The sequence below is a fragment of the Dermochelys coriacea genome, chromosome 8 (genome assembly GCF_009764565.3).
Source record: "Dermochelys coriacea isolate rDerCor1 chromosome 8, rDerCor1.pri.v4, whole genome shotgun sequence".
In the NCBI taxonomy this organism is placed as follows: domain Eukaryota; kingdom Metazoa; phylum Chordata; order Testudines; family Dermochelyidae; genus Dermochelys; species Dermochelys coriacea.
The window spans coordinates 83078038-83222216 of record NC_050075.1 but is presented as its reverse complement, the minus strand read 5'-3'; the positions used below and the strand labels follow the sequence as shown (position 1 = coordinate 83222216).

General features: G+C 41.7%; 1 protein-coding gene and 1 long non-coding RNA gene across 3 annotated transcripts; one reads left to right on the top strand and one right to left on the bottom strand.

The window, feature by feature from the left end:
- Positions 1-67980: 67980 nt before the first annotated feature.
- On the top strand, positions 67981-134860 carry IFI44L (interferon induced protein 44 like). Of its 2 annotated transcripts, none has more exons than XM_043490678.1 (8): positions 67981-68166; positions 118644-119149; positions 119233-119284; positions 125361-125556; positions 125798-125950; positions 127786-127957; positions 132021-132121; positions 134333-134860. In XM_043490678.1, exons 1-8 carry the CDS (start codon positions 68138-68140, stop codon positions 134519-134521), a joined length of 1398 nt encoding a protein of 465 aa, XP_043346613.1. In that variant the 5' UTR covers positions 67981-68137; the 3' UTR covers positions 134522-134860. The 2 variants fall into 2 exon arrangements, with proteins under 2 accessions (XP_043346613.1, XP_038269218.1); XM_038413290.2 differs by lacking the exon at positions 67981-68166 and adding an exon at positions 110482-110600.
- Positions 102204-110462, bottom strand: LOC119860082. Its single transcript, XR_005294426.2, has 3 exons — positions 110232-110462; positions 108071-108149; positions 102204-106273 (listed from the first exon to the last, which is right to left on the bottom strand). It is a non-coding gene; the product is annotated as an uncharacterized LOC119860082 (long non-coding RNA).
- Positions 134861-144179: the final 9319 nt, after the last annotated feature.

The following is a 144179-nucleotide window of genomic DNA, read 5'->3' as shown; positions in this document are numbered from 1 at the left end:
GAAAATAGTGTGAACGCAAATCTCCACATAATCCTTTTATCAATTTGTGAATTAAAACATAAAAGGCTTGAATTTTAAAAAATGTCTTCTGTTTGGATGCATCCTTTACATTCACAAATAATTCCATGTGCAACTGGGAGTGCATTTAGGCCATGAATCAGGTAGTTTAGATGAATAGGCTCGCAAGGCCAAAGAACATAACATGAAATCAATGAGAAAATACTGGGTTGAATGGGATGACTTTGGCCCACTCTAATAATTTGTCTGTGCCTCAGATAGCAGCAATATATAAAGCTTGGATAAATACACTTTTTTTTTAGTTTCTGATTTTCTAAACTGTTCATGTATCTGAATTCAGGTGGGAGTGAACACATATACATACGAATGACATTATTTTTGGTAAAAAAATGCCTTTGTTTACTTTTTAGAGCTTTTAATATCCCAAATGAAGAATGGTTTAAGAAATCAGAAACTAAACAAAAATAGGGTTATTTCTTCCATTGTTATATGATTAATATCTAATGCATAAGAAAAGCCAATGTAGACAGTGGGTCAGACCATCCTTGGTGAATCTCCAGGTGGCCCAATATTTTCTAATTCATTTAAAGTTATGTGTTTTGGCCTTGATTCAGTTTGCAGAAAAATAAAGTACTACAGGGAAGAGAAAACGTAAAATTCAGCAGTGAATTATGAGCATCTCTATAGTTCATTCTATAGAAGGGTTGTGATTTTCTGACAGCATTCTTTGAAAAAGACCTTAGAGTATTACTGTCCAACTTTTAGTACTTTATTCCCCTTCAGAATAAATGAGATTGTAAGAACTGTTAATGAGTTTGGTATATCTTCTTAAAACAGATGGCTAGCCATAAACAAAAGAAAAAACAAAACCCCCAAACACACAAACACCTTTCAATATCCTTACAATCATTACTAGTTGAAAAACACAAAATATACATAGGAACATTTTATTCTGTGCTAATAAACAGTCATACACCTCTAAAGTATACTTAAACTGTTTTAAAAATACTTTTTCAATCTGCAGCATGCAGAGGAATAATCTGTATCTGTAAAAAATGGTGCTGTTTATCTTCCTAGCAACTCTGCTCTTTTGCCTTTCTAGAAGTAACCTCCATTTATCTTAAATGAGGCTGAGTGGATGCTGTTAGGACAAGGACATCTTACTCCTCTTACCCTCTATTAAACCATTTGTAAGGATGTTCTCAGAATAACAGAAGTCATAGATGGAAATGACCTTTTAGGTCATCTAGTCTATCTCCCTGGCAATGAAAGGGAATGTATCTAAACCTGCAAAACCTAAGGCACAAGTAGTCCTTACTTACATCCACTGACGTACATTTAGCTAAAGGCATAAGTAAGAGCTACTCAAGGGTTTACAGGACCAGTAACATAAGTAAGAGCTACTGTAAGGATTTACAGGACCAGTATCTTGTTCCCTTCTGTACATTTTCTAGTGTTTAATACTAACATATGCTGAGCAGTTTTGTACAGAAGAAGAAATTAAACTTAGCTGGTAGAAAAATGATATTTTGACCCTGCCATCCTCAGGTGAATTCTCTCAAATATTGTCTGAAATAATGTTCTACAGAGAAGGTGTTTGGTAAATTGACCTCATCCTAGACGACTGCACCCCAAAGAGGTCAGCCCATAACCGAGGGCTAGCTCTACAAGCTTCAAGTAGCTTTCAAAAGATGTCTTTAATAGGCAACTTCTATTCTGAAAGATTTTCGCATTCTGCCTACCATTTTATATGTGAGCTTTCAATGTATGGGCAAAAAAGGGCAAATGTATTCTCCTGGTATTCTCCTTGATGTATTCTAGGGGATGGGGTGTGTGTAAATGTGTGAAATAGCAAGACTGAAAGCATCATTCATTTTCTCTTGGAACAGATAGCTATCAATGAAGATTTAAACTGTATAATTATTCCGCTATTATCTAGTTTTACCAAAATTATAGAAATAAAAATAAAACTTTTCAGTGAGTGGTTATATCTTTATACTTCTCTATGTTTGAGTTTCCATGTTTTCCCCAATTCTTAAGAAAGATTTTTAAGTGTATTAAAATTTCTAGTAAAATATAGCACTCCACTTACATTGTCTCTCAGAGATTACATGCCATTTGATAGCTTGATGGTAGACTGTTCAAAGGATGCCCTTTAAGCTTGGAGTAGTCTTTTGAGACTTAAATGTAGCCCTTTATTCCTTATTTACAATGAATTCAGAAGATCTGGAAGAAATTAGGTCTTGGCTAGCTTGGAAGACCCTATGACTGCATCTACACAAAACAATTTTTGACATTTTTTTTCCAGTGCTACCACCAGTTCACATGAGCCTCTGATAGTGTTGATGGGGACCTAGTGCAGACAAGGTTCTGGCAGCTTCTAGCATTCTACTGTATTAGTTAAATCCTTGCTGGCTCCTCCTCTACTCACCCATTTGGTAGGTCCCACTTTCTCCTGTGGTGATTTCCCCCCCCCCCATTTTCACCCTTCTCCTCCCTAATGTCTTCCATCCAACTGTACTTTCATCTCCTCTAACTGGCTCCTACTGTCACATATTGTGTGTGGGTGGGGAAAAATATGAAGGGAAGTAGCAACAGGAATTGTTATGGGGGAATGAGTGGAGAGGGCTCTGCTGCTTCCTAGCTCTGTGGTGACATTGTGCTGAAGACGGAGCATGCAGAGAGGGCTTCCTTGGAGAAGGAGAGATTTCAATTTAAGTTTTCAAAGTACGCTTTATTATTGGGGGGCTGAGGAGCAGGGGGATGTTTTTGAATTTCTCAGGGTATATTTTAGATAAATGAAAGCTTCACAGGCTCCCACTTTAGTCTTTGCTCACATCTGCCTGTCAGATCCTACAAACATACAGCAGATTTAATGCCTTTTGTCTGTTTGGCAATTTTTACTCTTCTGTTTTTTAACTTGGCAAGAAGTCTGGAGGACTTTATCCTAGGCTTTTGTTATTGCAAAGTAAGTTTGAGATTTATGTTTTTGATAGTTTGAAGTGTGCAGAAGGAATATGAAGTGGGCATATCTGGAAAGGGTAATGAAGATGTAACAAAGTTTAATCTGACTTATTGTGCCCCAGCACCTGAAGTTTAGAAGATCCATCATATTTATTTTATTGATTTGGATTTAAATCACACACATAAAAAAGAATGCCTGTCCTGGGCTCTGAGTGCCTTCCCATCAGGTAAAAAGGCATTGTACGATCATTAAGAACTAGAGAAGTAGCACATTCCCCATATACACATCCTTCTACATATAGCCTCAGGTAGCAATACAAACCATATAAACTAAACCAAAATCTCCACTTCTTCAAATTCTTTCCCCCCTTAGCCCATTCCAAAACCCTGCTCAAAGAGATGGACTATGCAGTGTGCCTGAAGATGAATAAATTAATTGTGGGGAATGAATTCTATAGTCAAGGGGCCTCTCAGAGAACGCTCTGTGAGCTGGTCTATCTTATGTGAGATCACTATTTATGTTCTGCATTACTGGACCAAGTTGTCCTTCAGTATATCTTTCAGACTGGAGTTCAACTCTATCCCTAGGCAATTCATGTTTGTAGTCTTTCAATTTAGTTTCCCGTTGTTAAGTAATGCTGAGGGGCTGTGAAACAGGAAGAACCTTGGTTTTGGACCAAATTATTTTATATCCCAAGATCTGACTTAAATCAGATATCACATAAACCATTAGTTTTGGTTTAGCTGCAATAAATTTTTTTATAAACAGCAGGATAACATCAGCGAATGCTCAAAATTTAATACCAGGCAGCTTCAGTTCTAATGCCTGATATCATATGCCTGTTTTGTTCTGAATAAGTGAAGATTACAGAGTTGAGAGCCAGTGAAAAAAGTGTATGAGAAAGAGGTGATTGTACTTGTATGCTTCCCTTAAAGGGGAACATGTTATGTCATTTGTATAGATTAAAGCTAAATGATGTCATTTATTATTTTAATAATACAGTATTTCTAAATTTAATCTGAATTCCCTAAAGAACACTGAAAGGAAATCCCATTTGATTACATTTTCAGACCAGCCCTGTACTAGTGTTCATATAACTATTACGAGTAGTCATATTTTCAGAATGTTTATGAACCTCATTCCATATCAACATGATGGAAAAATACAGTAAGTACAATGGAAGGACAGTAAGAACTTCAGTCTTTTTATATGTATTGCTTTTATGACAAGTGGAATAACTTTGTAGGCCTTGGTAATTGGCTAATTCAGTCAAAATGGACCCAGAGCACAACCTCAAGTCCAACTTCCCCCAAAACTCCAAATTTTGAAGGAATTCAAATTCAAAACCCAGATCCAAACATGCCACTCGTTCTGGATTGCATCCTTAAATTGGAGGAGCCTATTTCTGCGCCAAGCACAAAATGGTACAGATAAAAACTCATTTGAATCTTCACCATTCAAAATGACAGAAGAATTCAAAACTATCAGTAAACCCAAATCATTACAAATTCTGCCTGGAACCCCAAACCCTAGCCTAAACCTATTGTGTCTCCCAAACCAAAGAATAACTCCTCAGCACCGTTGTCATGTTTACACATTCCCTTGGATTGTCATGTATGATTCTGTATCGCTTCTGACTTTCTAAACACTCAGTTATAAGACATTTAGAGCAAAACACCTTTGTCTCTAATCTCTGCAGAGGCTACTTGTCTCATGCTTTACACTATATTTTAAAAGATCATTTTGCCAATATCAACAAAATTGTTTAAAAAAAGCAGATATGAATTTCATCATTGATGTACACTTACTGTTTTATAATAAAGTAAGCAGGGTCTGAATGAGCTCTCCCCGACATCTAGTGATGAACTCGGGGGAAAGCCCTCAGGAGCAGACTGTATTTGCATAGACACACCTACTCTTCCTAGAACATCAGCAGACAGAGCTGTGTTGCCAATCTGATCAGCTGTTTGGGGTTAAAGTTCACTTTAGTACTGAATATAGGGGTAATGAAATGTTGTTATTCTTACTGTATGAGTAAAGGGCAGCAGAACTGTACCGAGCATGCCTGATTGAGGGGGGCACCCTCGCTGCAACCTCACTTGCTAAGCAGGGATAGTGATGGCAAATTCAGGTAAGATTTAGAGGGGTTGTGGACAGGTGTTCCTACCTGGCGAGAAGCCATTTGATCCCCGCTACCCCTCCAGTGTTAAAAGACAGAGATGACTTGACTCATTTGAGATTCATGGTTCTTTCTCAGTGATCACTAAGAGCTGAATTTACTGAGAAGCTTATCTAAGGGGGCTGAACCTTAGATCTGGTAAGAAAAGAAGACAATGTTGTGATGAAAACACAATGTAGAAGAAGCAACAACAGCAGCAGAGTGGTTCCCCCACCCAGTGGAATCACTAAAGAGCATTACACAAAGTAAAACTATTTCCCCACGTTATTTCTTCCCCCCACCTCACCCCCCACTGTGCCTGAGACATTCTTGTTAACTGCTGGAAATGGCCGACCTTGCTTGTCACCATGAAAGGTTTTCCTCCTTCCCCCCCTCCTGCTGATGATGGCTCATCTTAAGTGATCACTCTCCTTTCAGTGTGTATGATAAAACCCATTGTTTCATGTTCTCTCTGTGTGTATATAAATCTCCCCACTGTATTTTCCACCGAATGCATCCGATGAAGTGATCTGTAGCTCATGAAAGTTTATGCTCAAATAAATTTGGTAGTCTCTAAGGTGCCACGAGTACTCCTTTTCTTTTTGCGAATACAGACTAACACAGCTGCTAATCTGAAATTAATCTTTCTAGGGTATGTTAACTTACTTTGTTTCTTAAAAAAAGAAATCACAGAACTATTTCTTGCATTATAAAAGGCAAATAAGTATTTCCCAGAATATATTTAATTTCCAAAATGACTTTTCAGGAAACTAATGTAGTTACCTAAGTAATGACAAGCATGTAATGCACTGAAGTTCCCATACATCTGTTTAATCAAAAGTAGACGTTCTAACTGCAGTGCTGTTTCATAATATATGAGGATAAAATGAAATAGGAAAAGCAACTTCTAACTAATAAGTTCCACTCTGAGATGTTATAACAATGCCTACTTACTGGTGTTTATTATTAACTTCCTGCTGCAATGAAATGTTCAGTATAATACAAGAGACTGTATCCATTGCACTACTTGATATTTGACTTCTAAGGTCCCTGAGCCCATACTCGTTGAAGGTGATAAGCGCATATCCACTGATTTATATAGGAGTTGAACACGCTGTAATTCAGCTGGACACCATCTCGTGTTGTTGAATGCTACAGTTAATCATTTATTGCTCCCCCACCACATCAAACTTCTTTCCCTTGGGGAGAAGGAGAAAATTTTTACTAGTTTAAAATAATGTTGTGAAAATACCATTAAAATACTAACAGAGTGGGAGCTATTGTAGAGGGCACATATTTGCTATTTGAAATGTCTGGAAGCAAATCCCCATAACTTCGCAAAAATTTTGGTTTAAGAGGGAAATGTAGGAATCCTTAGAGCTTCAAGAGGGATTCCCAGGACCCACCCTGAGGTAAACGGATCTGAGTACTGAGCTCTGTACTTTATTATTGACTTGAGGAATAGCACATAGAACTTATTATGTCTGGAAGACACCTTCTTTCTGTCAAGAAACGGAAGTAATGAGGCTCACAGGTCTGAAAGAACTACTTCAACATTTTTTGGTGCTCAAGCCTTTATGTTTGTGAAGCCTGAGATTTAAAGGAATGCATACTTTTTAACTTGTAAGTATCCTTACTCCCACCACATTTTTCCATCTAGAAAGTGAGTCCATGAGAACCACTTACACAATAAAATAATTAGACAGTAAAAAACAATCAATAACCCAAGGCAAAATGGTGAGCTGCAGTGCTGAGGCTTGTGATGGGATGTGAATCCCACACAGGCCCTGAATGGCTAATGTGGGCCTGAGAAGCCAATTAACATACCAGGCTGCACCTGAAGGGGGAGTCAGGCTTAATTGATCATGAAGCCTAGCTAGGCAGGAGAAAGGTGGTTAGTATAAAGAGAGGAAGTTTTAGCAGAAAGGGGATGGAGGGAGAGAGTCTACTATCATTCTGGGAATAGAATAGGAAGCTGGGAGTGGGGAGAGGTTGAGGAAGCCAGACTAGAAGGCTGGGAAGAAAAGTGGGCTGGAGGGGAAGAGAGCACCCCAGTGCAACTGGCCCTGAGAGAAGGGAAGGACTGGGTAAGGGCCTTGAGTAGGGAGTTAAGCCCTGTGAAAGAAGGTCAAGGTTAGGAAATCTGGGATATAGAAGAAGGCCTGGAACAAAGTGGGAAAGGAACAACAGAAGAGCTGGCAGAGAGAAACTGAGACTGTCCATGCAGGGAGAGGACTTCTGAAGCTGGTTTGGGGGAAGAGAGACTCCAGAGAAGAAGCTTTGAAGGTCAGTGGCTCAGGAGGAGCTGGGTCTCCTGGGACGGGGGCCTTATGTGACAGAGTGAGGAGGAATTCTTCAGACCCTGGGAGAGGATTGATGAGTGTACAGAGGTTGTTGGGGTGTGTGTGCATGATGGTGTTTGTTTTTGTGTGGGGGGCAGGGGAGGATAGAGTTTTTTGTTTCTTTTGAGTTGGGATGCTCCTTCCCTGGAAGAGGGCTGAACTCTATGACTTGGCTGGAGGGTTGAGCCATAAAAGGCCCAGTGAAAAGCAGCTAGCCAGAAGGAGGTGTTGGAGATGAGGGCTGCTTGCAGCATTACACAGGGGGTGCTATGGGTGGTAAGTATAATATCTTACAAGGCTATTATTCTAGCAAAAGTGGATTGAAATAAGAAAGAGAATTCATCAGTAATAATACTTGTGTCCTATAGCACTCTTCATCAGTAAATGTCAAATCATCTTACAAAGGCTGTCAGTAACATTTATCCCCATTTTACAGACTGTGAAACTGAGGCACAGAGTGGTGAAGTGACTTGTCCAAGATCACTAATAGGCCAGGGACAGGGCTGGGAATAGAAGCTCTCCTGAGTCCCAGGCCAGTTCCTTGGCCACTGCAATGCTGCCTCCCAGTGTAAATGGCATTATACTGCAAAGACTCACTTATATTTAATGCTTCACTAAATTTATCATCAAGATGTCTTTGCTGAAAGAAAATTTGTTTTTATGGACAAATCCTATTTTCAATTAGTTTTCTAATCAGATGCTCTAGAGTGTAGTTTTGCTTTCCATTTGCTGTCAAATTATTTTTGAACCTTGTTCAAAATATTAAGCAGCTGAAGGAAAGTAATCCTCCAGGAGGCCTTCAGAATGCCAGCAACTGACAAGAGGAACCAAATTGTTACAATTGCTTAAGACAAACACCACCTCTCTAAACCAAGGAATAGAATCCAAGCAGAGAATCTGCATCTGAAGTTATTCTGTCTTTAATAGTTCAGGTTTGTTTCCTAATTTAAATGTCCCAGTGCTCTGCTCAGCTTCATTTTAAATGGTGATGGACTTCCAAGGTGTGAGGTGGGTTGGGGGAGAAGATACCTTAGGTCCAGAGCCTTTGAAGAGACATAGGTCATCTATGAGTATGTACTTGGCTTTCTGCAAATAGTGGGGGATCCCTGAGTCTTGGGGGCTAGCCACACAGTAGCATCATCCTCTTTAAACTCTTCCTGTGGACTTTACCATGGAGAGGAGCCATGTGGCCTGATACAGTTTCATCTCTGTGGGTTACTGATTCCTGCAACACCCATACAGGCAGACTCTTACTGACTGCAGTGAGAGCTTGTGTAAATGTAAGCATTGGTATGTGTAAGTATCCCTCTGTGGGACAGCTTAAATTAGGCACCTTGAACTTCACATGTTGAATTCAAGGACTAAGAAAAAAACTGGTTGGAAGCTTTTGAAAGACAAAGATGTTTTGGTGCATGTAGCTTATTTAGCATGGAGTTCTGTGCTCATCTATCTTTACTGAGGAATTGCTCAGGGAATTTATTGCCGCTATGCAGATGGCTAGTTTATGACAGAGTTTCAGGAGTCACTGATTTTGTTTTTGCTGACCATGAATTGAAATTCATTACCTAGAGTACATATAAATGAGATAAGTTCCTAGCCATATCATTTTAAAGTCATATGAAAAATTAAGTACTGTATTCTATTCTTGGGAGGGGACTTTTATTTTAATAGGGTATGTTTCAAATGATTTTGCTGGTAGAAGAAGCCTTTTCAGCAAAGGAAAAGTGTTGAGTGGAGATCATTGATTTGAATGTGAATGGACAAGAGAGACAGACAATAAAGCAGCAAGGTATAACATAGACCTTAGAATTATACACTTAAGCCTTGATTTTTAGCTGATGAATGTCAATCCTGCAACCTTCTTTTGCAGGTGTAATCATTGTTAGGCTACGACTTAGTCAGGAGCATTTTTAGTAAAAGTCATGGACAGGTCACAAACATGAATTTTTGGTTTATTGCCTATCCATGATTTATACTATAAATGCCCCTGACTAAATCCCGGGGGGGGCGGGGGTGCTGCTGGGGCTGGGGGGGGGGAAGCTCTGCTGGGGCTGGTGGAACAACCACTGCTCTGGCCATTCCAGGGACAGCTGTCAGGGGCTAACTGCTGCTCCAGCCATCCCAGGGATGGCCCAAGCAGTGGTGAGTGCGGCTGGCTGCAGAGCCACTCCAGCAGCGGGCGGTGTGGCTGTCCCTGGGGCCACCTGGGTAGCTGGGATCTTGTGCACCAGACAGAAACAGCTATTTTATACTGCATGGGACTTCTTTGAGCCATTTTGATTTGTTTTTTTCCCTAGGGCTGTCAATTAATTGCAGTTAACTCACACAATTAACTCAAACATTAACCATGATTAATTGCACTGTTAAACAATAGAATACCAATTGAAATTTATAAAATATTTTGGGTGTTTTTCTACATTATCAAATATATCTATTTTGTTACATCACCAAATACAAAGTGTACAGTGCTCACTTTATATTTGATTACAAATATTTGCACTGTAAAAATGATAAACAAAAGAGATAGTATTTTTCAATTCACCTCATACAAGTACTATTGAGCAATCTCTTTATCACGAAAGTGAAACTTACAAATGTAGGGTTTTTTGTTTCTTTGTTACATAACTGCACTCAAACAAAACAATGTAAAACTTTAAAGCCTACAAGTCCACTCAGTCCTATTTCTTGTTCAGCCAATCGCTAAGAGAAACAAGTTTGTTTACATTTACAGCTGCCCTCTTCTTATTTACAATGTCACCTGAAAGTGAGAACAGGCATTCGCATGACACTGTTGTAGCTGGTGTCATAAGATATTTACGTGCCAGATGTGGTAAAGATTCATATGCCTCTTCATGCTTTGGCCATCATTCCAGAGGACATGCTTCCATGCTGATGACGATAAATGAATATTTTTTTTTTAACAATTACATTTGTGACTGAACTCCTTGGGGGAGACTTGTATGTCTCCTGCTCTGCTTTACTCTCATTCTGCCATGTATTTCATGTTATAGCAGTCTTGGATGACGACCCAGCACATGTTTAGTTTTAAGCACACTTTCACTACAAATTTGACAAAATGCAAAGAAGATGCCAATGTGAAATTTCTAAAAATAGCGACAGCACTTGACCCAAGTTTTAAGAATCTGAAGTGCCTTCCAAAATTTGAGAGGGATTAGGTGTGGAGCATGCTTTCAGATGTCTTAAAAGAGCAACACTCCAATGTGGAAACTACAGAACCCTAAACACTTTAAAAAAAAAAAACAACAACCTTCTGCAGGTGGCATCTGATTCAGAATATGAAAATGAACATCCATCAATCTGCACTGTTTTGGATTGTTATCGAGCAGAACCCATCATCAGCATGGACGCATGTCCTCTGGAATGGTGGTTGAAGCATCAAGGGACATAATTTGTAGCACATCTGGCATGTAAATATCTTACGGTGCCGGCTACAACAGTGCCATGCAAATACCTGGTCTCACTTTCAGGTGACATTGTAAACAAGAAGTAGGCAGCATTTTCTTCTGCAAATGTAAACAAACCTGTTTGTCTGAGCGATTGGCTGAACAAAAAGTAGGACTGATTGGACTTGTAGGCTCTAAAGTTTGACATTGTAGAAAATATGGAAAACATCCAAAAATATTTAAATGATATTCTAGTATTTAACAGTGTGATTAATCAAAAATTTTTAAATTGTGGATTAAAAAAATAATTGTACTTAATCGCTTGAAAGCCTTAATTTTTTCACCTCCGATACTTTAAACACTTTCTATTTTATTATTATTAAACAGGCAAGCCAGAAATTACATGCTAATGACAATCTCAAATGTGACATTACTTTTAGCATAATAACACAAGTCAGGAAATTAAAAGTTAAATTTAACTTTTCTCTCTTGTGCTTGTATTATAATCCAGACTTTTTTAATTTTATTTATTTTTATTTTTTACATAGCCACACAGCTGGGGATGGTGTGCTGCAGTTGGCAAAGAGGAGTTTTGGAAGAGATCTAAACTCTCATTCTTCAGAGCATGAAGCAATCATTAGCTGATGGAGGCATATTGCAGTGTTTCTTTAACCTTCCTCTGAAGTTACTGGTTTTGGCTGCTGGCAGAGGCAGGATACTGACCTAGATGAACCTGTCATCTGATCCAGTATGGAGGCCCTTTTAGGAAAACAATGGACTGCAATACCAGAGAACTCTCTCTTTCCACTCTATTTAATAGGTACAAATACAGCATGTGATGTTGTGACCCTTCCCGGAGTACCCAGGGTTGTGAGGTACCTCGCTACCACCTGCCCTTTGTGTGAGGAAGCCTTGTCTATGCCTGCTAGAGACCAGCTCTCCATCTCCAATGGTCATGTGCAACACAAGCACTCTCTTCTAGGCCCATGCCTCAACTCGGACTTCAAGTTTTAATTTAAGTTTTGGAATCTAATATTTTCTATCTCTCTCAAACTATTTTCTCCGCAAACATCCTGAGGTGATTAAAATAACCTGTACTGGCTCTTGGTAGAGACCTGACATGCAACTCTTTAGGGAAGTTATGTAGAATCAGATGTAGGGATCCCAGTAAAATCCTATATGCCCCCTCAGCCAGTTGGCACCTACAAGTCACAGATGTCTCCTCTCAAGTTGAATTGATTCTGATCCCCTAAGATTATAAATAAATGTGAATGTACAGTTATGTTTAAGCTCTGGTTTTTCTCCATACTATTTGGACATACCAGATATACTGAAGCTGTCACAAACTCATCTCTTCTTCCAATTCTATGTCTCATCTGTACTCTATTCTGTTGTGCTTTTGGACTCCATTGACCATAAATGCCCCTATCCTGCGATGAACACCACATGGGTAGATTCTATGGTGTTCTACATAGCAGTAGGGATCCACAAATATATTGGGGCCTAACATTGCCCCAAATGCACTTTAGACCCATATCACCTCTTTGTTTAGGTTAAATCCATGTGACCTTCAGGTGAATTGAAAGATACTCACTGCAGCCCCACAAGTGTCTTGTAAACTCTTTAACGGTTTTGGTTCATCAGACAAGACAAATAAAATGTCAAAGCTTTCCCAATTCATAATATCTTCAAAACTATATACAATACAGGGCCAAATCCTCAGCTGGTGTAAATTAGGGTAGTTCTTTTGACTTCAACACTGGAAGTATTCTTGGGGTAGAACTTGTCTCTGGTAGCAACACACTCTCATTTGGATGAAGTTATTTCTTTGTCCAAACAGCAGGAGCTTGATGTATTTCCTTTCTCTGTTCTTTTGACTGTGTACCACACATCGTGTACTTGTGTGCCAACTTTGTGCCTTCATCTGAATGTGCAGGGGACCTGCCTATTAACCAGATACTCAGATTATCTGGGCACAATTTATAAAGCTGTTTCAGGCATAATACATCTACTACATAATTAAAAGTGTTGGCACTATAATGCCAATCTCTTTATAATATGATGGATTAGTACTATAATAGCAATCCATTTTATTGTAGTTCCATTTTTTTTAAGCTTTCAATACTTCCATATAAAGGGCTTTAGGGTCAGATCAAAGCCATTCTATGCAGCCTTTTGATTTGAAGTAGATATTTGACTTTCCCGGCCTGACCCAAGAGGATCAGAGGAAGGGAGGACTTGGTTTGCTGGCCCACACAAGAGTATCTACATGTTTGCTGACATCCAAACAAGAAGGAACTGAGAGAGTCTCCTCCCTGCTACTTCGGAAACAAATGATCTGCAGTTCTCCTTGTACCTTATGTATCTCCACGTACCACTTCAGAGCCAGTCTACCATTGTAACCACTCAGCCCGCAGCCATCCTGTTGCTGCTTTTCATGCTAGTTTACCTTTGTTTTTCTCACAAAACTGTGGTCAGTTGAAGCTTTTTCCCATTCCAATTTCTGACAGCTCTGCTACTTTATCACCTCATTAGTAACTTGCCTGGGCTGGAGAAAGACTTGACCAGCTCTTCACACAGATCTCAGCTGCAGGAAGTGGTCAACTTCCAACCATGGCTCTGAGTAGAACCAAGCAACACACACAATACTCTGAGCATTGATTGTCAACTGTTAACAACTATTTTGCCTGATCTTATTTCATAAAGGTCTCCCTGAATTGATTGCTACTTGCCCATTTAATGTTAATTCTTTTAAATTTACAGAGCTTCACTTCAGTAAGTTGTCTTAGCTCTTTGCACTTCCCTGGCATCATACTACTGTGGAGTGAATGTTTTCAAATGTAGAAAATGTAAAACATCTAATAATGTCCTCTGCTGCATCTTGTTAACTACTGGCTTCTTTCCCATGTACCCTAGTCCTGAATCTGTTCATTCTATACCTACTCTTCTGAAGCTGGTAACCTTTGAAGTACAGTTCCACATTCTACATGGAAAAGTGATTATAAAAAGGCAGAGTGGGTTCTTAGTTTTTATTTTGGTCTCACAGTGACTCCCAATCATATGACCTCAGTTTACAAATAAAAGGTATGTATAAGTGTGTGTCTGAGATCTGAAAGTCAGTATGTTTTCTTTCTCATACATCAATGAAGATTGTGCAGGCCAAATTTTGTCCTTATGTCCGTGCAATTTCCCTGCTTTCAAAATAGTTTCATAGGTATAACTGATGGCAGGATTTGGTCTTACAATTTAAACATCAACAGAGCTTTCTCCCATAGCACTACAGAGCTTGTAGGACTAAACAATGGTAAAAGCTTAGTCTGTTAAGGTAGTTTTATCAGCTAGGGATCTGTCCCACCAGTCATGCCCTTTCCCAGTACCGGGTTTACAATGGCGCCAGTGACTCCATGCTCAGAAGGGACTCCAGCTTGCACTGAGCCCTACCAGCCCACTTACTCCTCTTGGCCTGCCCACAGGCCAGCTCCTCTCCACCCCCTCGCCCCACCTGCTGGCTCCTCCTGGCTGGACCCCAGTGCACCTCTGGCTCCAGGCACTCTCTGCTTCCCACCACCTGTGGGGCCCTGCCTGTCTCCCCAGAGCTGAGCTGCCTAGGATTGGTGCAGAAATCTGGCAGGTCTAGGCTAGTGGGGGGGAGGGAGGGGGAGCTTGGCTGGGTCCCCAGGCAAGTGGGTCCTGAGGGCACGCTCTGGCCTGGCTGATCATGCCACTCCCGAGGGGCTGGAGTGATTCCCTGCCCCGGGACCTGCACTGCCGGCTCAGCTCGGCAGACTCACCGGACCTGCTGGGAGGCGACTGTTTGTGGCCGGGAGGCAGGACATTGGGAAGTGGGTCTCTGGAAGGCCTAAGGGGTGTGTGCTGGGCTGTGAGTGGGCAGGGAAGATCTGTGTATGCTGGGGCATAGGCTGTAAAGCAAAGGGGATAGGAGCTGCATTGCCACTTTTATAGCATTTGTTAAGGCAAGGGTTCTCAAGATTTTTCTTTCTGATCCCCCCCCCCCCCCCCCCGGCCCAACATGCTGTAAAAACTCCATGGCCCCTCTGTGCCACAACTGTTTTTCTGCATATAAAACCCAGGGCTGGCATTAGGTGGTAGCAAGCAGGACAATGGCCAATGCCCCCACACTATAGGGGCCCCCTTGAAACTAAGTTGCTCAGACTTCGGCTTTAGCTATGAGTAGCAGGGCTCAGGGACCTGGGATTCAGCCCCATGTGATGGGACTTTGCCTTTCTGCCCTGGACTCCAGCAAGTCTAACACTAGCCCTGCTTGGTGGACCCTCTGAAACTTGCTCATGGCCCCAGGGGGCTCCAGACCCCTGGTTGAGAACCACTGTGTTAGGGAATTCTTAGGGAGCTGATCTGCTGCCTTTATGGTGGCTTTGGACCCAGAGCAGGTGCAAAGTGGCCACAGCAGGAATCAGGATCTGGCAAAAAGTGGTGACAGTTGACAAATTACATATTCTAAAGGACAATGTCATCTGCAGGCATAAATATGGAGTTTAGTACTCCTTCTCTCATGCTGTTAACCATTTTAATGCTTTAAGACTTTCAGCTGTTACCCTGTGAAGACTTGTTATTTAATATAAGCATTTTTTTTAAAGCTCCATGTCTGAAATAACATAACCTTTGGTTAGAGTAGCAGGGGAGGTGTATTTTAAACAGAAGTCTCTCACTAGAGATTCTTGGCGTACTGCAGTTCTGCTGATTGAGGGCCAAACCCCAAGAATTGCTAAGACCTTGCGGAGCCCCTTCAGCTCCAGCTGAGTTCAATTTGAGCTGCAGATGCTCAAACACTTTTTGAGATTTGGCTCCTGACAACAGTTTAAAAAAACAAAACAAAAAACCCCCAACACTAACATACATTATCTCAGTAAGTGTCATCCATTAAACCTGTGCTAACTGTAAACATAAATAATACCCTCTAACAGCTTTTGTTCTAATGCCACACCAATTCTGGAACTTATGTCTATAGCAACCACATTATATGCAAAAAATACTCACCCAAATCAAGAGTCAACTTTGCAACCAAGCAGTATATTCCTTGTTGCAGATTTGTCAGCCAGGTTTTCTGAATGTTTATATTCAAAATATTGTTTCCATAAATATTTTTTTTCAAATTATTATTTGTATCATGATAGCCTTGAGGACAAGATCGAGCTTGGAGTCTTTCCATTGACTTTAATGAGAGCTGGATTAATCCCAGAGACCCAAGTGCGACTGGGGTCCTCCCGTGCTAGGTGCTGTACCAACCTATAGTATGAGATAGCCCCTGTCCTGAGGAGTTTACAAAGTCTGTGTGTTACTGGGTATCTTAAACAGTTATTTTAATAAATGGATAACAAGAAGCCTGAGGGTGGAAAAATTCTTCCAACAAATAGGTTAGAAAATAAGGGCCTGATCCTGCACTTTGTACAGTCACTGACAAAACATCCTTGACTTCAATGGTACAGGATCAGGGGTCCCGATTCTGACTTGTGCGTGTATGTGCTCTTTCAATACAAATAATACACAATTTGAATAACGTAAAGTAGATTTGGAGGGCTGCACAGAATTACAGACTTTTCAGCAGAAATAGGGCCAAATGCCAAGGACCAGTTCTGGTGAACATATGTATATTGCATTGTAGATTTCATTAGCAAAAAGAAAATGGAGGCAAGAAGTATGGTTAACAGATTTTACTCTTTTTATTTTTATTTAGCATCTTAGCTGGAAGAGTGATCCTGTCCACCTGAATGCACTATGACATACTACGTTTCTTGAGGTCTCTCTTGGTTTATTTGAATTTCATGCTCTCTCTATTGCTTTGTGGTATGAAATGTTTTATGAAATATCATGGAGGAATCACTACAGCATTTTACGTACATTTCATAATAGAATGGAATTTAGGACTGAATTCTGGTACCAGGCAATCGTCAATAGGACCTACACCAGGGACTGGAGAGAGAATCCTGTCCTAAACCCAGGGACAGAGGATAGAATATCTGTTCAGCACTAAGCGGTCCCTACTTGACATCAGGTCTGTATTAGTGGCTCTGGCCTACAATACATATATGTGTTGTTTTGCCATGCTGCCGTGTGGAGACTGCTTCTCAGGGAGCTACCCAAGGTATGCCAGAGACACAGAATCCTGTTGCTTGGCTTTCCACAGTTGGGCACCTTATGCTGCCTCTGAGGCCTTCTACAGCCTTCTACAGCCTACACAGGCTTCTACAGCCTGTGTGTGTGTGTAAAGATCCTTATTTCAAAGCATCTCTTTCCCATAAGCGAAAACCTCACTGAAGTATAGTTGACATTCATAATAAAATACAGGTTGTGTAAACTCCTTTCTCTGTCTTGTTAAAAGAATAAGTGACTTATCTTGTTAAGTGTTTCAGAAGGCTTCTATAATGTATTTTAGGAGCTAACAGTGAATTCATTTTCATGCTCAAATAGGGAAGATATGTTTTCTGTTAATAAATCCACAGAGGAAATCCCAGTGAAATCTTGGTGACTTCCATGTAGACTAACTCCTCCTAGCCATAAATTTGCAGGAATTAATGAGAAAATAGAATCTATTTTGTTTAAAACAAAATGCGCCATCTATGAGATGTGCAAGGTTTATTTTGAGAAAATGGTAATTTTGTAGATTCATAGATTTTAAATCCCAGAAAGAACCATTATAATCATCTGGTTAGACTGCCCGCATAAAATAGGCTATATATTTAATTTGGCAGTTCCTTAATCTACGCACACAACTAGCGATTGAACTACAGTGAATCTTCTTTAGGAAGGGCATTGAGTCATGATTTAATGGCTCCAAATGATGGAGAATTTACCACTTCTCTTGGTAATGTGTTCCAGAGATTAATTAGTTTATTGTTTAAAAATGTATATAGTTTCCAGTTTGAACTTTGACTTCAACTTCTAGCCACTGAATTTTGTTGTATCTCTATCTGCCAGATTAAAGAACCCTCAAGTATCAGATATCTTCTCTTTCTGTAGGTAATCAGGTTGCCTCTTAACTGTCTCTTCAGTAAACTCACATGGAGTGAGCTCGTGTCTATTCTACCAAGAGTTGATGTTCAATGTTTAAATTCATACATATTTAAAATATATTATTTTGCAACCTAATTTAGCAATATAAATCTCATCACATAGTATCTCTGATAATCAGATGGCCAAATTCTGCTCTTACATTTACATCAATGTATCCAATTTTCTTAAAGCTACTCTAATCTTTTACTGGGGTTATCTTTTATAGCGTAGATCTTGCTTAATTACAAGAAGCACATTAAATATCTGAAACCTGAGATGAGAATATTCTAAAGAATACCTTTAGAAATGTTGGTATAACATACTCGTATTAGAGGAAAATATGACAGGAGGACTTGAAGCTTTTAGAGATCTTTATTTAATAGTATTTCATTTAATATTTGGTATTCAATTGGTTAGGTCGAAATGATATCGGAATCATGATATCCTTGAGCTAAAAGTTATCTACTTAGACAACAACACTTATTTTATTTTCCCCTCATCTGTTCTGCTTTCATATGTGATGTCATGTTAGAGCTAACCTCTCTGGCCATTTGGAATGTTGCATTTTGCTTCTCCATTTTTAAGGTAAATATATGGACAAATCAGTTTCTTAACTTCTCTTGCTCTGTGGGTCATTGACACATAGGGCTTAGCAAATCGGAATTACTAGTATACATCTGATTGCTCACACTGCCTCTGAGACATTAACTTTCCAATTCCCAAGAACTCACCTTGACTCAGACTTGTCCTGCAGGTTCCTTTTATTGCAATTCAAAAGAGCTACACTGAGTTGACCAGACTCTAGGCTAGGGGTGAGTGAAGGGCTTACCACAATTCCAAAGCACATACACATTCTCAAGAATCTTCCATTTTACGTGGTATCACATGCTTTAGGGTTCACTAGCTCCTGTGGACCAATCCCCATATAGGTCATGAGCTATCCACATACTGCGCAGGTGCAGTCTGATACATTTTAATCATTTCCCTAATATTGCCTTATCTACTAGTTACATATATACAAGTCTGGTGTAACTTCATGCTTTGTTCATTATTTAAACATTTTTCAGAGTAGCAGCCGTGTTAGTCTGTAATTGCAAAAAAGAAAAGGAGTACTTGTGGCACCTTAGAGACTAACAAATTTATTTGAGCATAAGCTTTCGTGAGCTACAGCTCACTTCATCGGATGCATTGTTTATCTGGTCATGCTAGCAAACTATTATCTGCCAAATATACAGTGAAAACTGTCAAGCAAGACAGAAAAATATATACTTTTTTTTTCTTCCTCCCCCTTGGCTTGTTGGAGCTTTCCCAGGAAAATATCAAAGCCATTCCTGGTAATAGTTTTGCAGTGTGAATAACACTGCTCTAATTCTTATCCGTGTAATAACATTCTCAGAAACAACCTGGATATAGCTTGTCCTGTGAAATGAAGAAAGAAGTCTTTTTCACACACAAAAAGAAACTGCATAAGTTAGACCTTTCTGGTGGCATGCTCAATTTGTTCACTGAAAAGCTATTCAGCTCTTCTGTGACCATTTACTCTGCTGGTTTTCAAGATGGAATGGAATCAATGTCTATTGTATTGCCACTGAGAATGAGAGCATTTCCAAAGAGAGAGAGCTTAGTCAGAATGTATGCTTTTTCCTTCTGACAAGGTTTAAAGGAAGAGAAAAGCTAGAACAATCTTGCCTGCTCTCTCCAAACATTTGGGGCTAAAATATGCTCAGCAAGTGCTCCCCTGTCCACACCCTGCGGAGGGAGGTTGAATGGAATTCATGTGGTGACTGGACTCAAGTTTAGAATTGGATTTAAAAATACCAACAATTTTCTGTCAGAAAATTCCATTTTGATGAACCTGAGATTTTTACAAAATTTTATTGTTCCCAATTTTTCTTTAAACTGGGGAAAAATTGTGAAAATGTCAAAACAACACTTCAACATTTTCACTATAGTACATTTCAATTTTTTATTTCAAAATTGTTTTTGTTTAGAAATGTATTTTAATAACTTTTTTCTTAAACCCCCAAATGGTTAAATTAGAAACAAAGCATTTTTAAATGTATTGAAATGAAACATTCTGATTCAGAATTTTCTTTTCTTTTTTTGTACCCCAACTCCAAGCCAACATTTATAATTTTGTTACTATTTTGGGTTTGTACTGATGCATTATTGTTAACATCTGACTGGCCCAACTGGTGACAGCAGTTAGCTCTGACTTAAACAAACAAAACACTACCAGCACCTTTGCAAATGTGCAGAAGGCTCAGCTGCTTCCTAAAGAACCAAAGCCATATTACAAAATCACCGACCATATCCCAACTCCCTATCTGCTCTTCAGTTACTCCCATCAGATCACTATAATGGGAGACCTTGATGAGCATTATTTTTGGTCCCTGATTTCATGCCTAAGCTTCTAAGCATGGGGCAGGTATTCTTCCCTTACTGCAGGGAAGGAATTACATTCCATCAGCGATCAGATTCGTGTGGCGTTTGTGCACCCCACCCTACTTCTAGGGGTTATAGATGTAAGCAGTCAGGATGAGCTCTACCCTGACATCTGGTGGTGAGTTGTGGTGGGTTGTGGAAAAGAACATCAGGGGCTGATCTCATTTGCATAGGCACACTCACCCTGCCTAGATAGTCACTTTGACTGCTGTGGGATCCCCAGTTTCTCTGATATTGGGGCAGGAAGAATATAGTGTTATTATCCTGATTAGGTGAATCACGGAGAGTGGAACTACTTGGCTTTTTGTTATGATGGAGGGACTCGCTGTCAACTAAATAGCATTCACTAGGCAAGGGACATGGGTTCCCAAACTCAGTGAATGGAGGGAGGTTGGGGATATGCATTGGTGCCTTGTGGTATGGGACCTGTCTGAGGGGCTCCAAGTGTCAACTGTACCATCTCCTCTCTCCACTGTGTAATAGCAGAGCTAATTGTGATTCCATTAGGAGTCTGATTACAGATTGCAGAACTAAATTCACTTTGGGCTAATGGTGTACCAGCAGTGGGGTCCCCTACTGTGAAATGAAATCACTAAAGAGGTGAAATCACTGAGTACTCTGTTAAGTAGTAGGGAGCCTGAAGATATATTGGAGAGCAGCTTGCAGGATGGCTACTGGGGAGGAGCAGCTGGTGGTGAAGGCTGCAGCAGAAACCCATGAAGAGGTGGGGTCAGTCAGCCACTGGAGCACATAAGGTGTTCCTTTTACCCCCCTGCCCCATTTCCACACAGGCTGCGCGTGCGTGTGTGTGTGTGTGTGTGGGTTAAAACTCTGCCGATTAACTTCTGAACTCTGAACTGACCAAGGCCAGAGACTTTTGGGTTGCTGGACTTTGGGTGACTTTTAGGTTACTGGACTCAAGAACCAAAGGGAAAAGACATGGCCCAATTTGCTTGGGGTGAGTTTTTGCTCATGGTTTGTGTTATGAATTCTGTTGGTGGTGTTTCCCCAACATAATGCCACATTATTTTTCTCTGTTATTAAAAGGCTTTTGCTACACTCAGACTCTGTGCTTGCAAGAGGGGAAGTATGGCCTCTTAGAGGCGCCCAGGGGGGTGGTGGTGGTGGTAGTATATATTTGTCCCAGGTCACTGAGTGGGGGCTCGAGCTGGTTTTGCATTGTGTTATTGGAACAGAACCCCTAGATACTGAACCTGGCCCTTGTTGAAGTCTCCAGCACACAGTACTCTGACGGGCAGAAGGGTTACATACATAAAATGCTTCACTTGTGTAAGGGGGGGGGAAGGGTTAGCATTATATAAGGCAACATATCTAATTCTGACCAAGAAAGAAATCTGTTTGATACCTATGTTTTTATGAAAATAAACAATCTTAAAATATTCAGCCTCCTCCTCACATCTCCTCCACATACACTACCAGAATCTAAATCTGTTAAAAGCACAGCTCTAGAAAGCTCAGATTATGAAGCCTAGAATTAAGATATGCCATTAGAGGATGAAATTATGGGCTCTTTATGCATCTGTATTAAAATATAGATTACTTTTATTATGGGAAAATATTTGATATTTAAATATATTTTGTCTTTGATAAATTGTCCTTTCAAATTAAGCTCCTCTAATATGATAAAAACAACAAGAGAAGGATTTCAGCATTTAGAAAGGTCTAAAAGACTTAGCAACCACACTATGACATTTGAGATAAACAAACTGTGTGCTGCAAACATGTTTCTGAGACCCAGTAATTAAATGGAGGTCCCCAAAGCATCACAGCTTGGAAGCCATTAGTTCAGAAATGGTCAGAAAAAACTAAAACAGAAGACACTTGCTTCAGTCATATGGTTGACTAAAATTGCAAGTTTCAACCCAACCCTGAATATTTGCCAGGCTGTGTGCAGCTGTTCAGATGAGAGGAACAATATGCAATCTAAAAGTGTACATAATGAGCCAGGATGGACCTCTTAGTAGAGCTGCATTGACCTAGCCAAATGGTAACATCAAAGCATTTGTTTGCAAGACTTGATTTTACAGATATTTGTATTCAATCAAATACCCTGGTATCTAACTCTAAGGAAACTAGAATTCAGGGTGAAATAACAGCCACATATTCAAGTCATTAGATATCAAAAATGTGCTTCAATATAGAAAGATATATACCTGAATAAGAGAGTGGCTAAGAACGCTAACAGAATCCTTACACAAGACCTACTCCAGTTTGCATTTCTCCATTGTGCTGTGACGACTGGAGTCCAACAAAGGCACGAGGAGAACTACAGGGAGGGCAGTAGTTTTAAACTTTGACACTACTTTTAAACTTTTCCAATAATCACTTTCCATTATAGACCCTTGAATGCAGCTGCTTATGAGTCTAACTTTATAGTGGCTGCCTCAAGTTGAATTTTTTTTGGAAATTTTTATTGAAAACTGTTCAGGCCTTTTTGAACAGGAAGTTGTTAGAGAGAAAAAATTAATGTTGATTAAAATGATGGGAAAATGTTTTTGAGAAGCTCTAGTGCCTCCAGAACTTGACATTTGGCCGGAGGAGATAGTTCTGAGGTTAGAGGAGACTCTCTTGCTCTCTCAGTCAAGTATGGGCTGACGTTCTACAAACAATTATAAGCCATGGAAAAAATCTCCATTCATGTGCACACAGTAGAATTTTATATGCTTGCTCATAATTTCTAAAAGTTCAAACTCCTGCCACACTGTGTTACATAGAAGAGATGGCACCAAACTATACCTCTGTACAGGACACAAGCAAAATGGGTCCTGAACTGTCTCCTCAAAATATCTGCCACCCCAGATGGAGGTAAACTGGGTAAGGAGCCAAGAGACTATAAATTTTCTCAACTCATCCTGCCACTGATTACTGTTGAGTAATCTATGCCTCATGACCTCAGAGACAAGCAAACCACAAACACTTACCACATTTTGCAGATTGAGTAACAGAATTCTTGAGGTTGCACAAGGTCACATAAGGCAGAACTGAGACTAGAATGCATGTCTCAATTATGGCTGACTCCACAAATCTCATCCACTCTGTTAGACTGGCTCTCAAAGGCTACCTCAAAGAGCAGTCTTAAATCCAGCTTTAAGATCTTTTCTCCCTTGCTGTAATTGCAGGGGGGTGGGACAGTGAATATTAGCAGGGGTGGCATACTCCCCCTTCTTTCCATGGGCAGTTAAACACATGGGAAATTGTGTGAGGCAGTTTCAGCTCTAACATTTATCACTTTAAATAATCTAAACTGAGCACTGATTTGCAGAGATACTTGGCCTGCCATTGAACTGCTGTCAGCAAGCACAAAAGATAAGTGTGGAACACCTTAGCTAGGCCTGAACTGATTGGCTGGAATTCCATGGATAGCATATTGTATTCCAACCAAGCAGTGAAGGTTATCATTTGTGCCGTAGTCCCAACCTTCTACAGTAGCTGGCAAAGAGAACTGCCAGAAAATTGTGCAGAATCAGAGAGCAGCTAAAAATTGATGCCTTCCATCTAATTGCTGTCTGGTGATGAGATGAATTAAGTAGGTTAGTGTTAGACCTGCAAGGCAGAGTCTGGAAAGAGAGAGAGAGAAAAGAAATGTGTCACAATTTAGAGAGTATCCCCCTGAAGTAATTGAGGTGTTCCCTCCCCCCACACCGCATTTGTTTCTGTATTGATCTCTATTTGAAAAGTGACTGTAAAAAGGTGTACTTGGATAAGGGGTTCCATGCTTACTGTGTGCTGGAGACTTCAAATCAAATATGTTCTGGCTGAGGATAGATGTATATATAAATAAATATATTTTTAATTGCCACGTTGGAAAACTCATCTTGGGCTTTGAAAGTCAACTAGTTCTTTCCTTCTTGTGCTTCATTGCTGGTAATAACTGTCTGGTCAAATTATGTTCTCAGGGAAATTCACAGCCCCATTCTGCTAGCAGCAAAGGAGAGGCAAAACTGGTTTATCACTAGCAGCAAATTCAGGAGCATCACGGCCTGAGACTGCCAGCAACAGCAAAAGGCTTAGAAATGCCCATTGAAATGAAAAATTCTGTTGTAGCTACAGTTTGAAATTTCAAGCTGCTGAACTGGAAAATAATGGGCACAATGTCCAGGTGCAAATGATTTTGGAATACTCATGCATTTCAAGAAACTTTTTTTTAAAGGGAAAGATCTGAATATCCCCAGATTTGGGGGGTTAACTCCTAAGCTGCACTGAGCTCTCATCCAGCACAGCTGAGGAGAAATTGTCCCAAAGGGACTTGTTGCAGAAGTCTCAGAAGGACATGGTTGCCAATCCAGGTTTGGCTGGAGTGCTTTACACTCTAGCCCACCTCCTTCCATCCATGGCATGCCTCTCCTCACCTATATGTGCCTTCTACTCAAGTGCCTCAGCAGAGAAAAGCAGCTTGAACAAGGTTCAATGATCTGGCCCTTGTGAGGGTTCAAAATCAGAACTCAGATCTGGATCCAAGTTTTCCAAATAGCCCTGAGCCTTCTCTAAGTTACACTAAGGACCATGTGAGGGAATGCAGAATATGGGGAGCTCATGGTGATGGCAAGCCACTTTTACCCCTTCCATAATTCTACACCAAACACAGGGAAAGAGTAACTGAGAATTGGGGTTATTGAGTTTATGTACAGCACCCAGTGGATCTGTTGTGAAGGGTGACCTATGAATACAATTTACTGTTTGTCACTGATCTAAACCATTCCTACACCGAGTTTTAAAGTCAGAGTGCAGTGTTCACTGCTTGCTAGGGATTTTTCACTAAAGGAATAGGGGAACAGATGTGTAAATCATTTCCAGTGGGGACCCCCAAAATAGCTAGCTAAGGGCCTGATCCTTCATATGCTCTCAAATATCATTAGTGCCACTCAGTTCAAAGGGGTTAATTGCAAGAGTAAAGACACACACACACACACACACACACACACACGAGAATAGGAATATTTTGTCCATTCTTGTTGGACCAACTTCACTGAAGATTCAGCAAAGAAAAACCACCAGTTGTATTAGCTTGTTTCTCCCTACACGTACAATGGTTGGCACCTATGCATCTTCATTGACCTCCATGGAGTTACTCCTGACTGACACCAGTGTAAGGGAAAGGAGAAGTGATGTGACTATAAGGAATCACAGAGAGAATAATTTTCTTTTAAGACTGAACAAGGCACTTTTTAGAAGGAATGTAGTTTTGCCCCAATATTACTCTCTGTCTCTCTCCATTTTACTGCAGATCCTCCATCTAGAACCTTCTTCAGCTTTTCCCCGGACAACTATGGATGTAAAATATGCATATCCTCTGTCCTATGCCTTTCAGTGTTATCTCAGTGTTTAAATGGTAAAGAGTTAATAGGAATGAAAAATTGACATACTATCTTGCCCACATGTTAAAAAATGGGCACCCATAGTGTACTATTTGTTTCTTTGAAATATTTTATATTAACTGACACTACTGCGAGACATGAACCAGGCCTGCAGTATCATAATGTTTACATTGTCTGTCCTAGAGTTCACTAAAAGGCATTATAATGGCTGCCATAAATCGTTAGCATCAGCTGACTATTATCTTACAGTGATATCTGAGAGCTTATTTTTCCTACTCTAATGTCTGGAAGAATATTGGAGTAACTGTGTGATATCTGCTAGCAAAGTGTGAAGCTGTACTGGTATTTACTGGATGGTCTCTGAACCAAAGCTGACAGACATGGGTTTCATTCAGCAATCACTTGCCGGGTGAGCTGGGCAGGATTGACTTTCTACCTGAATTGCATGCTCACCCCAATGAACAGCTCTCCTTTTGTCACATAAATAACTTATTCTGTCAGAAAATTTACCATTCACCTCTAAAACCCATCTTCCAAAAGATTAAAGTTTTGTTGTTTTTTAAAAAAAGCTTCTCTATATAATCTATCACAGAGTTTTATGGAAACTATTATTATCTGACAGCACCTCTGTGAATACTAGACTGGAGATACATGATTTGATTTAATTACATCTCTTATTTCTAAAGCCACTTTAAAGTTCATTGACATACATTTTTATTTGCTCCAAATGTAATGCTCAACTCTTATTTATTTTACTTGCCTTGAGTTTGTTTATTGCCTGTCCAATTTTAGGGTTCTAGTCTCATGTCTATGCTCATCCAAACTCCCATTTGCATTAATTTTGGTTAGGTAAATCTAATATATATTCTCATCATTGTCATAATAATCAACCAGTTATCTTCCTCTGGAGATAGTATTTGGATCTTCCAATACTAATTACAAGCAGATCTTTTTGGGCTAGATCTAAATTTGGAATACATATTCAAGCAGGGGAGTAAGAATGCCCCCATGTACTCTCCGAGGTGGGCTAATTGGAGTTTGAGGACAAACATGCAGGGAGCACCATGCCCACTTACTTGGTCTGAAGGCAGGCATGTGGGAAGAAGTGAAGAACAAGTGGAGCCAAGGGGTGTCCTCAAAGAACTGGCTAGCACAACTGAGCCAGCCTGGGGCATAGTATAATTTTCTGTTTGAAGAGGCCCACGAGCAAATTATTACATCCTCTAACAAAGGGGAAGTGTTTCCATTGGCTTCCCAGATCTTTGGATCAGGCCATTCATGACTGATTCTAGAAGGGGCTCCACATGGATAGATTTTTCACCTTACTGAGGTCCATGTAGAATGCTTCTTGGAGGATCAGTGCCTTACACTGTGTGTGGCTTACTTCTCTGTGCCAGTAGAGCACTATGTAAACAATAAACTTTTTATTATGCTGAAATGCAATTCCACTGCCATTTAAAATATTTTGGATGAAATCTCCAAAATTTGCATTTTGCTGGGGAGAATATTATTGATGACCAAATTCATTAGTTTCACTTTTCTAGCAACTAGCTGAAGTCTGCCAGTTCAACTGAAGTGATGTTCACTGAGTGCTTTGAATTCACTGGAATAACGCAATGAGCATTATACCGATGACACTCCTGGGGATGGGTTGATTGGTTCTGGATTGTTACACTTATACCTTTTGGAGCTATATATTTTAAAATATTTCAGTGAGTATTTTAGCAGAATCAGGATTCTACATTAAGATATCTTATTCCAAATTGCACAGATTGATTAGAACACACAAGTTTAACCAGATGTTTCAAAAGAACACAAGTGCAAAATCAAGGAGCGTAGCAGATGTTATTGGGATATGTGTGAAGAGACTGCTGGTTTCCTGGTGGCAGATTACCTGCCTGACAGCTTCACTGGATGCATTAGGGAGCTGACCTGAGCTTTTTTTCTATGTATAATTTATTTACACAGGAAAGCTGAGCTCAAAAACAAAGCATGATTTGACGATGCTTTCTGCTTTTTAACCCACATTTGCCACCAAGATGATGGAGGCATAAAATGTATTGACCAAACCATAAAGCAAAACATATTCATGATGAAGCTTTGATATGTAATAACAATGGCTTTAGTTATGTGTATTTATCCACTTAACATGATTTTCCACTGGCCTTCAATAGCTGTTTTATCCTATGTGATGTGGGTTTCTAATCCCCCGCTCAATCAGTTTTCTGCTTTACAGTACATCAGTGTGGAGTAAACACATTACTTTTTTGCTGCTCGTGCTTTTGCTGCCTCCTCCTGTGACATCAATTTTTCCAGGAGTGGTCTCCATATCTAATACTTTTTATCCAGTTAAACCACTAACAAAGGGCCCCATCCTCAGCTGGGGTAAACTGTCTTCTATGGAGCTATGCCAGTTTATAACAACTGACGATCTGGACCTGCATATCCTTGTCATAATAGTACTATTACAACACAAATGGCATTACAACTTATTGCAGTGTCACTGCAATCCAATACTTATTTTTGGTGACATAATATAAAAAAAGTCCAATTCCCTGCATAGGAAGCAGGGATATTTGCTATCCCTGTCAAATATAATATGCAGATGGGCCAGAGACACAATTGGTGAGGTGATCAACCTAGAAAGGCTCTATGAAAATAGTGATTATGAGGAGGAGCAGGAGGTTGTTTGGGACATGAGAAATGGGAGGTTCCAAAGGCAGAGGACGACAATGTGCCATCGTATTGTGAGGGCCCCCAAGTATTCTGTGCCCTGGTCTACACTAGCCATTGAGGTCGAATTTAGCAGCGTTAAATCGATGTAACCCTGCACCCGTCCACATGACGAAGCCCTTTTTTTGACTTAAAGGGCTCTTAAAATCCATTTCCTTAGTCCACCCCTGACAAGGGGATTAACACTGATATTGGTTTTGCTGGGTCGAATTTGGCGTACTGTGGACGCAATTAGACGGTATTGGCCTCCGGGAGCTATCCCAGAGTGCTCCATTGTGACCGCTCTGGACAGCACTCTCAACTCAGATGCACTGACCAGGTAGACAGGAAAAGGCCCGCGAACTTATGAATTTCAATTTCCTGTTTGGCCAGTGTGACAAGCTGCAGGTGACCATGCAGAGCTCATCAGCAGAGGTGACCATGCAGAACTCATCAGCAGAGGTCACCATGATGGAGTCCCAGAATCGCAAAAGAGCTCCAGCATGGACCGAACGGGAGGTACGGGATCTGATCGCTGTATGGGGAGAGGAATCCGTGCTATCAGAACTATGTTCCAGTTTTCAAAATGCCAAAACATTTGTGAAAATCTCCCAGGGCATGAAGGACAGAAGCCATAACAGGGACCCGAAGCAGTGCCGCGTGAAACTTAAGGAGCCGAGGCAAGCCTACCAGAAAACCAGAGAGGCGAACGGCCGCTCCGGGTCAGAGCCCCAAACATGCCGCTTCTATGATGAGCTGCATGCCATTTTAGGAGGTTCAGCCACCACTACCCCAGCTATGTTGTTTGACTCCTTCAATGGAGATGGAGGCAACACGGAAGCAGGTTTTGGGGACGAGGAAGACGATGATGAGGAAGCTGTAGATAGCTCACAGCTAACAAGCAGAGAAACTGGTTTTCCCGACAGCCAGGAACTGTTTCTCACCCTGAACCTGGAGCCAATGCCCCCGAACCCACCCAAGGCTGCCTCCCGGACCCACCAGGCAGAGAAGGGACCTCTGGTGAGTGTACCTTTTAAAATACTATACAAGGTTTAAAAGCCAGCATGTTTAATGATTAATTTGCCCTGGCATTTGTGGCTCTCCTGGATACACTCCCAAAGCCTTTGCAAAAGGTTTCTGGGGAGGGCAGCCTTATTCCATCCACCATGGTAGGACACTTTACCACTCCAGGCCAGTAGCACGTACTCGGGAATCATTGTAGAACAAAGCATTGCAGTGTATGTTTGCTGCCGTTCAAACAACATCCGTTCTTTATCTCTCTCTGTGTTATCCTCAGGAGACTGATATCATTCATGGTCACCTGGTTGAAAGAGGGTGCTTTTCTTAAGGGGACATTCAGAGGTGCCCATTCCTGCTGGGCTGTTTGCCTATGGCTGAACAGAAATGTTCCCCACTGTTAGCCACGCGGTGGGGGGAGGCAAAATGCAACCTTGTAACAAAAGCACATGTGCTATGTATGTAATGTTAACAGCAAGTTTTACTGTGAAAGAGTGTATCCATTGTTCTATAAAATGTGTCTTTTCAAATACCACTGTCCCTTTTTTTTTTCTCCACCAGCTGCATGTGTTTCAAGGATCACAGGATCTTCTCCTTCCCAGAGGCTAGCGAAGATTAGAAGGCGAAAAAAATGCACTCGCGATGAAATGTTCTCTGAGCTCATGCTGTCCTCCCACACTGACAGAGCACAGACGAATGCATGGAGGCAGACAATGTCAGAGTGCAAGAAAGCACAAAATGACCGGGAGGAGAGGTGCCGGGCTGAAGAGAGTAAGTGGCGGGGAGTGGGCTGAAGCTGAAAGGTGGTGGCAGCGTGGTGAGAGGAGGCAGGATTCAATGCTGAGGCTGCTGGAGGATCAAACTAATATGCCTCAGTGAATGATTGAGCTGCAGAAAAGGCAGCAGGAGCACAGACCGCCTCTACAGCCCCTGTGTAACCAACCACCCTCCTCCCCAAGTTCCATAGCCTCCTCACCCAGACGCCCAAGAACGCGGGGGGGGGGCCGGGCTCCGGCCCCCCAGCCACTCCACCCCAGAGGATTGCCCAAGTAACAGAAGGCTGGCATTCAATAAGTTTTAAACTTTTAAAGTGCTGTACGGCCTTGTCCTTCCCTCCTCCACCACCCCTCCTGGGCTACCTTGGTAATTATCCCCCTATTTGTGTGATGAATTAATAAAGAATGCATGAATGTGAAGCAACAATGACTTTATTGCTTCTGCAAGTGGTGATCAAAGGGAGGTGGGGAGAGTGGTTAGTTTACAGGGAAGTACAGTGAACCAAGGGGCGGGGGATTTCATCAAGGAGAAACAAACAGAACTTTCACACCATAGCCTGGCCAGTCATGAAACTGGTTTTCAAAGATTCTCTGATGCACACTGCATTCTCCTGTGCTCTTCTAACTGCCCTGGTGTCTGGCTGTGCGTAACCAGCAGCCAGGCAATTTGCCTCAACCTCCCACCCTGCCATAAACGTCTCCCCCTTACTCTCGCAGATATCGTGGAGCGCACAGCAAGCAGTAATAACAGTGGGAATATTGGTTTCACTGAGGTCTAACTGAGTCAGTAAACTGCACCAGCGTGCTTTTAAACATCCAAATGCACATTCTACCACCATTCTGCACTTGCTCAGCCTGTAGTTGAACAGCTCCTGACTACTCTCCAGGCTGCCTATGTATGGCTTCATGAGCCATGGCATTAAGGGGTAGGCTGGGTCCCCAAGGATGACTATAGGCATTTCAACATCCCCAATGGTTATTTTCTGGTCTGAGAAGAAAGTTCCTTCCTGCAGCTTTTGAAACAGACCAGAGTTCCTGAAGATGCAAGCGTCATGTACCTTTCCTGGCCATCCCACATTGATGTTGGTGAAATGTCCCTTGTGATCCACCAGTGCTTGCAGCACTATTGAAAAGTACCCCTTGCGGTTTATGTACTCACTGGCTTGGTGCTCCAGTGCCAAGATAGGGATATGGGTTCCATCTATGGCCCCATCACAGTTAGGGAATCCCATTGCAGCAAAGCCATCTACTATAACCTACACATTTCCCAGGGTCACTACCCTTGATATCAGCAGATCTTTGATTGCGTTGGCTACTTGCATCACAGCAGCTCCCACAGTAGATTTGCCCACTCCAAATTGATTCCCAACTGACTGGTAGCTGTCTGGCATTGCAAGCTTCCACAGGGCTATTGCCACTCGCTTCTCAACTGTGAGGGCTGCTCTCATCTTGGTATTCTTGCACCTCAGGGCAGGGAAAAGCAAGTCACAAAGTTCCATGAAAGTGCCCTTATGCATGCGAAAGTTTCGCAGCCACTGGGAATCATCCCAGACCTGCAACACTATGCGGTCCCACCAGCCTCGGCTTGTTTCCTGAGCCCAGAATCGGCATTCCGCCACATGAACCTGCCCCATTAGCACCATGATGCCCACATTGGCAGGGCCCATGCTTTGAGAGAAGTCTGTGTCCATGTCCTCATTACTCTTGTCACTGCGCTGATGTCACCTACTCGCCCGGTTTCGCTTTGCCAGGTTCTGGTGCTGCATATACTGCTGGAAAATGCGTGTGGTGTTTAATGTGCTCCTAACTGCCAAAGTGATCTGAGCGGGCTCCATGCTTGCTGTGGTATGGTGTCTGCACAGAAAAAAGGCGCGGAACGATTGTCTGCTGTTGCCCTGATGGAGGGAGGGGCGACTGACAATATGGCTTACAGGGTTGGCTTACAGGGAATTAAAATCAACAAAGGGGGTGGCTTTGTGAGAAACTGAATGGCTGCCTCAAGGATAGAACTCAAAACTGGGTTTAGCAGGCCATCGATTTCACAGAGGGAGGGAGGAGAAAATGAATACAAAACAAATCTGGTCTATTTCTTGTTTTGAGCCACTTCATCTATCTTTATACATCATGCTGGCAGCAGATTGTGCAGTACAACTGCTAGGCAGAAGGTGCTCGGCAGAAGATGGTGCAGTATGACTACTGGCCATCATCTTCTGCTAGCTGCAAATTAAAAGACAGTGCACTGCCGGTAAGACTCAATCGCCATGAAATGAAACAAGGGAAATGACCTAACTGATTCACTCCCATGTTTTCCCAGGCGCCCAGTTAAAAGAGCACCCAGGACTACATTGACGACGGCTACCAGTCATACTGCACTGTCTGCTGCCAAAAGGCAATAAAGTACTGCTGTATAGCAATGCAGTACCATGTCCGCCAGCACCCAGGAGACATATGGTGACGGTTAGCTGAGCGGGCTCCATGCTTGCCGTGGTATGACGTCTGCACAGGTAACTCAAGAAAAAAGGTGCAAAACGATTGTTTGCCCTTGCTTTTACGGAGGGAGGGAGGGGACGGGGGCCTGACGATATGTACCCAGAACCACCCGCGACAATGTTTTAGCCCCATTTAGGCACTGGGATTTCTACCCAGAATTCAAATGGGCGGTGGAGACTGTGGGAACTGTGGGATAGCTACCCACAGTGCAAAGCTCCGGAAGTCGACTGTTGCCTCGGTACTGTGGACAACAGTCCGCCGACTACATGCACTTAGAGCATTTGTGTGGGGACACACACACTCGACTGCATAAAAACGCTTTCTACAAAACCGACTTCTATAAATTCGACCTAATTTCGTAGCGTAGACATACCCTGTGTAATATTCTGCAAGCTTGCCAGAAGACTGAGTGTAAGCCTCATCCAAATCCCAGCTGCTTTACTATCACTGGGCTGAGTGCATCTAGAGTTGTATGAAGTGTAGCAGCATCAAGATTTAGCCTCCTTGTTTGGTTTCAGCTTTGGCTAGTTTGTGTTCTTGCAACTTTTTGTTCAAATGACCCCAAAAACTCATATTCGGACTGACCCCAAACACCATATTTTACCAGGCTACTGGGAGAAATCATGTGAGACTGCTGAGTTTCAATGAATCCCTGGAGTTTCCTGAAACTTTGGCACAGCTTCGCTCAATTGATTACAAATTCACCCCAAAGCTTTATGAACTCCAGCAAACCAGGGCTAAGTTTCAGGTGTATTGAAAATGAATTTACTCTAGTTTCAGCTTTCCTTAGAAAACTTTTGCATCTTTCCCTCCTGTTCGGGGTCGATGTTGTGGAAGTCCATTGCTGTCATGTGGGCAATATGCAAGGGCCAAGACAGCTTTATGGGGAAATACACAGCCAAGAACGCTGAGCTCCTGACAGAGCACAGGGAGGGTTCTGAATGTTCAGCCACCTTCATGGCTGATAGCAGAACCCAAACATGAAGTTCTCTGGGTGCTCCAAACCCTCTTTAAAAAGGACAAGAACATAGCTATTGCCTCACCAGAAGAGAATTTTGGGCTTCATAGTTATGAAGGCTCTGGCAATAGCAGTGTCTGATAGCTTAAAGAATAGTGAATCCCTTCAACAGTTGCCCAGAGTTGCAAATAGGTAGAAAAATAACTTCCTTTACCCTGTGGTGATCAGTTTATACCTTGAACTATGATGTCTGTTTTCTCATTGCTGGCTTAGCTTGAATAATGACAAATGCTTGTAATGGTTATAAAATCAAAATGTTGTTTTAAAATGCTAGCTAGAGATTTAATTGTGACCTGTTGTGGCAGTTTAACTATGTACTGTGTAAAGAAATATTCCCCTTTTCATTGGTCCAACAGTAACTGCTTTTTAATTGCATGAACTGTGTCTTGTTCTCAAGTTAATGTCTGGGTAATAATCAGGGATTGATCATTTTTTTCACTCTGTTTTATAATTTTGAACAGTTAAGTCAGATCTTCTAGAACTGCTACAGGGAGTGTAATTAGTGTAACACACTGATTAATCTAAATACCGATTTATCATTTGGCCCTTTCTGACAACTAGGGCAAAAGGTTTTGAGGCTCAGATCCTTAAAGATATTTAGGTGCCTAACTCCCATGGATTTTGATTGGAGTTAGATGCCTAAATACCTTTGAGGATCTCTGCTTTAGTGCATCCAGATGATATTATAATAAGCCTAGAATGCAAATACAGAGATGTAGTGGATAAACTTATTTATTGAAGTTTGGGTTAGGTAGTTTATTGGTCTGAAACCTGCATTCTAATCTCTAAACACTAGATGCCAGATACTATTACCAAATTCACATTGCAGATCTCCAGAATTTGGCTCTGTTATGCATTTTTTTCACCTCATCACCACATCCAGGCCTAGTTAGAATCCCTGGGCATCTAGAAAGGATGGAGAGATCTATGTTTGTGGAAATAGAGCCCAAAAAGAGGATGAAATTGACAACAGCCCAAATGATATTTTAATAATTTTTTTATGTATAGGCATTTCTATTGTGATCATTATAGTATCTGAACACTGGGAGACAATGTGAAATAGGCAGATCTGAAGAAAATTTTTGAGCATAAATTAATGCCAGTTATTTTTCAGTGATATATGTGAAGAGGTGGTGGTATCAGTCCTATTCCTAAATGGACATGTATGCACACCATATTAAACCAGTATTAAAATGAATGAGCATGAAATTGTCCCCTTGTTATCACCGACACATCAGAAAGCTCCACAACTACGAGTCAAGACTGAATTGTCGTTTCTGGGTTGATACTCATGTTTGAATTAAAATAACCCTTCAACATTTCTTCTCATTCTGCTTGGAGAAGAAAAATTGAGGTCCAAACTGAAGGAATCAAGTAGAAGGTTAAGACGTAAGCACACTCAAAATCTGGGCCTGATTCTTGTGTCTGGCTGAGGTGCACTCTGAGCAAGAGTCAGAGGGATTCAGGCTAGAGCTGGCTGGCTCCTACAATAAATTAGAGCTTTCTTAGCACTCGGGGGGCTATTCTAGTGGCAGCCAAATGGAGCATAGGTCTATTTCTAAGCCATGCCTCTCATTCAATGCTGGTTCTATATCATCTGAAGATTCACCCGCACGTAGGGGATTCCCAGCTGTCCAGATAGGGGTTACTGGTACCTTTGCGGAGGTAGACGAGCATAAATGAGACATAGCAGAACAAAGACACTGGATTTATGGTTTATTAAAACAATCTGTAACCCACTAACCCCCTCTTTTGTCCTATGACTGCAAAGGTGTTAACAGGCCTTTCTACCCTGAATGGTCCTTTAGAATATGTGCTAACTACTTATGCTAAACAATCTGTTCCGCCTTGTATTTAGGTGTGATCCTCCGAGTACCTTTCCCAGACCTGAAGAAGAGTTTGGAGTGGCTTGAAAGCTTGTCTCTCTCACCAACAGAAGTTGGTCCTATAAAAGATATTCCCTCACCCACCTTGTCTCTCTACATGGCAGAACAGACATTGGGAACCTGAGACCCCAGTCTTATCAATATAGCAGCTTTCAGCGGGTCCAGCCTACTCCTAGCGTGGCAATTGGTAAAATTCACATTGACTCTAGTGGAGTAAGATTTATTGGATTGAGATTCAACACTCAGCAGATAGAATTAACAAGTCTTTATTAGTAAGGCAAAACACCAGCAAGCAGCAATCAGTTACTTATGAGTAAGGCTAAGATTTTGTCATGGTTATTTTTAGTAAAAGTCACGGACAGGTCATGGGCAATAAACAATAATTCACTGAAGCTGTGACCTGTCTGTGACTTTTACTGCTGCCGCTCCGTGGTTTCTCCCTCTGCCATGGTGGCTGGAAGCTGTGCGGTTCCTCCTCTTTCCATGGCAGCTGGAAGCTGCAGTGTGACCATATTTCCCAAAGAGAAAACTGGACACCCCCAGCTGCTCGCTTGAGGCATCCCCCTCTCCCTGTGCGAGGTTCACCGGTTACTTTAACCCTTAGGAGGGCCCTCTCAGAAGTCTGTCAGCTGTCACTGGAACCTTGCAGGAGGCCACCTGTCACTGCTGTCACCTGGCGCTGGAACCCTGCCAGGGCCCCACTGGCTGCCAGCTCCAGAGTCCTGCTGACCCAGGGACTGGAGCAGAGAATGTCACAGAGGTCTCTGGAAGTCATGGATTATGAGTGGGAAGCTGATTGGGGTGCCACCAAATGCACTCTAGGACTTGTTAGTTCACAGCTTCCCTGATCTTTTGTTAGGCTATGTAACTTGTTATCTTTTCTTATTCATGTGAATTACATCCTCATTTTCCTATTAACTCTCCTCCCCATCAAAGCAGGTTTTGTGTTTTCTCAAACCTGTCTTTTCTAGCTTCGGAGTTACTTTATCTTCTGTTTTCCTCTCAAACATGATTCCTCCCCATCTTTCTTGCACATGTGCAATTCTACTTATGTTAAACTGTTATCAGAGCAAGCTCTGTTAGGCCCAAATATAAGTTCACTTCCAACAGAACTGAGGCGACAATAAAAATCTGTAGCCCATTCTTGGCCTGCTCATTAGACTATTATATATGAGAGAGTGGTACTTTACTCTCCACTTATTGGATTTGTATCATTATAACATTCTTCCCCTGACTGCTAAAGGTAAAGACTGAAATGAGACAATTTCATCTCCCCCTTCACTATTTTGAAGAATCCATTTGTTTCAACCAAAATGTTTGGAGAGGAAAGTGAGCACATACTGCTGCATGCTCAAAATAAAGGTGATGCCTCCTTTCTGTCACAAAGTTCTATGCCGTTGCTTGTTGATTTATATTTTAGAAAGAAACACTGATTAATAAAAAGGAGTAAGGGTAGGGTGGGAATAGAAAATGTGGCCTCCCATCTGCACTGGTCTGGCCAGACACATGTGGAGCACACTGAAGGGGTGATTATGATGGGATCCCTGGGGTACAACCTTGAACTGTGGGACTGCTGTGCCCCTTAACTCTCCAGCCTGACTCTCATATTGCTTTGTCAATGACAAGCAGCAAACCCCTCCAGGCGCTGTTATCACTCAGCCACCAGCATGCAGAGGCACAACCAGCTAAGTTGCATGAATACTTCCGAAGCCACTCATGAACTATACACAGGGAAAACCATCAAATCTCCCAAGCCCCGACCCTTTCACCCCAGAAATATACCATCTTACACAAGATGTTCACCACTTTGTTAAAGGAAAGCGAACGTGCACCAGCTTTTGTAACCTAAGCAAGTTCCCCAAGCCCTTCAGACAAACTCACTGGAAATGAGAGACCATTTAACGTACGTTTATTAACTATAGGAAGATAGATTTTTAGTGGTTGGCATAAAGGTCAGAGATAGTTACTTTAAGAAAATAAAAAGTAAACACATTCTAAATCCTAAACCTTTAGCCTAAGCAAGAATTGAATCAAACAGCTTTTCTCACCCCACTGGGTGTTGCCAGTAGGTTACAATTCTTAATACATTGGCTGAATTTCCTTCTCAGTGTGGGACCAATCTCCTCAGTTCGAAGTCATTTTCTTTCCAACATTCTTATTGACTTCAGTGTAGGTGGGGGAGGAGAGAGGTGGTCACATGATGCCACTGTCCCTTACTTTATACTCTCAATCCATATCCCTGATACTGACCCAGGCATGCCCTGGTGGGCCTTACTGAATCACAGAGTTGAGCAATCTCCATTGTGTGGTGTTTTTGCAACTAAGTCATAGAGTTAAACAATCTCCATTGTGTGGTGTTTGCGCAGCTGCCTCTTATTGAATTGTAAATCTTTTGTTTTCAATTCCCCTGCTGGTCAATGGTTGTTTAATGCCTGCCTGGATATGGGTCACCTCCTCTGTTGTCACTGGTGAACTAGCAGTGGGCGTTTCCCAAACTCACCACATATTTCAATAACAACCATATAGCAAAATTTCATAACTTCTTACACACTAACAATATACATATTTTGACAGAGCAATGAGTTACAGCAGCTCATGACTTTTCATATGGTATCTTATATGGCATGCTTTCTATGAAATATCACAACTATAAATGAATGATGAATATGGGGGTTACGGAGTGCTACTTTGAGGTACAGTGTGTCACAGTAGTTTAGCATGTTACTTGCCAATGTCTTGTGGGGGAGGGATAGTGCCCCAGACGTACCCTCCAGCCTGGAGCTCAGCCTAGGGCAATGTGATTTTGCACCATCCCCAATATGGGCCTGGGCATTAATCACACCATCTGGCCCTTTGTTTTCAAGACACATGGTCCTGATGGTAGTTTGATTCTGTCCTATTAAGATTTTTATTTTTTGGATAATACAAGGTAACAAAAAGGGCAAATAAAGTAATGTAAAATAGTGAAACTCTAAGGCTAAAATCTATACATGTTAAATTAGCAAGGATGTTTTATACAATGGCTATGTAAGAGAATGTACTAAGAGAGCCATCCTGTGGTAAGGGAAAGTTTATTCTATGTATATATGATGATGATGAACTATTCTCTCTCCAGATGTTTGTTCTCTATCCATACATGAAGACTACGCCGGCTTTTCATCTTTGAGTACTGGGTCTGATCTCTTAAACCAGTGACTCCACTTACAGAAGTGTTATTCCAGATTTAAAGTGTAAGTGAGGCTTAAGTTCTTTGGTTTCAATTAGACTTTATACCCAGGGCAGTTGTTATTCAGAGTTTATTAGTTTCATTTTCCAGTGTTTGTTTTTAGCAATTTTTGAGTTTTATGTAGATGTCTAAAAATCAGGGGTTTTCAGGCCATTCCCTGTCTCATGGATATAACATACATTACTAAAAAAGAAAAGGAGTACTTGTGGCACCTTAGAGACTAACAAATTTATTTGAGCATAAGCTTTCGTGAGCTACAGCTCACTTCATCAGATGCATTCAGTAGCAAATACAGTGGGGAGATTTATATACACAGAGAACATGAAACAATGGGTGTTACCATACACACTGTAAGGAGAGTGGTCACTTAAGATGAGCTATTACCAGTGGGGGGTGGGGCGGGACCGAGGAAGGAAGAAAACCTTTTGTAGTGATAATCAAGGTGGACCATTTCCAGCAGTTGACAAGAACATCTGAGGAACAGTAGAGGGGGGAGGGGTAGGAATAAACATGGGGAAATAGTTTTACTTTGTGTAATGACCCATCCACTTACACAAAGGTCTTCAATCCTGCTTCTTACCTCTGGAGGAACTTTGCTACACTGAAGCATTGAACAAAGAACTGAATGACCCATCCCAGCTGGAGGTACTCCAGAGACTTGATTTGAACCTGCAGTTTATTTTTCATTGTTTCATGTTCTCTGTGTGTGTATATCAATCTCCCCTCTGTTTTTTCCACCAAATGCATCCGATGAAGTGAGCTGTAGCTCACGAAAGCTTATGCTCTAATAAATTTGTTAGTCTCTAAGGTGCCACAAGTACTCCTTTTCTTTTTGCGAATACAGACTAACACGGCTGCTACTGTGAAACCACACATTATTAGTTACAGTAGTATGTAGTGTAAAGAATAATCTTTTTAATGTTCCCTAGTGTGCTTTAACATAGTACTGTTTTAAACCACACTGTGTTAAAGTGCCTTGGGCAACCTTCTGTGTGTGCCAGCAGTGTTTACACAGACCCATTAATGTGTAACATGGTAATGTGCTTTAGAAATCACATCCCTATAGTCTGCATTACTACTCCATGTAGACAAGCCCTAGATACAAGTAACCATTTCTAGTGTTGTCCCAGTTTTATTGGATAAATGTTGATTTTTTTTTTAATTTTAATTTTTTGGTAGCAGGGGTGTTTTACTGGTATTTATCTGGTAAAACCTAAAATCTGAAGCCCTATTAATACCAATATTGTGAATAAAAGTCCTGTTATAGATCTGGTTGAGTTCCCCCCCAGCTGAACACTGTGACCCTAAGTACACCTGTACTGTATTTATACCATACACATCACTGCAATGAGGTTTGTACAAAATATACCTTGTAAGGTATCATTTGAAAACTAGTAACACACTGATTATTAATGTCATTGTAAATTGCATGTGTTCACTTTATATGTGTAGTTATGAATTTCCTTTGTATAATGTTATGAGAACATGTTTAAAACAAAGACAGCCTAGCCTAAATAATGGTGATAAACAGGTCTGTCCTAGACAAAGGAATGTTTGTTTACCTCAATGTACATATTAGCTATAAACGAAGTTATGTGGCTAAACCAGATGGGGTTGCCTTGAGCCTGAACTTGAGAGACAGAGAATTAACATGGCTCCTCTGCACCCAGGAGAGACACAGGAGATAGGGGAGGCCTTGCTAACTTTAAGAACAAAGATAGTTCTTTGGGACTATAAGGAAGAGACAGAGTGCCTTTATCTCCTAAGAAGACAAAAGAAACCAGGACCCAGTAATTCTATGGAAGGTCCCGACTGAGAGAGACAAAGAATTATTATTTCTCTGAGTGGTCCAGGAGAGGGCTGGACAGTTCAGGGCAGACCGTTTTGTGGAAATTTGGAATGGGAAGTATGTTGGAGTCATTTTGCCAGGTGTAACCAAAACAGGGTGGGGCTGTTATGGTGTAGGCAAGCTGCTGGGTCAGAGCACTGAACCAGGTCTGCATAGCACTCAGGATACTCATGCTTGTCTTCTGGCTGTTTGGTGTCCAGTGAGCCACAGCAGCAGAGCATTTAAGGCACCCAGGTAATAGGGCAGGAAATGACACAATCCCTCACCGGTCTGGATTGCACCCCATAATGTGAAAGAGACTCACCAAACTGCTGTGAGGGGATTTAAACAGTGAATCCAACATGCCCTTAGCTTGCTGGTGAGGGCAGAGTTTAGGCAATGCCCTGCCTTTGAGCCTCTAGGTAGGTACTCCAGACCTCAAGTCTGACACCCCTGTGGGCAGTGGGAACCCCGAAGTCCAATTGCCTAGGTCCTGAAAGTAGTGCCATCTCCCCACAGCCTCCCAGCAGCTCCCCAGAATCCCAACAAAGTGTTATCCTTCGGGTTTACAGTTCACTTCTTCAGGGGACACGGAACACTGAAAACCAATAGACACACAGAATAACTTAGTGCAGGAGTCTAGAACACCATTGCTCTTTACTTAGTAGCATGAGAAATATATAAATCTAGTCAAATTAATAAACACACCTATATGCATTTTTCTGCCGCAGGTTCTTCTCCATTCTGGAGAGTTCTTTTTGGCTGAACATAGCCCTCTGGGGTATTCCGGTTTCTTCTCCTGCAGCCCAGGGTTTCTCTTCAGAATGGTGGATTCTTCTCTAGCCCTTCGCTGGTTCTGTAGTTAAACCAACCCTATCCTCTGTCCCCTTCCCCCCTCCACCCCACTATGAAACCACACCTATCTCTTATCTCTGGTGCCCAAAGCTTCCTGACTTTCTGATAGTTTCTTGAGATTATATGTCCCCATACTAACACTTGGGTTCTTTGTTCTCCTACTAGATATCACAGTTCAGGGCAACTGCACCTATATTTCTCCACCATAGTCCACAAAGGGCACCAGCTCCTCAGGCATCACAGCTCTTGGACAGGTTTCAGAGTAGCAGCCGTGTTAGTCTGTATTCGCAAAAAGAAAAGGAGTACTTGTGGCACCTTAGAGACTAACAAATTTATTAGAGCATAAGCTTTCGTGAGCTACAGCTCACTGCATCCGATGAAGTGAGCGGTAGCTCACGAAAGCTTATGCTCTAATAAATTTGTTAGTCTCTAAGGTGCCACAAGCTCTTGGACAGAGACCCATGTCTCTGGGCTATTCCAGGCAGCAGTGTCCTACATACACTATGATATTCCCAGCAACCCAGAGTGCCTAAACAGGCACTTTGTTTTCTCTCCAGAGGTTAAGCCCACTTTATTCCCCGCAATTATAAGTTAGCACACAACTCTTTTTAAGCAAGGTGAAAGAATTATAGAGAAAACAGTAAAACAATAAAGGAACCTACATGCATACTAGAATGCATACTACATGCATACTTACCAGAGGTCACATCAACATACTTACAAGAGGTCACATCAACTCAAATCTCAGGCTCTGGTAGGTGTAAGTTCTTCAAAACTCACAGCTGGGTTTCCCCTGTGTCTACAAGTTTATAACTATCTCAGATTCAGAATCAGAACAGCCATGAATTGTTGTGTGTCCTTTAGGCAGTGTAAGCCTTTGATCTTAGCCTCATGTGACAGGTGCTTAACAGACCACTCCCCAGGGCATAACTTCAAAAGGCTGTGTTTTCGCATAACTGGAAGTGAGGAATTTGCATTCACCTTCCCCTAGCAATTCCTTTGGAAAACCACTACACTTTTTGTTCCAAAACTCCATTCTTGTCTGGCACATTTGAATCCCCAGATTTACATGTCCCCCCCTTTCCCCCTCCTGAGAGGTTACATGTAATCCTGGCCCACAACAATACATAATCCATTCATTTAATACAATGGATCCCAAAGATACTTAAATGTAATTCAGTAAGATCATAGAATCATAGAATATCCGGGTTGGAAGGGACCCCAGAAGGTCATCTAGTCCAACCCCCTGCTCAAAGCAGGACCAAGTCCCAGTTAAATCATCCCAGCCAGGGCTTTGTCAAGCCTGACCTTAAAAACCTCTAAGGAAGGAGATTCTACCACCTCCCTAGGTAACGCATTCCAGTGTTTCACCACCCTCTTAGTGAAAAAGTTTTTCCTAATATCCAATCTAAACCTCCCCCATTGCAACTTGAGACCATTACTCCTCGTTCTGTCATCTGCTACCATTGAGAACAGTCTAGAGCCATCCTCTTTGAAACCCCCTTTCAGGTAGTTGAAAGCAGCTATCAAATCCCCCCTCATTCTTCTCTTCTGCAGACTAAACAATCCCAGCTCCCTCAGCCTCTCCTCATAAGTCATGTGCTCTAAACCCCTAATCATTTTCGTTGCCCTTCGTTGTACTCTTTCCAATTTATCCACATCCTTCCTGTAGTGTGGGGCCCAAAACTGGACACAGTACTCCAGATGAGGCCTCACCAGTGTCGAATAGAGGGGAACGATCACGTCCCTCGATCTGCTCGCTATGCCCCTACTTATACATCCCAAAATGCCATTGGCCTTCTTGGCAACAAGGGCACACTGCTGACTCATATCCAGCTTCTCGTCCACTGTCACCCCTAGGTCCTTTTCCGCAGAACTGCTGCCGAGCCATTCGGTCCCTAGTCTGTAGCGGTGCATTGGATTCTTCCATCCTAAGTGCAGGACCCTGCACTTATCCTTATTGAACCTCATTAGATTTCTTTTGGCCCAATCCTCCAATTTGTCTAGGTCCTTCTGTATCCTATCCCTCCCCTCCAGCGTATCTACCACTCCTCCCAGTTTAGTATCATCCGCAAATTTGCTGAGAGTGCAATCCACACCATCCTCCAGATCATTTATGAAGATATTGAACAAAACGGGCCCCAGGACCGACCCCTGGGGCACTCCACTTGACACCGGCTGCCAACTAGACATGGAGCCATTGATCACTACCCGTTGAGCCCGACAATCTAGCCAGCTTTCTACCCACCTTATAGTGCATTCATCCAGCCCATACTTCCTTAACTTGCTGACAAGAATGCTGTGGGAGACCGTGTCAAAAGCTTTGCTAAAGTCAAGAAACAATACATCCACTGCTTTCCCTTCATCCACAGAACCAGTAATCTCATCATAAAAGGCGATTAGATTAGTCAGGCATGACCTTCCCTTGGTGAATCCATGCTGACTGTTCCTGATCACTTTCCTCTCCTCTAAGTGCTTCAGGATTGATTCTTTGAGGACCTGCTCCCTGATTTTTCCAGGGACTGAGGTGAGGCTGACCGGCCTGTAGTTCCCAGGATCCTCCTTCTTCCCTTTTTTAAAGATGGGCACTACATTAGCCTTTTTCCAGTCATCCGGGACTTCCCCCGTTCGCCACGAGTTTTCAAAGATAATGGCCAAGGGCTCTGCAATCACAGCCGCCAATTCCTTCAGCACTCTCGGATGCAATTCGTCCGGCCCCATGGACTTGTGCACGTCCAGCTTTTCTAAATAGTCCCTAACCACCTCTATCTCTACAGAGGGCTGGCCATCTCTTCCCCATTTTGTGTTGCCCAGCACAGCAGTCTGGGAGCTGACCTTGTTAGTGAAAACAGAAGCAAAAAAAGCATTGAGTACATTAGCTTTTTCCACATCCTCTGTCACTAGCTTGCCTCCCTCATTCAGTAAGGGGCCCACACTTTCCTTGGCTTTCTTCTTGTTGCCAACATACCTGAAGAAACCCTTCTTGTTACTCTTGACATCTCTTGCTAGCTGCAGCTCCAGGTGCGATTTGGCCCTCCTGATATCTTTCCTACATGCCCGAGCAATATTTTTATACTCTTCCCTGGTCATATGTCCAACCTTCCACTTCTTGTAAGCTTCTTTTTTATGTTTAAGATCCGCTAGGATTTCACCATTAAGCCAAGCTGGTCGCCTGCCATATTTACTATTCTTTCGACTCATCGGGATGGTTTGTCCCTGTAACCTCAACAGGGATTCCTTGAAATACAGCCAGCATTCCTGGACTCCCTTCCCTTTCATGTTAGTCCCCCAGGGGATCCTGGCCATCTGTTCCCTGAGGGAGTCAAAGTCTGCTTTCCTGAAGTCCAGGGTCCGTATCCCAAGATCTCCCAAGTATGTTGCAGAAAATTACTGTGATGGGTTTAATCTACCTTCGGGCATGCCACTTGATGTATTGGGATTTCACTGAGCTCTCGTGCTTTACTACCCTGGGCTCCCTTTCCCTGTTTTGCTGAATCAGGCTCTCTGGCCTCTGGCAGCACACCCACAGGTAGGGACGCACCAGCTGTGGAATCACACAGTCTGCAAACAGCTCTCTATGTGAAGGCTCAGCAAGGAAATTGCCTAGCAGCTCCCCTCTGGAAAGTACACCCAAAATAATATTGTCTTGCAGTGTAGAGAAATCTATACAACATAAGCTCATAAATTCGTCCCCTCCCTCAATGTGGAGGAAGATATGCACAACTTCTTCCCCTCCTCCCCCCATTAGAAATTGCACAAACTAGGCTAAATATTAAACAAAACAAGTTTATTAACTATAAAAGACAGATTTTAGGTGATTATAAGGGATAGGAAACAGAACAAGCAAATAAAACAAAACACGCATATTAAGTTTAAGATCTTAAAGAGACTGGTTTCAAGAAGTAATTTCTTACCCTAAATGTTGTTTTTAGGCAAGTTGCAGAGTTTCTGTGGCTTAAAGTTCCAGTTATTTCTCTTCACAGACTAGACTCCTGTCTTAGTCTGGACTCAGCCCTGGCCTTTCCTACAGCTCAGTTCCTTTGTCGCTTCAGGCACTTTTAGCAGTCTTTCTTCTTGAGCAGGAAGGCAATGGAGAAGAGTCCTGTTTGGCTTACTCCCCAGCCTTAAATAAGATTTACATAAGGCGGGAAGCTCTTGTTTCCCAGTCTTGACCGCCTCCTCCTTTTAGTGGAAAATTACTAGAAGTCCAAGATCGTGTTTAGTACCAGGTGACAGGACCACCTGACCTAGGCTATGTCTACACTTGCCATTTAAAGTGAAAGTGTCCCTTTTTTTGCACTAAAACAGTGGGAGTGTCTACACTTGTTAATGACTTTTTGCGGTGAAACTCAGAAGTTTCACTGCAAAAAGAAAACCACCTTCATGAGAGGCATACAGTTCTTTCCGCTGTTCTTTTCATGCTGTTGTGAAAGTGAAAACACATTCTACCCGTGTAAACGCTTTTTGGCTTCTGGAGGATATCCCACAGTTCCAAAAGTGACCACTCTGACCAGCATCTCCACTGCTTTGATGCCAGGTAAACGGATGTTCACCCATTCCCCTGTAAGCCCTGGGAAGTTTGAAACTCCCTTTCACTTTGCTTGTAGATGTGGCGGGAAAAGCAGCCAGACAAAGGGGGGGGGGGTTAAAATGCCACAAAAGAAACAAGGAAGTAATGGGGCTGCTGGGACATGAAGCTGTGCATCACGGGGCACTGAGCAGGGACCCAGAATGCCTTCCGCTCACCTCCCTCCCCCTTCCCACAAGACCTATCGAGAGAGCTGCACTGTGGGATAGCAGCCCTACAGCGCTGCTCTCATCGGCAATGGAAGTGCCGCTAATGTAAACACACTCTGACGCCTGAGGAATTAAGTGAGTACACAAACCAGTGCTTTTCTTTCACCGGTTCCCTATCACCGGTGAAACTTACAGCGCAAAAACTCTGCAAGTGTAGACATATCCATAGTAGTGTCATAGCTACGTCCCAGGACGCCTCTCAGGAAAGAGAGAGATTAGTATCTTCAAAGTCTTATTGTTTCTTGCTAATGGACTGATGGCCGGTTGTCTGCTGAGTGTTTCCCAAATACACACACAGTTGTAATGGTTACATAGTCAATATTCCTAACTTTAGATACAGAAATGATACACACATACAAATTGGGTAAACATATTCAGTAAATCATAACCTTTCCAATGATATCTCACATGACCTATCTTGCATAAAACGTATCTTAATTATGCCATATTCATGTCATAACAATATTTCTATGAAGAATATGGAGAGTAACGTCACAATTACCTTATCTGTCACACTGGGGATTTTTCACTTCCCCTCCCTGCAGAGAACCTGGAGAGATTAGCTTCTCTGCTGAGGCAACCTCTTTAGCATGCCCATTGTCCCAGGTTATTTCCACTTGAATAAGCAGCTCTGTAAGGTTTAATGACTGAATGTTTTCCCTAGTCTGGCTGAGAGATGTTTCAGCCCTATAAGCAAATGGTGGATTTCACACTGACATATGGGCATTTTATAATACCACAATTTTGTAACTACTTCATAACTTCAACCAGCATTCATAAATTGTACATAGACAGATTTCGCCAAATCTTCACAGGTATGTTAGCAGAGAAAGAGTTCATGAAGAGCCTGTCTCCCTTCTGGGTTTATAGTTTATTTTTCAGGATAGTGAGAGTGAAGAATAAGAATGGAGAAACAGGAAGAAATACACTCACACAGGAACATCTGCTGTCAATTCCCAGCTCAGTATATTATACATGTACTTACAAGTACAACTTCTATATTTCTATTGTTTCAGAGTAGCAGCCGTGTTAGTCTGTATTCTCAAAAAGAAAAGGAGTACTTGTGGCACCTTAGAGACTAACAAATTTATTAGAGCATAAGCTTTCGTGAGCTACAGCTCACTTCATCGGATGCATTTTTATTTAGTCCCATCATTAGGGAGTCAGGCCAAATGGCTCCTCCTGCTTGTTTGATGTGATATGTTATCTTAATTTGAACAGTCAGTCTGGCATGACAATATATAATGTTAAAACATTCCACATTTTATCCATGTTTTGAGGAATAGGGTTGTTAGTCATCAGACTTGCCCTTAGTGCTCATATTGTATATGTTGCACCTGTAATTATTTATGAATCTAAATTCTAGAGGATGGACTACAGTTTGTAAAACACCATAGGACTGATTGGGTAACCATTACTCATGGTGAGTACTGCCTCACTTGGAAAATCCCACTGAAGTAAGTGGGAATACTTGTGTTTGGGTGTGCTTCCTAGCACCAGTAAAGGTTCAAATTCCAGCACCACAGGTGCTGGAAATGTTTTGGAAAGGTGGGTAGAAGAATAACGGGGCTGCTCAAAACCCTTTTTGTATGGAAAATTGGAGTTTCACAGAAATGAAATTTTTCACAGAAAGAGCTTGCTTTTCTTCACGTTTTGATTTTTCATTGGAAACCCCCACACTGAAATTTCTTTGCCAAAAATTGAAAAAAAAATGGTGTGGTTATTTTCAGCTGAAAATATTCAAGTTCTCAGTTTTTTCATGACAAGCTGAAATTTCCCAGAGGAAAAACCCTAAACATTTTTCAACAAGCTATAAATTCCATAATACCGTGTTAACTGCAGCATTAGAAAGTTTCATTCTTCTTCTGCTTATGATGGTGAGTTTCTGAAGGCAACTTTCCCTCATGAATCATGCCTTTGTAAATGATCATACTTTAAAAAAGCGACATTGAATTGTTGGACTATGCTGAGCCATTAGTAATTACTCTGGGTTTGGAAGGTAGCCATATGTGTAAAGTAATGCAAGCTGCTAACAGTGTGTATTTGTAGTGCCTTCAGGTATCCAGTCCAAGGCTCTGTCTGGACCAGGATTTAGGAAGCCTTTGCATGGGTGCAGTAAGGATCACATTTATATAATAAGCCTTTTGGAGATTTATGACCTTCCGGGGTGCAATCCACACCAGTGATTGGCTGTATCACTCCTGCCCTGCAACCCTGGGGTGCCTCACAATACTTTGCTGCTGTAGCTCTCACCTGAGCTGCTCACAAACAGCTTGCCAGTATGCCAGTCACACCCTGAGTGTCTGTGTGTAGCTGCAGCCTGCCAGTCACACATTTGTCACATCCTGGCTTCCACCAGCCTTGGTTGCAGGGTGACCACAACACACTCCCAGGCTCGGAGTTTTTCCCCAAAACATGTGTTCCACATTGTCCAGCCTTCTCCTGGACAGCATATTATATTAGGTCTTCTGCCTCTCTAAGGGGATCAGTGTACCACATTTTGCTACCCTAAATGGAGTTACCCACACAGTTCACATCACTGGATTAGTTTTGATTAAACAATAAAATAAATTTATTTAACCACAAGGAGATAGGTTTTAAGTGAGTATCAGTATACGGCACTAAAGACAGAAATAGTTACAAGAGAAATACAGATAAAACACTTCCTAGTACTAAAACTTAATAAACTACACATGGTTCAAGGTGAAGGTGCTTACCACATGTTCCCAGTAACATTGCGGACTGAATTCTCAGTCAGGATCTGCTCCCGAAGTCCAAAGCCTGTTTCTTTTGTCTTTTTAGGTGAAGGAGAGAGAGCGAGAGTGATGGACTGGGAGAGAGAACTTCAGGTAGCCCTGCACTTTTATAGTTCAGTCACCCTTTGAAATACATTTTCCTGATGGTTACCCTTAGATAAAGTTCATTCCTGCTGTGAGAATGGAGACAAGGAGTCTTGTAATGAAAGAGGTTCCATGCTGTTGTTTGCTAAGATGCAGATCTGTTGGTTCCTGCCTCTTTCCTTGCCAAAGAATGGCCACTTGACAAGTGATTGCCCATCATCTTTAGTCTCTAAGGTGCCACAGGTACTCCTTTTCTTTTTGTGAATACAGACTAACACGGTTGCTACTCTGAAACCATCATCTTTGATGATACCTTGCTAGAGGTGTCAGTTTGTCCTTTGTCTTTGAGAAACAAGATTACTCACTCCCCAGACTTGTCTGTTAAACATACTACAGTCATGATTTCGGTTTATGTTCAAAACTTTACATATAATTTTGCTACATACATTTTGATATTATTGACCAGCAAGTTATTAGTTTTCAAGTGATACCTTACAAGGCATATTTTGTATAAAGATTATTATAACGGGGTGTAAGATGTGAATACAGGGGTATATTTGGTCACAAGATTAAAATCTAAATAGACAAGATAGACAAAAGGTTAGCTATAGGAAGTATTATTATCCCCATTTTACAGATATGGAACTGAGGCACAGAGATGAAGGCCTAGATTTTTAAGGTATTTAGGCACTGCTGCACTCAGTGTTGCAACATCTAAATCCTATTAATTGTCTATGGGATTTAGAGTCCAAACTACCTAAATCCTTTTTGATAATGAAATTTAGGCTCCTAAATCAATTAGGTGTTGCAACAGCAATACCTAAATACCTTGAAAAATCTCAGCTGCAGTGATTTGTCCAGGAAATCAGTGGCAGAGCTAATAATTGAATCTAAATTGCCGGAGTTCTTAGCCACAAGATCATTTTTTCTTTCTGAATTTTTTACATTTACTTTTCTTGAAAACTTTTTGAGACAGTGACTGTTTTATTCTCTGTCCTATAGAAAAGCTCTTTGAGATCAAGGGATGAAAAGCACCATACAAAAAAGGTTGAGTACACAGTCAGCACTTAACAAATAATAACAGATCAGACATTTTATTTAGCATTCTTCCTCCAAGGATCCTCTAATGTTCTATGAACTTTATGATTTGGGAATACTTCTCCCACTTCTGCAGAAACATAGTCACCTCTCGGGTAGATGACAGCCATTTATCAGTATATATGCCAATATTTCAGAAGAGAGACTCAAGACTATGTTACTGAATGAAAAGTTAACTTGGTTTATGCAGATCAGATGAATCTGCTGTAGGAAGCCTGGAAGGAGAGGAGATATCTCTTCATCATCATCCTATCCACCCTGATGCTACTCAACCTCCCCTTCTGTGCTTCTTAAGGAAGATGCAGCTGATCAGGTTCCCTCCACTAACAGAAGCAGAAGGAACAATCAGCTCTTAGCGCTGACTAGGCCCAACTTTGCTTAGTTTATGAGATTATAGCCGATGGTGAATAAGCTAAAGCCAACCATTTGGTACAAATGGTCTTAGATCTGCTGTAGATAAGTCTCAGTATATAGTCATTTTCTTCATTTCAGTCAAGCCAGCCTATTTCCACAAGCGACTGATTATTCTAATTACATTCAACCTTCTTTACTTTACTGAACTATTTTACTACTGTTTATGCATTATTTAAATTCTTTGAAATGGCTTTGCACAGTTACATTGGCTTTCTAAAAACTCAAGTCCTAAAATTACAGCACACCGTTCCACAGGGAGGGATGGTTTCCTCTGCAAAGAGTAACTGATAGATTGAGAGCAATCAGTTAGTGAGCTGCTCTGTAAATATTCATTATTTCAGCTGCACAGCTCATGCTTCCTTAGTATGGTTGAGAATAGCTGACAGATCAGGGTGTAAATGGAAATTAAGAACAGCCAAGAACAGTCACCGGTCAGCTTCCAAATGAAAATGAGTGGCTATAAAAGCTATGCTGTAATGGCATTATTTCTCCTGGTGACCTTCTGAAAGTTAAGCTATCCAAGTTCCAAACACCAGAAGTTAGCAAGTTAGCATTTTTTTCACTTAAAAGGTTTGTATAGCAGGGATATGCATAGATCATCTACAGTGCCTGGAATGTGTCATGGAATGGCAGTGGATGTTTTTTTCCAAACTTATGTGTCACGTAAAGCAAACATTTATCGCGCTCTCTCAGATATTGGTGAAATATTATTAGCTACAGTGTCAAAAGAGAACAGTATGTTTCACCAATCATTAATTAATGAGTGAAGGATTCTGCTTCATAATCCTCAGATGTATCTGTTGCGCAATGAGAGCTTGATTGGGCCTGGCCCTTTTGCGGGTGAGAGGGCAATAGAGCCAGCTCCCTCTTGCACACTGCACAATGGCAGTGCCTCTGCTAGTGATGGCCTCGCAGGAAGGAGAAACAGGGAGAAGCAGGGAGGGTTATATGAGCTGGCGAGTACAGAGGAAGCACATGCTCTGCTCTATGAATGGGTGGCGTAATATCCCTCTCCCTATGCTTTTGTGAATGACTGTTGCACAGTGCCTCCAAGAGCTCCCAATAGGGCAATATGTCTCTACAATGCTCTCTACTGTAGACTGGGCCTTTAAGTCACAGCTGAGCCCTAAATCTGTGCCACTAAATCAGTTGGGAATGTAGGAATTTCATTCTCATTTAGCTCAGTCTCTACAAATCAACCCTGAAATATATCAGCGGGACGGGGGGAATACCTCATAATCTGCAAAAAGAAAAATTATGATTTTATAAACTGATATTTTTAAATAAGGAAAAAGTGTCTTATCCTGAAATATTCAGTCTATGATATAGGAACAGATTAGAATCCTGGCCAGAGATCTTTCTGCATCTTTGATGAATTCACTTGTTAAATGGAAAGCCCAAGTGTTCTACATTGGAGAATGGATATACAATATGACACGCTACTGAGACACATACACTCATGGGTGGCGGGTATAAGAGGCCGGGAGAGGCTAAGCCTCCCTAAACAGGACACAGCACACCTCCCTCTGCAGCCCACTTCAGCGGCTGGCCTTTGGAGTGCCGCCACTGAAAGGACTCCCAGGCCATGGCCCCGCCTGTGCTCTGCCCCATGGCCCTGCCCAGGCTGCTTCTCTTCCTGTCCCTGCTCCGCCTCTCAGATCTTCCGCCGACGTGCACGAGCTGAAATTGTGGAAAAGCAGCATCGCTTACCCCATAACCTCAGCCATGCAGAACACAGTGCCATCCACAGCCTCAGAAACAACTCTGACATCATAATCAAAAAGGCTGACAAAGGAGGTGCTGTTGTCATCATGAATAGGTCGGAGTATGAACAAGAGGCTACTAGGCAGCTCTCCAACACCACTTTCTACAAGCCATTACCCTCTGATCCCACTGAGAGTTACCAAAAGAAATTACAGCATTTGCTCAAGAAACTCCCTGAAAAAACACAAGAACAAATCCGCACAGACACACCCCTAGAACCCTGACCTGGGGTATTCTATCTGCTACCCAAGATCCATAAACCTGGAAATCCTGGATGCCCCATCATCTCAGGCATTGGCACCCTGACAGCAGGATTGTCTGGCTATGTAGACTCCCTCCTCAGGCCCTTCGTTACCAGCACTCCCAGCTATCTTCGAGACACTACTGACTTCCTGAGGAAACTACAGTCCATTGGTGATCTTCCTAAAAACACCATCCTAGCCACTATGGATGTAGAAGCCCTCTACACCAACATTCCACACAAAGATGGACTACAAGCCGTCAGGAACAGTATCCCCGATACTGTCACGGCTAATCTGGTGGCTGAACTTTGTGATTTTGTCCTCACCCATAACTATTTCACATTTGGTGACAATGTATACCTTCAAATCAGCGGCACTGCGATGGGTACCCGCATGGCCCCACAGTATGCCAACATTTTTATGGCTGACTTAGAACAGCGCTTCCTCAGCTCTCGTCCCGTAATGCCCCTACTCTACTTGCGCTACATTGATGACATCTTCATCATCTGGACCCATGGAAAAGAAGCCCTTGAGGAATTCCACCATGATTTCAACAATTTCCATCCCACCATCAACCTCAGCCTGGACCAGTCCACACAAGAGATCCACTTCCTGGACACGACGGTGCTAATAAGCGATGGTCACATAAACACCACCCTATATCGGAAACCTACTGACCACTATTCCTACCTACATGCGTCTAGCTTTCATCCAGATCATACCACTCGATCCATTGTCTACAGCCAAGCTCTACGATATAACCGCATTTGCTCAAACCCCTCCGACAGAGACAAACACCTACAAGATCTCTATCGTGCATTCCTACAACTACAATACCCACCTGCTGAAGTGAAGAAATAGATTGACAGAGCCAGAAGAGTACCCAGAAGTCACCTACTACAGGACAGGCCCAACAAAGAAAATAATAGAACGCCACTAGCCATCTCCTTCAGCCCCCAACTAAAACCTCTCCAACGCATCATCAAGGATCTACAACCTATCCTGAAGGACGACCCATCACTCTCACAGATCTTGGGAGACAAGCCAGTCCTTGCTTACAGACAGCCCCCCAATCTGAAGCAAATACTCAGCAGCAACCATACACCACACAACAGAACCACTAACCAGGAACCTATCCTTGAAACAAAGCCCGTTGCCAACTCTGTCCACATATCTATTCAGGGGATACCATCATAGGGCCTAATCACATCAGCCACACTATCAGAGGCTCGTTCACCTGCGCATCTACCAATGTGATATATGCCATCATGTGCCAGCAATGCCCCTCTGCCATGTACATTGGCCAAACTGGACAGTCTCTACGTAAAAGAATGAATGGACACAAATCAGACATCAAGAATTATAACATTCAAAAACCAGTTGGAGAACACTTCAATCTCTCTGGTCATTTGATTACAGACCTAAGAGTGGCTATCCTTCAACAAAAAAGCTTCAAAAACAGACTCCAAGGAGAGACTGCTGAATTGGAATTAATTTGCAAACTGGATACAATTAACTTAGGCTTGAATAGAGACTGGGAATGGATGAGTCATTACACAAAGTAAAACTATTTCCCCATGGTATTTCCCCCCCCACCCCACCCCCCACTGTTCCTCTGATATTCTTGTTAACTGCTGGAATTAGCCTACCTTGCTTGTCACCATGAAAGGTTTTCCTCCTTTCCCCCCCCTGCTGCTGGTGATGGCTTATCTTAAGTGATCACTCTCCTTACAGTATGTATGATAAATCTATTGTTTCATGTTCTCTGTGTGTGTATATAAATCTCTCCTCTGTTTTTTCCACCAAATGCATCCGATGAAGTGAGCTGTAGCTCACGAAAGCTTATGCTCTAATAAATTTGTTAGTCTCTAAGGTGCCACAAGTTCTCCTTTTCTTTTTGCGAATACAGACTAACATGGCTGCTACTCTGAAACCTGTCCTGGTGCTTAAAAGGAAACCGGATTCCAGGAGCATAGTCTTGGTTTTGTTGGAAACATTTTTCCAAGTTCTGAGCTGCACCATTTCAGATTCTCCTCTGGCAAAATTCCGATTTAAGGTATTAACTGGCTTATAAAAATTTACTTTTGTCATTTTACATACATATGGTAAGAACAGGGAACCAATTTCCAAGCTCATTTGCAAAGTGTTACATACCGACTATGATATATGTAAGCTGCATTACTGAAGTGTGCTTAACACAGCCAATTTATATTTCCATTTCAGACTATGTAAGCTGGCTCACTTACTCTCTTCTCTTGCTTTCTCACTTCACTGAGACAATGAAACATCTGAAGTGTTTCTCCTGGTTGTTCATTTCCATCTTTAACATCATTTGGAAAAAGTGGCAAGTGTAGAAAAATTATAGCGTTTTATTAAATGATAGGGCTGCCTGTAAAAATGAAAATACAATTAGATACTTAATACAGATTTTTTATATATAAGCGCAGGACAAATTCTACACATCAAGAACAGCTCTTTAAACAGTAACCCAGCACTGGAGATTCTTTACAGACTGCAGGCATGGTTTTAGCCCTCCAGTCCACACAATATTTTGGAGCTCAGGCAAACAAATAAGAATCACACATGTCTCCTTTAAAAGGGAGATTTACCCTTTAACTATTTCCTATTTAGACTTTTCCTTTCAACTTCAATTAAGAGAGGGAAAACAAAACAAAACAAATCCCACACCAGATTTTTTTTTTCTTTTTTCCAATGACATAGCATTTCCCCTATGGAACAAGTTACAGCATTTAGTATAATAAGTGAATAAAACACAGATAGTTAAATCTACAAGTCGAAGCATGCAGGGGCATATGAATGTTTAGCATGTCTGGCAAGTAAATAACTTGCAGCACTGGCTACAACAGTGCCATGTGAACTCCTGTTCTCACTTTCAGGAGACACTGTAAATAAGAAGTGAAAATGTAAACAAACTTGTTTGTCTTAGCGACTGGCTGAACAAGAAGTAGGATTGAGAGGACTTGTAGGTGCTAAAGTTTTACATTGTTTTGCTTTTGAGTGCAGTTATGTGAAAAAAAATTCTACATTTGTAAGTTGTGCTTTCATGATAAAGAGATTGCACTACAATACTTGTTTGAAATGAATTGAAAAACACTATTTCTTTTGTTTATAATTTTTACAGTGCAAATATTTGAAATAAAGATAACATAAAGTGAGCATTGTACAGTTTGCATTCTGTGTTGTAATTGACATCAATATATTTGAAAATGTAGAAAAACATCCAAAAGTAATGTAAATTGGTATTCTATTATAGTTTAGAAGTACAATTAAAATTGCAATTAATCGTGACTTTTTTTATCAAGTTAATTTGTTTTGTCTTAATCGCTTGAGTTAACTGTGATTGAAAGCCCTAGTAATTTAAGTTACTTCTAAAGCCAAATCCCTGTAAAAGGAGGCTTTTTTGTTTTTGTCAGCCACACAGCTCCTATGAGAAATCCTGTGGAGAGCATCCCTGTGTTAAGACTCCTGTAGAAGGATCTAACCTTACCCTTGCCTAGAATAGTTTTGCTTCCTTCCTTTTCATTGAGACTAGTTCCCTGAATTGAAAAAGTATATCCTGCAAAGCCCCATTATTTCCACTTTAATAATAAAGAGCACTTATGTGTTGCTCTAATCTTAAAATGTTACAAGGGTGGGAAAACTCAATATTGCCAACCTCAAGTCTTCAAAAATCATGAATCAGTCTCCACAAATTATGTGATTGACTTAAAAATCAGGAGTTTAAAAATAATATTGGTTTGCATAATGTGTTATGAGGTCTTAATGTTCAAGTTTTCAAGCTTTTTGCTAAAAACTTACTTTTTTCATTGAAATCTGAGATTCTCAAATACCACGTGACTCCAGGAACTGGGACATTAAGAAAAATACCTAAAATTGCAAGAGTTGGCAACGCTGTAAATTATCCTGTTTTACAGCTAAGGAAGACACAGAAAGATTAAATGACTTGCCCAAGGTCCCACAGAAAGTCAGCAGCAGAGCTGAGACTAGAACTCATGTATCCGGACTTAGTTCTAGACACTCTCCTTGTATCAAGCTACCAGGACTCTCATCCACACGGAGTAGGAGAGAATACATTTGATGTACCATAACTGAGTCACACTTCCCATTAAGGATGCATTTATAAATAGTTCAGGAAGGTTTAATACATTATTAATAGATGTTTAGAGAAGTGGTTAATCAACAGGTCAGTATGTTGCTCATAATAATTTTTCTCTGCCTCATTTTTCCAATCTATACAATGAGGATAATGATACTTGATCTCCTCTGTAAAGCTCCTTGAGATCTCATGAAAAGTGCTAGATGTTATATTATTGCAGCCACCTATTGTGCTTTCTACTTATGTACTTAGTAATACATCGATAATATGTATATAACATTGTTTAATAATGTTTTAATTAATTGATGCATTTAAAAGGTATCCTTAATATAGATGTGACCCACAACCGTCGGTACTAGGTAGCTAGTGCTACATATTTGATTATTGTTCTAATATCCTTCTGGAAAATCTTGCATAATCTTTGAGTGAGAAATCTTTTTGGATTTACTAGCAAGTAGTAGAAGAGGGACTGGAAAAGGGCACAAAATGACAGCCCGTTGCTGCAATTTGTGATTGTTTTGTGACCCCCAATGGCAATATAGTTTAAATTTAATATTTAAACACAGGCAAAGCAAAGTTACTGACACAATTTCTTCCCTCTGCTATGTTCTATTTAGTCTGAATCCTGGAGACAGCTGGTAACAATATCATCTGTCAGCATAATTCCAGCAGTGTCCACCTCCATTTTCAAATGCAATTTGCATGTAATAAAATGAAAGATGCAAAATACCTGGCTTTAAATTGCATCATCAGCACTAACTTGCTGAATAGTTGATTTCAAGGGATGGAAAGAAGTCACCGAACTAGTTATAATGTTGGAGTGAATCAAGGACAGGGAAGCTTTAGTTTAGCCTGTGACAAACTGATGATATAAATCATCCAGGAAAGGCCAACTAAAGCTCAACTACTGACTTTATTTATTGAAAAGGAGATTGACATTAATGGGAAGGGAGTGAGGAATATATTGTGGCCTTTCGGGAACAAACTCTTGTAACAGCCTTCATAATAATGCTGACCTGCTTGTATCCACCAGGATGACTACCCAAAACACATGACTGTTTCATACTAACTACAAGACAATCTGAGCTAGTTCTGTACAGTAACAAAAAAATTTTCTTACCCGTGTATTTATTATTTTGTAAATTTTTAGAGGTGGTTTCCAGCCACATAATTTCAGTGTGGATCCATATTTTGAACACCATATTGTTAAGCAGTATTTAGATCCCAGGGGAAGGATTCTTCCCCCTGTGGTAAATCCTGTACACTGATCCAGTGGCATACAGGGTCATAAAAGTCCTTCAACTCCTCAGGGGAGAATTTCTTTAGTGCAGGCTCTAAACAGAACTGCCATAAGTAGTCCCACGCTGTCTTCCCCTCCGAGGCACAAGCCATTCTGCAAGGGGCATGTTGGGATAGCAGCAGCAGGTAGTCTCCACAGCTCTGAGTGCTAGAGATTCTGTGCTGCTGCAAGACCACCTCAAAGGCAACTTGGGAGATGCCTGGCATAAATTAGAATATTCATGGCTTATCTAATTTATATCAGGGGTTGCACTGGCCCCTGGAATGACTCCAGATCAGAAGGATGTGAAAGTAGCTTGAAGCCACCTTTGTCCATTACAGGCTGAGGTAAGCTCCACTTTGAGGCTGTATTGGACCCATACCTTTGGATCTCACAGGTTTTAAGCTTACTGAATCCGAGTGCATTCAGTTACTGTCCCTATATCTGGCCTTTCAGGCACTCTCCCAGGGTACAGACTCCAAGTCTGGTACCCATTCTTGGGATGTGGAACCCCTTGGTCAATGCTGACCCTCCCCAAGTCTCCCCAGTAGCTTACACAGGCCCAATCCAGAGCTTTCTTCTCACAGACACCCTGTTTCACCCTCCGGGGATTTCATGACATTTATAGCAAGGGACCCACAGACTTTACAAAGGAATTTCTAAACTAATCACACTTTACTCATTGCCAATGTGCAAGAGATATACAGATCCATGGAAAAATAAAAAAATGCATACACACAACTGCCTCAATTTCCTCCCCTCTCCAGAGTGTCCTTGGGTATTAGTCAGCATCCTTCCAGGGAGACCAGGATCCTTCCGCACTCCTTTCTGCCTGGTCTTGTGTGTAATAAAGGGGAAGATTCCAGGACCCTGCGTAGGAATGCAGGACTGTTCTGTTGGGTTACCCTAAGCTCAGGTGCTAGAACCTTGCATAAAGAGACAGAGTCATTTTTGCTGACCCATGCTGGCAGGTGGAATGTGTAAGCTCCAATCAAGATATGAGGGAAGTTGGAGGGCCTGTCTGTGGTGGACAAAAGAAGGGGGCAGGCATGGTGCAGGGAAAAGACTGTGAAAGTGTAGGCCTGTTTTCTTAAATTTTTTTATTAATGTAAAGCCAGATCCCAGGAAGGGGTAAATTTTGACTTTTGATTATATTGTGACTTTGTGTGTGCTCTGTTCAGAGCAATGTGGGAGCTTCACCTGCTTACCATGTGATCTAAAGATCTTGTCAGTTGTATCATGGCTATGGCTTTCTGCCACAGTGACAGTAGCATTAGTTTTGTTTTTTGGATTTGCTTCTGAAAGATCCAGTAAGAGATGCTTGTACTGAAGGCAAAGACTAACACTATTACCAGAGAGAACAGTACTTGCTCAGTAGACCCTAGCCAGGTTTGTAGTGACTGGTTACCTGCTGACTTTTTGGTTACGCTATATAAATGAATTAGGGATAGGACTGGTCAAAATTTTTGTCTTGAAAGTGTTTGATAGACAATTGGATTTTTGACACATAATTTTTTGTGTGTGATTGTCAGCATTCTGCAGATATTTTTGATTTTAACACTCCAACATTAAAATATTTTGGTTGAAAAATGAAATACTTTGGTTTGGAAATACGGCTGTGGTGCCTCCATGGAGCTGTAGTTTGGATACCTTATGTCCTCATTCTTGTCTATGGGCTGGGCTTCTTGACTGGATTACATTTCCTATGATGTACCATCTCTCCCATGCCACATCATGGGACACATAGTGTGCGCAGGGAACCTTGCTATAAAGAAAACTGAGAGCACCGAGCACCTGAAGTGCAACTGCCCTGAGCAGACAGCTCTCTAAATTAATTCTTTTTGATTTTAGGCTTAAATAGTTTGCTTTTCAAACATCTGAAAAAATGAAATTTTCTGTAGTTGGGGGTGTGTGGGAGGACAGACAGGGAGCATCTGACTTTTTTTATTAACTTTACTTTGTGGCCTCAATCCTACTTGTAGTGGACATGTATCCACATAAAAAATTGTCATCAAAAGTGGAATGCTTATTGGCAGTCTCAGCAGAGAAAGCTGACAACTGTATACATATGTGTGGATGTGGGACCTGATCATATTCTGGCTTGCACCAAGTAAAGACAGGTTTCAGAGTAGCAGCCGTGTTAGTCTGTATTCGCAAAAAGAAAAGGAGTACTTGTGGCACCTTAGAGACTAACAAATTTATTAGAGCATAAGCTTTCGTGAGCTACAGCTCACTTCATCGGATGCATTTGGTGGAAAAAAAAAACATGCATCCGATGAAGTGAACTGTAGCTCACGAAAGCTTATGCTCTAATAAATTTGTTAGTCTCTAAGGTGCCACAAGTACTCCTTTTCTTCAAGTAAAGACATTTACACTCATGTAAAGTGGGTATAAACTGTTGTCAAATCTGAATAGTAACAGTTTACATTCACTTTCTCCAGGTGTAAATGACTGCATAGCGACGAGGGTAGTGGAGACTTTATGACTGTCAATTTATCACTGTTTCTGAGAATTCAATTCACTTCAGCTATTTCAGGGTTAGGAATGAGAATAGTCACAGTTCTCTAAATGGGCTATATATGTATGGCCATCCAGCATCTTGACAGATGAAAGGAAACACAATGAAGTGTCAGTCAGTCAATGGTGTTTGACAGTAGTGTGGGAGAAGAGACCAATGTGCGAATGGCTTCCCACAGTGGCTACAGGTCCACTTGCCAGATGGAGGTTGGAGCACACTCTGCTTCTTGGCTGGCCTGCGGGCCTGTACCTGGGCTCTCTGATTGCTCTCCTCAATGACTGCACCAGCCTTGATCTGGTTTCTCCAGACTGAGCAGTTGTGGGCAGGGTTTAACTTCTCCCAGTTGTCAGTGGGAATGCTGCATTTCTTGAGACCTTGCTTGACCTTGTTGCCGTATCGTAGCTTTGGCCTTCCTCTGCTTCACAGGTAGTTCTTGAGTTGGCCCATAGAGCACAGCCTTCAGCAAACTATCTTGAGGCATACGCTCCACGTGTCCCTCCCAGCAAAGCTTGAGAGAGTTCAGTGTAGTCTACATAGATTGTAGGCCAGTTCTCTCAAGGATCTCGTTGTCAGTGATCTGTTGGTCCCAAGTGACTCCAAGGATTTTCAGAGACAGTGAAGGTGGAAGCTATTCAATCTCCGCTCCTGCTTGGAGTATGTGGCCTAGCTTTCAGATCCGTAAAAGAGAGTATTGAGGACACAAGCCTGATAAATGGACAACTTTGTGTTCAGGGTTAACAGCTTGTTGTTCCAAACATGTGAGGTAAGTTTGCCGAAGCTGACAGAGGCTTTACTGATTCTCTCATCAAGTTCTCTATGAACGTTAAGTGAGCTGCTTAAAGTTGAGCCAAGATAGCAGAAGTGATCCCTGTTGTCAGAGCTTCATTATTGACATAGATTTTAGGTAGGATATTAGTGCCCTGTAACATGACAAGTGACTACCATGCTGAACTTGATACATGCATCAGAGAACTTATTCATCATGATCTGAAATTCATCAGATGAGTTAGAGTTGAATGCAACCTCATCCGCGAAGAGCAGATCCCAAATAGTGAGCCTTGGTGACGTTCCTTCTGTTCTGAGATTATTTTAAGAGGAATAGAGAAGAAGATGCCAAAGCCAGTAGGTTCTAAGATCCAGCCTTGCTTCATGTCACTATCAATGGTAAACTCAGACGATATTTCATTTTCATTGAGCTACTGCTCCTATTTCAGATGAATAGGTGGGAAAAGTGAGACCAGCAGCTGTTGTTGCTTTGGCAGTAGTACAGATTTCAGATTTATTTATCTTGTCTGATGTGGCCTCTTTTTCTAATACTTTTACTGATTCAAAGATGGCTAATATGGGACCTAATGGGTCAGGGGAAGGAGCTTGTTGCAGTATTAGTTATTATAGGATTCACTTCAATAAAGTCAAGCTGAATGGAGCTTTAGTAAAATGTGTCTGCTCCCTTTATTGTTACCTTTTAGGTGTTGACAGAGCAAACACTTAGATTTGTCTCCTTCTGCCTGAGCTGCGGCTGTTTATAGCATTTGGGGGGAGGGGATTAAGAGATGTTTAATTAAGAGATTAATGCTGTAGTTTCCTGGGGTGATACTTTACAATAACTTTCTCTTCTTTCTCCAGTCCCCTTTGTAACATGATCAATTTTAACCTACCTGTGACAGATACAACAATTTCCTGCCATATCCTTGGGTGGCATTCTTGAATTAAGTTTACATATCTTTAGGGTCTGTTGTATTACATGAATGGTTTATTTCAGAGTAGCAGCCGTGTTAGTCTGTATTCGCAAAAAGAAAAGGAGTACTTGTGGCACCTTAGAGACTAACAAATTTATTAGAGCATAAGCTTACAGATGCATCCGATGAAGTGAGCTGTAGCTCACGAAAGCTTATGCTCTAATAAATTTGTTAGTCTCTAAGGTGCCACAAGTACTCCTTTTCTTTTTATGAATGGTTTATGTATTATTGTGGGCTGGGATAGTATGTAACCTCTTGGGGAGGGGGAAGATGTGACCCATATAAGGCCTGGATGATCAAAAGACTATATTGTACAATGTACCAGACAAGAATGGACATGTGAAGTGGTTTTCCTGGGGAATATGAAGGGGGAAGTGAATGCAAATTCCCTACTTCCAGTTATGCAAAAACCCAGCCTTTTGAAGCTATGCCCGGAGGAGTGGGACTTTGTATGCTGATCACCTGTTACATGAGGTCAAGATCAACTGCCCAAGATGTTTAAAGGAAAGACTGAACTATTCATGGTTATTCAGGTTCTGAATCTGAGACAGACAATCTGAGAAACAGTAAACCTTTACTCTGAAAGTTGATGTGACAGAATCTAAGACATCAAAACTTTCCAGCAGCGTTGGCAGCCAGTTGTTGCAGCAAGGTTCTTAATAGTGGTAAAGTTGTGTTTAAGAGGCATGATCCACTGAAGTTAATAAGAGACCTAAGTGGGCTTTGGATCAGGCCCAATGTGCACAGCGAAATGTGTGATTTTGCACTCTCACTGTTGTAATCAGAATGACACTTTCTTCAGATGAGGTTATCTAAAAAATTCAAAGGAAATAATTGATGTGATTTAAATTTCTCTACTTTGGAAAATTCAGGTTAGTCATTTTTCTGTTCTATGACAGGTATGAAAAAATTAACAACTTCACAATACTTAAAGCACATCTGATAATGGATTTTCTACTTTACACATGAATATATGCTCATTTATTGCAAAGGATAGGTATTTTAGTTCCACCTACACTGTAACTTTTTAATAAAGGTAATAAATCTCAGTAGAGTATGTATAATTAACAGAGAAACTCAGTATGTGGTTGTCAGTCCTGAATGTTCTCATATCAAGGAAGGAACAAGGATACTCTATCTCTGATTTTTTTTTTTTTGGTACAAGGATCTTTTGAATAGTATCTTGACTCACCTATGATGTTTCTTTTATATCTATAAAATAATGAATCAGACTGAGAACAGCCAAAGGGCAAAGAGAAGCCAAAATGGCTGCTTGCCTACCACGATACAAAGCTGTCAATGATGGATTAAATGAAACTTGAAGTAGACGGAAAAGATTTGGAAAATGCGTGATATTCTGTACCTGAGAAAATGTATTTGAGAGGTTGGGGGAACCTATCACAAAAGATAGGTACAGTACTCTAGAACAGAACTGCAACTTGCCTTTGCAAACATTTTTTGTAACCATCTAATGGAACATTAAATTGAATAAAGATGTATAATTTAAACACTATTGGTGTCTTGAATCTGAACTTTATTCTTACTGCCACTAATTTAAAGAATAGAATGGTGAAATTCTATTTGAATAGAATGGTGAAATTCTAAGTTATTTTGTTAATTTACATCCCAGCAAGGGTATATGAGGTTGATATACTACAGTATTATTAATGGTACATGTGAGCTGAAATGACTTCACATTTAGGCACTTTTTATTGATTCTGATTCTCAACCTGGTAATATACTATTGACAATGTTACTTTCAAATATACTGGGTATAAAAAGGCATTTGGAATATACAATACACCATTCCCAGAGTGCTAGTAAAATTACTGGATAGTCAGATACGGTATTAAGGAGAATGAAATAGGCGTCTCAGGAATAGCTATCTTGAATATATAGAATATGTTCCAGGGAATATCATAGAAGAATCTTGGAACAAAAGATCTGTCCAGCCAGATGAACCACTATTCTGTGAAATATGGTAATTTATCTGGAAATTGCCAGTGCCCATCATAATTTATGCAACTAGCCAATTATATATCACTTACCTGGGGAAAACTTCCTTCTAATCCCTGAGGCTATTTTAGGCCATGAAGCATGAAATTTGATTGCCTTTAGGTAGCATAGTTCCAAATATTATACATTTACTGAATCAATCCACAGTATTTGAGTGGCTGATGTGAATTCTATAAACAGACTGTGTGTTCTGGAAAGTAGTACTTCCTTTCATGTCTTCAGACTTTACTAGTGTTAGTGCTGTTCTTTTAATTTGTGCAAACAGTGGTTCTGATCAGTTTTCATGGCACCATTCCATTCTGGATACCTTCTCCAAGTCCTTGCTAGTTCCATTCTTTTCCAGGTCATATATCTTTGTTTCTGCATCTCTCATTCACCCTAGTCCTACCATGGGATCTCTGTTCTTTATGGGGATCTCATATGATTTCAACGAGACTCTATGTAGAAGTAACGGTCTGTGCATGGGGATCTATTTGGAGCCATTGAAATTCCCACTGCTGCTTTAACCATCTTCATTGGTTAAAGTCTTTCTTGACTTTATCGACCCCAACTTATATCTTTCTTACTTATATTTAAAAATTTCTTACTAGACCAATGGGGACAATCCTGACTTTGTCTTGAACACTAAGTAAGAACTATTGTGATGCATCATGGAAAAATCATATAAAGATAAACAAAAGTCAAGTTAGCATTTTTGGTTTAAAACCAATTTCCACATTATCACTAGCTTTTTGATTTTTACTATTGGTTTTGATAGAAACAATAAATTTCAAAACATTAATAAATGTTCACTGTTATTACTCCATTCTTAATGTTTGACAGTAGTTTAATTGTAACTTGTTTGCATGACTATAAAGATCTGTGGGTACAGGCTGGTATTAAAGTAAGAGAATAATTTTTTATTGCAACTAGAAACCAGTCATGTGCCACCGACAGCTTCTTACCTAACCAGCTGATCTGTTGTTGATGTTATATAAGGAACATAGAGGATGTCTATTTCTTAAATTGTCTCGTGCTCTTGCTGTCACAGATCTTAGCCTTAAAATACCTGAATCCAAGTGCAGAGAAGACCACACAACCATTCATGGCAAATTTGGTAAAATAATCATGTGATTGACTCATTGGCAGGTAAAGCTATTGCCAATTTATTCTAGGTAAATCAGGGAATTTGAGGGTATTAGTTGCTCAAATTGATACTTGGTATTAATGCCATCAGGTTTTTCAGCTCTTGTTATGAAGCTTTGCAACCTACAGACACTAACATACTGGTCCTACAGCCTTTCCTCCAGCTAAAGTCCCATTGAATTTGATCAGAGTTTTGTGGTGAACGTGGAGTATAGGATTAAGCCCTCTGGTTTCTCAGCCCATTTGTCTTCTCTGCTGAATTTGTCAGATACTTCTAATCTCACAGGACAAGAGTTCAGGAGATGAAGGGCATAGGGATAGAGTGACCATGTTTCCCAAAGGGAAAATGGAACACCTCTTGAGGCTGACCCGAGCCACTAGCCCAAGCCCTGCATCCCCCCCTCCTGCATGTGGGGCTGGCCTATTCCTTGCCTTCCTTTCCCCCCAACACGTGGGGTTGGCCCATATTCTGCTCGCCCTTCTCTTCCCCCTACCCCTGCACACAGGCCTGACCTGAGTCGCTGGCTCGAGCCCTGCCTCCCCCATGTGCAGGGCTCTCTTCCAAGCCCAGCCTGCGCCCTATGTGGGGCTTGTATTGCTGCTCGCCTGAGCCCTGCTGCCCTCAACCCCATGTAGGGCTTGTATTTTTGCAGGCCCAAGCCCTGCCTGCCTCCCTATGTGGCTGGCATCCCTGCTTACTGGAGTCCTGTCCCCCATCCCCACAGGGCTGGATTTGCTGTTGTCCCCCTCATTCCTCTGTGCCCCGCTAGAGGTGTGCACCCACTTTTTTGGCAAAAGTAGGCATTTGTCTCATTTGCTCTTGCCAGTTGATCATCATCAGTTAGCAAAGCGCAAATGGGACAAATGGCCACTTTTGCCAAAAAAAGCCACAGGCCCCTGGCATGAACCTTGGGGACAAGGAGGAGAAGGATGGGGGACATGTGATAGGTCCAGCTATGCTGTGAGCCAGCCCACTGCAGCAGCTGCAGGACTCTTCAAGACTCCATTGACTGCAGTTCAGTCAGTCCCAGCAGTCGAGCCTGGGCAAGCCTGACCCAGGGGAAGGAACCTTGGGTAAGTAAAAATTGCCTGAACTGATTCTCTTCCTCCTTCCTCACAACCAGAGTTCTCTCTCTCTTTTCTGTGTCCAGGAAGTTAGCTGGCTCAGCTGAACAGCCTCCACCCTCCCATTTTCTCCTTCACTGCCTCTCTTGCCCCCTTGCATTCCATACCCCATCCACAGGATCTGCTCCTCTCCAGTCATTTCTCTCTCTTTCTGCTCATTTCCCACCCTCTTCTCCACTCTCTGTGTAGGAGAGAGCGAGCGAATGGGAGGAGCAAAGGGAGAGCGGGACAGGGAGAGTCAAGGAAATCCTGCCCCTGATGTGCGTTGGCATTGTGGGAAATGGACAGGAGAAATGGGTGCCTGACTCTCCCCTGCCTGGCAGGCCCCTGTCTCATACAGTCCTTGTCAGCAGGGTATGACTGTCCTGTGCTTGGCTTCTGGAGAACCCGGCCCCACCCAAGCCTTCCTGATCTTTCCCTTCACCTGAGAAAATAGTATTAAAAAGATGATGCTATTTCCAGTAGGCGTTCAGTGTGGGTGTGAGATGTCAATGGAATGGGCACTCCCAGGCTGCCCTGGACAGAATTATTCTTCCTCTTACTGCCCCCATGTTAGAGAAGGGTCTAGCTTTTAACTGCAAAGATCAATGCCTACCATGAAAACAGCACCCCTGGACAATGAAGCTTTCAGACAAAATCACAAAGGGTCAAACCTTGGTTTTTAATTGAAAATCAACCTGAGAAAGGAATTTCAAAACTTTTCATTGCATTTACAGAGACTGGACAGTCTGGTTCTCTACTGCCCTGCCTATTGTTGACACCTGAGCAGTGCCAATGAGCAGTGCTGCCATTCCAATATGCACTCTACTTAGCACTTCCAGCGTAAAATCCTGGCAATGAAGTCAGCTTCCGTTTACTTCAATGGAGCCAAGATTTAACCCACAAAACCTTCACTTTAAACAACACTTTGCAATAACTCTTTATTTATTTCAAAGTTAAACCTCTACTTTCCTTATTACACCATGCGTGTTCCACGTAGCACTGGTTTTCACTGGAAGCTGGAGATCACACCACCTTTCTTTTATGTTTTAGCTGAATTGTCTCTGAGCTGGTAAGTTTATAGGGGATGACAGGAGAAATTCAACAGCACTGGCAGCTTTGCTATTGGCAGCTGGGCTGTAAATGTTTGACTTTCAATTTAATTTCTTCCCTGTCCTGATCTTTCCCAACAGAAGAGCTTCCACAGTAAGAGCATATATATATGTATTAAAATGTTAAGAAGGATTGAGAGAAGGTTTGGTTTTTAAGTGCTGGCAGGCTGTGGTCAGAAAATTTCTCTTTCTATGATGCTATGCTCTGACTTGTTGTTGGTGTCGTGAGTTAGAAGATGATCTCATTTCCCTTTGCTAGCTTTTACACCTGCATCGTAACTTGGTTGAAGCAATTCTTGCCATCAAAATGCTAAATTATGTGTTTCAGATCAGACCAGAGAATAGTTAAACCAGATATTGATCACTTTAGCAGGTGGAGTCCTGCATATCCCAGGCCAGGCTTCAGAAAGCCATTTATACGTTAACTGTGCTGAGCAAGGAGGAAGTGTCATGATTGAAGAGCTAGAATGAGAGAGTTGTGCCAGCTACCAATGAGGTGAAAATAACATCAATCCTATTCTGGATTCCCTTGTTCCATAACATCACCTCTGAGCTAAAACCACTGTTTAAAAGAAATCTCCTTGTTTCACACTGAACATGTTAGCAAAGCCTCTGCTACAGAGACCTAGGGGAAGTTGGCATTCAGCACTGATGGACAGTAGCAGTGGCTGCTGAGTGCCAGAACCTGTCAGTTTGTGATATAACCAAGACGGGAAGTGAAATACTCCCCCTATCATCCCTTTAACTAATACCCAAAGAAGGGCAAAAATCTGCTTGTGAGTTATGCTGGTGTAATATCAGTCACTTAAATGTGGATTCAGAATTGTGAATATGGTATTATATAAGTTCTGGTTCAAGATATACCTGTAGGCACATCACAGTAATGTCAATCTTGATTTACTCAGGGTAACCTCAGCTTTGAAGAGTTTCAGAGTAGCAGCTGTGTTAGTCTGTATTCACAAAAAGAAAAGGAGTACTTGTGGCACCTTAGAGACTAACAAATTTATTTAGAGACTAACAAATTCCCATATGCTCAAATAAATTTGTTAGTCTCTAAGGTGCCACAAGTACTCCTTTTCTCTCAGCTTTGAAGCTTAGTTTGAGACTAGGCATTTGGGCAGTGAATGTGTGTGAACCATAACACTCTAGCTTCACCTATAGGTTAGGTGGAGAACTTTCAAGTACAGTAGAACCTCAGAGTTAAGAACACGCAGGAAATGGAGGTTATTTGTAACTCTGAAATGTTGCAATTCTGAACAAAACGTTATGGCTGTTCTTTTGAAAACTTACAACTGAACATTGACTTAATACAGCTTTGAAACTTTACTATGAAGAAGAAAAATGCTGAACAAGCACAGAAAGTTTTCATACCTTTTCAAATCTTTTAAAATTTTTTTCCTATTTTTTTTGTTTTGGAGTTTACATTTAACACAGTATATACTTTTTTTTTTTTTTTGGTGTCTCCTGCTGTCAGATTGCGTACTTCTGGTTCCAAAGGAGGTATGGGGTTGACTGGTCAGTTCATAACTCTGGTGTTCATAACTCTGAGGTTCTACTGTAATTCTAATTCTAATGGGCTTTTCTAAACTAAATATTCCTAAAATTATAGAGGTAATTACTGAATCCTGTATCATCCTATTCAGGGCAGAGAATACGGCAGAGAGCAGAGAAATTATTGGCTTACCATTGAAAGAGAAGTCATTCTGCATGCACCCAAAACAACAAGTGTTAAGTCTAGCTCATCTTGATAAGCAGGGAGCATAGTGTGTTTAGAAAGCGCTCCCCTACCAATAGTAGAATGTAGAGTTTCATATTTTCTGTCTCATCATTCTAATATATTTGGACAGAGGAATACTTTGGAAATCTTTTGAAGAATGTTCTTTTTAAATTTTCCAAGTTGGAAACAAGACAAGAACAGTCATACAGGACAGTATGTATTGTACATTTCCAAGCAAAGTGTATGCACTGTGCCTTGCAGAGATTTGTTAATATGAAATTAAGCAGTAAGTGATCTTGAAAGTTTGCATATTTACAGATAAAGGACTGAAAGAGTAAAGTTTTATATTTCTTTTTTATCTCTATAAAGAAGAATAATAAAATGGTGTATATATCTTCTGACATGATACTCAGTACTTTGATATCCAATATAGGCAGCTCCAAATTGCCTAAAGGTATACCTCACCAAAAAAGAGACCACCACTACCCTCTTCCTACATCTGGGTGCACAACAAAGATTTATTCTGGCAGAGCAGTCAGTATGGAAAAACAACAACAACCTACCCGCCCCCTCTGCCCCGAGAAAATATTAAGAGAAATTTAAAAAAGCAATTGTTAGAAGTGTGTTAGCCCCTGTGTCAGTCAATACAACCAGTGCAGTAAGAGAAGAAAGGAAATGTGGTGAAGTGAAAACACAAATAACATTAATAAGTACGTTAATTCTTTTCACTTGCCACAAAAGCTTCAGAATTATTAAACTAAATGTGTGTGGTTATGCAGACAATAAAAAGCCGATTTATAGGCATTCTCTGCTATTTGTAATAAAAAAAACCTCAGCTTAGTTTTAAAAAGAAAAATATAATCAAAGTGTAGCCTTTTATTTTATTTAATGTGAATTTAAGTGATGTTGTATTACTTGAACCACCATGGGTTCAGCTCTGGTTGCTACTGTTTCAAGCTCAACAGATTTCAGAGTAGCAGCGTGTTAGTCTGTATTCGCAAAAAGAAAAGGAGTACTTGTGGCACCTTAGAGACTAACAAATTTATTTGAGCATAAGCTTTCGTGAGCTGTAGCTCACGAAAGCTTATGCTCAAATAAATTTGTTAGTCTCTAAGGTGTCACAAGCTCAACAGAGTGAAAGTCTCATCTGCTACTTGTTTCAGATTTAGAACCTCTAGGAATAGTGACCACACATACATTCACAAGTACAAGGTTTAGTCTGTTTTACACATTTTATTAAATCAATAAGTAAAGTTACAATTACTGATGCATATAGAAATCCTGTAATAATTATATGCAATAATTATAACTATAGTCATACATACAGCATCAGTGATATTCTTAGGGTCTGATGAATGCCTTGCCAATTCATTATCAGTAGAGGGATGGTAACTGCTGGGATTTTTCCTGGAGGTACATCCAATTTTACCAAATCTTGGGATTCTGACTGCACCTAATTCTGTGCATGTGCATGAAGGTGTCATTCCTGTTTTTCCTTATCTGTATTGTGCCCCAAAAGAATATTGGGGTGCCCTGTTTTGCACAGGAGACTATTTAAAATAGCATAATAGAGGCAGAGATTTTTTTTAAAAAAAGCTGTGGAAAAGTACCAAAAGTACCACTGTGACTAAAGTAAAAGAGGCTGTTAGAGGCAAAAAAGGCATCCTTTACAAAATGGAAGTAAAATTCTAGTGATGAAAATAGAAAGGAGCATAAACTCTGGCAAGTCAAGTGTAAAAGTATAATAAGGCAGGCCAAGAAAGAAATTGAAGAGCAACTAGGTGAAGACATAAAAACTAACACCAATTTTTTTTAAGTGCATCTGAAGCCTGCCAAACAGTCAGTGGGGCCATTGGATGATTGAAGTGCTAAAAGCATATGCAAGGAAGACAAAGTACTGCTGAGAAGCTAAATGAATACTTTGTAGAGGATATGGGGGGAACCGCCACACCTGAGCCATTTTTTTTAGGTGACAAATCTGAGAAACTGTCCCAGATGGAGGTGTCGTTAGAAGAGGTGTTGGAACAAATTGATAAATTAAACAGTAATAAAGTCATCAGGACTATATAGTGTTCACCCAAGAGTTCTGAAGGAGCTCAGATATGAAATTGTAGAACTACTAACTGTGGCATGTACAAATCAGCTACTGTACCAGATGACTGGAGGGCAGCTAATGTAATACCTATTTTTAAAAAAGACTCCAGAGAAAATTTTGGCAATTTTGGGCTGGTAAGCCTAACTTCATTACCAGGCATTTCATTGCTTGAAACTGTACTAAACAACAGAATTAATAGATAAACATGGTATACTGCGTAAGAGTCAACATGGCTTTTGTAAAGGGAAGTCATGCCTCCCCAATCTATTAGAATTCTCTGAGGGTGTCAAAAAGCATGTGAACTAGGTGATCCTTTTGATATAGTATACTTGGACTTTCAGAAAGCCTTTGACAAGGCCCCTCACCAAAGACTCTTAAGCAGATTAAGCAGTCCTGGGATAAGAGGCAAGGTTCTTTCTTGGATCAGTAACTGGTTAAAAGATAGGAAAAAAGGGAAAGGATAAATTGTTATTTTTCACAATGGAGGGAGGTAAACAGGGATTCCTCAAAGGATCTATACGGGGATTAATGTTGTTCAACACATTCATAAATGATCTGGACAAGGGGGTAAAGAGTGGGGTGTCAAAGTTTGCAGATGAAACAAAATTACTCAAGATAGGTAAGTCCAAAGCTGACTGCAAAGAGATACAAAGGGATCTCACAAAACTGGGTGACTGGGTAAAAAGGGGCAGATGAAATTCAGTGTTGATAATTATAAAGTAATGCATATTGGAAAAAATAATTCCAACTATGAATACATAATGATGGGATCTAAATTTGCTGTTACCACTCGAGAGAGATGTTGGTTTCATTGTGGATAGTTCTCTGAAAACATCCACTCAATGTCTAAATGTCTAAAAATGTCTAAAAAGCTAACAATGTTAGGAACCATTAGGAAAAGGATAGATAATAAAACAAAAAATATCATAATACCATTATATAAATCCATGGTACATCTACACCTTGAATACTATATGTAGTTCTGGTCATCCCATCACAAAAAAGATATTAGAAATGGAAAAGGTGCAGAGAAGGGCAACAAAAATGATTAGGGGTATGGAACGGTTTCCATACCAAGAGAGATTAATAAGATTGGGACTGTTTGGTTTAGAAAAGAGATGACTAAGGGAGGATATGATAGAGTTCTATAAAATCATGAATGGTATGGAAAGAGTGAATAGGGAAGTGTTATTTACCCCTTCACATCACACAAGAAATAGATACAATTAATAGGTAGCAGGTTAAAAACAAATAAAAATAAGTACTTCCTCACACAGTGCAATCAACCTGTGGAAGTCGTTGCCAGGAGATGTTGTGAAAGACAAAAGCATAACTGGGTTCAAAAAATAATTAAATAAGTTCATGGAGGATAGCTCCATTAATGACTATTAGCAAAGATGGTCAGGGCTACAACCACATGCTCTGGGTGTCCCTAAACCTCCAAAATGCCAGAAGATCCAAAATTGCCCTTTCTATTCATTCCATCTGAAGCATCTGGCACTGGTTACTGTCAGAAGACAGAATACTGGGCTAGATGCACCATTGGTCTGACCCAGTATGGCCATTATTTTGTTCTTGGAAAGAGAAAAATATTCACTCCATATGGTAGGAACTATGTTTCTGAGACAGTGAATGTGTATCTGCTCTCATTTACACCACCATAAATCAGTGAAGTCAGTGGAGTTATCCTGTGTAAGTAAGATTACAAGCAGGTCGCAGTATTAAAGGTTTCACCATTTTGATAAAATGGGCCTGATCTGCATTGAAGTTAGTAGGAGTTTTGCTTGGATAAAGGCAACACAATTGGGCAATAGGTTTTAAGAATATTTTGTCTCCATTCAGGTAGAAAAATTGTTTTGCTGTGATGTCCATGAAGCTATGACAGATTTCAGAGTAGCAGCCGTGTTAGTCTGTATTTGCAAAAAGAAAAGGAATACTTGTGGCCCCTTAGATACTAATAAATTTATTTGAGCATAAGCTTTCGTGAGCTACAGCTCACTTCATCGGATGCATCCAATGAAGTGAGCTGTAGCTCATGAAAGCTTATGCTCAAATAAATTTGCTAGTCTCTAAGGTGCCACAAGTACTCCTTTTCTTTTCATGAAGCTATGCTGACTCTTTCTGCTTCATTTCTCCAATGTGTTAATGGGGATAACAATATCTTTCTTCCCCTATTTGTCTGTCTTGTTTATTTTCACCATAAACTTTTTGGGTTAGGGACTGTCTCTAACTATGTGTTTGGACAGTGCCTAACACCCTGTGGGCTTGACCTCAGACTGCAGATACTCATGAATAAAACTACTAATGATGATGATAATGACTTACTAACAAGCCATTTTATACCGTGGGGAACAAAGGCCTTCACTACTGTCTTTCTCTTTGGTGAGATGAGTTAAAAATAATGATAGATTTTTCTTATTGTTATACTTGTATCTGTAACATCTTTTCTGTCTTTTTAGATTAAGAAGAATGGCTGGTGTCAAATCTAGATTAACGCAAGATGAGGTAGAGCAACCGCAACATCTGTTGGGGAGCAGATGCTTTGTCTTCTCTATAAAAGAAGTGTCCATGATTACAATGCTTCTATATTTCATGCAAAGTGTGATGCACAAGGGCCAACTGTAGCAGTAGCAAATAACGAAAGTGGCTATATTTTTTGAGGATTTACGAGTCAGAACTGTTTCATCTGGAAAGTACATACATGATGAGAAGGCTTTTCTCTTTAGATTAAAAGACAAAGAGGGTGTGCTCAGCCCAAAAATTCCTGTTAAAACTGCATCAGGTGCTATATACGACTATATTGCCAATGACCCTAATTTTGGTGGTGGAGCACTACATTTGTTGAACCAAAATGCAGCAGCAGCAGCAACAAGTTCTAACAACTACACATACAATGTTGCTGACCTGCCTGGAAATGATCTAGGCCTTATGGAATGTGAGGTGTATCGAGTTGAAGGTAAGTTGATACCAAAAGAGAAAATGTTTATTGAGGAAATTATAGCTTCATACTCTTAATGTTATATGTTCCTTTTCCCCTAGATATTAGCAGTTTCCTGGAGTCTCCATGGAGAAAGATTACCTGGACAACTGAGTAAGTTAACTGTTGTACTATATCACTATAATGATCTGTGGCCATCAAATACTATGGTGATGTGAGTTACTTTAGGAATTAACTAGATGGTGCTAGAGTAGACATACTTATGTGTTGCTGAGTTGCTTATCTGTGTATCTTAGGTACTAATATGGCACCTATGACCACAGTGTCTGAGCACCTCACAATCTGGGGATAAGTACAAAATGATGATTTCAAAACAGGTCAAACATACATGAGAAATTAATGTCTGAACCAAAATAAGCTTCATGAAGAGTTATGCTTATTCTTAGCCACACTGAGTCTGCTATGGCAGAGACTTAAAGAGACATTCCAGAGGATTACAGACCATGATTAAGCAGCTATTCCAGAGCTTAACTATCCTTATACCTAAAAAGGTTTTCTGAATATCTAAATCTCCCTTGCTGCGGATTAAGTCCATTACTTCTTGTCCTGCCTTTAGTGAGCATGGAGAACAATTGATCCCCCTCCTCTTTATAACAGTCCTTAATATTTTAAGACTGTTACCAAGTCCCCCTTCGGTCTTGTTTTCTGAAGTCGAAATATGATCAGTTTTTTTAGCTTTTCCTTACAGATCAGGTTTTCTAAACTTTTCATCATTTTTGTTGCTGTCCTCTGGACTCTTTCCAATTTGTCCATCTTTCCTAAATTATAGTGCCCAGAATTTGACACAGTACTCCAGCTGGGGCCTCTCATCAATGCTGGGTAAAGTGGGAGAATTACCTACCTTGCTTTACATTTGACACTGCTGTTAATAGAGTCCAACATGATATTAGCCTTTTTTGCAACTGCACCAAATTGTTGACTCCTGTTCACTACAACCCGCAGATCCTGTTTAACAGGACTACCACCTTGACAGTTATTCCCCATTTTGTAACTGCACATTTGATTTTTCCTTCCTAAGTTTAGTACTTGGCATTGTCTTTATTGAATTGCATCTTATTGATTTCAGACTAATTCTCCAATTTGTCAAGTTCCGTTTTGAATTCTAATCCTGTTCTCCAAAGTGCTAGCAACTCCTCCAAGCTTGGTGTCATCCACAGATTTTATAAGCGTACTCTCCACTTAATTATTCAAGTCCAACCCAGGACCGACCCCTGTGGAACCCCTAGATATGTCCACACAGTATGATAGCAAACCATTGATAAATGCTCTTTAAGTATATTCTTTAACCAGTTTTGCACCCAACTTGTAATAATTTCATCTAGACCATATGCCCCTAATTTGCTTATGAGAATGTCGTATAGGATTCTGTTAAAACCTTACTAAAATCAAAATAGATCATGTCTACAGCTTCACTTCTGATCCACTGGTTATGTTGGTTTGGCATGATTTGTTCTTCACAAAGCCATGTTGTCTATTTTTTACCACCTGTTATCCTCTAGATGCTTACAAATTGATTGTTTAATAATTTGTTCCAGTATCTTTCCATGTATCAAAATTAGACTGACAGGTCTGTAACTCCCCAAGTCCTCTTTGTTCCTCTTTTTAATGTTAAATACTATGTTTGCTCTTCTCCAGTCCTTCATCCATCCTCCCTGAGTTCTCAAAGATAATTGCTAATGGTTCTGAGATTGCTTCAGCTAATTCCTAGAGTGAATTTCATCAGGCTCTGCAAACTTAAATACATCTAACTTATTCTTTAACTGGTTTGTTCAATTTTTGGTTGTGTTGTTTTCCCCTTGTTGTTAATATTAATTGTGTTAAGTATCTGGTTACAATTTATCTTTTTAGTGAAGCCTGAAGCAAAATAGGCATTAAACACCTCTTGACGTCATCTGTTATTAGCTCTCCTTCCCACAAACTAGTGGATCTACATTTTCCCTTGTCTTTCTATTGCTCCTAATGTATTTATAGAATTTATTTTTATTGCCTTTTATGCAGGTGGATTGATCAAAATCACCAAGTGGAAAGTCGTGATTTAAATAATTAATTTTAATCAATTTCAGTTATTTTCTAAAGAAAGGTGCATTCTCATTGGTTGATATAACCATTAAACATGTTGATTTACAACTAAATAGAGGCTTTACACTAAATTTGGTTAATCTCTTTGCTACCTAGGCAGGTACATTATAATTATATGCATTTATTTAAGCACTATATAGCTTAATATTTTCAGATTCTTATTAATTGTACATTTTTAGTATGTTAGAAAATAGTGAATGATATATTGCTTATTTATTACTCTTGTGTCATATTTCTAAAGCTTGACCTCAAAAGTTAAATGTTTTCCATCTGATATTTTCTTTATATAGAAAAGCAGCTTTTAACTCAAAGGTTTTGATGGAGACTCATGGATTCAATATGCTAATTTTTATTTAAATCTTTTAAGAGATTATACATTTAGGCCTTAATATATTTTGTATTAATTTCAGATTTCATTTTAAACAGGGTTATCTTTAAAAAGAAAAAAATGTTATAATTTAAATAACAAAATGTAAATAATCCGCCCTGCTCTAATGTCCATTTTTAGGCGTAACTCATTTGGTGCCTTAGCCTTTCTGATTTTGTCCCTTGTGCTACTCTTCTGTACTCATCTGTAGCAATTTGTCCACATTTGCACTTTTTGTAGGATTCTTTTTTTGATTTTCAGGTCATGAAAAAGCTCCTGATGGAGGCATATTGGCCCCTTACTATTCTTCCTAGCTTTCCTTCACATCTGGATAGTCTGGGGCTGTGCATTTAATTTTGTCTTTTTGAGAAACTGCCATTTCTACTGAACTTCTTTTTCCCTTACATTTTCTTCCCATGGGACCTTACCTACCACTTCTCTGAGTTCATTAAAGTCTGCTTTTTTGAAGTCAATTTTTTTTATGCTGCTGCTTCCACTCCTTGTCCTTAGAAACATGAAATCTATCATTTCATGATCACTTCCAAATGGTCTTCTACCTTCAGATTCGCAGCCAATTCCTCCTTGTTATTCAGAATGAAGCCTAAAATGGTTGCCACTTGGTTACTTCCTTTATTTTCTGAAACAAACATTGTCCCCAGCACATTCAGAGAACTTGTTGGACATTTTGTTCTTTGCTGTCTTATTTTTCCAACAGATGTCAGGTTAGTTAAAACACCTTCCATGAAAGAATGTTGTGCTTCCACTAAGCATATAGGCTGTACATAGTTAGCATGTCAAAGATGCCTGTACATAGTTAGCTGTTAAAGATGCCATGTGTCAACAGTGTAAAAAGACATTTCTATAAAACATGCTACTGTCCTCACTTCAGAAATCAGGAATACGAAGTCACAGTGCCTGATGTTATAACTATGAGTGTAGAGAATTGGTGTTCACCTCATCCTATTCAGAAACTCCTTTGCTATGTTGACAGTTGCACACCTAGAAAACAGTCACACTCCAATGACTGCATGCTAGATGTTGGTTCAGATGTGTCAGTTCTGCCAGATTCTGCTTATTTGCTATGTTTTCACAGTGCACAGTTTACAAGACCTAAGCTGCATTTGGTGGTTTATGGTACCTGAAGTTGGTTACCTGAATACATGTGTAATGCATGACAGCTTGTATGCTCTGTATACATATGTTGTGAAAACTGATTAACCCTACCCACCTAATAGCTTTTAGTTACTTCTAAACCTGTTTGAATTAATTTAACTTTGCTGCAGTTCCTGTGACAGAGCAAGCACATTGCAACAGAGATTTAATTCCCCTGTGACATTCAAAGCAACTGTTTTAGGCAGGATTGGTTGAATATGTTTTCAACATTTTTAAATATGACCACTGATTTAGGGTACAAAGATTGAGACACCTTAGGGCAGCTTTGTGTATGTGCTGTAAACCTGAATCTTCCATTGGCTTCAACAAGAACTGTGGATACTCAGCACTTTCTGAAAATCAGGAGTTTTAAATTGGGCACTCAAAATAGAGGACACCATAGTCAAATATCCATTCCACATGTGATGTCAGCACCAAATCCTGAGCATAAAGTGGTTTGACTTTGTGTGAAGGTCATACTCTCAAAGAGATCTGTCTGTTCTTCAGTTGCTCACCTATATTCAAAAGCACCACTGCCTGCTCTTTGGCCACATTACCAGGATGCTCTCAAACTCTCCATTGACATGTGAAGGGGTGCATGTCTTGATTCTACCTGGTGTGTCTATGAGACTACCTTGGAGATTTATGGATCATAGAATCATAGAATATCAGAGTTGGAAGGGACCTCAGGAGGTCATCTAGTCCAACCCCCTTATCAAAGCAGGACCAATCCCCAACTAAATCATCCCAGCCAGGGCTTTGTCAAGCCTGACCTTAAAAACTTCTAAGGAAGGAGATTCCACCACCTCCCTAGGGAATGCATTCCAGTGTTTCACCACCCTCCTAGTGAAAAAGTTTTTCCTAATATCCAACCTAAACCTCCCCCACTGCAACTTGAGACCATTGCTCCTTGTTCTGTCATCTGCTACCACTGAGAACAGTCTAGATCCATCCTCTTTGGAAACCCCTTTCAGGTAGTTGAAAGCAGCTATCAAATCCCCCTCATTCTTCTCTTCCGCAGACTAAACAATCCCAGTTCCCTCAGCCTCTCCTCATAAGTCATGTGCTCCAGCCCCCTAATCATTTTTGTTGCCCTCCACTGATCTCTTTCCAATTTTTCCACATCCTTCTTGTAGTGTGGGGCCCAAAACTGGACACAGTACTCCAGATGAGGCCTCACCAATGTTGAATAGAGGGGAACGATCACATCCCTCGATCTGCTGGCAATGCCCCTACTTATACATCCCAAAATGCCATTGGCCTTCTTGGCAACAAGGGCACACTGTTGACTCATACCCAGCTTCTCGTCCACTGTAACCCCTAGGTCCTTTTCTGCAGAACTGCTGCCGAGCCATTCGGTCCCTAGTCTGTAGTGGTGCTTGGGATTCTTCCGTCCTAAGTGCAGGACTCTGCACTTGTCCTTGTTGAACCTCATCAGATTTCTTTTGGCCCAATCCTCTAATTTGTCTAGGGCCCTCTGTATCCTATCCCTACCCTCCAGTGTATCTACCATTCCTCCCAGTTCAGTGTCATCCGCAAATTTACTGAGGGTGCAATCCACACCATCCTCCAGATCATTTATGAAGATATTGAACAAAACCGGCCTGAGGACCGACCCTTGGAGCACTCCACTTGATACCAGCTGCCACCTAGACATGGAGCCATTTATCACTATCCTTTGAGCCCGACAATCTAACCAACTTTCTATCCACCTTATAGTCCATTCATCCAGCCCATACTTCTTTAACTTGCTGGCAAGAATACTGTGGGAGACCATGTCAAAAGCTTTGCTAAAGTCAAGGAACAACATGTCCACTACTTTCCCCTCATCCACAGAGCCAGTTATCTGGTCATAGAAGGCAATTAGATTAGTGAGGCATGACTTGCCCTTGGTGAATCCATGCTGACTGTGCCTGATCACTTTCCTCTTCTCTAAGTGCTTCAGAATTGATTCCTTGAGGATCTGCTCCATGATTTTTCCAGGGACTGAGGTGAGGCTGACTGGCCTGTAGTTTCCAGGATCCTCCTCCTTCCCTTTTTTAAAGATGGGCACTACATTAGCCTTTTTCCAGTCGTATGGGACTTCTCCTGATTGCCATGAGTTTTCAAAGATAATGGCCAATGGCTCTGCAATCACATCCACCAACTCCTTTAGCACTCTCGGATGCAGCGCATCTGGCCCCATGGACTTGTACTCGTCCAGCTTTTCTAAATAGTCCCAAACCACTTCTTTCTCCACAAAGGGCTGGTCACCTCCTCCCCATTCTGTGCTGCCCAGTGCAGCAGTCTGGGAGCTGACCTTGTTTGTGAAAACAGAGGCAAAAAAAACATTTGTTAGTCTCTAAGGTGCCACAAGTACTCCTTTTCTTTTTGCGAATACAGACTGACACGGCTGCTACTCTGAAAAAAAACATTGAGTACATTAGCTTTTTCCACATCCTCTGTCACTAGGTTGCCTCCCTCAGTCAGTAAGGGGCCCACACTTTCCTTGACTTTCTTCTTGTTGCTAACATACCTGAAGAAACCCTTCTTGTTACTCTTAACATCTCTTGCTAGCTGCAACTCCAGGTGTGATTTGGCTTTCCTGATTTCACTCCTGCATGCCTGAGCAATATTTTTATACTCTTCCCTGGTCATTTGTCCAATCTTCCTCTTCTTGTAAGCTTCTTTTTTGTGTTTAAGATCAGCAAGGATTTCACTGTTAAGCCAAGCTGGTCGCCTGCCATATTTACTATTCTTTCTACACATCAGGATTGTTTGTCCCTGTAACCTCAATAAGGATTCTTTAAAATACAGCCAACTCTCCTGGACTCCTTTCCCCCTCATGTTATTCTCCCAGGGGATCCTGCCCATCAGTTCCCTGAGGGAGTCAAAGTCTGCTTTTCTGAAGTCCAGGGTCCGTATTCTGCTGCTCTCCCTTCTTCCCTGGGTCAGGATCCTGAACTCGACCATCTCATGGTCACTGCCTCCCAGGTTCGCATCCACTTTTGCTTCCCCTACTAATTCTTCCCGGTTTGTGAGCAGCAGGTCAAGAAGAGCTCTGGCCCTAGTTGGTTCCTCCAGCACTTGCACCAGGAAATTGTCCCCTACATTTTCCAAAAACTTCCTGGATTGTCTGTGCACCACTATATTGCTCTCCCAGCAGATATCAGGGTGATTGAAGTCTCCCATGAGAACCAGGGCCTGCGATCTAGTAACTTCTGCGAGTTGCCGAAGAAAGCCTCGTCCACCTCATCCCCCTGGTCTAGTGGTCTATAGCAGACTCCCACCACGACATCACCCTTGTTGCTCACACTTCTAAACTTAATCCAGAGACTCTCAGGTTTTTCTGCAGTTTCATACTTGAGCTCTGAGCAGTCATACTGCTCCCTTACATACAATGCAACTCCCCCACCTTTTCTGCCCTGCCTGTCCTTCCTGAAGAGTTTATATCCATCCATGACAGTACTCCAGTCATGTGAGTTATCCCACCAAGTCTCTGTTATTTGAATCACATTATAATTCCTTGACTGTGCCAGGACTTCCAGTTCTACCTGCTTGTTTCCCAGGCTTCTTGCATTTGTGTATAGGCACTTGAGATAACTCGCTGATTGTCCCTCTTTCTCAGTATGAGGCAGGAGCCCTGCCCTCTCGCACGCTCCTGTTCGTGCTTCCTCCTGGTATCCCACTTCCCCACTTACCCCAGGGCTTTGGTCTCCTTCCCCCGGTGAATCTAGTTAAAGCCCTCTTCACTAGGTTAGCCAGCCTGCTTGCGAAGATGCTCTTCCCTCTCTTCGTTAGGTGGAGCCCGTCTCTGCCTAGCACTCCTCCTTCTTAGAACACCATCCCATGGTCAAAGAATCCAAAGCCTTCTCTCCGACACCACCTGCGTAACCTGCTATGATTGTAAAGTCTCTGAATGATTTTACCAGGGGACACAGGTCCAGCAAGAACAAATCTAAGACCAAGAATAAGGGGAGGTCCCCAGAGCCTCCTGTGCAGAGACACTATGGCCCCCTTCGAACCATTTGGGCCATGGTGGGATGAGAGATGTGAAAGGGCTTTTCGAGAAATCATTACTTGCCTAACTCATGCTCCAGTCCTAGTTTTTGCTGACCCAAGCAAACCATTTATCCTGCATACTGATGCCAGTTTGGAGGGTCTGGGAGCAGTCCTGTACCAGGAAGTGAAAGGCAAACGTAAACCTGTAGCCTTTGCCAGCCGAGGATTGTCTGATAGTGAAACTCGCTATCCCATCCACAAGCTGGAATTCTTGGCCTTGAAATGGGCCATCACTGAGAAATTTCGAGACTACTTGTATGATGCTCAGTTCCAGGTGTGGACAGACAACAATCCACTGACTTATGTGTCAACAAGTGCTAAGCTGGATGCTACAGGACAGAGATGGGTGGCTGCCTTGGCTAGCTATGTGTTCAGCATTCAATACCAATCAGGGAGAAGCAATGTAGATGCAGATGCATTGTCCAGGCATCCGCAGGCACCATAAGTTGCTGTGATACCCATGGATGGAGTGACAGCTATTTGCAGTGTGAGTCACTGAGAGCCAGAGGCCCGTGAGAGCCTTCAGGGATGTGTTGCAGAAGCTTTGGGCCTGCCCCCTGAATGCATGCCTTCTGCTTCAGTGAACTATATTGCATTAGACCAATCTCCCTTGCCCATGCTCAATGCGGCTGACTGGCAAGAAGCCCAGCGGCAAGATATTGGCATTTGTGATACACTACTTGCCAAAAGGGAGGGGCGAAGCCCAGCTGTGGTTGTCCCACCTAATCTGGAGGGTAAACTACTATTGAGAGAATGGACCAAACTAAAACTGATTCAGGGAGTGCTACACCGAATGACCACTGACCCTTTACAGAAGCAACGAGCACAACTAGTACTACCAAAAGAGTACAGAGCCCTGGCCTTGAGGGCCCTGCATGATGACTTTGGACATTTAGAGATGGAGAGGACCCTGGAACTTATTCGTAGTAGGTTCTATTGGCCCCGAATGGCTGAAGATGTTCGCAGGAAATATGAGACTTGAGCTCGATGTGTTCAAAGGAAAACTCTGTCCACGAGGGCTGCATATCTCAAGAACATCACCAGCAACAAACCTTTGGAACTGGTATGCATTGATTTCTTGTCTGTAGAGGTAGACAAGAGGAATGTTGGAAACATTCTAGTAGTGACTTACCATTTTACGCGGTATGCGCAGGCATATCCCACACGTGATCAGAGGGCCACCACCAGCGATCTAATATTGTGGGACAAATATTTCTCAGTCTATGGATTCCCGGCTCAGATACACTCTGATCAGGGGCGGGATTTTGAGAGTCATCTTCTGAAGGAGGTGCTGAAGATAGCAGGAATTAAAAAGTCTAGGACAACGCCTTATCACCCCCAAGGTGATCCTCAGCCAGAGAGGTTCAACCGAGCCCTATTGGATATGTTGGGAACTTTGCAACCAGAGCAGAAGGCAACCTGGAGCCAGCATGTCTCATTTCTGGTGCATGCCTACAATGCCACAAAGAACGATGCTACGGGAGTCACCCCATATCTCTTGATGTTTGGGCAAGAACCAAGATTACCCATAGACTTGTGCTTTGGTATATCAGAGGATGGAGATAGCTATGAAACTCATCAGCAATATGTATCCCGACTAAGAGAAAAGCTGCGGGATGCTTATCACTTAGCTACCGCTGTGGCTCAGAAGAATGCAGACCGCAACAAACATCGATATGATGCTAGAGTACGTTTGCAGGAGCTCCAGCTGGGGGACAGAGTCCTACTGCAAAATTTGGGTATTGCTGGCAAACACAAGAAAGCTGACAGATGGAAGGCAATACCTTACCTGGTGATGGAAAAGCTGGGAGATCTGCTGGTCTACAAGATCAAACCTGAAGACGGTCCAGGGCAAATAAAGATGGTGCATAGAAACCTTTTGCTCCCTGTGGGGGAATTGGTAAGCACCCCTTATGAGATGGGCCATGACAGGGCAGCTGGGCAGAACAGAAGTGCTAGACCAAAGCCACCATTCAACACGGACAGCAGGCCCCCTGCAGCTAACCTACCCCTATTCAGCACATCCGAGAGTGAGTCTGAGGAGGAAGACACAACCATGGTGTATCCTGGAATGGAGACAAGATTTCAGTCTTGATCAGCTGAACCAAGAGAGAGCTCCTCCTCCTCCGCCCTAAACCCCATGGCAGAGGTATTTAGGCCCATTACTGGAACCCCTGTGCTGCCGATGGGACCCCCCTGTGGTGATGCACACAGGTTATTGGACAGTGAAGACATCCAGGGGGAGGGGGCCCTAGTCACGTTGGACCTTCCACAGTCAGAACCGGAGATGCAGGGACCTATGCCAGTAGCTGAGGGATCCTCAAAGGAAACCTCTCCATCCATCGCTCAAGATGTCCTGCCTACTCCTGCAACAGAAATTCTCAATAGACGAGACAGGGTAATAAGACCAGTAAAATGGTTAACTTATGAGGCACCTGGGGTGACTAGTGAGGAGCCAATACTCTTAGCACACAGGCTTGTGAAAGCTGAAGTGGGCTTTCTGAGGCCCTTTGGAGGGAACCAGTGAATTGGTATAATAGGGAGTGTGATTTGTCGGGACGACAAATTCTCGGCTGGGGAGAGGATGTAAGCAGAGTCAGGATGAGCTCTACCCTGACATCTGGTGGCGAGTTATGGTGGGTTGTGGAAAAGAACTTCAGGGGCTGATCTCATTTGCATAGGCACACCCACCCTGCCTAGATGGTCACTTTGGCTGCTGTAGGAGCCCCAGTTTCTCTGTTGTTGGAGCAGGAATAAACTGTTATTATCCTGATTATGAAAAAAGAAAAGGAGTACTTGTGGCACCTTAGAGACGAACAAATTTATTAGAGCATAAGCTTTCGTGAGCTACAGCTCACTTCATCGGATGCATTTGGTGGAAAAAACAGAGGGGAGATTGATATACACACACAGAGAACATGAAACAATGGGTTTATCATACACACTGTAAGGAGAGTGATCAATTAAGATAAGCCATCACCAGCAGCAGGGGGAAAGGAGGAAAACCTTTCATGGTGACAAGCAAGGTAGGCTATTTCCAGCAGTTAACAAGAATATCTGAGGAACAGTGGGGGGTGGGGTGGGGGGGAGAAATAACATGGGGAAATAGTTTTACTTTGTGTAATGACTCATCCATTCCCAGTCTCTATTCAAGCCTAAGTTAATTGTATCCAGTTTGCAAATTAATTCCAATTCAGCAGTCTCTCGTTGGAGTCTGTTTTTGAAGCTTTTTTGTTGAAGGATAGCCACTCTTAGGTTTGTAATTGAGTGACCAGAGAGATTGAAATGTTCTCCAACTGGTTTTTGAATGTTATAATTCTTGATGTCTGATTTGTGTCCATTCATTCTTTTACATAGAGACTGTCCAGTTTGACCAATGTACATGGCAGAGGGGCATTGCTGGCACATGATGGCATATATCACATTGGTAGATGCGCAGGTGAACGAGCCTCTGATAGTGTGGCTGATATGATTAGGCCCTATGATGGTGTCCCCTGAATAGATATGTGGACAGAGTTGGCAACGGGCTTTGTTGCAAGGATAGGTTCCTGGATGGTGGTTCTGTTGTGTGGTGTGTGGTTGCTGGTGAGTATTCGAACATGATACAGTTCTGTGGTGACCTAAAATCCTATTTTCGACGTCTCCGACTCAAGGAATATTTCCAACACACCTCTGACCAACATATTAACCCACAGAGACCTTCCTACCAACACTACAAAAAGAAGGATTCTGGGTGGACTCCTCCTGAAGGTTGAAACAGCAGCCTGGACTTCTTCATAGTGTGCTTCCGCCGACGTGCACGAGCTGAAATTGTGGAAAAGCAGCATCGCTTGCCCCATAACCTCAGCCATGCAGAACACAATGCCATCCACAGCCTCAGAAACAACTCTGACATCATAATCAAAGGACAAAGGACAAAGGAGGTGCTGTCGTCATCATGAATAGGTCGGAGTATGAACAGGAGACTACTAGGCAGCTCTCCAACACCACTTTCTACAAGCCATTACCCTCTGATCCCACTGAGAGTTACCAAAAGAAACTACAGCATTTGCTCAAGAAAGTCCCTGAAAAAGCACAAGAACAAATCCGCACAGACACACCCCTAGAACCCTGACCTGGGGTATTCTATCTGCTACCCAAGATCCATAAACCTGGAAATCCTGGACGCCCCATCATCTCAGGCATTGGCACCCTGACAGCAGGATTGTCTGGCTATGTAGACTCCCTCCTCAGGCCCTACGTTACCAGCACTCCCAGCTATCTTCGAGACACCACTGACTTCCTGAGGAAACTACAGTCCATTGGTGATCTTCCTAAAAACACCATCCTAGCCACTATGGATGTAGAAGCCCTCTACACCAACATTCCACACAAAGATGGGCTACAAGCCGTCAGGAACAGTATCCCCGATAATGTCACGGCTAACCTGGTGGCTGAACTTTGTGACTTTGTCCTCACACATAACTATTTCACATTTGGGGACAATGTATACCTTCAAATCAGCGGCACTGCGATGGGTACCCGCATGGCCCCACAGTATGCCAACATTTTTATGGCTGACTTAGAACAACGCTTCCTCAGCTCTCGTCTCCTAATGCCCCTACTCTACTTGTGCTACATTGATGACATCTTCATCATCTGGACCCATGGAAAAGAAGCCCTTGAGGAATTCCACCAGGATTTCAACAATTTCCATCCCACCATCAACCTCAGCCTGGACCAATCCACACAAGAGATTCACTTCCAGGACACTACGGTGCTAATAAGCGATGGTCACCTAAACACCACCCTATATCGGAAACCTACTGACCACTATTCCTACCTACATGCCTCTAGCTTTCATCCAGATCATACCACACGATCCATTGTCTACAGCCAAGCTCTACGATATAATCGCATTTGCTCCAACCCCTCAGACAGAGACAAACACCTACAAGATCTCTATCATGCATTCCTACAACTACAATACCCACCTGCTGAAGTGAAGAAACAGATTGACAGAGCCAGAAGAGTACCCAGAAGTCACCTACTCCAGGACACGCCCAACAAAGAAAATAACAGAACGCCACTAGCCATCACCTTCAGCCCCCAACTAAAACCTCTCCAACACATCATCAAGGATCTACAACCTATCCTGAAGGACAACCCATCACTCTCACAGATCTTGGGAGACAGGCCAGTCCTTGCTTACAGACAGCCCCCCAATCTGAAGCAAATACTCACCAGCAACCATACACCACACAACAGAACCACTAACCCAGGAACCTATCCTTGCAACAAAGCCCGTTGCCAACTCTGTCCACATATCTATTCAGGGGATACCATCATAGGGCCTAATCACATCAGCCACACTATCAGAGGCTCGTTCACCTGCGCATCTACCAATGTGATATCTGCCATCATGTGCCAGCAATGCCCCTCTGCCATGTACATTGGTCAAACTGGACAGTCTCTATGTAAAAGAATGAATGGACACAAATCAGACGTCAAGAATTATAACATTCAAACAGTTGGAGAACACTTCAATCTCTCCGGTCACTCGATTACAGACCTAAGAGTGGCTATCCTTCAACAAAAAAGCTTCAAAAACAGACTCCAATGAGAGACTGCTGAATTGGAATTAATTTGCAAACTGGATACAATTAACTTAGGCTTGAATAGAGACTGGGAATGGATGAGTCATTACACAAAGTAAAACTATTTCCCCATGGTATTTCTCCCCCCCACCCCCCCCACCCCCCACTGTTCCTCAGATATTCTTGTTAACTGCTGGAAATAGCCTACCTTGCTTGTCACCATGAAAGGTTTTCCTCCTTTCCCCCCCCTGCTGCTGGTGATGGCTTATCTTAAGTGATCACTCTCCTTACAGTGTGTATGATAAACCCATTGTTTCATGTTCTCTGTGTGTGTATATCAATCTCCCCTCTGTTTTTTCCACCAAATGCATCCGATGAAGTGAGCTGTAGCTCACGAAAGCTTATGCTCTAATAAATTTGTTAGTCTCTAAGGTGCCACAAGGACTCCTTTTCTTTTTGCAAATACAGACTAACACGGCTGCTTCTCTGAAACCTATCCTGATTATGTGAATCAAGGACACTGGAACTATACTCAGCCTTTTCTTATGATGGAGGGACTCACCATCAACTAAGCAGCACTTGCTAGGCAAGGGTCATGGGTTCCAAAGCCCAGTGTGGGAGAGAGGCTGGGGATAGGTATTAATACTTGGTGGTTTGTGCCCCCCTGGTGAGGGTCCTTACATGCTAACTGCACTTCCTCCTCTCTCCACTGTGGAATATCAGAGCTAATTTTGATTCTATTAGGAGTCTAGATACAGGCTGAATTGAATTCACAGAGATGAATTCACTTTGGGCTAATGTACCAGTCCTGGGGCTCCCTTACTACAAGCTGAAATCACAAAAGAGCTGAACTTACTAAGAGCTGAAATCACTGAGTGTTGTGTAGTGGGGGAGCCTGAAGATATATGGCGGAGCAGTTTGTGGGACAGTGAGCAGAGCGGCTGGTGGAGCAGAGCCGTTTGTGGGATGGCGAGCAGAGTGGCTGGTGGAGTAGAGCCGTTTGTCGGATGCCTGGAGCAGCGAATGGGGGTGGCTGGCAGAGCGGAGCCCCATGGAGAGGTGGGGCAATCAGCTTTGGAACATGTAAGGGGCCCCTTAACCCCTTCCCTCCCCCCACCTCCACCCAGGTTGGGAGATAAAACTTTGCAGATAAACTTTCGAACTCTGGGGCTGCCCTGACCAGGGACAGAGACTTTTGGGTCGTTGGACTTTTGGGACTTTGGGTGATTTTGGGTTGCTCGACTCAAGAACCAAATGGAAACGACTCACCCCAATTTGCTTAGGGTGGGATTTTTTTGCTCATGAGTTGTGTTATGAATCCTGTTGGTGGTGTTTCCCCAACATAATGCCACATTGTTTCTCTCTGTTATTAAAAGGCTTTCTGCTACACTCAGACTATGTGCTTGCGAGAGGGGAAGTATTGCCTCTTGGAGGCGGCCAGCAGGGGTGGTATATATTTGTCCCAGGTCATTGGGTGGGGGCTCGAGCCGGTTTTGCATTGTGTTATTGGAATGGAACCCCTAGATACTAAACCCGGCCCTTGTTGCTGCCAACTCTGACGGGCAGAAGGGTTACATAGGGAAAGAGGGAAAATAATGGAGGAAATCAGATCTTACAAACCTTATTTAAATTCAGTGCCACAGATTCAGATTTTGGTTCTTGGTCCAGTTGGAGCTGGGAAGTTCAGTTTTTTCAACTCTGTGAATTCAGTTTTCTGAGGTTATGTTTCAAGCCAAGCCATAGCAGGATCCGATAACGCTAGCATGACAACACAGGTAAATATTTCCTTCTAATTAAATAACATCCAAGCTAAATCACAGTCTCAGTTAAAAATCAACCTTTTCCCCCAGTAAATGGAAAACCCAAAGATAGTCTATGATTGCCCTCACTGAATTCTATGCGTCTACTTTTGATGAGAAAGGCATTACTCAATATGGTTAAGAAATAATAATCTGGCCCTAAATATTCATTTTTCAGCTATGTCTTTCTATACTATTTTACTTTTTTTTGCCCAAATAGTACAGGACTTACCCAGTTAAAGATGGAAGAGATGGCAAGCCTCTGCCTATTATCCTCTGTGACACAATGGGAATAGAAGAAAACTCAGGAGCAGGTCTGGAAATTGATGAAGCGTCCAACATAATAAAAGGCCATGTTCCTGATAGGTACCAGGTATGATTTCTACAAATTTTGTGCAGTTCTTTATTAAACCGAGTGATATCCTTAAATGTTTTTTTACATGTACAAATATAATATTTTACATTTAATTACTGTGCAACAAAATATCCACTGTGCTCAGTAGATTCTTGCATTTGTGGTACTGTACAGTAAAAGCTTATGAATGGTGATCACAGGCAAGGTGTATTTGAAAATGAATAAACTATGAAAAGGTGAAAAGAAAAGGAGTACTTGTGGCGCCTTAGAGACTAACAAATTTATTAGAGCATAAGCTTTCGTGAGCTACAGCTCACTTCATCGGATGCATTTGGTGGAAAAAACAGAGGAGAGATTTATATACACACACACAGAGAACATGAAACAATGGGTTTATCATACACACTGTAAGGAGAGTGATCACTTAAGATAAGCCATCACCAACAGCAGGGGGGGGAAGGAGGAAAACCTTTCATGGTGACAAGCAGGTAGGCTAATTCCAGCAGTTAACAAGAATATCAGAGGAACAGTGGGGGGTGGGGTGGGAGGGAGAAATACCATGGGGAAATAGTTTTACTTTGTGTAATGACTCATCCATTCCCAGTCTCTATTCAAGCCTAAGTTAATTGTATCCAGTTTGCAAATTAATTCCAATTCAGCAGTCTCTCGTTGGAGTCTGTTTTTGAAGCTTTTTTGTTGAAGTATAGCCACTCTTAGGTCTGTGATCGAGTGACCAGAGAGATTGAAGTGTTCTCCAACTGGTTTTTGAATGTTATAATTCTTGACGTCTGATTTGTGTCCATTCATTCTTTTACGTAGAGACTGTCCAGTTTGGCCAATGTACATGGCAGAGGGGCATTGCTGGCACATGATGGCATATATCACATTGGTAGATGCGCAGGTGAACGAGCCTCTGATAGTGTGGCTGATGTGATTAGGCCCTATGATGGTATCCCCTGAATAGATATGTGGACAGAGTTGGCAACGGGCTTTGTTGCAAGGATAGGTTCCTGGGTTAGTGGTTCTGTTGTGTGGTGTGTGGTTGCTGGTGAGTATTTGCTTCAGATTGGGGGGCTGTCTGTAAGCAAGGACTGGTCTGTCTCCCAAGATCTGAGAGAGCGATGGCTCGTCCTTCAGGATAGGTTGTAGATCCTTGATGATGTGTTGGAGAGGTTTTAGTTGGGGGCTGAAGGTGATGGCTAGTGGCGTTCTGTTGTTTTCTTTGTTGGGCCTGTCCTGTAGTAGGTGACTTCTGGGTACTCTTCTGGCTCTGTCAATCTGTTTCTTCACTTCAGCAGGTGGGTACTGTAGTTGTAGGAATGCATGATAGAGATCTTGTAGGTGTTTGTCTCTGTCTGAGGGGTTGGAGCAAATGCGGTTATATCGTAGCGCTTGGCTGTAGACAATGGATCGAGTGGTATGATCTGGATGAAAGCTAGAGGCATGTAGGTAGGAATAGCGGTCAGTAGGTTTCCGATATAGGGTGGTGTTTAGGTGACCATCGCTTATTAGCACCGTAGTGTCCAGGAAGTGGATCTCTTGTGTGGACTGGTCCAGGCTGAGGTTGATGGTGGGATGGAAATTGTTGAAATCATGGTGGAATTCCTCAAGAGCTTCTTTTCCATGGGTCCAGATGATGAAGATGTCATCAATGTAGCGCAAGTAGAGTAGGGGCATTAGGGGACGAGAGCTGAGGAAGCGTTGTTCTAAGTCAGCCATAAAAATGTTGGCATACTGTGGGGCCATGGGGGTACCCATCGCAGTGCCGCTGATTTGAAGGTATACATTGTCACCAAATGTGAAATAGTTATGGGTCAGGACAAAGTCACAAAGTTCTGCCACCAGGTTAGCCGTGAGAGTATCGGGGATACTGTTCCTGACGGCTTGTAGTCCATCTTTGTGTGGAATGTTGGTGTAGAGGGCTTCTACATCCATAGTGGCTAGGATGGTGTTTTTAGGAAGATCACCAATGGACTGTAGTTTCCTCAGGAAATCGGTGGTGTCTCGAAGATAGCTGGGAGTGCTGGTAACGAAGGGCCTGAGGAGGGAGTCTACATAGCCAGACAATCCTGCTGTCAGGGTGCCAATGCCTGAGATGATGGGGCGTCCAGGATTTCCAGGTTTATGGATCTTGGGTAGCAGATAGAATACCCCAGGTCGTGGCTCCAGGGGTGTGTCTGTGCGGATTTGTTCTTGTGCTTTTTCAGGGAGTTTCTTGAGCAAATGCTGTAGTTTCTTTTGGTAACTCTCAGTGGGATCAGAGGGTAATGGCTTGTAGAAAGTGGTGTTGGAGAGCTGCCTAGTAGCCTCTTGTTCATACTCCGACCTATTCATGATGACGACAGCACCTCCTTTGTCAGCCTTTTTGATTATGATGTCAGAGTTGTTTCTGAGGCTGTGGATGGCACTGTGTTCTGCATGGGTGAGGTTATGGGGTAAGCGATGCTGCTTTTCCACAATTTCAGCTCGTGCACGTCGGCGGAAGCAGTCTATGTAGAAATCCAGGCTGCTGTTTCGACCTTCAGGAGGAGTCCACCCAGAATCCTTCTTTTTGTAGTGTTGGCAGGAAGGTCTCTGTGGGTTAATATGTTGGTCAGAGGTGTGTTGGAAATATTCCTTGAGTCTGAGACGTCGAAAATAGGATTCTAGGTCACCACAGAACTGTATCATGTTCGTGGGGGTGGAGGGGCAAAAGGAGAGGCCCCGAGATAGGACAGATTCTTCCGCTGGGCTAAGAGTATAGTTGGATAGATTAACAATATTGCTGGGTGGGTTACGGGAACCATTGTTGTGGCCCCTTGTGGCATATAGTAGTTTAGATAGCTTAGTGTCCTTTTTCTTTTGTAGAGAATCAAAGTGTGTTTTGTAAATGGCTTGTCTAGTTTTTGTAAAGTCCAGCCACGAGGAAGTTTGTGTGGAAGGTTGGACTGCTGAATTGGAATTAATTTGCAAACTGGATACAATTAACTTAGGCTTGAATAGAGACTGGGAATGGATGAGTCATTACACAAAGTAAAACTATTTCCCCATGGTATTTCTCCCTCCCACCCCACCCCCCACTGTTCCTCTGATATTCTTGTTAACTGCTGGAATTAGCCTACCTGCTTGTCACCATGAAAGGTTTTCCTCCTTCCCCCCCCTGCTGTTGGTGATGGCTTATCTTAAGTGATCACTCTCCTTACAGTGTGTATGATAAATCCATTGTTTCATGTTCTCTGTGTGTGTGTATATAAATCTCTCCTCTGTTTTTTCCACCAAATGCATCCGATGAAGTGAGCTGTAGCTCACGAAAGCTTATGCTCTAATAAATTTGTTAGTCTCTAAGGTGCCACAAGTACTCCTTTTCTTTTTGCGAATACAGACTAACACGGCTGCTACTCTGAAACCTATGAAAAGGTGTTTAGGCCTGATTCTTCACTCTCCTGCACCTTGTGTAGTCATTTACAGTTATGCAAAGTTGATTTAGATTGCTGTCTACCCTTCTGCTTGGGTAGCATTTGATACCTATTTTGTACAGGTACAAGCCAAGGGAGAATCAGGCTCAAGGTATATAAAGAGTAGATCTGGTTGAAATATTTTGAACAAAAAGGTTTTAATTAGAAAAATGGACTTTAACACCACATCTCCCTCAAATTTCTGTTGTGTCTTCAAATTTTTTTTGTTTTTCATTAAATTGTTTCCAAGATTTTTTAGCAAAAATGTCATCAATTCCATTATTGAAATGGTTCTCTAATTTATTTTTTACTGAAAATCCATTTTTCAAGAAATGAGCATTTTTAATTATTTTTTTCCTGAAAAAAATGAAAAATGAAGAATGGGTTAGCTTGGTGAAATAGAAACAACACTGACATTTTTTGAAAACATAGTTTTAAAACATTTTTGACAAGTTCTAGAAAAGAGCAACTTCCACCATATTCTAGCTTAGTACAGCGCCTTCTCATATGGTCATTTGTCTCAATTACTAGATAGCTGCTGCCTACAGACCATTCCAAATATTAACTGTTGTAATATACAAGAGATGTAGACTTTGATTCTCCATTCCAGATGGGCTGAGCTTGTTACTGGAGCAAAGATGGAGGGCTAAGGTGGTTATATGATTCTTATCATTATAGTATCTCGGTTCCTCACAAACCTTAATTTATCCTCAAAACAACCCAGTGAGATATAAAGTGTTATTAATCTCATTTTAAAGATATGAAACTGAGGAACAGTGATTAATTATCTTGGTCAAAGATATATTGGAAGCCACATATCCTGAGTCCCAGTTTTATGCTTTAACCACAAGACCAATCTTTCTGTGATTTATTTGGTCCCACTTTATATTAAAATTCCATCTATACATGGTTTACAAAGAAGTAATATATGAAGAACAAGCATGTTACAGTTCTGAGCAGCATATGTATAGATGGCTTTAAGCACATGAATAGATGTTACAGATCATTATAAGCCATAGTTATGAGTAAATTTTTGATGGACTCTACAACAATCAATTAACCATTTATTAAAACATCTGTTAATAATTTATTAATGCTTTATAGATGGAACTTTAATAAAAAGTGTGATTAAAAACACACACACATACACAAGTAATATGTCAAGAATCCTTTTTAATTTCTAGAGATGTCTTTTGGTTTCATTATTACTTTTCCACAACGGATATAAATTTAGAGGAACTCTGTTGACTTCAAAGGAGTGACTCTGGATTTATACATGTTTTTAATAACAGAGATCTGAATCTGGCTCTCCATCTGGAAGAATGAGTATGAAATTGAGAATCAGGTAATCCTGATTTGATCACTCCCTTTATGAGTGTGGGTAAATCATTTAATCTCTCTCCATATCAGTGTTCCTCTCTGTAAAATGAGATAATAATATGTGTCTCCCTGCTCCAGTGGGGTATTGTGAGAATCAGTGTTTATACAGCTCTTTGAATCTCCAGTTCTTTGGAAGTGTTACTTATTATTATTAAAACATTTCTTGCAGTTTAATCCAGCTGCCATCCTTCATCCAGATTCTCCAGGCTATATCAAGACCCCTTCTCTGAAGGATCAGATTCATTGTGTTGCATTTGCTATTGATGGGTGCAAAATTGAGATTCTCCCTGAGAAACTGGAAGAGAAGCTGAAACAGCTTGGAAGAATAGTGAACCATTTTGGTATGTTTTATGTCTCCTAATATCATAGAACTGAATGAAGTGGGCATGCCAAGGAGATGATCTGCCTTTCAAGCCTGAGCACCTTGGGTCATGAGGGGTTTGAAGTAGGAGTCATGCTTATCCTTGGTGTGGGAGAAGAAATTGCCACATATTGCTCTTGAGTGTCACCCAAGATTGAGTGGGATTAATACACTCTGGCAGGACAGGCTCCCAGACTGATGGAAGTATGCGCACTGCAATGGGCTCTGGTGTTGGTGGGAGACTAGAGAAATTCCTGATCACCTCCATTGTTCTCTACTCTTTGGTTTTACAGTGTGCCCAATTACATTTCTGCTCCTCAGTATAGCAGAGTCCTCCTGTTGACAGAGACCACTAGAGAAACTGAGCTGTGTGGGGGAATTCTGCACCAAAAAAATTAAAAATTCTGCACACAATATTTTAAAATTCTGCAAAATTCTTCATATTTTATTTGTCAAAATAATACAATATAATCACACCAGTTTCAATTATTTTGGTAATTTATTTCAAAATAACTGTGAGTAAGTATGTCTGTAACAATATAGACAACAAAAAAGATTCAGGAAATGTTTTTTGACAAATGGATTCCTTACTAGGCTTACTTACTGACTCTGAGTAATAATTCATTTAAACTACAGTACAAAACCATATTTTCTGCACCCCTCAGAAGCAGTACAAAGGCTTGGGGGAATCAGGGGTAACAGAGGAGCTGAGAGAGAGGCAAGTAATTGTTGGGAAGGAGCCTGGGTATGAACTTTAAGTGTTTTTGGGTATGGGTGGGAAAAGTATGGAAAAGGTTTTTTTGGTGAGGGGCAGGGAGGGATTGTTAGGGAGCATCCCACATGCAGACCCCTGGCTGACCACTAGCCTCCTCCATTCAGTCAGGCATATCTTCCCCTGTCCCTATGTGTCCCTGCATCCCCATGTGTCCTTGCACCCCCTGTCCACATGTGTCCCTCCACGCCCACTTAGACACCCGTGCCCCCATACCCATGTGGCTCTGTATCCCCTCCCCCTGTCCCCATGTGTCTCTGTGCCCCCACCCAGCCGCTCCCCCCTCCCTCCCCCTGTAGCTCTGCACTCCCTGTGCGCATGTGGCCCTGCACCTCCCTCCCCTCCTCTGGACCTGCACTTCCACTCCCATTCAGCCCCTTCCCCAGTCTGTTCTCTCCCACTAGCCATTATGAGTCCCTGTTGGACCCCCAACAGCCCCACGCTGTCTGTCTCCCCATAGCTCCTATCTCCTGACCTGGCCCAACAGGTACTGTGAAGAAGATAGGCTCTTTCTCTTCCCTATCAGCGCAGGTGCTGGCCAGGATTGGCTGCTGTGTTCTAGATCCACAGTGCCCTCTGTTGGGAAAAAGGTGGAACTGCAGTAACTTTTCAGCAGAAGCTATTTTCTGCACACAGAAAAAATTAAAAATATGTGTCACACATGAATATGTATGCGTGCAGTGGCACAGAATTCCCCCAGGAGTAAAAGACTTCTAGGAATACATCTTATCAGGAAATATTCACTTTGATTTCCTTAATTATTTTAAAAATACATATAATTCAAGGCAATAAAACCTTTTCAAAAAGGAGTAGAGGTAATGTTTCATTTAGCAGCTGCCATGGAGATGGGATGCAACAAAAAGTGAAAAGAGAACTGAAGAATGGGAGTCTTACGCTTGCAAATGCCAGTTTACATCATTAGCTCTTGTGGTTGTGTTTGGACACAATACCTATGGCCTGATTTTCTCTCCACATGATAGGAGTCACTTCCATAGCAGGGAATAGACAGAGACATAACCTACTGAAGTGAAAGCAGGCCCCAGTTGTGCTATTGAACTCAGCTAGGTATGCCATGTTTTCTGAATCCCTTGTTTTGAGTAATTGAATTCATTGCACTGAATTTCAGCTCTGGCAATCTTCCCAATGAGTGAGTGAGTCATTAAGTGTGCTGTCAACTGTACTGGGGGAATAATAATCATTTTGCTTAAAAAACATCTTCCCACAAGACAATTGGGGTGCAGCCCAATAACTGTTCAATTAACATTAAGTTAATAATTAATCTTTTTCTAATGCTGTTGTGCAAAACCAAAACACTTTCACCTTATGTAAGCAGAAGCAACTGCAATGAAGAACTGATGGGAAATTAGGTGTAAAATCTTACTCTTTTTTTGGGTACAGGGATCCCACAACAGGTTTTACTACCTAAAGTGGATGAAATTTGCCCTACTCTTGAAGAAGACGTCCAGTGTGTGTACAAAAGCAAAGCTGTTGAGAAACAGGTAAAGTATGGCATTGTTGACTGGTGCTATCTATTAACTCAATTGACTTGAACAAATCAAGGTATTGTGATACTCTATGTTTGCAATACTTGCATCCCCTCATATTCCTACACATATTCTCATTCTGGTCTTGTAGGCACAAGCTGAAAATGTAACTAAATTTAATACCTCAGGTTTTGGTTAAACCCCTAAAAGGTTTAAGATTTGTTAAAATTGCAAGTTGCACCTCTGAAGAATAAAACTGCATAACAGAAAAAGGTGGAGATACCAGAAACCTCATTAAAAATTAAGAGCCGGATTCTTTTGTGAAACTCCACTTCATATAAAGGAGCTGGAGTCTGACCATAACTCGCCAGCTGCATATTTCCCTTGGTGGGAATAGGTGTAAAACTGAAAAAAAGAGAGCTTCAGGGGAGGAAGGAAGTGGGAGTGAGCTCTGTTCTGCTGATTTTTTTTTTAATCAGATTGTCTTTTGGGGAGTAAACACTGTTGGATGAATTTTGTAGAGTCCCTAGGTCAGTGGTTCCCAGACTTGTTCTGCCGCTTGTGCAGGGAAAGCCCCTGGTGAGCTGGGCCAGTTTGTTTACCTGCTGTGTCCACAGGTTCGGACAATCGCAGCTCCCAGTGGCTGTGGTTCGCTGCTTCCGGCCAATGGGAGCTACTGGAAGTGGCGGCCAGTATGTCCCTCAGCCCGTGCCACTTCCAGCAGCTTCCATTGGCCTGGAGCGGCGAACCGTGGTTATTGGGAGCTGCAATCAGCCAAAGCTGCGGACACGGGAGGTAAACAAACCGGCCTGGCCTGCCAGGGGCTTTCCCTGTGCAAGCGGCGGAACAAGTTTGGGAACCACTGCCCTAGGCTTTTCTAAATCATGACATGGCTCATACAGACCAGCACATAAAATTGTCTCCTTGGACTCCTTGCCCCTGTCCCATGGTGACAGAATCTGACTCAGGAGAGAATCCATAAAGGTTTGATTCCCTGCTACCTTCCATCTTGCCTAGATATTTACCCCGTGCAAAGTGCTTGTACAATTCGGCCATTTTGCTTTGGTGGAATTTTATACCTACTCTGCACTCACTTTGCACAGCCATAAATGCTAACACAAGGTGGAAGGTTGTGGAGAATCAGAGGCTGCTGGTGGTTTGCAGTTCCCCAATACTGATGCTAGCCTGGGCTGATTTAGCCATCCGCAATTCTCAGAGGTATTAGGCACCTAACTTCCATTAATTTTAATGGGAGTTAGGTGCCCAAATACCTTTGAGAAATGTGGTCCAAATGACCATCTCCCAGCCAAGAGGAATAGCCAACTCTATGCCATTTGAAGTCTCCCCCACCTGGGGAATATTTAGCTTAGGAGATATGATTGCGTTCTGACCACTTTGTTCTGCAGGAATGATAAAAGGGACTGAATCAGTTCCTAGAGTAGAGTCCTGACCCTGGGCTAAATTCTGCCCTGCATCTGAAATCTGTTAATCACAGGGGTAAGGGCTGTCAGGGAGCTGAGTGCAGCTCCCTGACTCTGTGGGCTGGCCCTAGTGTGAACCATGGTTTAGAGGCTCAGCATAGCAAAGCAGAGCTCTGCCTTGGTCCCTCCCTGCCTCCGACATATTCCCCATACTCCTACATTTCACACGACGCTGGGTTAGGATGTGTGCAGAAGCGTGGTTCTAAAGGAGCTAACTTGTATCAGTTTTATACCAGTGAAGAGCTATTCTCATCAGAATTGGAACTGCCTAGTTGTGACCAAAATCCAGTACAAAGGAGCTGGATTGGCCCAGAGAATGCATCTCCCTGTATCTAGAGAGGTCAAATATGGATTTTAGTGGAATTATACCAGAGATGAATCCTTAGGGGGTTCTCTCTAGATCAGTGGTTCTCAAACTTTTTTTTCGCGGACCACTTGAAAATTGCTGAGGGTCTCAGCAGACCATTTAGTGATCTTTCCAAATGTTTTTTGTACTATTAGCTAACTATTGTAAAGCACTTTGGATAAAAGCAGTATAAAAAAACCACTGTAATAATAATTTACGGTTTTTTTGTTCTACAAATAAAAGCGCACAACTCATATTTTAATGTCAGTACTCTTACCTTTCTAATGTGATGGCTGTGCCCTCTCTCTGCCACTGCGGCATCCCCCAAGCTGGTGCCGGGAAGGAGAGGGGTCTCCTCTGCCCCAGCAGTCACTGATCTGGGTCTGGGAAGGAGCAGGGTCTCTCTCTCTCTTCCCACTACAGCAGCCACAGAGATAGGGCTGGGAAGGAGGGCCGTCTCTCCCCGGCAGCCACAGCCCTGGAGCTGGGGAAAGTCACCTCTTTCTCTGGCCACCGCAGCCCTACACGGCCCAAATTCCACCCACCCCTTCTTCTCACCCACTTCCCCCTCCCATCTACCCCTTATTCCCCCCAAGTGGAGCCCCCTATTCCCCCCTGCACAGCTCCACTAATTAGGTGTGTGGCCCTTCATTCTCTTGTGTGTGACCACCCAGGTGCGTACCTTAGAGGGAACTATCCGTGGACCACCTGAATGCAGCTTGCGGACCACTTGTGGTCCACGGACCACAGTTTGAGAACCTCTGGCCTAGATCATTATGAAGGAAAAATAGCCCTGTGTTCTGGGTATCACCTCTGAGATTAAATAGAGGATTTTGGCCTCCAGGGCAGTTTACACATTCAGTTTCTATCAGTGAATTTGCTAAAGAAGAATAAAATAAAGTGAATATGGCCTTGAACTGTAACTGCATCAAAATGCTACTTCAGTTGCAGGATGGGTATGATGTGAAAGTAGTTATGCCTTCAATAAAAGGAAGTTTAAAGAAATAAAATATCTTCCACTTTTAATCTCACCATACAGTATTGTGAAAATACTTGAAGCTTTTGCTTAGCTTCCTCAAGGAATAGAAAGATTGAAAAATAGTCGGGGAGCTCTTTAGGATAATCCATTTTGTGCCTTTTCTACAGATGCAGATAACTGCAGAGAAACTTGGAATCCCTCTTGCTCAGATTGTACCTATTAAAACCTACTACTCCGAGTTGGATCTTTTGTGCGATGTTGACATCCTGTTACTTTCTGCAGTGAGGCAGCTTATATGTTTAGCAGAAAGCTACCTTGACAATTTCCCTTTTGAGAAGCCAAGGAAAGAGCCCTAACCTGATGTTTACCTGTGATGCTGGATATTTTATGTACTAACCTTTTAAAAATTCTGACATCAGATGTCAAATTTGTTGCTGCCCTAAGCAGATGCAACTACATTGACTTCAGTGGAGTTGCACTTGCTTATGCCCATGGTGAATTTGGCTCAACGGTTCTATATCTTGTTACTGCCTATGTACGATTAATGGTATTTTTGCATGCATCAAGGGGAGAATAGATTCTCCAGATTTCAAGGTGGTTTTCCTTTATTAAAAATTCCACATTCTTACTCTTCTCATAACCTTCCAGTCAGAGACAGCCCTTTCCACTAAAAGAATCATGTTCATAAACCATTTAAGAAGTTGCCTAAAGATATTATCTCCTCCTAGTAGTTCATGTGAGTTGCTGGCTGCTAGTGCTAGTTGCTGTGCATTCCATATGTTCTTTACTTTTATTCTTTAAGTTTGTTATACTATATAGCAGTGACACTGGAACCTTTTTAATAGTGGAGGGTACTGAAAGCCAGCCCCCTTACTCCTATCCATCCCCGCCCCCTCAGAGCTGAGGCAGCTGGGACCCCAGGAATGCGGGGCCAGGAGCCAGGACTCTGGGTGCATGGGGTCAGCAGCCTGGATATGCTGCAGCATCCCCCATACCTCTAGTTCCCATGTCTATGCTATATCATATCATCAAAGTAGTTTTCATAGCAAAATTTTATATCTAGAAGCACATATGTGAAAATTAACATTCATCTATAAGTTCATATTTCTCACTGCAGCCATTATAAAGAATAGAGGATTGATTTATAACTAGAGTTAAATTGGTAATTCATAACTAGGATGGACTAGTGACACCTACAAGGAAGTGAAAATTACTGTAGTTGTTCTGTGGTATCATCTGTTTTTCAAAATGATGTTAACATTTAAAAAAAATTGAAACAGTAGGTTGTAAAACTTTTATTAGATTAATTGGAAAAATAAATTACTCTAAGCACTTTTTCAATCATTTTCTTCATCCAGGTTTGGGTCTTCAGTAACTCAGCCGGAGGTTGTGGGCCTATTGCAGGAGTGGATGGGTGAGGTTCTGTGGTTTGTGATGTGCAGGAGGTCAGCCTAGATGATCATAATAGTCTCTTTAAAGTCCATGAGAAGAGGTGAGGCAGACACACAAGGGACCTACTTTTCTCCTTGCTTGCACTGGTTAAACACTGCTGTAACTCTATTGAAATTAGCAATTACTTCAGATTTGCACTCGAGTACTTGAGAACAGAATTTGGATTAGATCCTTGATGAGATGTAATATCAAATGCAATGATAGCAATAGAAAGAGTAGTCAAGGTTTTGACTGTTCCAGAAAGAGTTGGCATTGTTGGTATATGGTTCCCTGCAGGTATGGGAAGGGCTACTTCCTGTACAATAAATCATAATTAAAATTGAGCAATCCATGTTCTTGGGCAAGGATTTATTTTCTTTTTGTTAAATCATAGAGTCACAGAAGATTAGAGTTGGAAGAGACCTCAGATAGTCATCTAGACAACCCCCTACTACAAGCAGGACCAACACCAACTAAAGTAGCCCAGCCAAGACTTTGTCAAGCTGGGCCGTAAAAACCTCTAAGCATGGAGATTCCATCACCTCCCTTGACTTAGTCCAGTTTGCCCTCTAGTGGCTGACAGTTACAAAATATGCATTTCTAGAAAATAGTGCTACATAAAGATGCTTTAGAAAAGACTATGGGGCAGGATTTTATTTTACACTCTTGCCTGACCTATGATTCAATTCTTTATTATTTTCTTTTCTGTGAGCACACAACTATTTGGGGAGGAGTTTTTATTACCCACTGATCCAAGTCCAATGTGAACAAGACTACCATCCAGCCGCCTCTCTGCCAAGAAAGCAGAGGCATATAGCAAGCCACCAGGTCTCTCCATCATAAGACAACAGCAGGTGATGGGATGGGAGTACGGGAGAGCCTCTTTACATCTCCTGATATTTTGCTGTCAAAATGTATTTATCCTGCTAAAGCATATTTTATAAACATATATAGCTACCTCCATCCAACCTTGTCTTCAGGAGACCAATAGTAAAAATACAGTAAAAGTGTATTACATCCCACAAGTAGCATACTGAGATGCTTAACAAAATGGAAAAACAAGATATAAGTGACCTTCAAAGGTCTTTTGAGGTAAATCAGAACCTCTTGGGGAAAAAAATGAAACCAAGTGACTGCTGGGTTGCAATGAAGCTTTTATCTCACCTTTCCTCAGTGTACCATATAAAACAATTTTTATTGCAATTTCTAGCCCTGTAGAATCAGACTAATATATCAGCATCAGTGTGTGTGTATTCTATTTTTCATGCATCATTTAAGAGGATCATCTAATAGTTTTGCAGTTGGGGCTCTTTTGTCATTTACTAGCTCATGTGCTGATGTTGAGGAGAGAAACTGCTGTTTAATAATTTCAGTGGTGTTAACTCTACACAAACACTGAGAGAGAAGGGAAGAAGCTGAAGCAATTCTTAGAGTGCTTTGGTAAGATTTAGCCTGGAGATTAACATTTAGAAGCTCTCCTCAAGGACTGATTGTGGGTAGGGTGACCAGATGTCCCAATTTTATAGGGACAGTCCTGATATCTGGGGCTTTTTCTTATATAGATACCTGTTATCCTCCAACCCCTGTTCTGATTTTTCACACTTGCTATCTGTGGTCACCCTAATTGTGGGTGAATCTCAGTTGATAAGCTGCATGCAAAACACCTATGGACTTCCATGGCAGTTAAGTAAAAGAATTCTTCATCAAGCCTATTTTTTCACTATCTGCAGGCCGTGTCTTAGAATGAACTGCCTATACTGTTGTACTTCTGCACACAACACATAAGTAGACAGAGGAACTCATTACCACAGAAAATTGTTGAGGCCCAGAGGACAAAGAAAACATCAAAGCAATAGGAGCTACAATTGTAAAGTTAGTTCCTCACTGGGTAAGGGAAGAATATTGCATAATATTATTTCATGTTATGGCCATAATAAAGGGTGAGTTGTACATATTTGCAAATATGAAGAGACATATAGGGGAAAAAAGGAAGTTAATTATAAAAGTAGGGGAGAGGGATTGGAGAGGGACTGCTCACTATCTCAAGTATTTGCCATCATCAATATATTTTGAAATACGTTTGATTCAGAAGATTCCAAAGGTCATAAATGTGTCTTCTAAGTGGAAGAGACGAAGGCCCAGAAACTCAAAGGTGTGTAGGAGTGGCTTCAGTCAGTACTGCAATGCCTAACCCCTAGGTAGACTGCTGCCTAATCGACTCCTCAGCCTCCAGCTAGGCACACAGGGAGCGGCAGGGGCCCCAGAAAGGCATTCTCAAAAACCAGCAAACTGACTGGAAGCCACCTAAGTTAGCGAGGAATGAAATGCTGAAGTAAGGGGTGGAAAGAGGAGGGCTTAGGCACCTAATATGGGCCGCCTGGCTGATGGGCCAGAGATAGGTCCTCCCTCCATTTGGGATCCTCAGTCGTGAACCCTCTCCTGGAGTTAAGCGGCTGACCTAGCTTAGTTCCTAGGTAGCCCATGCCCTAGCAGCTGAAACAGTCTCTGTCTTTCACTGTCTCCTGCTAATGCTCGATACTGCTCTCATACTCACCCTACATTTCCCTGTGTCCCTGCTGTCTTGTGTGGGTGCTGAGCTGCCCATCTGCCTGTTGGGGGCCTGTGTCTGGCCCTTCTGCTGTGGGGTCTGTCAGGTATTGGGTCTTAGGCGTGCTCAAAGCACACCTAAAGGATTGTACCCTATTGACATGCCCTGCCTGGTTTCAGAATCCCACTTTGGGGCCTCCAAAGCTTTCAGCTTCAGCTAAGTCTCTAAGCAGCTTGTTAGCCGTGGGGCAGTCAGGACTATGGGAGGTTTGTAAATACCAACTGGTAGAAACTTAGGTGCCTATGGGGTTAGGTGGAATGTGAGTGCTGGTTTATAAAATAGCGGTGGAGCCTAAGGATGGGATTCACAAGGCTATGTAGGTTCCTAACTCTGGTAGGCACCTAAGCTCCTTTGTGACTCCCACCTTAAATGGTGGACTTAGGAACCTAAAGGGGCAAATAGGTGCCTAAATATCATTGAGGATGTGGGTCTGAAAAGCCTGTGATCCAATTCTTCAGTGTATGAGGAGTAGTGCAGATAAAGGAAGAAACTGGGGCAAGATACTTCTTTTGTTTTTTTGTTTGTTTTGTTTTGGGGCCTCAGTGTGAAGACTTGCTGGAGCTGGGCAGTGACTCTGCTGGATGGGCCAGCGTCATCCAAAAATTGGGTGGTGGGCACTAGGCTTGCTTATTAGCTATCTGAAGCTATTTAGGTGATTTCCATTGTGGTTAAGCAGCCTGGCAGGACACACCCAGAGTCCCTGAGAGAGTAACCAATGGCAGCCGAATAGCAACTCATGGGGTGGAGGTGTAATATATAAATAGGAGGAGTGGGAGGATGCAGTGCTGGAGCAGTGCAGGGACCACAAAGTTCTGCTGTAAGGATTATATTCCAGGGTCTTAGCCAGTCTGTTGGCTCCCTCACCCAACTGCACTGCTAGAAATGCTGCAGGCTATGCAAATTGCAGACTGTCATTGCAAATACCTGAGGGGAATCTGAAGGAGACTGTGGGATTATCACTTTTTAAGAAACTGATGTGACCTATAGCTGGTTTGGACACTATGACACTGAGAAAGGTAAATCCTCTCAGAGGAAGAGTCCGAGGGGAGTGTATGCACCTAACTATATTTTACATTTGAAGTTATGATAGCCACAAGTACTAAAACTTGGGGGAAACCCCACTGAAAGTGTTGTCTTTAAAAGATTTCTTATTGCCAATATTCACACTTGTTTCAAGGACTGTAAGTAACTATGATGTAGTCATATATAGATTTATTTAGTAAATGTTTTCCTTCCAAGATTTTGTGTCACTGACCTTCTATCAGAGATTTAACTCAGTATGATATTTGTGGGAATACACATATATCAAAGTGCTGAAAAGACTACTCTCTGGTCTCTACTGAGTAGAGAGAAAAGCTACAATACAGGCAGAGGGAAAAAATACTATATCTGATTTGGCATATTGTCTTCCCCAAAACTGTTACAGAAACACCCACAGGCTCCAATCAGGTATATTTCTGACATCATGGATAGAATGATGTTTGTACAATCTTAAATGAGTCCAACTATATTTAATGTTCAGTATTTTTAGTTTGCTATAATTACTTTTCTTTGCAGACAATGAGAATAACCCTGCTGTCATTCTCTCTACGTTTTTATAAGTTTCACTGTCAAGATTATTATGCATAGAAGATATTAATTTGGGCTTAACAATCAAAGGGAGTTAAAGGTGTTGTCACATTTCTCCTCCCTTGCATTTTCATGCTCATTGTCCATATTTGTCCACAATCCTTGCTGTCTTAAAAAATATGAATAGTTAATATAAAAGAGCAGATGTCCAGTATAAAATATGCATCTCAGTCAAACAGTATAAAAAGTAAAGGAGTACTTGTGGCACCTTAGAGACTAACAAATTTATTAGAGTATAAAAAGTAGGAAATAATAGCTGGAATAGCCATTCTTATGGGCAAATAAACGGTAAAGCTTTACCATGAGAGCATCAAAACTTTCCAGCAGCCTTTGCAGCCAGTTGCTGCAGCAAGGTTCTTAATAGTGGTAAAGTTGTGTTCAAGAGTCTCATCCACTGTCCACTGAAGTTAATAAGAGACCTAAGTGGGCTTTCGATCATGCCCAATATTCACAGAGAAATGTGTGATTTTGCACTCTCACTGTTGTAATCAGAATGACACTTTCTTCAGAGGAGGTTATCTGAAAAAATACAAAGGAAATAATTGATGTGTCTTAAATTTCTCTACTTTGGAAAATTCAAGTTCATTATTTTTATAACCGTTATAGAATAGAAAATGACTAAAAACTTTACAATACTTAAAGCACACCTCATAATGGATTTACATTACACATGAATATATGCTCATTTATTGCAAAAGACAGGTATTTTAGTTCCACCTACACTATAATTTTTTAATAAAGGTAATAAATCTCAGTAGAGTATGTATGATTAACAGAGAAACTCAGTATGTGGTTGCCAGTCCTGAATGTTCTCGTATCAAGAAAGGAACAAGGATACTCTATCTCTGATTTTTATTTTTATTTTTTTTTGGTACAAGGATCTTTTGAATAGTATCTTGACTCACCTATGATGTTTCTCTTATATCTGCAAAATAATGAGTCAGACTGAGAACAGCCAGAGCCAAAGAGAAGCCAAAGTGGCTGCTTGCCTACCACAATACAAAGCTGTCAATGATGGATTAAATGAAATTTGAAATAGAGGGAAAGGATTTGGAAAATGCATGATGTTCTGTACCTGAGAAAATGTATTAGAGAGGTGGGGGGAACCTATCACAAAAGATAGGTACAGTACTCTAGAATAGACTGCAACTTGCCTTTGCAAACATTTTTTGTAACCTTCTAATTGAACATTAAATTGAATAAAGAAGTATAATTTAAACACTATTGGTGTTTTGAATCTGAACTGTATTCTGACTGCCACTAATTTAAAGAAAGTGCTTTGAATAGAATGATGAAATTCTAAGTTATTTTGTTAATTTACTTCCCAGCAACGGTATATAAAGTTGGTATACTACAGTATTTGTAATGGTACATGTGAGCTGAATTGACTGATAGTTGCAGGAAAGGACAGTAATATACTATTGGCAATGTTAGTTTTATATAGTTGGTATAAAAAGACATTTGGAATATACAATACACCATTCCGAAAGTGCTAGTAAAATTACTGGATGGTCAGATATGGTATTAATGAGAATGAAATAGGTGTCTCAGGAATAACTATCTAAAGTATATAAAATATATTCCAGGGAATATCTTGGAAGAATCTTGGATCAAAGGAACAAAGTGTCCAGACAGATGAAATCACTATTCTGTGAAATATGATAATTTATCTGCAAATTTCCAGTTCCTGGTACTTCAGAGGACAGTGGCTACCCATCATAACTCATGCAACTACCCAATTATACATCACTTACCTAGGGAAAACTTCCTTCCTAATCCCTAGGGCAATTTTAGACCATGAAACATGAAATCTGATTTTCTTTAGGTGGCATAGTTACAAATATTATAAATTCACTGAATCTATCCACAGTACTTGAGTGGCTGATGTGAATTCTATAAACAGACTGTGTGTTCTGGGAAGTAGTACTTCCTTTCACGTCTTCTGACTTTACTAGTGTTAGTGCCACCCTGTTCTTTTAATTTGTGCAAACAGAGGCTCTGGTCAGTTTTCATGGCACCATTCTATTCTGGATACCTGGTTCAAGTCCTTGCTAGTTCCATTCTTTTCCAGATCATGCATCTTTGTTTCTGCATCTCTCATTCACCCTTGTCCTACCACAGGATCTCTGTTCTTTAAGGGGATCTCATATGATTTCAATGAGATTCTGTGTAGAAGTAAGGATCTGTGCATGGAGATCTATTTGCAGAGTTGGAGCCATTGAAATTCCCACTGCTGCTTTAACCATCTTCATTGTCTTTTTTTACTTTATTGACCCCTACTTATACTTTTCTTTCTTATATTTAAAAATTTCTTACCAGACCAATGGGGACAATCCTGACTTTGTCTTGAACACGAAGTAAGAACTATTGTGATGCATCATGGAAAAAATCATGGCTAAGTAAAGATAAACAAAAGTCAAGTAAGCATTTTGGTTTAAAACCAATTTCCACATTATTATTAGCTTTTTTGATTTTTACTATTGGTTTTGACAGAAAGAATAAATTCTAAAACATTAATAAATGTTCACTGTTATTACTCCATTCTTAATGTTTGACAGTAGTTTAATTGTAACTTGTTTGCATGACTATAAAGATCTGTGGGTACAGGCTGGTATTAAAGTAAGAGAATAATTTATTATTGCAACTAGAAACCAGTCCTGTACCACCGACAGCTTCTTACCTAACCAACTGATCCTGTTGTTGATATTATATAAGGAACGCAGAGGATGTTTATTTCTTAAATTTTCTTGTGCTCTTGCTGTCACTGATCTTAGCATTAAAGTTCCTGAATACAAGTGCAGAGAAGACCACACAACCATTTATAGCAAATATGGTAAAAATGCCTGACACTGATTGATCTGGTCACAATTGTTAAATCCACTGCCCAGGGGTCACGACCAGAAGCTCCCCTCCTCCTCCATTTAAAACTATGTGAATTTTTTAAAAGACTTTTCCCGATTGCCTATCTGGATGAGCACACCTAGCAGGCCTCCATTGTTGTGTGCAACTGCCAGCTGACCATGCCAGTTACATGCTCCTGACACACTCCGGCATGTAGTATATAGGCGATATTGGATCTCCTCTGCCTGTGGGGAAATGCTGTGCAAGCACAGCTACGGACCAGCTGTAGAAACATGGACATCTATTGCACAGGGGATGCAGGGGAGGGGATATGACAGGGATCAGAAGCATTGTGGCACAACGGTGGAGGATCTGCGGCAGGAATAACGGTAGGCCAAGAAGGCCGTAATCAATCTGGTGCTGAACTGCAGAATGCTGCTTTTACAAAGAGCTGTATGCTGTACTTGGGGGAGAACCCCCTGCTACCCTGCACACCACCATGGATACCTCCAAGGAGCCTGAGTCACAGGCCCCTGGCATGAACAGCGAGGACAAGGAGGAGGTAGAGGAGGAGGAGGACGGGGGCCATGTGAGAGGTCCAGCTATGCCATGAGGCAGGACCTCTTCAAGACTCCACTGTAGTCCAGTCAGTCCCAACAGTCGAGCCTGGGGAAGGAACCTTGGGTAAGTAAAAATTGCCTGAACTGATTCTCTTCCTCCTTCCTCACAACCAGTCTTCTCTCTCTCTTTTCTGTGTCCAGGAAGTTAGCTGGCTCAGCTGAACAGCCTCCACCCTCCCATTTTCTCCTTCACTGCCTCTCTTGCCCCCTTGCATTCCATACCCCATCCACAGGATCTGCTCCTCTCCAGTCACTTCTCTCTCTTTCTGCTCATTTCCCACCCTCTTCTCCACTCTCTGTGTAGGAGAGAGCGAGCGAGTGGGAGGAGCAAAGGGAGAGCGGGACAGGGAGAGTCAAGGAAATCCTGCCCCTGATGTGCGTTGGCATTGTGGGAAATGGACAGGGAAAATGGGTGCCTGACTCTCCCCTGCCTGGCAGGCCCCGTCTCATACAGTCCTTGTCAGCAGGGTATGGCTGTCCTGTGCTTGGCTTCTGGAGAACCCGGCCCCACCCAAGCCTTCCTGATCTTTCCTTTCACCTGAGAAAATAGCATTAAAAAGATGATGCTATTTCCAGTAGGCGTTCAGTGTGGGTGTGAGATGTCAATGGAATGGGCACTCCCAGGCTGCCCTGGACAGAATTATGCTGCCTCTTACTGCCCTCCTGTTAGAGAAGGGTCTAGCTTTTAACTGCAAAAATCAAATGCCTACCATGAAAACAGCACCCCTGGACAATGAAGCTTTCAGACAAAATCCTGCCTCCTACCAAAACCTTTCATTGCGTTTATAGAGAGCTAGGGTTCGAGTCTCTGCTGCCTGGCCCATTGACACCAAGGCACTGCCAAGTGAGCAGCGCAGCTGCTGGAACTATTTTTATTGTGGGCCTGCTGAGAGCCATTGAACCAAAGTCTAAACCCTGCATATAATAGAAACTGCTACAGGCCAGGCGGGTGCTGCAGCACCCCCCACTTCCAGCACCTCTGGTGAGCCGTGCCGCCATTCCGATTTGTACCCTACCTAGCACTTGCAGGGCGAACTCCTGGCACTCGTGGCAAAGCTTCCAGTGGAGCCAGGATTTCACCCACAAAACCTTCACTTTTAAACAAGACTTTGCACTCGCTCTTTATTTCGAAGTCTAGCCCTTTCCTTTCCTTGTTATTACACCATGAGTGGCGCCGGTTCTCACTGGGAGCTGGAGATCACATCGTCTTTCTTTCATGTTTTAGCTGGAGCGTCTCTGAGCCGGTCGCTTGCGCCCGGGAGCCAGGAGAAATCCAACACCGCGGGCTGCTTTGGTATCGGCGGCCAGGGCGGAGAGAGCAAAGGGTTGACTTTCAGTTTCGTTTCTTCTCCGCCCTGAGGCGTCCCAGCAGACGGGCGTTCACGGTAAGAGCCCATATCTTGGAAAACAGTCATTCTTTGACCTCTTCAAATGCTAAGACGGATCGAGAGAAGGTTTGGTTTTGAAGTGCCGGCCGGCGGCGGTCGGAAAATTTCGCTTTCTATGGTGCTAGGCTCTTAACTTGCAGCTGGTGTCAGGAGCAGGAAGACGAAGCTAAAGCTTCCCTCCCCAAGCTTTCACACTTGCGTTGTGGCTTCGTTAAAGCAATGCTTGCGATCAAAACGCTAAGCTAGCTCTTTTCAGATCAGACCCGAGGCTAGTTAAACCAGATAGTGATCACTTTAGCCGGTGGAGTCCTGCATATCCCAGGCCGGGCTTCAGAAAGCCGTTTGTATGCTCGCCGTGCTGAGCAAGGAGGAAGTGTCGAGATCGAAGAGCCAGAATGAGAGGGTTGTGCCAGCTACCAATGAGCTGAAAATAACAACAATCCTATTCTGGATGCCCTTGTTCCATAACATCACCTCTGAGCTAAGAGCACTGTTTAAAAGAAATCTCTTCGTTTCACGCTGAACATGTTAGCAAAGCCTCTGGTACAGAGACCAAGGGGAAGTTGGCATTCAGCACTGATGGACGGTAGCAGTGGCTGCTGAGTGCCAGAACCTGTCAGTTTGTGATATAACCACAAGACAGGTAGTAAAATAGTCCCCCTACTATTCCTTTAACTAATACCCACAGAAGGGCAAAAATCTGCTCTTGAATGTGGATGCAGAGGTGTGAATATGGTAGTATACAAGATGGGGTTCAAGTTATACCTATGCGCATGGTACAGTAATGTAACTCTTGATTTATTCAGGGTAACATCAGCTTTGAAGCTTAGGTCGAAACTGGGCATTTGGGGCAACAATGTTAACCATAACACTCTAGCTCCACCTACAGGCTAGGTAAAGAACTTTCAAGTAATTCTAACTCTACTAGTCTTTTCTACACTAAATATTCCTAAGATTTTAGTGGTAATAATTGAACCCTGGATCATCCTCTTCAGGGCAATATATTTAAATAGAGAGCAGAGAAATTGGCTTACTGTTGCAAGAGAAGTCATTCTTGATGTACCCCCACTATATTTTCCACTGAACGCATCCAATGAAGTGAGCTGTAGCTCACGAAAGCTAATGCTCAAATAAATTTGTTAGTTGCTAAAGTGCCACAAGTACTCCTTTTCTTTTTGCAAATACAGACTAACACGGCTGCTACTCTGAAACCAAAACAAGTGTTAGGTCTAGTTCTTCTTGATAAGCAGGGAGCATAGTGTGTTTAGGAAGTGCTCCCCTACCAATAGTAGAATGTGGAGTTTCATATTTTCTGTCCCATCATTCTAATATATTTGGACAGAGGAATACTTTGGCGATCTTGTGAAGAATGTTCTTTTTAAATTCTCCAAGCTGGAGACGAGACAAGAACATTTATTCAAGATAGCATGTATTGTACATTTCTGAGCAAAGTATGTGCACTGTACCATGCAGAAATTTGTTAATATGAAATTAAGCAATAAGTGGTCTTGAAAGTTCTGCATAATTATAGATACAGGACCCAAAGAGTAAAGGACAGCTTTATATTTCATTTTTATCTCCATAATGAAGAATAATAAAATAGAGTATATACCATTTGACATGATACTCAAGAGTTTGAAATCCAATATAGACAGATCCAAATTGCCTAAAGGCATTCCTCAGCAAAAAAGTCATTGTCGTCCCCTCCCTGCCCCCCTCCCCCCCCACAGTCTGGCTGCACAACAAAGATTTCTTCTGGCAGAGGAGCAGTCAGTATGGAAAAAAAACCAACCCCCCCCCGGAAAATATTAAGAGAACTTAAAAAAGAACAATTGTTGGAGGTGTGTTAGCCTCTGTGTCAGTCCATAGAAACAGTGCAGTGAAGAAGAAATGAAACGTGGCAAGGTGAAAACACAAATAACATTGATGTGTTCGTTAATTGTTTCTGCTTGCTACATTAGCTTCAGAATTATTAAACTAATCTTGTGTGGTTATGCAGACAATAAACCCTATGCACTTTGCTCATACAAGTAGCTTTCAGGTTAAGATTTGCAAGACTGACTCTGTGCTTTCAGCTGATCATTAACTGGCCAGGGTGCAAAATATATAGTAATGATAGAGTAGTTCATTGGTGGGGTAGTGCCACTACATGTGAAAGAAAGCATAGCGTCAAAGTAAAAATCTTAAATGAATCAAATTGTACTGTAGAATCTCTATGGACAGTAATTCCATCCTTGAAGATGGAGGAAGAGTGTAGCAGTATGAATATACTACCAGCCATCTGACTGGTATAGTAACAATGATTGTGAAATATTCAGAGAAAGGCGACAAAGGCAGAAAATACATTAATAATGTTTTTTTTCAACTATCCTCCTATTGACTGGGTATATACGTTGCCTCAGGAAGTGATGCAGAGGTAAAATTTCTAGGCACCATAAATGACTGTTTCCCGAGCAACTTGTCCTGGAACCCACAAGGGGAGAGGCAATTCTGGATTTAGTCCTAAGTGGGACACGGGATCTGGTCCAATAGGTGAATGTAGCTGAACCACTCATTGTGACCATAGCGTTAAACTTAACATCGTTGGAGGGGGAAAATGCCGAAGACACCCACCACAGTAGCCATTAACTTCAAAAAAGGGAACCACAAAAATGAGGAAGCTAGTTAAATGGAAATTAAAAGAAACAGTCACAAGGGTGAATTGCCTTAAAATTGCCTGGAGACTATTTAAAAACAGCATAATAGAAGCTCAAACGGAATGTACATCCCAAATTAAAAAAAAAAGAAAAGAAAAAGCAGCAAAGTTCCACTGTGACTAAACAGCAGAGTAAAAGCGGTGGTGAGAGGGAAAAAGGCATCCTTTAGAAATTGGAAGTCAAATTCTAGTGAGGAAAATAGAAAGGAGGATAAACTTGGGCAGGTCAAGTGTAGAAATACAATAAGGCAGGCCAAGAAAGAAATTGAAGAACAACTAGTGAAGACATAAAAACCAGCAGCATTTTTTTAATACACCAGAAGCCTGCCAAACAGTGCCATTGGACAATCGAGGTGCTAAAGGAGCACTCAAGGAAGACAAGGCCATTGCGGAGAAGCTAAATTAATTCTTTTTAGAGTATGTTGGGGAAATCCTCACACCTGAGCTATTCTTTTTAGGTGACAAATCTGAGGAACTATCTCAGGAGGTGGTGTGGCAGCAGGGGATGTTTTGGAACAAATTGATAAATTGAACAGTAATAAGTCACCACAATCAGATGATATTCACCCAAGAGTTTCATATATAAAATTGCAGAACTACTAACCTGTTGCTGAAATCAGCTGCTGTACCAGGTGACTGGAGAGTAGCTAATCTAATGTTGATTTTTAAAAAGGGCTTCAGAGGTGATCCTGGCAATAACGGGCCGGTAAGCCTAACTTCATTACCAAGCAAATTGGTTGAAACTATACAAAACAGCAGAATTATCAGACACATAGATAAACATGATATATTGGTGAAGAGTCAACATGGCTTTTGTAAAGGCCATTATATTAGAATTCTTTAAGGGTGTCAACAAGCATTTGGACAACGGTGATCCTGTGGATATAGTGTACTTGATCTTTCAGAAATCCTTTGACAAGGTCCCTCATCAGTGGCTCTTAAGCAAACTAATAAGTCCTGGGATAAGAGGGAAGGTCCTCTCATGGATTGGTAACTGGTTAAAAGATAGGAAACAAAGGGTAGGAATAAATGGTCAGTTTTCAGAATGGAGAGTGGCATTCTCCAGGGGTCTGTACTGTGACCACTAGTATTCAACATATTCATAAATGATCTGGAAAAAGGAGTAAACAGTGAGGTGGCAAAATTTGCAGATTACTCAAGATAGTTAAGTCCAAAGCTGACTGCAAAATGTTACAAAGGGAAAACTGTGTGACTGGGCAACAAAATAGCAAAAGAAATTCAATGTTGATAAGTACAAAGTAATGCATATTGGGGGGGAAATAATCCCAACTATGCATACAAAATGATGGGGTCTAAATTAGCTGTTACCACTCAAGAAAGAGAAATTGGAGTCATTGTGGATAGTTCTCTGAAAACATCCACTCAATGTGTAGCGGCAGTCAAAAAAGCTAACAGTGTTAGGAACCATTAGGAAAGGGATAGAAAATAAAACAGAAAATATTATAGTGCCATTATAAAAATATATGATACACCCACATAGAATCATAGGACTGGAAGGGACCTCGACAGGTCATCTAGTCCAGTCCCCTGCACTCAAGGCAGGACTAAGTATTATCTCTAGACCATCCCTGACAGGCGTTTGTCCAACCTGATCTTGAAAATTCCCAATGATGGAGATTCCAAAACCTCCCAAGACAATTTATTCCAGTGCTTAATCACTCTGACAGTTAGGAATTTTTTCCTAATGTCCAACCTAAACCGCCTTTGCTGCAATTTAAACCCATTGCTTCTTGTCCTATCCTCGGAGATTAAGAAGAACAATTTTTCTCCCTCCTCTTTGTAACAACCTTTTATGTACTTGAAAACTGTTATCATGTCCCCTCTCAGTCTTCTCTTTTCCAGACTAAACAAACCCAATTTTTTCAATCTTCCCTCATAGGTCATGTTTTCTAGACCTTTAATCATTTTGAATACTGTATGCAGTTCTGGTCACCCCATCTCTAAAAAGATATAACAGTATTGGAAAAGATGCAGAGAAGGACAACAAAAATGATTACGGGTGTGGAACAACTTTCATACTGTTTGATTTAGAAAAGAGATGACTAAGGAGGGGTATGATAGAGTTCTATAAAATCATGGATGGTATGGAAAAAGTGACTAGGAAAGTGTTATTTACTCCTTCATATAACACAAGAACTAGGGGGTCACCTAATGAAATTAATAGGCAGTATTTTTAAAACAAACAGAAAATACTTCTTCACACAGTGCAGTGTCAACCTGTGGAACTTATTGCCAGCAGATGTTGTGAAGGCCAAAAATATAACTGGATTCAAAAAAGAATTAAGTAAGTTCATAGAGGATAGGTCCATCAATGATTATTATCGAAGATGATCAGGGATGCAAACTTGTACTCTGGGTGTCCTTAAAGCTCCAAGTGTCAGAAGCTGGGACTGGACAATAGGGATGGATCACTCAAAATTGCCCTGTTCTATTCATTCCCTCTGAAGCATCTGGCAATGATTACTATCAGAAGACAAAAAGAAAAGGAGTACTTGTAGCACCTTAGAGACTAACAAATTTATTAGAGCATAATCTTTCGTGAGCTACAGCTCACTTCATCGGATGCATTTGGTGGAAAAAACAGAGGGGAGATTGATATACACACACAGAGAACATGAAACAATGGGTTTATCATACACACTGTAAGGAGAAAAGGAGTACTTGTGGCACCTTAGAGACTAACAAATTTATTAGAGCATAAGCTTTCGTGAGCTACAGCTCACTTCGTCAGATGCATTTGGTGGAAAAAACAGAGGGGAGATTGATATACACACACAGAGAACATGAAACAATGGGTTTTATCATACACACTGTAAGGAGAGTGATCACTTAAGATAAGCCATCACCAGCAGCAGCGGGGGAAAGAAGGAAAACCTTTCATGGTGACAAGCAAGGTAGGCTATTTCCAGCAGTTAACAAGAATATCTGAGGAACAGTGGGGGGTGGGGTGGGGTGGGGAGGAGAAATACCATGGGGAAATAGTTTTACTTTGTGTAATGACTCATCCATTCCCAGTCTCTATTCAAGCCTAAGTTAATTGTATCCAGTTTGCAAATTAATTCCAATTCAGCAGTCTCTCGTTGGAGTCTGTTTTTGAAGCTTTTTTGTTGAAAGATAGCCACTCTTAGGTCTGTAATCGGGTGACCAGAGAGATTGAAGTGTTCTCCAACTGGTTTTTGGATGTTATAATTCTTGACGTCTGATTTGTGTCCATTCATTCTTTTACGTAGAGACTGTCCAGTTTGACCAATGTACATGGCAGAGGGGCATTGCTGGCACATGATGGCATATATCACATTGGTAGATGCGCAAGTGAACAAGCCTCTGATAGTGTGGCTGATGTGATTAGGCCCTATGATGGTGTCCCCTGAATAGATATGTGGACAGAGTTGGCAACGGGCTTTGTTGCAAGGATAGGTTCCTGGGTTGGTGGTTCTGTTGTGTGGTGTGTGGTTGCTGGTCAGTATTTGCTTCAGATTGGGGGTCTGTTTGTAAGCAAGGACTGGCCTGTCTCCCAAGATCTGTGAGAGTGATGGGTCGTCCTTCAGGATAGGTTGTAGATCCTTGATGATGCGTTGGAGAGGTTTTAGTTGGGGGCTGAAGGTGATGGCTAGTGGCGTTCTGTTATTTTCTTTGTTGGGCCTGTCCTGGAGTAGGTGACTTCTGGGTACTCTTCTGGCTCTGTCAGTCTGTTTCTTCACTTCAGCAGGTGGATATTGTAGTTGTAGGAATGCATGATAGAGATCTTGTAGGTGTTTGTCTCTGTCTGAGGGGTTGGAGCAAATGCGGTTATATCGTAGAGCTTGGCTGTAGACAATGGATTGTGTGGTATGATCTGGATGAAAGCTAGAGGCATGTAGGTAGGAATAGCGGTTAGTAGGTTTCCGATATAGGGTGGTGTTTATGTGACCATCGCTTATTAGCACCGTAGTGTCCAGGAAGTGGATCTCTTGTGTGGATTGGTCCAGGCTGAGGTTGATGGTGGGATGGAAATTGTTGAAATCCTGGTGGAATTCCTCAAGGGCTTCTTTTCCATGGGTCCAGATGATGAAGATGTCATCAATGTAGCACAAGTAGAGTAGACTCCAACGAGACTCCAAAGAGAGACTGCTGAATTGGAATTAATTTGCAAACTGGATACAATTATCTTAGGCTTGAATAGAGACTGGGAATGGATGAGTCATTACACAAAGTAAAACTATTTCCCCATGTTATTTCTCCCCCCCCCCACCCCACACTGTTCCTCAGAGATTCTTGTTAACTGCTGGAAATAGCCTACCTTGCTTGTCACCATGAAAGGTTTTCCTCCTTCCCCCCCCCCCCCCCCCCCGCTGCTGGTGATGGCTTATCTTAAGTGATCACTCTCCTTACAGTGTGTATGATAAACCCATTGTTTCATGTTCTCTGTGTGTGTATATCAATCTCCCCTCTGTTTTTTCCACCAAATGCATCCGATGAAGTGAGCTGTAGCTCACAAAAGCTTATGCTCTAATAAAAATGCTCTAAGGTGCGACAAGTACTCCTTTTCTTTTTGCGAATACAGACTAACACGGCTGCCAATCTGAAACCTATCAGAAGACAGGATACCGGGTTAGATGGACCATTAGTCTTACCCAGTATGCCATTCTTTTGTTATTGGAAATTGAAAAAGATTCACTCCATAAACTGGGAATTATATTTTTGAGACAGTGAATATGTATTTTCTCTCATTTACACCACGGTAAATCAGTGAAGTCTGTGGAGTTATCCAGTCTAAGGAAGATTAGCGTCAGGTTACAGTATGAAAGGTTTCACCATTTAGATAAAAAGGGCCTGATTTGCATTGAAGTCAATAGGAGTTTTGCCTGAGTAAAGGCAACAAAATTGGGCCATACATTTTAAGAATATTTTGTCTCCATTCAGGCAGAAAAAGTATTTTGCTGTGAAGTCCATGAAGCTACGCTGATTTATACTAGCTGACTTTCTCTGCTTCATTTCTCCCATCTGTTAATGGGGATAAAAAAATCTTTCTCCCACTATTTGTCTGCCTGGTTTATTTTGATGGTAGGCTTTTTGGGTTAGGGACTGTCTCTAACTATGTGTTTGGATAGTGCCTAAGGCAATGTTAGGCACAACACACATGTCCTCAGTTGGAGCGTCTAGATACTCATGGAATAAAGCTACTAATGATGATGATGATAATGATTTACTAAAACGCCACTTTATTCCATGGGGAACAAAGACCTTCACTACTGTCTTCCATCTTTGTTGAGATGAGATAAAAATAATGATAGATTTTTCTTATTGTTATACTTGTACTTGTAACGTCTTTTCTGTCTTTTTAGATTAAGAAGAATGGCTTGTGTCAAATCTAGATTAACACAAGATGAAGTAAAGCAACTGCAACATTTGTTGGGGAGCAGACAATTCTCTCTTCTCTATAAAGCAAGCGTCCATGGCTACAATGCTTCTATATTTCATGCCAAGTGTGATGCACAAGGGCCAACTGTAGCAATAGCATATAATGGAAGTGGTTATATTTTTGGAGGCTTTACACATCAGAGCTATGTTTCATCTGGAGGGTATATAAATGATGAGAAGGCTTTTCTCTTTAGATTAAAAGGCAAAAAGGGAGTGCTCAGTCCACTAAAAATTCCTGTTAAAACTGCATCAGGTGCTATATACGACTATAGTGCCAATGGCCCTAATTTTGGCGGTGGAGCACTACATTTGTTGAACCAAAATGCAGCAGCAGCAGCAACAAGTTCTAACAACAACTACACATACAATGTTGCTGATCTGCATGGAAATGATCTAGGCCTTATGGAATGTGAGGTGTATCGAGTTGAAGGTAAGTTGATACCAAAAGAGAAAATGTTTACTGAGGAAATTATAGCTTCGTACTCTTAATGTTATATGTTCCTTTTCCCCTAGATATTAGCAGTTTCCTGGAGTCTCCATGGAGAAAGATTACCTGGACAATTGAGTAAGTTAACTCTTGTACTATATCACTATAATGATCTGTGGCCACCAAATACTATGGTGATGTGAGTTACTTTAGGAATTAACTAGATGGTGCTAGAGTAGACAGACTTATGTGTTCCTGAGTTGCTTATCTGTGTATCTTAGGTACCAATATGGCACCTACGACCATAGTGTCAGAGCACCTCACAATCTGGGGATAAGTACAAAATGATGATTTCAGAACAGATCAAAGATAAATGAGTTATGAATGTCTGAACCAAAATAAACTTCATGAAGAGCTATGTTTATTTTAGCCACACTGAGCCTGCTATAGCAGAGACTTAAAGTGACATTACGGAGGATTACAGACCATGATTAAGTAGCTAGTTACTTATCTGGGCAATTCCCAGAATGGCATAGGTACAGTGTGGCAAACAGCATATTTGATACTTTTAGAAAACACTGTGCATCTCAGCATAGAATTATAGTAACATGGGGCTGGAGGGGATCTCAAGAAGTAACCTAGTCTAGCTCCCTGCACTGAGGCAGGACTAAATATACCTAGATCATCCCTGACAGGTGTTTATCTAACCTGTGCTTAAATACCTCCAGTGATGGGGATTCTATAACCTCCCTGGGAAGCCTATTCCAGAGTTTAACTGTCCTTATAGTTAGAAAGGTTTTCCGAATATCCTAACTTAAATCTCCCTTGCTGCAGATTAAGCCCATTACTTCTTGTCCTGCATTCACTGGACATGGAGAACAATTGATCACTCTCCTCCTTATAACAGCCCTTTACGTATTTGAATACTCTTATCTTAAAGTCCTCCCTCAGTCTTGTTTTCTGAAGTCTAAATATGTCCAGTTTTTTTAGCTTTTTCTTATAGATCAGGTTTTCTAAACTTTTCATCATTTTAGTGGCTCTCCTCTGGACTCTTTCCAATTTGTCCAATCTTTCTTAAATTGTAGTGTCCAGAATTGGACACAGTACTCCAGCTGGGGTCTCACCAGTGCTGGGCAGATCGGGACATTTCCCTTCTGTGCCTTACATTTGTCACTCCAGTTACCAGCCTCCAGACTGATATTAGCTTTTTTTGCAACTGCATCACATTGTTTACTCGTATTCAATTTGTGAGCCACAATAGCCCCCAGATCCTTTTCAGCACTACTGCTGCCTAGCCAGTTACTCTCCATTTTGTAGCTGCACATTTGAATTTTCCTTCCTAATTTTAGTACTATGCCCTTGTCTTTATTGAATTGCATTTTGTTAATTTCAGACCAATTCTCCAATTTGTCAAGCTCATTTTGAATTCTAACCTTGTCCTCCAAAGTGCTTGCAATCCCTCCCAGCTTGGTGTCATCCATATATTTTATAAATGTATTCTCCACTTCATTATTCAAGTCATAAATGAAAATATGGAATACTTCCGGACCCAGGACCAATCCATGTGGAACCCCACTGGATATGTCCACACAGTATGACGGCAAACCTTGATAACTGCTCTTTAAATATAATTCTTTGTCACAGAATCCACAGGTCTGGTGCCCTCGCATAGCTCTGGAAGAGTCCCCGAGAAAATCTCCTTCAGTGTGTTATCCCCCTTTGGGTTACATTCTGTTACTGGGGTAAGCCCCATGGATTCTCTGCCTTCTGGGACCGAACCTCTGAGCCTTCAGCACCCCTGCTTAACTCCGTGAGCACCCCTCAGTGAATCCATTTGAATTGGACACCTGGGGAAGGCTTGTACACCCAAAGGGAGCAATGCACCCCTAATTTCCTTAATCTGGAGTCAGGTTTCAGAGTGGTAGCTGTGTTAGTCTGTATCAGAAAAAACAACGAGGAGTCCTTGTGGTACCTTAGAGACTAACAAATTTATTTGGGCATAAGCTTTTGTGAGCTAGAACCCACTTCATCAGATGCATGGCGTGGAAAATACAGTAGCAGGTATATTTAGTCTTGTTAGACCAACCGCCCACCTGGTAAGGCAACTCCCATCTTTTCATGTACTATGTATAAATATACCTGCTACTGTATTTTCCCACTCCATATATCTGATGAAGTGGGTTCTAGCCCACAAAAGCTTATGCCCAAATAAATTTGTTAGTCTCTAAGATGCCACAAGGACTCCTCGTTGTTTTAATCTGGAGTGAATCTCAGACAGTGTTGTAAAAATCAGAAAGGTTTATTAGATATCTGTAACACAGCGTAGAAAGTCCTTGGTTAACATAGAGAGTAACAGAATATTCCATCTCGGTCAGTCCTGAGCCCCAAGCTCTCTCTGATGCCCCTTGAGTCCTAGTCCAGAAGAGGAGTACCGGTGGCACCTTAGAGACTAACAAATTTATTAGAGCATAAGCTTTCGTGAGCTACAGCTCACTTCATCGGATGCATTTCGATGCATCCGATGAAGTGAGCTGTAGCTCACGAAAGCTTATGCTCTAATAAATTTGTTAGTCTCTAAGGTGCCACCGGTACTCCTTTTCTTTTTGCGAATACAGACTAACACGGCTGCTACTCTGAAGTCCAGAAGAGTGTGTCTTGCTTCTAGCAGCCCACACTTATACAATCCCTTCCTTCCCTTTGTTATTCTTCCTGGGCAAACCTCTCATCACCTGGCTAGCCACCTTTTTCTTTTTTCTCCAGCTGCTCAAAAGTGGCTGGCTTTCTGCAGAGGGGATTGGCAGTCCCATGTCATTAGTTGCCTGGCACTAAATACCTGGACAATCAGAGCAGCCATTGTCTTCTGAGACTTTGCATGGGTATGGGGCCCAGGCCCCAGATAGCCAGGCGAAAGTCATACCTGTATTGCTACAAAAATTTTCCCACCTTTTCCCACCAGCTAGTTAATCATGCAGTACATAGGGGAAACTGAGGCACACACAATATTTATCCAAAATATTATGAAAAATTCCCATTTCATCACAATCTTTTAACCAGTGTTGCACCCATCTTACAGTAATTTCATCCAGACCACATTTCTGTAATTTGTTTATGAGAATGTCATGTAGGACTGTGTCAAAAGCCTTACTAAAATCAAGATATATCATGTCTTCAGATTCACCTCTGATCCACTATGCCAGTAACCCTGTCAAGAAGGAGATTATGTTAGGCGACATGATTTGTTCTTCATAAATTCATGTTGGCTATTCTTTATCGCCCTCTAGAATGATGTTTACAAATTGATGTATAATAATTTGTTCCAATATCTTTCCAAGTATTGAAATTAGGCTGACTGTAACTCCCCAGGTCCTCTTTGTTCCTCTTTTTAAAGCTAAACAGTATGTTTGCTCTTTTCCAGCCCTCTGGGACATCACCTACCCTCCATGAGTTTCCAAAGATAATTGCTAACGGTTCTGAGATTGCTTCACCTAGTTCCTTAAGTACCCTAGGGTGAATTTCATCAGTCTTTGAAAATTTGAATACATCTAACTTACTCTTTAACCTTTTCTTTCCCTTTCCCCTTGTTCAAATTAATTGTGTTAAGTATCTGGTCACAATTTATCTTTTTAGTGAAGATTGAATCAAAATAGTTATTAAACACATCTTGACGTCATCTGTTATTAGCTCTCCTTCCCCACCTACCAAGTAATGTATCTACATGTTCCCTTGTCTTTCTCTTGCTCCCTAATATATTTATAGAGCCTCTTCTTATTGCCTTTTATGCAGGTGGATTGAACTAAATCACCAAGTGGAAAGTCGTTATTTTCTGAAGAAAGGTGCATTTTCATTGGCTGATATAACCAATAAAACATATTGATTTACAACTAAATAGAACCTTTACACTAAATTTGGTTCTTTTTTTGCTACCTAGGAAGGTACAATATAATTATATGCATATTGAACAACTATATAGCTTAATATTTTCAGATTCTTATTAATGGTACATTTTTAGTTTGTTAGAAAATAGTGAATGATATATTGCTTAATTGCTACTCTTGTGCCATATTTATAAAGTTTGACCTCAAAAGTTTTTCCTCTGATACTTTCTTTATTTTGAAAAGCAATGTTTAACTCAAAGTTTTTGATGGAGGCTCATGGATTCAGCATACTAATTCTTTAATTTAAATATTTCAAGAAATTATAATAAATTTTGGTCTTAACGTTTTTTGTATTAAATTAAGATTTTATTTTTAAGAGGTTTATTTATAAAAAGAAAACTTATTATAATGTAAATCATATTTAAAAATCTTTTTTTAAAATCTACCCATTTTAGGTGTAGCTCATATGGTGCCTTAGCCTTTCTGATTTTGTCCCTACCTGCTTATGCTACTCTTCTCTTCTCATCCTTAGCAATTTGCCCATGTTTCCACTTTTTGTACAATTCTTTTTTGATTTTTCAGGTCATATTGGCCTCTTACTATTCTTGCTGTCTTTCCTTCATATCTGGATAGCTTGGTGCTGTGCATTTAATATTGTCTCTCTGAAAAACTGCCATCTCTACTGAACATCCTTTTTCCTTACATTTTCTTCCCATGGGACCTTACCTACCAGTTCTCTGAGTTTGAGGTCCATTGTTCTCATTCTGCTGTTCTCACTCCTTCCTTTCCTTAGAATCATGAAATCTGTCATTTCATGATCACTTTCATCCAAATTGCCTTCTACCTTCAGATTTGCAACCAATTACTCCCTATTATTCTGAATCAAATCTAAAATGGTTGCTTCCTGCTTACTTCCTTCACCGTCTGAAACAACACATGGTCTCCAACACATTCAGAGAACTTGTTAGACATTTCGTGCTTTGCTGTCTTACTTTTTCAACAGATATCTGGGTAGTTAAAGCATCTTCCATGAAAAAATATTTTGCTTCCGCTAAGCATGTATGCTGTACAAAGTTAGCTGTAGAGGATCTTTTGTCAAAGATGCCATGTGTCAACAGTAGAAAAAGACATTTCTATAAAGCATGCCACTGACCTCACTTCAAAAATCAAGAACATGAAGTCACTGTGCCTGATGTTATCACCGTGAGTGTAGAGAATTGCTGTTCACCTCATCCTATTCAGAAACTCATTTGCTATGTTGACAGTTGCACTCCTGGATAACAGTCACACTCCAATGAACACATACTAGACATTGGTTCAGATGTGTCAGTTCTGCCTGATTTTGCTTATTTGCTATGTTTTCACAGTGCACTGCTTACAAGACCTAAGCTGCATTTGGTTGTTTACGGTACCTGAAGTTGGTTATCTGAATACATGCGTAATGCATGACAACTTGTATGCTCTATATACATATGTTGTGAAAACTGATTCGTCCTACCCTCTTAATAACTTTTAGTCTATTTCTAAGCCTGTTTGAATGAATGAATGAATGAATGAATGTAACTTCGCTGCATTACCGGTGACAGAGTCAGCACATTGCAACAGAGATTTTATTCCCCTGTGACATGTCAAAGCAACTATTTTAGGCAGCATTGATTGAATACATTTTCAAAATTTTCAAAGTTGACCACTGATTTGGGGTACCCAGGTTGAGACATTGTAGGCCAGATTTGTATAGGTGCTGAGCACCTGAATCTCCCATTGGCTTCATTAGGAACTATAGGTACTCAGCACTTTCTGAAAATCAGGCCATAGGGTATTTTAAATTGGGCACCCTAAATTAGAGGATATCATAGTTAAAGATCCATTCCATGTCCAAACCATGTCAAAGTGGTTTGACTTTGTGTGAAGGTCATTATCTCAGAGAGATCTGGCTGTTCTTCAGTTGCTCATTACATTCAAAAGCACCACTGCCTGCTCTTTGGCCATGTTCCCAGGATGCTCTCAAACTCTCTATTGACACCTGGCGGGGTGCATGTTTTGACTGTACCTGGTGTGGCTGCGGGGCCACCCCTTCAGATTTGTGGATTTGCAGGATTGAGCCAGATCTAGGAACTTAACAACATGATGCCTGGTGTGTTGCCATCAGCTGTGGTCACTCTGGCTGGTGCAACAATCCTGAGTAGACTGTGTGTTTGATGATCGTTAAAGATGGAGTATATGGGAGTCGGATAGGAATATTTGCAGTGTCCTGAATTCACTGTGCCTATTTGCAGTGCAAAACATGTGCTGTGATCTCATGGCTGTTTAACACTATGCAAATCTTTTTGTCTTAACAGGGAAAGAAGTAAAATAATGGTGGAAATCAGATCTTACATACCTTATTTAAATTCAGTGCCACAGATTCAGATTTTGGTTCTTGGTCCAGTTGGAGCTGGGAAGTCCAGTTTTTTCAACTCTGTGAATTCTGTTTTCCGAGGTTATGTGACAAGCCAAGCCATAGCAGGATCTGATAATACTAGTGTGACAACACAGGTAAATATTTGCTTCTAATTAATAAACATCCAAGCTAAAGCACAGTCTCTTAGTTAAAAATCAACATTTTTTCCTCAGGAAATGGAAAACCCAAAGATAGTCCATGATTACCCCCACTGAATTCCATGCATGTACTTGTGAGAAGAAAGGTATTACTCAATATGGTTGAGAGATAATCTGGCGCTCAATAAGGATTTTTTAGGTCTGTATTTCGATAAGTTACTTTTTTTTGTTCCAATAGTACAGGACTTACACAGTTAAAGCAGGAAGAGATTGCAAGCCTCTGCCTATTATCTTCTGTGACACAATGGGAATAGAAGAAAGATTAGGAGCAGGTCTGGAAATTGATGAAGTGTCCAACATAATAAAAGGCCATGTTCCTGATAGGTACCAGGTAGGATTTCTACAATTCTGTGCAGTTCAAGTGATATCCTTTAATGTTGTTTTAGATGTACAAATATATCTTAAATTTAATTACTGTGGAACAAAATATCTACTCAGTGCTCAGTACATTCTTGCATATGTGGTACTGTACAGTAAAAGCTTATGAATGGTGATCATATGTAAGGTGTATGTGAAAAGGAATAAACTATGGGAAGTTTGTGTTTAGGCCCGATTCTCCACTGTCCGGCACTTTGTGTATATTTTACAGTCATGTGAAGTTGATTTAAATCGCTGTCCACCCTTCTGCCCGGGTAGCGTTTGGCACTTACTTTGTTCAGGTACAAGCCAAGGGAGAATCAGGCTCAAGATATATAAAGATTGGAGCTAGTTGAAATATTTTAGACAAAAAGGTTTTAAATAGAAAGATAGACTTTAATGCCCCTATCCCAAATTTCTGTTAACCCTTGAAATTCTTTTAGTTTTTCAGGAATTTTTTAAAAGTTTTTTAGCAAAAATAATCATTCCATTATTGAAACGATTCTCTAAATTTTTTTTAACTGGAAACCTGGTTTTCAGGAAATGAGCAATTTTTAATTTTTTTTTTTGTGAAAAAAATTGAAAAATGAACAACGGGTTAGTTTGGTAAAGCAGAAACAACTTTGACATTTTGAATTTTTAGAAAACATTGTTTTAAAACATTGTAAAGAGCAGCTTCTGCCATATTCAAGCTTAGTACAGTGCCTTCTTACCTGGCCTTTTGTCTTGCCTAGTAAAGAGCTGCTGCCTATACACCATTTCAAATTTTAACTGTTGTAATATGCAAGAGATGTAGAATTTGATTGGCCATTCAGCTGAGCTGAGCTTGTTACAGAAGCAAAGATGGAGGGCTAAGGTGGTTGTATTACTCTCATCATTGTAGTATCTTGGCTCCTCACAAACCTTAACTTAATCCTCATAACAACCCAGCGAGGTATAAAGTGTTATTAACCTAATATTAAAGATATGAAACTGAGGAACAGTGATTAATTATCTTGGTGAAAGTTATATTGGAAGCGAGATCTCCTGAGTCGCAGTTTTATGCCTTAACCACAAGACCAATCTTTCCATGATTTATTTGGTCCCACTTTATATTAAAATTCCATCTATAAATGGTTTACAAAGAAGTAATAAATGAAGAATGTTAAAAGCACATTACAGTACTGAGCAGCATGTGTATCGATGGTTATAAGCACATCAGTAGATGTTATAAGCCATAGTTATGGATACATTTTTGATGGACTCGACAACAATCGATTAACCATTTATTAAAACATCTGTTAAAAATTTATTAATGCTTTATAGATGGAACCTTAATAAAAAGTGTGATCAAAAACTTTATAGTAGGGATAGTCAATGGTGTGTGTGTGTGTGTGTGTATGTATGGGTATGTGTATACACACACACGGAATATCTCATGAATCCTCTTTATTTTCAAGAGATTCCTTTTGGTTTCATTATTACTTTCCCACAAGGGATATAAATTCAGAGGAACTCTGTTGACTCCAAAGGAGCGACTCACACACATTTACAATAACAGGTCAGAATCTGGCTCTCCATCTGGAAGAATGAGTATGAGACTGGGAATCAGGAAATCCTGATTTTTAATCCTGACTTGACCACTCCCTTTAGGAGTGTGGGTAAATCATTTCACATCTCTGCATATCAGTATTCCTCTCTGTAAAATGAGATAAAATACTTGTCTTCCTGCTCCAAAGGGATATTGTGAGAATCAGTGTTTGTATAGCCCTTTGGATCTCCAGGTCTTCGGAAGTGCTACTTATTATTATAAAAAAAATTTCTTTGCAGTTTAATCCAGCTGCCACCCTTCGTTCAGATTCTCCAGGCTATGTCAAGACCCCTTCTCTGAAGGATCAGATTCATTGTGTTGCATTTGTTATTGATGGGTGCAAAATTGAGATTCTCCCTGAGAAACTGGAAGAGAAGCTGAAACAGCTTCGAAGAAAATTGAACCATTTTGGTATGTTTTATGTCTCCTAATATCATAGAACTGAATGAAGTGGGCACGCCCAGGAGGGGATATGACTTGCAAGCATGAGCACCTTGGGTCATTAGGGGCCTGAAGTACTGCTCGGAGCCATGCTTATCCTTAGTGTGGGAGGAGAAATTGACACTTATTGCTTCTGAGGTTTACATGCTGGCTGGCTCTCTGAGCTGGATTAATGCACTCTGGAGGGACAGGCCCCCAGACTGATGGAAGTATGGGCACTGCAATGGGCTCTGGTGTTGGTGGGAGAATAGAGAAATTCCTGATCACCTCCATTGTTCTCTACTAGATTCATAGATACTAAGGTCAGAAGGGACCATTTTGATCATCTAGTCCGACCTCCTGCACAACGCAAGCCACAGAATCTCACCCACCCATCCTACGAAAAACCTCACCTATGTCTGAGCTATTGAAGTCTTCAAATTGTGGTTTAAAGACTTCAAGGAGCAGAGAATCCTCCCTCAAGTGACCCATGCCCCATGCTACAGAGGAAGGCGAAAAACCTCCAGGGCCTCTTCCAATCTGCCCTGGAGGAAAATTCCTTCCCGACCCCAAATATGGCGATCAGCTAAACCCTGAGCATATGGGCAAGATTCACCAGCCAGATACTACAGAAAATTCTTTTCTGGGTAACTCAGATCCCATCCATCTAATATCGCATCTCAGGCGATTAGGCCTATTTACCCTGAATATTTAAAGATCAATTAATTAACAAAATCACATTATCCCATCATACCATAAACTCCTCCATAAACTTATTGAGTAGAATCTTAAAGCCAGATAGATCTTTTGCCCCCACTGCTTCCCTTGGAAGGCTATTCCAAAACTTCACTCCTCTGAGGGTTAGAAATCTTCGTCTAATTTCAAGTCTAAACTTCCTGGTGGCCAGTTTATACCCATTTGTTCTTGTGTCCACATGACTCTTTGGTTTTCCAATGTGCCCTATTGAGTTTCTGCTCCTCAGTACAGCAGAGCCCTCCTGTTGACACAGGCCCCCAGCGAAACAGAGCTGTGCACTAGGCTTCTAGGAATACATCTTATCAGGAAATATTTATTGTGATTTCATTAATTACTTTAAAATACATATAATCCAAGGCATTAAAACCTTTTAAAAAGGGAATAAAGGTAAGATTGATTCATTTAGCAGCTGCAGTGAAGATGGGAAGCAACAAAAAGTGAAAAAAGAACTCAAGAATAGGAGTCTTATATTTCTGATTGCCAATTTACGTCATTAGCTCCTGTGGTTATGTTTGGATACAATACCTGGGACCTGATTTTCTCTCCACGTGATAGGAGTCACTTTAATAGGAGGCAATAGACAGAGACATAACCTACGGGCGTGAAAGCAGGCCCCAGTTGTGCTACTGAACTCAGCTAGGTGTGCCATGTTTTTGAGTCCCTTGTTGTGAGTCACAGAATTCATTGCAGTGAATCTCAGCCCTGGCAATCTTTCCAATGAGATCAGTGAGTCATTAAGTGTAGTGTCTACTATACTGGTAGAATAATAATAATTCTTCTTTGAGTGCTGTCCCTGTGGGTGCTCCACTCCAGGTGACAGTGCATCCCGGCGCCATTGATCGGAGATCTTCGGTAGCAGTGCCTGGTCAGGACGCACACGCTCATCTGCTGTCTCGTGGCATCATTAGGGTCTGCCTGAGTGTGCACGTCCCACACCTCCCTCAGTTCCTTCTCAACCGTCCTCAGCTGAAGACAGGACTCGGGGCAGTGCTCATCTCTTCCCTGGTTATTGTAGGAAATAAGTAGAGAAAAATAGAAATAATTAGCTAGCCATTTCCCAGTTCTCCCTTTCTTTAGTGTAGTTCGTTAGTTTAAAAAATAATATATTTTTTTTTCCCTCAAGTTAGTCTCTTGTTGAGACTTCTCCGGCCGCTCATACTTTCATTGTGCCGTGGTCGCCAGGCTTTAAGAAATGTGGCTCCTGCAAGGAGTCTATGCCGCAGTCGGACGGGCACTCACTCTGCATTAAATGCCTTGGTGAGACACACGTCCCTGCGAAGTGTCTCCACTGCACGAACTTAAAAACTAGAGCTCGCCTTGATAGAGACTTGTGGCAAAAAATGCTTCTCATGGAGAAAGCTCTGCAGCCGCCTATGGAGAAGGGCAGTAAACCCTCTCCCACACGCTCCCCTGCCAGGTCAGAACCGATCGGGAGCCTGGCTTCACCCTCTCACACGAAGAAGCAGGAAGCACTAATGTCTCCTCTCAGATACACTCAAAAGGGAAAAGATCTCCTGCAAGGTCTTTACCCTTGGTGCTGTCAGTGCAGAGAGCAGGCAACTCTGACCGCCCCAGCACTTCAGCAGCAACTCACACAGGGTGCAAAAGCAGGGACCTGGCTTCCCGCAGGAGAAAGCTCTCCTGGGACCGGTCCTGCCAGCACCGACAATGGACCTGGTGCTGACCCGGACCCCAATCCAGACTGTATGACACTGGGAGAAACCACAACAGACCTCCTAGGTGCAGGCAAAACCAGGCACAGCCAACTACTTCCCACCCATCGGGTAACACACAACAATTTTGAAGTGCTAGTCGGGCGTCTGCATGACCATCTCTTCACTCCGCCGCCTATTTGCCCATTTGGCTATTGCCTCTAGGCTTTCCACCATGTCTGGCAACAGATCACGCAGGACCGCTGGGTCCTGGAAATAGTTCAGTCAGGTTACTCCATCCCTTTCTTTTCTTCCCCGCCCATCCTTTCCCCTTCCCCGTCCCTCCTCAGGGACCCCTCTCACAAGCATCTTCTCCATCTAGGTGCAGTCGAACATGTACTGATGCAACATTGGGGAAAAGAGTTCTACTCCCACTACTTTCTGACCCAAAAGAAAGGCGGGGGGTGGAGACCTATTTTAGACCTACGCCGACTGAGCTAGTTTGTACGTGTACAAAAATTCAAGATGGTCACATTGGGCACAATAATACCCACGCTAGAACAAGGGGACTGGTTCACAGCCCTCAACCTACAAGATGACTATTTCCATATATCCATTCATCCAGCACACAGATGCTTCCTGCGATTCACACTCAGACACGACCACTTTAAGTACAGAGTACTTCCATTCGGTCTCTCCACAGCACCGTGGGTATTCTCCAAGACCATAGCTGTAGTTGTAGCCCACCTCCACAAACACGGGATTATACTTTCCCCCTACCGAGAGATCAAAGAGTGAAGCTATCTCTAAGCAAAGACTCTCCAAGTGGATCTCAGACTGCATCAGATCCTGCTATCAGACCCAGAATGTTCAACCACCAGAGAGTGTTAGGACTCATTCTACTAGAGCAATGTCAACATCTGTTGCCTTCCTTCACAATGTACCTATTACAGACATATGCAAAGCGGCCACGTGGACATCTGACCACACATTTGCCAAACATGCCATCACACGGGATACCACAGCAGACACCATAGTCGGCCATACTGTACTGTCTACCGTTGTCCCTCACGCAACTCCAAAATCCAACCAATCATAGTGGGTACTGTTTCACATTCACCTGGAGTGGAGCACCCACAGGGACATCACTCGAAGAAGAAGAGAAAGTTACTCACCTTGCAGTAACTAAAGTTCTTTGAGATGTATGTCCCTGTGGGTGCTCCACTACCCACCCTCCTCTCCTCTGCTTTGGAGTACTCATCAGACAACTCTACGGTAGAGAAGGAACTGAGGGTGATGCGGGATGCGTGCACTCAGGCAGACCCTAACAACGCCGCGAGACAGCAGCTGAGTGTGTGCGTCCCAACCAGGCATTGCTACCGAAGATCTCCGATAAATGGTGCTTGGACGCACTGTCACCTGGAGTGGAGCACCCACAGGGACACACATCTCGAAGAACCTCAGTTACTGCAAGGTGAGTAACTTTCTCTTTTGTTTGTTTGTTAATATTAATTTAATAATTAATCTTTTTCGAATGCTGTTGTGCACAAAAGAAAACGCTTTCACCTTATGTAAGCAGAAGCAGTTGCAATGAAGAACTGATGGGAAATTAGGTGTAAAATCTTATTTTTTTTTTTTTGGTACAGGGATCCCACAACTGGTTTTGCTAACTAAAGTGGATGAAATCTGCCCTGCTCTTGAAGAAGATGTCCAGTATGTGTACAAAAGCAAAGCTGTTCAGAAACAGGTAAAGTATGGCATTGTTGACTGTGGTGCTATCTATTAACTCAATTGACTTTAACAAATCAAGGTATTGTGATACCCTACGTTTGCAATACTTGCATCCCCTCATATTCCTACACATATTCTCATTCTGGTCTTGTAGGCACAAGCTGAAAATATAACTAAATTTAATACCTCAGGTTTTGGTTTACCTACAAGGTTTAAGACTTGTTAAAATTGCAAGTTGCACCTCTGAAGAATAAAACTGCATAACAGAAAAAGGTGGAGATACCAGAAACCTCATTAAAAATTAAGGGCCGGATTCTTTTGCGAAACCCCACTCCATATAAAGGAGCTGGAGTATGGCCATAACTCACCAGCTGCATATTTCCCCTGGTGTGAATAGGTGTAAAACTGAAAAAAAGAGAGCTTCAGGGGAGGAAGGAAGTGGGAGCGAGCTCTGTTCTGCTGCTTTTTTTTTTAAAGCAGATTGTCTTTCAGGGAGCAAACACTGTTGGATAAATTTTGTAGAGTCCCTAGGCCAGTGGTTCCCAAACTTGTTCCGCCGCTTGTTCAGGGAAAGCCCCTGGCGGGCCGGGCCAGTTTGCGTACCTGCCGTGTCCACAGGTTCAGCCGATCGCGGCTCCCAGTGGCTGCGCTGTCCCTCAGCCCGTGCTGCTTCCAGCAGCTCCCATTGGCCTGGAGCAGCGAACCGCAGCCACTGGGAGCCACAATCAGCCGAAGCCGCGGACGCGGCAGGTAAACAAACTGGCCCAGCCCGCTAGGGGCTTTCCCTGCACAAGTGGCGGAACAAGTTTGGGAACCACTGCCCTAGGCTATTCTAAATCATGATATGGCTCATGCAGACCAGCAGACAGAATTGTCTCCTTGGACTCCTTGCCCCTGTCCCATGGTGACAGAGTCTGACGCAGGAGAGAATCCATAAAGATTTGATTCCCTGCTACCTTCCATCTTGTCTAGATATTTACCCCGTGCAGAGTGTTTGTACAATGCTGCCATTTTGCTTTGGTGGAATTTTATACCTACTTTGCACTCACTTTGCACAGCCATAAATGCTAACACAAGATGGAAAGTTGTGAAGAATCAGAGGCTGGTGGTTTGCAGTTCCCCAATACTGACGCTGGCCTGGAGCTGATTTAGCCATCTGCAATTCTCAGCGGTATTAGGCACCTAACTTCCATTGATTTCAATGGGAGTTAGGTGCCCAAATACCTTTGAGAAATGTGGCCCAAGTGACCATCTCCCAGCCAAGAGGAATAGCCAACTCTATGCCATTTGAAGTCTCCCCCATTTGGGGAATATTTAGCTTAGGAGATATGACTGTGTTCTGACTGCTTTGTTCAGCAGGAATAATACAAAAGGACTGGGATCAGTTCCTAGAGTAGAGTCCTGACCCTGGGCTACATTCTGTCCTGTATCTGAAATCTGTTAATCACAGGGGTAAGGGCTGTCAGGGAGCTGAGTGCAGCTCCTGGACTCTGTGTGCTGGCCACAGTGTGAACCATGGTTTAGAGGCTCAGCATAGCAAAGCAGAGCTCTGCCTTGGTCCGTCCCTGCCTCTGACATACTCCCCATACTCCTATATCTCACACAACGCTGGGTGAGGATGTGTGCAGAAGCGTGGTTCTAAAGGAGCTAACTTGTATCAGTTTTATACCAGTGAAGAGCTATTCTCATCAGAATCTTAACTGTCTGGTTATGACCAAAATCCAGTACAAAGGAGCTGGGTTGGCCCAGAGAATATATCCCCCTGTATCTAGAAAGGCCAAATATGGACTTAAGTGGAATTATACCAGAGATGAATCCCTAGTAGTGTTCTCTCTAGGTCATAATGGCAGAAAAATAGTCCTGTGTCCTGGGTATCACCTCTGAGATTAAATAGAGTTTGGCCTCCAGGGCAGTTTACAGTCAGTTTCTATCAGTGAATTTGCTAAAGAAGCATAAAATATAGTGAATATGGCCTTGAACTGTAACTGCATCAATATGTAGTTGCCACTTCAGTTGCAGGATGGGTATGATTTCAATATATATGTGAAAGTAGTTATGTCTTCAGTATAAGGAAGTTTGAAGAACTAAAATATCTTCCATTTTTAATCTCATCAAACAATATCTGTGAAAATACTCAAAGCTTTTGCTTTGCTTCCTCAAGGAACAGAAAGATTGAAAAATAGTCAGGGCGCTCTTTAGGATAATCCATTTTGTGTCTTTTCTACAGATGCGGATAACTGCAGAGAAACTTGGAATCCCTCTTGCTCAGATTGTACCTGTTAAAAACTACTGCTCAGAGTTGGAGCTTTCATGTGATGTTGACATCCTGTTACTTTCTGCAGTGAGGCAGCTTATACGTTTAGCAGAAAGCTACCTTGAAAATGGCCCTTTTGAGAAGCCAAAGAAAGAGCCCTAACCTGATGTTTACTGTGACGCTGGATATTTTATGTGCTGGCACCAGAAGTTAAATTTATTGCTGCCCTAAGCAGATGCAACTCCATTGACTTCAGTGAAGTTGCACTTGCTTATGCCCATGGCGAATTTGGCTCAACGGTTCTATATCTTGTTACTGTATACGTAAGATTAATGGTATTTTTGCATGCATCATGGGGAGAATAGATTCTCGAGCTTTCAAGGTGGGATCCCTTTATTAAACATTCCACATTCTTACTCTTCTCCATTTAAAAAGAAATTGAAACAGTAGGTTGTAAAACTTTTGTTAGATAAATTGGGAAAAAAAATTACTGTAATCACTATTTCAATCACTTTTCTTCATCCAGGTTTTGGGATTTCAATAACTCAGCAAGAGGTTGTGGGCCTATTACAGGAGTGGATGGGTGAGGTTCTGTGGCTTGTGATGTGCAGGAGGTCAGCCTAGATGATCATGATAGTCCCTTTTGGCCTTAAAGTCCATGAGAAGAGGTGAGGCAGAGACACAAGGGACCTACTTTTCTTCTCGCTTACACTGGTTAAACACTGCTGTATCTCTATTGACATCCGCAAATACTTCAGATTTGCACTTGAGTACTTGAGAACAGAATTTGGATTAGATCCTTGATGAGATGTAATATCAAATGCAATGGTAGAAATAGAAAGAGTAGTCAAGGTTCAGACTGTTCCAGAAAGAGTTGGTATGGCTGGTATGTGGTTCCCTGCAGGTATAGTTGTGGGGAAGGACTACTTCCTATACAATAAACCATAATTAAAATTGAGCAATCCATGTTCTTGGGCAAGGATTTATTTTCTTTTTGTTAAATGATTAAATCATAGAAGATTAGAGTTGGAAGAGACCTCAGATAGTCATCTAGACAACCCCCTACTCAAAGCAGGACCAACACCAACTAAATTAGCCCAGCCAGGACTTTGTCAAGCTGGGCCGTAAAAACCTCTAAGCATGGAGATTCCACCACCTCCCTTGACTTAGTCCAGTTTGCCCTCTAGTGGCTGACAGTTACAAAATATGCATTTCTAGAAAATAGTGCTACATAAAGATGCTTTAGAAAAGACTATGGGGCAGGATTTTATTTTACCCTCTTGCCTGACCTATGATTCAATTCTTTATTATTTTCTTTTCTGTGAGCACACAACTATTTGGGGAGGAATTTTTATTACGCATTGATCCAAGTCCAATATGAACAAGACTACCATCCAGCCGCCCATCTGCCAAAAAAGCAGAGACATATAGCAAGCCACCAGGTCTCTCCATCATAAGACAACAGCAAGTGATGGGATGGGAGGGCCTCTTTATATCTCCTGATATTTTGCTGTCAGAATGTATTTATCCTGCTAAAGCATATTTTATAAACATATATAGCTACCTCCATCCAACCTTATCTTCAGGAGGCCAATAGTAAAAATACAGTAAAAGTGTATTACATCCCACAAGTAGCATACTGAGATGCTTAACAAAATGGAAAAACAAGATATAAGTGACCTTCAAAGGTCTTTTGAGGTAAATCAGAACCTCTTGGGGAAAAAAATGAAACCAAATAGCTGTTGATTTGCAATGAAGCATTTTCAGGGCTTTTATCTCACCTTTCCTCAGTGTACCATATAAAACAATTTTATTGCAATTTCTAGCCCTGTAGAATCAGATTAGTGTATCAGCATCAGTGTGTGTGTATTCTGTTTTTCATACATCATTTAAAAGGATCAGCTAATATTTCTGCAGTTGGGGCTCTTTTGTCATTTTCGAGCTCATGCTGATGTTGAGGAGAGAAGCTGCTGTTTAAGAATTTCAGCGGTATTAACTCTACACAATCACTGAGAGAGAAGGGAAGAAGCTGGAGCAATTCTTAGAGAGCTTTTGTAAGATTTAGCCTGGAGATTATCATTTTGAAACTCTCCTCAAGGGCTGATTGTGGGTGAATCCCAGCTGATCTGCTGCATGCGAAACGCCAAATGATCCATGGCAGTTAGGTAAAAGAATTTTTCATCAAGCCTTTTTTTCCCCACTGTCTTCAGTGTCTTAGAGTGAATTGCCTATAGTGTTGTTTCCGTTCTACATTACAGTGTGATGACAGCCATGTTGGTTGTGATGAGGGACTTCCAATGCTAAAGCGTCAGCCTCCGTAGCTTGAACTAAAGAATTAAATTTATATCTGGAAGCTGTAACAAACTCACATCCTTTGTAGCACAGAGGGGGATGTGTAACACACACCAAACTGTGGGATATATAACTGCTAATGTAGACAGTGCAATGAAGACTTCTGCTCAAAGTGCAGCTGCAGTCAAAAATCAAACACAATTTTAAGATTTGTAAGGAAGACACAATGAATAATACGGGGAATATTATAATGCCATTATATGAAGCAGTGCTGTGGTCTCATCTGGAATCCTGTCACCTCTTCTCAGAACAGACATTGCTGAATTAGAGAAGATTCAGACATGAGAAGAAATGATCCAGGCCCTAGAAAAACTCTCCTAGGAAGAGTGATTGAAAAGAGTGGGATTGTTTACCTAAGAAGGGAGACAAATAAGAGGGGGCATGATAAATGTATATACAATAATAAATAGTATGGAGAAGTTAGATTGGGAACTTCTGTTCTCATGGTCTCATAACACAAAAAGAAGGGGATATTCAATTTTACTGAAAGGCCACAAATATAAAACTGATAAAAGGAAATGCTTCTGCACACAACACATAACTGGACAGTGGAGCTCATTGTCACAGGAAATTGTTGAGGCCAGGAGGACAAAGAAAACATGAAAGCAATAGCAGCTACAATTGTAGAGTTAGTTCCTCACCATGAAAGGGAAGAGGGTGCAACCACAATGAAATATTGCATATTATTATTTCATGTTATGGCCATAATAAAGAGTGAGGTGTACATATTTGCAAATATGAGGAGATGCATAGGGGAAAAAAGTACAAAAGTGGGGGAGAGGGATTGCTCAGTAGCTCCAAGTATTTGCCATCAGCAATGTGTTTTGAAATATGTTTGATTCAGAAGAAGATTCCAAAGATCATAAATGTGTCTTCCAAGTGGAAGAGATGGAGGCCCAGAAACTCAAAGGTATGTAGGGGTGGCTCCAGTCAGTACTGCAGTGCCTAATTCCTAGGTAGACTGCTGCCTAGTGGACTCCTCAACCTCCACCTAGGCACACAGGAAGGGGCAGGTGCCCTAGAAAGGCATTCTCAGAAACCAGCAAACTGACTGGGAAGCCTCCTAAGTTAGCGAGGAGTGAAATGCTGAAGTAAGGGGTGGAAAGAGGAGGGTTAGGCACCTAATATGGGCCATTTGGCTGACGGGCCAGATATAGATCCTCCCTCCATTTGGGATCCTCAGTCATGAGCTCTCTTCTGTAGTTAAGCAGCTGACCTAGCTTAGTTCCTAGGTAGCCCATGCTACCTAGTAGCTGAAACAGTCTCTATCTTTCACTGTCTCCTGCTAATGCTTGATACTGCTCTCATACTCGCCCTACATTTCCCTGTGTCCCTGCTATCTTGTGTGGGTGCTGAGCTGCTCATCTGCCTTTTGGGGGCCTGCGTCTGGCCCTTCTGCTGTGGGGTCTGTCAGGTATTGGGTCTTAGGCGTGCTCAAAGCACACCTAAAGGATTGTACCCTATTGACATGCCCTGCCTGGTTTCAGAATCCCACTTTGGGGCCTCCAAGGCTTACAGCTTCAGCTAAGTCTCTAAGCAGCTTTTTAGCCATGGGGCAGTCAGGGCTATGGGAGGTTTGTGAATACCAACTGGTAGAAACTTAGGGCCTAGGGGACTTAGGTACCTATGGGGTTAGGTGGAATATGAGTCCTGGTTTAGAAAACAGCAGTGGAGCCTAAGGATGGGATTCACAAAGCTATGTAGGTTCCTAACTCTGGTAGGCACCTAAGATCCTTTGTGACTCCCACCTTAAATGGTGGACTTAGGAACCTAAACGGGCAGATAGGTGCCTAAATATCATTGAGGATGTGGGTCTGAAAAGCCTGTGATCCAATTCTTCAGTGTATGAGGAGTGGTGCAGATAAAGGAAGAAACTGGGGCAAGGATACTTCTTTTTTTTGTTTGTTTTGTTTTGGTGCCTCAGTGTGAAGACTTGCTGGAGCCGGGCAGAGTGACTCTGCTGGATGGGCCAGCATCATCCAAAAATTGGATGGTGGGCACTAGGCTTGCTTATTAGCTATTTGAAGCTATTTAGATTATTTCTATTGTGATTAAGCAGACTGACAGGGCATATCCGGAGTCCCTGAGAGAGTAACCAATGGCAGCCCAATAGCAACTCATGGGGAGGAGTCATAATTTATAAATAGGAGTGGGAGGATGCAGTGCTGGAGTAGTGCAAGGACCAAAAAGTTCTGCTGTAAGGATTATATTCCAGGGTCTTAGCCAGTCTGTTGGCTCCCTCACCCAATTGCATTGCTAGAAATGCTGCAGGCTGTGCAAATTGCAGACTGTCATTGCAAATACCTGAGGGGAATCTGAAGGAGACTGTGGGACTATCACTTTTTAAGGAGCTGATGTGACCTACAGCGGATTTGGACACTATGCCACTGAGAAAGGTAAATCCTCTCAGAGGAAGAGTTCTGAAGGGAGTGTATGCACATAACTATTTTACATTGAAGTTATGATAGCCACAAGTACTAAAACTTGGGGGAAACCCCACTAAAAGTGTTGTCTCTAAAAGATTTCTTATTGCCAATATTTACACTTGTTTCAAGGACTGTAAGTAACTATGATGTAGTCATATATAGATTTATTTAGTAAATGTTTTCCTTCCAAGATTTTGTGTCACTGACCTTCTATCAGAGATTTAACTCAGTATGATATTTGTGGGAATACACATATATCAAAGTGCTGAAAAGACTACTCTCTGGTCTCTACTGCAGTAGAGAGAGAAGCTACAATACAGGCAGAAGGAAGAAATACTATATCTGATTTAGCATACTGCCTTCCCCAGACCTGTTACAGATACACCCACAGGCTCCAATCAGGACCCCATTGTTCAAACACAGACTTGTTTTTGCCCCAAAGAGCTAACAGATTAATGAAAGGGAAGATACAACATGGAGGAAGAACAAGGCATAATAAAATCATAAGGCCAATTGGGGAAGGAGCTAGTTTCCCATTGCAACTGTCCTATAGACAGACTTTCTGTCTTTGGGTTTGTTTTTCCTCGATTACATTAGAGAAAGTCAGTGTATCCCAGAACAGTCTGTAGAGATCCTGTGCTGTCAAAGCGTCTCTGCGTGTCTTAACCCTAACTTGGCTCCATAACAACGCCACCCCAGTGGAGCCATTCTGCCATGGACTTGAAGCAGCATAAGCTTTGGTGTGGAATCTCAGGGGAGACGATGCATGGAGATGGTATGCTCCCTCCTTCCGCCCACTCATCACCACCTGTGCATCCCACCTCCCAATCCACTCCATGCTTGGGCAAGGATCCAAGGAGTTTTGGCCCCATTGTGGCAGGGTGGACAATGAATTCTGCACAAACAATGTAGACATTAAACCACAATGAAAACAATTTTAATATAATCCTGGGTAGAGAGGAAAGGGAAAGAGAAAGAGGGTGTGTATTTTTAAAAAATATGGGATCAGCTACTCAGCTGATGTGACTTGATGTAATTCCACTGAAATCAGCTGCAAAGGATCTGGTCCCCAGCGTAGGCACGGAAATGTTTACAATCATAAACCAAAGGAAAGATGATTACAAGTGAATAGCACAGTCCCGAGAGACAGATAAGGCCATAAAATTCCAAAGGCTTTGGCAGACAAACATTTTAACACGAGATCAAGTTTAACTATTAAAGTTTAATGAATGGCTTCTATTAGGAACTGCTGTAAGGTCTGAATGGCTTTTTGCATACTCTGTATAGGAGGGGCCATCAGTGCTTAGTTGCTCTCTGGTTGAAACAGCATTAAAAATTGACATTTATTGTGCCTTGGTGAGTCAAGCAGGAGAATGCATTGGTAAACTAATGAAATTAAAACAGGTAAAAAATAGGTTTAAGGTAATAATGGTATCTGTTGTAATCTTGTCTATTTGTGAATACAATTTCTGCTTCTTACACTCCATCTAAAAGTAATGAAGGATACTGGGACAAATAAATATCCACTGTAAATTACAGTTAAGTGAACTGTTGGAAGAAGCAGACAAAAGTTATTTTCGATGAATTCAGATGTTTGTAGGTACCCAAAAATAACCTTCCTATGTTGAGTCCAGGAAAGCCATATTTCCTGTTTTTGAACAATTTTGGATTTTCTCAGTAAACTATTCTCCCAGCCCTGCTAGTAATGTAATCAGCACTTATGCAGCACTAACAGGAGTGAGAGTGGCTTAGGCAATATCTTTAACCTCCAGAGACAATGGAAAATGGTGTTTTCAAAGGCTCAGTACTATAATGCACTTATACAAAGAAAAAGTATTTTGGGGGTTGAAACAAACAGGGCAGTAATTCACTTAAAACTTTCTGGAATGTTTACAAACGTATAAATAAACAAGGAAGAGGAGGCTTTACACCATTGTTAATAATCAAAAGAGTCAGTAGATGGCATGACAGACTTAAAAATTCAATGTGAAAAGGCATTCCCTTCTTCAACATTGTGCCCTGTCTCCTGTTTTAGCACCAAGCCCTCCACTTTGTGGATTCCCCGGTCTCTTATTCATCAGTTGTACTTTAGTTACACGAAGCACATTTGTTTTTTAGTTTACTCACTAACCACTTGTTCAAACATGGAGCGAAATCCTGGCCCCATTAAGATAAATAGGAGTTTTGTCATTGACTACAAGGGGCTGCGATTTCACTCATTATTTTTTTAAGTTCTTATAATGAAGTGTAGGCATTTAATTTCCAGCAGCAACCTGATCTTAACTATTTCTTCCTCTCCTGCCATCCTGGATCCCTTGTTGCTGGCAGCAGTATAATATCATACTTTCCCCAAATGACACCAATTGTCCTTTCAAACTAATGAATCACAGGACCCTAATAGAAGCATCTGATTGGACCAAACTGTTTATCACCTTTGTTCAGGAATGAAAAGAATCTGTTTAGATCAACCTTTTCCCTCTTTCACTTTATTTTAAGACGATCTAAATCATTTAGACTCATTACAAAGAGGTCAGTTTTAATCAAAACTCAACACAAGCAAATCAAACATGCTATTTTGATTTCTCCAAATGCCTCGTTGTTTTAAAATGTGCTGAATCCTGAAACTACAAACCCTTTTCTTATCACTAAAATATACCATATTTGGTAATGAGACCTATTGGAAAAAATACCTTAATTTCTATCATAGACTAAATTGTGTAACGTATACAAGAATAAATATTAATATTTATGCATTATTAACTCTATGCAGTAGGTAGGTATTGTTATTTGCAGCTGGAGAAAATGAGGCTGAAAGACCACTAGACTTGCCCAAGGTCACATTGCAAGTCAGTGTTAGCGCCAGGATTAGATTTTAGGACTTCACAGGGTATGTCTACACTACGAAATTAGGTCGAATATATAGAAGTCAGTTTTGTAGAAAGCGTTTTTATACAGTCGAGTGTTTGTGTCCCCACACAAATGCTCTAAGTGCGTGTAGTCGGCAGACTGTGTCCACAGTACCAAGGCAACCGTTGACTTCTGGAGCTTTGCACTGTGGGTAGCTATCCCACAGTTCCCACAAAAAGAAAAGGAGTACTTGTGGCACCTTAGAGACTAACAAATTTATTAGAGCATAAGCTTTCGTGAGCTACAGCTCACTTCATCGGATGCATTTGGTGGAAAAAACAGAGGAGAGATTTATATACACACACACAGAGAACATGAAACAATGGGTTTATCATACACACTGTAAGGAGAGTGATCACTTAAGATAAGCCATCACCAGCAGCAGGGGGGGGAAAGGAGGAAAATCTTTCATGGTGACAAGCAGGTAGGCTAATTCCAGCAGTTAACAAGAATATCAGAGGAACAGTGGGGGGTGGGGTGGGAGGGAGAAATACCATGGGGAAATAGTTTTACTTTGTGTACTGACTCATCCATTCCCAGTCTCTATTCAAGCCTAAGTTAATTGTATCCAGTTTGCAAATTAATTCCAATTCAGCAGTCTCTCGTTGGAGTCTGTTTTTGAAGCTTTTTTGTTGAAGTATAGCCACTCTTAGGTCTGTGATCGAGTGACCAGAGAGATTGAAGTGTTCTCCAACTGGTTTTTGAATGTTATAATTCTTGATATCTGATTTGTGTCCATTCATTCTTTTACGTAGAGACTGTCCAGTTTGGCCAATGTACATGGCAGAGGGGCATTGCTGGCACATGATGGCATATATCACATTGGTAGATGCGCAGGTGAACGAGCCTCTGATAGTGTGGCTGATGTGATTAGGCCCTATGATGGTATCCCCTGAATAGATATGTGGACAGAGTTGGCAACGGGCTTTGTTGCAAGGATAGGTTCCTGGGTTAGTAGTTCTGTTGTGTGGTGTGTGGTTGCTGGTGAGTATTTGCTTCAGATTGGGGGGCTGTCTGTAAGCAAGGACTGGTCTGTCTCCCAAGATCTGTGAGAGTGATGGGTCGTCCTTCAGGATAGGTTGTAGATCCTTGATGATGCGTTGGAGAGGTTTTAGTTGGGGGCTGAAGGTGATGGCTAATGGCGTTCTGTTATTTTCTTTGTTGGGCCTGTCCTGTTGTAGGTGACTTCTGGGTACTCTTCTGGCTCTGTCAATCTGTTTCTTCACTTCAGCAGGTGGGTATTGTAGTTGTAGGAATGCATGATAGAGATCTTGTAGGTGTTTGTCTCTGTCTGAGGGGTTGGAGCAAATGCGGTTATATCGTAGCGCTTGGCTGTAGACAATGGATCGAGTGGTATGATCTGGATGAAAGCTAGAGGCATGTAGGTAGGAATAGCGGTCAGTAGGTTTCCGATATAGGGTGATGTTTATGTGACCATCGCTTATTAGCACCGTAGTGTCCAGGAAGTGGATCTCTTGTGTGGACTGATCCAGGCTGAGGTTGATGGTGGGATGGAAATTGTTGAAATCATGGTGGAATTCCTCAAGAGCTTCTTTTCCATGGGTCCAGATGATGAAGATGTCATCAATGTAGCGCAAGTAGAGTAGGGGCATTAGGGGACAAGAGCTGAGGAAGCGTTGTTCTAAGTCAGCCATAAAAATGTTGGCATACTGTGGGGCCATGCGGGTACCCATCGCAGTGCCGCTGTTTTGAAGGTATACATTGTCACCAAATGTGAAATAGTTATGGGTCAGGACAAAGTCACAAAGTTCAGCCACCAGGTTAGCCGTGACATTATCGGGGATACTGTTCCTGACGGCTTGTAGCCCATCTTTGTGTGGAATGTTGGTGTAGAGGGCTTCTACATCCATAGTGGCTAGGATGGTGTTTTTAGGAAGATCACCAATGGACTGTAGTTTCCTCAGGAAGTCAGTGGTGTCTCGAAGATAGCTGGGAGTGCTGGTAATGCCTGAGATGATGGGGATTCTGGGTGGACTCCTCCTGAAGGTGGAAACAGCAGCCTGGATTTCTACATAGACTGCTTCCGCCGACGTGCACGAGCTGAAATTGTGGAAAAGCAGCATCGCTTACCCCATAACCTCACCCATGCAGAACACAGTGCCATCCACAGCCTC

Excerpts from the sequence above, each read along its gene's own strand:
- IFI44L (XM_043490678.1), top strand. The coding sequence starts at position 68,138 with ATGAGAGAGTTGTGCCAGCTACCAATGAG. Across the intron at positions 125,951-127,785 it reads ATGTTCCTGATAGGTACCAG|TTTAATCCAGCTGCCACCCT; the intron begins GTAGGATTTCTA and ends ATTTCTTTGCAG. Across the intron at positions 127,958-132,020 it reads AAGAAAATTGAACCATTTTG|GGATCCCACAACTGGTTTTG; the intron begins GTATGTTTTATG and ends TTTTTGGTACAG.